Genomic DNA, 121,896 nt, shown 5'->3' on the forward strand with positions numbered 1-121,896 from the left:
CATTTCACCAAACTTCTCCATCCATTCCTCGGGTGATGATTCACATTCTATGTCCCTTGTCACTTAATCAACAACCCCGGGGAATGATCTTCTGTTGCTTAAACTCCCAGAATCCGGAAAGTGTCTATTATATGCCCCTAACTCTTAAACGTTTGTTTCATTGTAAAGTGCAGCCTAGCAATTTCTTTAATGGGATTAAAGGGTATCACTTCTGATGAGAGAATCTGACATTGAAAGTTCCTTTACAGAGAGTTGCAAAGGTAAATCCCCACTTAAAGTGTCACATTTTAACTTGTCTCAAGTTAATGCAATTATCGTTACTGAAATTACAGCACAATCTGAATTCGGAACAGTTTAAGAACTGAGTGTATAGTGAAAGTTACAGAGTTTGGCAGTGCTGTCTCAGACTGTACATGTAGTACTGTGTTATTCTGAACACAATGCCACACATGATTTGCTGTGATGTGAGTGTGCTGAGGACACTTTTTGCTTTGCTTCAAAGACTCTCCTGTGGTTTCCACTTTTCCCCTTGGCTCCGCCTGCATCTGCACTCAACTCTTTGTAATCCAGAATACCTTCACTTACACACGTACTGGGCACCCTGAGAGAGAAAGCAGAGACTCGGTTTAACCTCTTGTCCATAGGATGATACCTGTCAGGTCAGCACTCCCTCAGTACTGGCAGCTACAGTGTCAGTCAGGATTAGGAGCTCTAGTTTCCCACAACCTTCTGAGTCAGAGATCACTACTCACTGAGGCAGTGCTGACGCTTGAAGAGCTGAATCACTGTTCTCCAGCCATCCAAGGTGTGAGCTTCTATGTGCAGCATCCACCATCTCTGACTTTAGGTGCCAGTCACTACCAGCAGAGGAATTATAGAAAGACACAGCGCGGAAGGAGGCCATTCATCCTCTTGTGCCTGTGCCTGTGCCAGCTCTTTGAAAGAGAGATCCAATCAATCCCACCTCCTTGCTCCTTCCCACATACCCCTGCAATTTTTTCCCATTCAAGTGTTTATCCAATTCCCTTTTGAAAGTTCCTATTCAATCTGCTTCCACCGCCCTTTCAGGCAGCGCATTCCAGATCACAACCACTCATTGCCTAAAATCAATTCTCCTCATCGCTGGTTCTTTGCTAATTACCATTAGGCCACCACAGTCCTACCTGAGTGTTTCCACTATATACATTCAATTTTTAAATAGCTATTTCTAACAGTTGTCTTTAACTGAAACTGCTCATTGCTTGAACTCAAATCAATTTCACTAACCCTAAACCAATTCCCTTCCCTTCCCCACGTGCCCTCCCCCTTTCCTTTCTCCCCAAACCCAACCCCACCCCAACCCACCCCACTCCCACTGCCACCACATCTCACTCCACCTCACTCCACCCGAAACCACCCCTTTCAACCCCACCGCAGTCCAGCTCCATGGAACCCCACCCCGCCGCATCCCATTGCACCCCACCAGTCCACTCCCCAAACCCACCTGACCTAACCCTGCTTCACTCCAGCACCAAAGCCAGCCACACCCTCCCTATCCCTTTCCCCTGTGCCCCCAGCCTCACTCAAACCCCTTCCACTGGTCTCCAAAAGATAGGGCTCTAGCTGGAACAGTTTAAAATGAGGAGTTTCCACCAACAGGGCTGTTCATTAACATTGATGCTTCAATACAATGATGGAGTTAAGTAAGTAAACAGTTCAAGCTCAGTGGAATTTCTGTGTGCTAGCAATAACATTGTTATCCAATTCCTGCCTTAAAATCTATGGCTTGACGATCACCACAACACACGCAGGAGTTTGACAGGGACCATATTAACCAGCGCACTAAAAATAGCACAGGAATTTCAGCTTAAATGAGGCTAAACAGTGGCTTGGGTGGTCCCTCCATCAATGCTCTCCATAGCTCTGAGCAGAGCTGAGTTACAGATAGACCTTATTCACTGGCACTATTCACTAGGGTGCCCTTTCATTGGCAAGGCAATGGAGCTGTCAGACAATAGGCCCAAGGGCAGGCCTGCTGCAAGGGATGTAGGAACAGATGGAGGTCATTCAGCCCCATGAGACTGTTCCACATTCAATTAGACTATCTCTAATCCCCTCCCCCACCCCGTCTTCCCTCTCAGGTGGAAATAAAAGATCCCATGGCATTATTTCAAAGAAGGCCAGGAGGGTAGTTCTCCCCATTGCCCTGGCCAATATTTACCCCTCAATCAACATCACCAAAAAAACAGATTATCTGGACATAAGACCATAAGACCATGAGACTTAGGAGCAGAAATTAGGCCATTTGGCCCATCGAGTCTGCTCCGCCATTCAATCAAGGCTGATAAGTTTCTCAACCCCATTCTCCCGCCTTCTTCCCGTAACCTTTGATCCCCTTACCAATCAAGAACCTATCTATCTCGGTCTTAAATACACTCAATGGCCTGGCCTCCACAGCCTTCTGTGGCAATGAATTCCATAGATTCACCACTCTCTGGCTAAAGAAGTTTCTCCTCATCTCTGTTCTAAAAGGTCTTCCCTTTACTCTGAGGCTGTGCCCTCGGGTCCTAGTCTCTCCTACTAATGGAAACATCTTCCCCACGTCCACTCTATCCAGGCCTTTCAGTATTCTGTAAGTTTCAATCAGATTAGTCATTAGCACATGGCTGCATGTGGGAGCTTGCTGTGCGCAAATTGGCTGCCACATTCCCTACATTACAACATTGACCGCACTTCTAAAAAAGCACTTAATAGGCTGCAAAGTGCTTTGGGATGGCAAGTGGCTATGAAAGGCGCTACATAAATGCAAGACTTCCTTCCTTTTCTTGTTCCTTTTCAAGTTTTGGTTCCCTAACTCTTGTTTAACCAAAATCTATCCATCTCCATTTGGAATTTTTCACTTGACTGCCTGCTTCAAAGCTTTTTGGGAGAGAGAATTCCAAATTCCCACCACTCTCTTGGTGAAGAAGGGATTCCTGCCATAACCCTTGAATGGACCAGATCTAATTTTAATCCTCTGCCCCCATGGTTCGGGACTCTTCCCCCCGGGTGAAATAGCTTCTCTCTATCTAGCCTATCAGCTTCTTTAATCATCTTAAACACCTCACCCCCTGATACCCAACAGTCAGCACGCTGGGTAACTTGCAAAAGCATCCACGCTACGCCTCTGTGTCCAGCTCGAAGCCCCTTGCACCAGCCTTACACACTCTCCTTCTCACATCCTCTCACCTGCCTCCTGTCCACCCCCCCAGGGAGTCCCACCTTATTGCTTCAGTTCATTTTCATATTTCATAGGAAATAGGAACAGGAACAAGCCGTTTGATTCCTCCAGCCTGCTCCCCCCAGTCAATGAGATCATCCAACTGTGGCCTTACCTCCACTTTCCTGCCTGTCCCCCATAACCCTTCACCCCCTTGTCAACCAAAAATCTGTCAACCTCCGCCTTGAATAAATTCAATGACCCAGCCTGCACCGCTCGCTGAGGGAGAGAATCCCAAAGGCTAATCACTCTCTAAAAAAAGAAACTCCTCCGCACCGCCATCTTAAATAGGAGAACCTTTATTTTGAAACTGTGGCCCTCTCCCCCCTTCTAGTTCTAGTCTCCGCCACAAGAGGAAACATTCTCCAGGTATTCACCCTGTCAAGCCCCCTCAGAATCTCCTATGTTTCAATAAGATCACCTCTCATTCTTCTGAACGCCAATGGGTACAGGGCCCAACCTGCTCAACCTTTCCTCATAAGACAAACCCCATCATCCCTGGAATCAGCCACGTGCACCCTCTCGGAACTGCTTCCAATGCACACCTACCTGACCTGGCATGCCGGTGGTAGATTTTCCTATTCACTGCTGGTGTTGGGTTAAGGGAGGGTGGAGGGAGAGCGCTAAAACCATGAGCAGTTTGTGCCCAGTTCGCACCCGACCAAGTATTCACTCCCCAGAGCTGAATACCTGAAAATCCTACCACACAGCCTCATGGTGTTTAGGGTGGGAGGGGGTGAAATTCAACGACTGGGAATACAAAATGGACAGAAGCAGATTAGCCACTTGTTATACACCTGCCCAGACTTTGAAGTGATACTCTGGGATACTTTGTGATGCCATCCATCCACCTAGGGAGATGGTGTGCCCGGAGTGTATGCCACTTCTGTATCGAACATCGTCTGTTGAGGCGTAGAGGCCGATTTGTGAATGGCAGCCCCTTCCACCACTGGCACAGATGTATAATGTTGGCCCGAGGTCAACTGATAATTTGTCTTTCTGCCGGGCTCTCTCTCCCACCATTTCTTTTGTCCTCTGCTTTTTCCATGTCCTTCCTGACTGCTTGTCTCCAGGCACTCCGTTCAGCAGCAAGGACTTCCCATGCTTTGAACTCCGATCCAGGTCAACTTGAAGACTTGCTGACAGGCATCCTTGTATCACAGACGTGGGTGATCTGTTGGGCCTGTGCTGATACCAAGCTCACCGTAGAGCATGTCTTTGGTGAAGCGGCTATCAACCATTCAGCTCACATGACCCAGCCAATGGAGTCCCTGCTGACTTGAGGGCAAAGGTGCTGGGGATCCCTGCCCACTGGTGCACTTCCATATCCAGCACTCTGTGTTGCCAGCAGATGCCCAATGGTTACCTGAGGCAGCGGAGGTGGCTTTTCTTGGCTTGCGTAAGTTGTCCAGGCCTCGCTGCTGTAAATGAGGGTGCTGTGAACACAAGCCTGGTACACACGGAGCTTCGTATTTTCGGTTAGTTTGATGTTGGTCCACACTCGACTTCTCAACTTTGACATGACATCTCCGACCTTGGCCATCCTGGTGCTGATTTCGGCATCAAGGGACAGGTTGCTGGTAATAGTTGACCCAAGTAGGTGAAGCTGTCGATGACCTCCAGAGTGAGGTTGTCACTGTTGATGCAAGGTGGAGTCTCTACAACCTGGCCCATGACTTTGGTCTTCCTGATGCTGATTGTTAGTCTAAACTCCTCGCAAGCCCGGGAGGACCGATCTCCAAGCTGTTGTAAGTGAAGTTAATTTGAGGTGTGACATGTGGTGAGCATGGCATGCTTGTAAGAAACAGCAACAACAACTTGTATTTATATAGCATCTTTAATATCATAAAGTGCCCCAAAGTCCTTCCCAGGGCCGTTATAAAATAAAACCTGACACCGAGCCTCATAGGCGGGTATTAAAACAGATGAACTAAAGCTTAATCAATGAGGCCAGTTTTAAGGAGCGTCTGAAAGGGCAGAAAAGTAGAGAGGTGGTAAGGTTTAAAGGGAGAACTCCAGAGCTTGGGGCCCAGGCAGCTGAAGGCACGGCCGCCAATGGCGGAGCGATTAAAATCCAGATGCAAAAGAAGTTAGAATTGGGGGAAGGCACAGATTTCAGAGGGTTGTGGGGCTGGAGCAGATTACAGAGACAGGGAGGGGTAAGGCCATGGAGGGGTTTGAAGGCAAACAGGAGAATTATAATATTGAGGCATTGCTGGTCTGGGAGCCAACATTTGGTCAGTGAGCACAGACCTGATGGGTGAATGAAGCTTGGTGCGAGTTAGGAAATGGGCAGCAGATGAGCTTAAGTTTGTGAAGGTGCATTTGGACCTTTGGGGCTTGATTTTTATCCCCAGCCAAGGGCCCAATAAAAGCGGCAGGCAGTGAGGTTTGCGGGCTGATCCCCCGGCTCCATACCAGCTCTGGCCCATTTTCCCCAGAGGCAGGGTGGTGGCAGGGGCCCAGGTCTGTCTACCTGCAGACAACAGGCAGCCTATTAATCAATAGCCTATTGAGGCCTACTGATGGACGATGGGATTTTCCAGACTGGAGGCAGCTAAAAATGTTGTAAAAAGTTGGAGAGAGTGCGCCTCCATTTTGAAGCTTTATACCATGGCCATCCCATTGCTGTTTTCAAGAAGGAGAGCCTCCGATTGGCTCTTCAGCTTGACAGGCCCATCTTCAGTCCTTAATCGAATGACGAGCTCACCCTCAGGCCATAATTGGCCAAATCAGGGAAATCACAGCTGAGTGACTGTTTCCCACACAGTGCCGTCTTCTGACCCCCATTTGAACCCAACGGTGGATTTCTGAAGCCCACAGGGGAAAATCCTATCCCTCGTTTCCAAAGCCCTCTGTCAGTGAGGAGTTTCACTCACTCATGTCTGGGTCTGTTGTAGATTAATTGATTGAAACTGAGCACTGTGAATAGTCAACAACTCTATTCTTGAATCAAATGACTACAAAGACGATTAGTTGGACCTTGGTCTTTGTTTGTCTAGCAAATCCAACACTCCCATGGAAAGGGATATTGAGTGGGACGTATTCTGGGCAGCTAATCTACTGCCATTTGATTTTTGCCTTGTCCAAAGTACATCTTAAACCCCTGGAAATCCAACCACCATTTATCATTGAATAATTATTTAAAAGGAAAGTCTTGTCCAACAGTGTCTCTGTCTGTGGGCTAGAAGCTCTGGGTTCAAGTCCCACTTCAGGACTTGACAGCCAAGGAATGTGTGCTCATAAATCAGACAAACAGGTTGAGTATTGACCTGTAAACCTTCCGACATACACCAATGGCAAGTGGAAAGAGCGGGAGAGATAGCCACCTGACGGAAAGAAAGTTGGAGCCTCTACCATCGCTATGCATTATTCTGGACTACAACATGCCTGTAAAGTGTATGTTGCCACAGCAACTCAGGCTCCTCGGGGGGGCCGGTTGGCTCAGTTGGGTGGATGGTTGGTGTGGATTTGAATTCAATTTTTAAAATCTGGAAATAAAAAGCTGTGGTCAGTAAAAGCGTCCAGAAAGATATTGAATTGTCATAAAATCCCAACGAGTTTGCTCAGAAGGATACCTGCCATCTTTACTCAGCCTGGGCCTAGATGGGACTCCAGTCCCACACCAACATTGTTGACTCTTGACTGCCCTCTGAAGCGGCCTAGAAGACCACTCAGTTATATTAACGCACCAACAGTGATTCAGGAAACAGGCTTGAACAGGGTTCGATCCCGGTTCTGGCTGGGATGGATTTGGGGCCTGCCTCCTTGCCCCAACCATGGTAGAGATCATGGAGCAGTGTGTCAGACCTGCCTGCAGGCAAAGAACAGAAGAAGAAGAAGCTTTATTTAAACAGAACAACTGCGCATTCTACAGCATCTTTCACCCAACATAACATCCTTTGGGACTTTACTGAGGAGGAGATTGAAAAAGACAGGAAAGGGTTTTTTTTTAACTGATTCTCAGGCCCACAGCATTCCTAACAAGACCACCATTTAGTGCCTTTTGTGGTTGCCTTGAGAAGATGGTGGTGAGGTTGTTTCTTAAACCACTGGTAGTGCGGTAATAAACCTGAGTGGTTAGTTAGGCCGCTTCAGAGTGTACTCAAGAGTCAACCAGGTTGGTGAGGGATTGGAGTCACGTCTAGTCCCAGGCTGGGTAAGGATGGCAGATTTACTTCCGAGCAAGTTAGTTGGGATTTTATAACAACTCATTGGGCGGAATCATCCTGGAGTTGCATTAAATGTGGTAGAGGGCGGGATAAAGAACATTTTACCTGTCGGCCACAAAGCGAGTTTTCATGCCGTATAGTCCCAATCCTGCCTCATTAATCGTACATTCCCGGGAAACACGCCATTTCACTGATGGGCAGCATCTGGTTTGCCCACCACACCCTCACATCACCACTTCCTCAATCTGGGCGCCATATTTAAAGTGCAGCTGTGTGCACCCGCTCAGTGTTTCCAGCCCAGGGCTGCTGCATACAAGACATGGCCCTGGAAGGCAAGAAAACTGCAGCCCCCCCGAATCAGTGCCACATCCCTGGGATGACTTCAGGCTACTATTGGAGCCTGCTGCAATGTCCTCTACCCCCACTCTGACCACTGGAGGCCCATCAGTGCCACCACTCCAGCTTGGTTGGCGATGGCAGTGGTGGTCAGTGCCAACGCTGCACAGACGAGGTCGGCCATCCAGTGCAGATAGAGGATGAATGATCTCATCTGTGCTGCCAGGGAAAGGCAACCATCTCATCAATCTAAACTCACACACTCACAAGGCCATCGCATACTCACTGGCATCTCACTCACTGCCAGCTCAAGGGACATCACCACCCATTCTTACACCCACACATGTCCATCTGGCCTCATCTCCTCTGGAGACTGTTTCCTCAGCCCTCACCATCTTGAGGCCACTTGTGCAGATCAACATGTGTCCCCACACACACCCTGGGATACCCTCCTTTCCTAGTACAGCCCTCGCCCTGCAGCCTCTTCCCTTGCCTGAAGCCACTTCTCCTCCTTCCCCAAGCAAGCCCTAGCCCTGCAGCAGTTGAAAATCCACCTCTGCCTTGCAGCTGGTCTTGTAAGTAGAGAACTGGCTGTGGACGCCCGCTAAAAGTGATGTGGTGCTGCCTGTGAAGCCTGGTGCTGATGACCCTGATCATTGGCCGAAGCTGGGAGGGCAAACAAGCCTCAAAGTCCCAAGTGAAGTGAAGCTCGCCAGGTGTTCAGTTGTGAAACACATTAGCGTGCAAGCACGCCGACGTGCTCAGAAGATCCAGCGAGGGGGGATGATTCCGGCGGGCAGGGTTTATAAGGATATGCAGATGTATTATAATGAAGTTCCCAATGTGTGGCGACGGGAAAGATGGACCTCCATTGACGGGAGGAGCGGACAATTGCAAACTGGTTTCACGATGGCGTTCCCACCATATTGTCCGCTCCCGCCCGCCGTGATGCTCAACAACAGTGGGCACGGAAAATTCCGGCCAATAGCTTTGGGGCTTTTACTGACCCCAGCCTTTATTTCCAGATTTTAAAAAATTGAATTCAAGTTCTCAACCTGCCCGGCTGCAATGTTATCTAAAAATCAAAGATTCCTTTCAGGCACAAGTACAATGGGCCTGAGTGCGATTAGCAGGGCAAGGGGTGGGAGAGAAGTTGTGTTCCTGTGTCTTTGGTCTTTAACAAGTAATGTATGAGTAATGTGTACGAAATGCCAATGACCATATAAACACAGCCCAAAAAATGGCAACCCACCAATGTAATGTAATAAGCAGGCAAATTGATGGGTTCAAATCTTAATCACTTCACCTCCCACTAAAGGTTAAGCCACAGGGAAGAACCTTAAATGAGACGAAACTCAACCAGAATGATTACCAGAATGATTGTCCTGGCTGCTTAACTGTTGCCAAATCCTCTGGTATGGAAACCTCATCCACCACCCCAAGCCTGACCCGGCCAGAGCCTTCACAAGCCAAGCCAGGGCAATATAGGAGACAACAGAACAAGAACAAGACTGAAAATTACCCCTCAATGGCTTGGTATCCAACAGCCAATGAGGTGCAAGTGAGAGCGCTGGACCATAATGGTAGCAGCAACTCCCTCACACGTTGGTAGGTTTTTTTATTCATTCACAGGGATGTGGGGCTTCGCTGGCTAGAACAGCATTTATTGCCCATCCCTAATTGCCCTTGAGAAGGTGGTGGTGAGCTGCCTTCTTCAACCCGCTGCAGTCCATGTGGAGTAGGTACACCCACAGTGCTGTTAGGGAGGAAGCTCCAGGATTTTGACCCAGTGGCAGTGAAGGCACGGCAATATATTTCCAAGCCAGGATGGTGAGTGGCTTGGAGGGGAACTTCCAGGTGGTGGTGTTCCCTGGACAATGAAGCTGTTTGGGACATATGAGCAGGAGGAGGCCATTCATTCCCTCCAACATGTTCATCTCATTCAATTCAGTCATGGGTGATCTATATCTTAGCCCTATCTACCCGCCTTGGTTCTGTAACATCAGCCAAGGACTCTCAAGAGCACCTCAGAAACCTGCAGCTACCTAGAAGAACAGAACGCACACAGGAACACCACCGCCCACAAGTCCCCTTCTGAGTCATACATCAGGTTCATTTTGAACTATATCGCCGTTCCTTCACTGTCACTGGGTCAAACTCCCGGAACTCCCTCCCTAACAGCACGGTGGGTGTACCTACACCACATGGGCTGCAGCGGCTCAGGAAGGCAGCTCACCACCACCTTCTCAAGGGCAATTAGGAATGGGCAATAAATGCTGGCCCGGCCAGTGACACGCACAGCCCAAGAATGAATCAAAAGCCTTTGCCTGACAAAAGCATTCCGTGTTACGGGGCCAAGTGGAGACGGGTATGTCTAGGAACATGGACAAAGTCACACGGTGGTACCCCCTTGCACACCCAGCATTGCTGTGTTAGGTGTAACCTGATACTCATCAGTCCAGTTTCTTATATTGCCAGTGCAAATTGGACCAAATGATAGAAACACAAGTAAATCAATTAACCAGAAAGGCTGCATTAGCAGAGCCATATAAATGGGATATCCAGAAGCTAAGAACTCATTGCTTCCCATTTGTCTTTCTCGTATTTCCACATGAAATACTGCCCCAACTGCTGTTAATGTCTGGATCGTGTTACAGGCTGTGAGTATAATATTCTCTCCATTATCCCTGGGAATAGGCTGACATGGATTTTAAATGCACGTTACTGCCTAATTACGATTTTCGTTTTTTTTTTTTCCTACCTTAACCAGACCCCGGCCCAGCTGGCTTCATTTCAACACGGGCTGGATTGCAATTTTATTCAACAAGCCCATTTTCAACTCTGAACCTGATCCTCGCCAAGCCCGAGCTCCACATCTTGAACAGATTTCAACCACCAGTCCCTCCACCCCTTCAAGCCCTGACAAGAACCCATTAAAACAACAAATTTCCATTTTTTTTCAGAGCGAGGGAATATTCTGGGCCAAATTTTAACCACATCTCCCCACCCACCCCACCACCCCCCACACCATTAGCAAAAAAGAAAGAGTCGCATTTTTGTAGCCCTTCTCATGACCATCGAATGCCTCAAAGAGCTTTGCAGCCAACAAAGTCCTTTCTTTGAAGCTCAGTCACTGTTGTAACTTAGGAAACGTGGCAGCCAATATGTGCACAGCAGGATCCCACAAACAGCAATGTGATCATGTCCAGGTAATCTTTTGCGCTGTCGAGGGATGAATTTTAACCAAAAATAACTCCCCTTCTCTTCCTGGCAATAATTCCGTGGCATCTTTCACATCCACTTCTTTTTTCTTCATTCACGGGATGTGGGCATCACCGGCTGGGCCAGCATTTATTGCCCATCCCCAATTGTCCTTGAGAAGGTGGTGGTGAGCTGCCTTCTTGAACCGCTGCAGTCCACGTGGTGTAGGTACACCCACAGTGCTGTTAGGGAGGGAGTTCCAGGATTTTGACCCAGCGACAGTGAAGGAACGGCCGATATATTTCCAAGTCAGGATGGTGAGTGACTTGGAGGGGAACTTCCAGATGGTGGTGTTCCCATCTATCTGCTGCCCTTGTCCTTCTAGATGGTAGCGGTCGTGGGTTTGGAAGGTGCTGTCTAAGGAGCCTTGCAGTGCGTCTTGTAGGTGGTAAACACTGCTGCTACTGTGCGTCGGTGATCGAGGGAGTGAATGTTTGTGGATGTGATGCCAATCAAACGGACTGCTTTGTCCTGGATGGTGTCAAGCTTTTTGAGTGTTGTGGGAGCTATGCTCATCCAGGCAAGTGGGGAATATCCCATCACACTCCTGATTTGTGACTTGTAGATGGTGGACAGGCTTTGGGGAGTCAGGAGGTGAGTTACTCATTGCAGGATTCCTAACCTCTGAACTGCACTTGGAGCCACAGTATTTATATGGCTAGTCCAGTTCAATTTCTGGTCATTGGTAACCCCCAGGATGTTGATAGTGGGGGATTCAGTGATGGTAATGCCATTGAATGTCAAGGGGTGATGGTTCAATTCTCTCTTGTTGGAGTTCCAGTCCTACTCCGGCCTCCTCCCACAACTCTTTCTCCGGTACATCGATGATTACTTCAGTGCTGCTTCATGCTCTCGTCTGGACCTGGAAAAATTTATTGATTTTGCTTCCAATTTCCACCCCTCCATCATTTTCACATGGTCCATCTCTGACACTTCCCTTCCTTGACCTCTCTGTCTCAATTTCTGGTGATAGACTGTCCACCATTATCCAATACAAGCCTACCGACTCCCACAGCTACCTCAACTACAGCTCCTCACACCCCGCTTCCTGTAAGGACTCCATCCCATTCTCTCAGTTCTTTCGCCTCCGTCGCATCTGTTCTGATGATGCCACTTTCAAAAACAGTTCCTCTGACATGTCCTCCTTCTTCCTTAACCGAGGTTTTCCACCCGCGGTCGTTGACAGGGCCCTCAAACGTGTCCGGCCCATCTCCCGCGCATCCGCCCTCACGCCTTCTTCTCCCTCCCAGAAACATGATAGGGTCACCCTTGTCCACACTTATCACCCCACCAGCCTCCGCATTCAAAGGATCATCCTCCGCCATTTCCGCCAACTCCAGCATGATGCCACCACCAAACACATCTTCCCTTCACCCCCCCGGCGGCATTCAGTAGGGATCGTTCCCTCCGTGACACCCTGGTCCACTCCTCCATACCCCCTACACCTCAACCCCCTCCCACGGCACCTTCCCATGCAACCGCAGAAGATACAACACCAGCCCCTTTACTTCCCCTCTCCTCACCGTCCAAGGGCCCAAACACTCATTTCAAGTGAAGCGGCATTTCACTTGCACTTCCCTCAACTTAGTCTACTGCATTCGTTGCTCCCAATGTGGTTTCCTCTACATTGGAGAGACCAAACGCAGACTGGGTGACCGCTTTGCAGAACACCTTCGGTCTGTCCGCAAGCATTACCCAGACCTCCCTGTCGCTTGCCATTTCAACACTCCACCCTGCTCTCATGCCCACATGTCTGTCCTTGGCCTGCTGCATTGTTCCAGTGAAGCCCAACGCAAACTGGAGGAACAGCACCTCATCTTCTGACTAGGCACTTTACAGCCTTCCGGACTGAATATTGAGTTCAACAATTTTAGATCATGAACTCTCTCCTCCATCCCCACCCCCTTTCTGATTTTCCCCCTCCTTTTTGTTTTTTCCAATAATTTATATAGATTTTTCTTTTCCCACCTATTTCCATTATTTTTAAATGTATTTCCATCCATTGTTTTATCTCTACCTTTTAGCCTATTTCGATCCCTTCACCCCACCCCACCCCCACTAGAGCTATCTGTGCCTTGTTTGTCCTGCTTTCTACCCTTAATTAGCACATTCCTTAGATAATATCACCACCTTCAACACCTCTTTGTCCTTTTGTCTGTGACATCTTTTGGCTATCTCCACTTATCACTGGCCCTCTATCCAGCTCTTCTTGTCCCACCCCCCCCTTAAACCAGCTTATATTTCACCTCTTTTCTATTTTTACTTAGTTCTGTTGAAGAGTCATGCGGACTCGAAACGTTAACTGTGTTCCTCTCCGCAGATGCTGCCAGACCTGCTGAGTTTTTCCAGGAATCTATCTACCTCTGCCTTAAGAATATTCAATGACCCCGCCTCCACCGCTCCTGAGGCAGAGAGTCCCAAACCCTCTGAGAGAAAAAGATTTCTCCTCATCTCTGTCCTATAAGGGTAACCCCTGACTTTAAAACAGTGCCCCCTAGTTCTGGACTCACCCACAAGAGGAAACATCCTTTCCATGCCCAGCTTGTCAAGACTGGGATGCAGGGCTTAAACTATGAGGAAAGGTTAGTTGTGGTCTATACCCATTGGAGTTTAGATGAATTATAAGTGATCTTATTGAAACATTAAGAGCCTAAGGAGACTTGATTGGGTAGATAGCAGCATGTTTCCAGTTATGGGGGAGACTGGAACTGTAGCACACAGCTTAATAATTAAAGGCCTCCCTTTTAAGACTGAGATTAGGGGAATTTTTCTTCTCTCAGAGGGTTGTTGGTGTTCTGAGCTTGGGTCCTCCTGTCTTGGACTCTGGGCGTGGCACTTAGTCCTTAGACAGATTATAGAAATACTCTGGTCTCAGTTTAACACTTATTTATTAGTACTATTTCTAAACAGGTTACACAGTAGGCATGTAGCTCCTAGGCATGATTCCAACCTCTCTCTCAAGAGTCTGACATGTGACTGACTGATGTCAGTGGTACATTATCTAAATCATATATTAGCATTTTCTATCTGAATAATCTCCGTGTTCATTACAAGGGTAGTCTCGGTGGAAACTGAACTGGACTAGCCATATAAATACTGTGACTACAAGAGCAGGTCAGAGACTAGGGATCCAGCAACGAGTAACTCACCTCCCAACTCCCCAAAGCCTGTCCACCATCTACAAGACACAAGTCAGGAGTGTGATGGAATACTCACCACTTGCCTGGATGAGTGCAGCTCCAACAACACTCAAGAAGCTTGACACCATCTGGGACAAAGCAGCCCACTTGATTAGCACCACATCCACAAACATTCACTCCCTCCACCACCGACGCACAGTAGCAGCAGTGTGTACCATCTACAAGGTGCACTGCAGGAATTCACCAAGGCCCCTTCAACAGCACCTTCCAAACCCAAGACCACTACCATCTAGAAGAACAAGGGCAGCAGATAGGGCAGCAGAGGGAGGAGATGGTGCAGTGATATTGTCACTGGATTGGTATTCCAGAGAGCCAGGGTAATGCTCTGGGGACCCGGGTTCAAATCCCAGCACAGCAGATGGTAGAATTTGAATTCAATAAAAACCTGAAATTAACAGTCTAATGATGATGTCAATTGTTGTAAAAACCCATCTGGTTCCCTATAGGGAAGGAAATCTGCTGTCCTTATCTGGCCTGGCCTGCATGTGACTCCAGGCCCACAACAATGTGGTTGATTCTTAAATGGCTGAGCAAGCCACTCGATTGTATCAAAGTCACAAAAAAGGAATGAAACCAGATGGACCACTTGGCATTGACCTAGGCACTAAAAACAGCAATGGCAAACTCAGCCCTGTCGACCCTGCATAATCCTCCTCGCTAACATCGGGGGGTTTAGTGCCAAAATTGGGAGAGCTGTCTCACGGACTAGTCAAGCAACAGCCTGATATAGTCATCCTCAATGAATCATATCTTACAGATAATGTCCCAGACCAGCAGAGGTGGCGGGACATTATCTGTAAGTGGTAAACAGGCAGGAGGCAATTGCCCTGGGAGTCCTCAACATCAACTCCAGATCTCATGGCATCAAGTCAAATACGGGCAAGGAAACCTCCTGCTGATTACCATGTACCGCCCTCCTTCGGCTGATGAATCAGTGCTCCTCCATTTTGAACATCACATGGAGGAAGCGCTAAGGGTGGCAAGGGTGTAGAATGTATCCTGGGTTGGGGACTTCAATGCCCATGGCCGAGCTGGCTAAGTCCTAAATGACATAGCAGCCCGCTTGGTTGGCACCACATCCACAAACATTCACTCCCTCCACCACCAATGCACAGTAGCAGCAGTGTGTACCATCTACAAGGTGCACTGCAGGAATTCACCAAGTCTCCTTAGACAGCACCTTCCAAACCCACAGCCACTACCACCTAGAAGAACAAGGACAGCAAATCAATGGGAACACAACCACCTGGAAGTTTCCCCCTTAGTCACTCACCATCCTGACTTGGAAATATATCGCCATTCCTTCACTGTCGCTGAGTCAAAGTCCTGGAACTCCCTCCCTAACAGCACTGTGCGTGTCCCTACACCACAGGGACTGCAGCGGCTCAATAAAGCAGCTCACCACCACCTTCTCAAGGTCAAATAGTGATGGGCAATAAATGCTGGCCCAGCCAGCGACACACACAGCCCGTGAATGAATTTTTAAAAATCATCAGCTGCTGAATCGAAGACTGAAAAGGCATTGAAGATCTGAGATTTCAGTGAACTTAGACAATGAAGGAAAAAAAACAACTAACTTTCTGTAAGACTGTCAGGGAAAGAAGAAGAGGTGATTTCCCAATGATATTTCGGGAGTACCGTCTACTTTCTGCGGGCAATGGTAACAGATCCACACCTCTCTCTGTACAAAGTTACTCCACTATTGTTACAGCCAGGATGAGAGGAATGTGCAGTTTTTCTAGCCCCGCTACTCCACTGGTCACACCATAAGTGCAAATGTTTAATTCACTTACCAAAATGGCCAACTGTTTACTTTCGCTACTGCTAGACCCAGAATAGAAGACCCCTTAACCAGGTTTCTTTCAATAAGCTCAGAATAATTGATTTATTACGAAACAAAACATCTTTTTAAGAAGCAAGTTGCAAATATTGGTTAACATATAATTTGTAACCCCAAAGTGTGACTATTTACCCCTTTAAATCCCAACACACACAAAAACAAAAACAAAGCACAAAACAAATAGGGTCTCTGCAGAGACTGGCATTTAAGGAAAAAATACACCTTTTCCCAACGGGAGAACTTTATGATAAAAGGATAAAGCTCAAAGGGTTTTGAAGCTGTTGATCTGCTGGTCCTGACAGGTTACAGTAGCTGTTTGGAAATTCTTTCCAAAGGAGTTTTGGTTAATCGCTGTCCTGGGGACTTCTCTCTCGTCTCAGCTTCTCAAGCTTCCAAATGCAGACAAATTATAGTGAGATGAGGATTTTCTGGCTGGAGGTTGATAACCACACTGAATACTAGGCAAGGCAGGGAGAGATAGTGAGCCAAACTTCCTTTTTGGCTTACATCCAAAATACTTTGAGTCCAAAAAAAAATGTTCAAACAGAAAATTCACCTCAGGTCAGGTGTTTTCTGGAAAATCAGCAGGGCAGCCCCACAGCCTGAAAACAAACAGCAGGTTGTTTTTTCTCCCCAGCAATTAAAACGCAAGCAAACAAATAATTCTCATCCGCCCAGGTGCCTTGCTGGTCATTTAGCTTGAAGTCATGTGAATTCTTCGCAAAAGCAGCTTGCTCACAGTCTAAAGTGAACTTATAACCTTTTTTTAAAAAACCCAGGTAAATGTCCAAATATTTAAGTGTCCTTCCAATTTTAAAAAAAAAAAATTTAGTTCTTGGAGACATGTATTCCTAACACTCCGGGCAATGGGAAGAATTGCTGAGGATATGGAGACAAGACAGCCTCATCTTCTGTAATGAGGGGAATTCCCTGTAGACAATTAATCAGGGACAAGATTGCTGTACAGGGTTCTGCAGCTTCAGAAATGCTCGAGATTCTGCTGCAACTTCTGTGCTGGCCTCCATCTCTGAAGAGAAGAAGATTTTCAGCTGGGACTGAAGCCAATTGACTTTAACCCTGGGATTGTACCAGCTCTCTAACAGTGTGACCCTCTATGGACTCTGACCTGGACTCGGGGAAGGCTGAAAGACTCTCTGTGAAAGAATCTTCATGAACAACAGGAGAGAAAGTGGACATTACATTGGTAGATTCAGTGGAACTAAGATTTGAATGCTTGCTCAGCCACTAAAAGCACAGCTGATTCTTCTAAACAGACAACAGAAACTTTATAAGGTGTATCCATCAATGGGAAAGATGAATCATTCTCTAGGACCTCAACATCCAAAGGATTCTTCCTCGTCAGTCTCTAGGAAGAGCCAATTCAGGTCCAGCAGCTCTTCATGGGGATGGTCACCATCTGCTGCAGTGTCTTCTGTATCCGCCAACCCTGACCTTACTTCATGAAGAACTGAGTGATTCATAACTTTAATCTCTGCCCATGGCCTAGTGGATGGTGTCTCTGTGAAAGGAAGGAACTTACAGCTGAGGATATAAACTTCCTCAGCTTCTGAATTCTGGATTTCTACTGCTTCTAATTAAAAGGTTGAAGATTGTTGCATGAAAGACAGTGAGTCGTTCAAATGATGGACATCTTCTTGTTTTTTCTAAGATTCCTAGAAAATACAAATTAGGAGCACGAGTGGCCCCTGGAAGTGTGCCAACATCAGCACTCTGTAGGGATGTACATCAGTTGGGAAGAACATAGAGAGAATCAATGATCTCTCACCCCTTGTGGCAAAGAGGGGCAATAATCCTGCCTTTAGTTGGAAGGTTTATGCCACCTGGACCTTGTAATTTGATGTCATCGGCTAAGATGTTTACAACTGCTCCAGTATCCGTTTTGAAAGTATAATAGCCTCGAACTTGGACAGTAACTGACCAATGGTCTGGATTAAGACTACTTCCGCTCGGAGCTCTGTAGGGTCATCGTTTTCAGAGCTTATCATTTCTTGGAAGGAATATGTTTTGTAAACAGTTGCTGGTCTGTGAGTTCGATTAAAATTGCTGGATTTGCAGAAATGCTTGAGACGTCCAGTTTTGCCAGACCGGAAACATTCTGCTCCCCCAGCTGTGCGGCCTTGGCGTCTACGCTGGCTTTTTTTGTGCCACAATGCAGGCATCTCAAAACGGCGGCCGGCATGAAGTTTCCAGCTCTTTCTGTTTGCTTGGCAGGTTTTGGTACGGGCGGTGCCACTGCCCAAAGGGCCTACACAATCTACAGAGTCATGTGGAGCCTCAGAGTCACCCTGAATTATGTCCCAGTTAAAAGCTCTAAGCTTGGCCTGCCTCACACACTAGGCCGCTTTATCCAGTGTAAGGTCACCTTTGGCCTGCAGAAAGTCGGAGAGTTGCTCATCCTGAACACCCACGACTACACAATCGCGGATTAACTCGTCCTTCAGCGTCTCATATCCGCAGGAACCAGCTGGTGATGTAGGTCGGTTAGGAATCACTCAATCGATTTCCCAGTCCTTTGCAAAGCCTGCTCATTCAATTACTAAACTTGCTTCAGGCTCAGATAGGTGTCAAAGGCTTTAATAATGGAATCAAAATCTGTGGTGACCTCCTACGCACCCTGCCTTTGGAGAACATCGTCTGCTGCTGGACCTACTGCATAGAGAAAGGAACTAACTTGAAGCTTTTGCTCTTACCAGAGGAAATGCCCACTGCTGGCCTCTCTGTGGCCCTCAAGGCAGTCAAATGGACAGGATAATGGAGGGGAATATAGTTTTCTTTTCCCACCTATTTCTATTATTATTTTTGAATTTATTTCCATCCATTGTTTTATCTCCACCTTTTAGCCTATTTTGATCCCTTCCCCCTGCCCCACCCCCACTAGGGCTACCTGTCACTTGCTCATCCTGCTTTCTACCCTTGATGTCACCATTAGCACATCCTTTAGCTAATATCACCACCGTCAACACTCCTTTGTCCTTTTGTCTATGACATCTTTGGCAATCTCTCCTTTGCCTCCACCTATCACTGGCCCTCTATCCAGCTCTACCTGCCCCACCCCCCTCAACCAGCTTATATTTCACCACATTTCTATTTCTCTTCAGTTCTGACGAAGAGTCATACGAACTTGAAACGTTAACTGTATTCCTCTGCGCAGATGCTGTCAGACCTGCTGAGTTTTTCCAGCTATTTTTGCTTTTGTTTCCGATTTCCAGCATCCGCAGTATTTTGCTTTTAGGACAAGGGAAGGGGCTGCTCAGCAGGTACGGTCATCGTTACCTCTCTCCAGTGTGCCTCCATCTTCTGCCGAAATTTCTCCAGCTACTTTTAAAGGTTCCTTCACTCAGTGGTTCCTTCAATAACGCCAATGTGTCTTTTACATCGATGTCTCCATGGCTGTCACCATGTTCTGAGATGGGTCCTTCTGCCTCGGACTCTAGGCGTGGGACTTGGTCCTTAGACAGACTGTAGACATACTCTGGTATCTGCTTAACACTTGTTTATTAGTACTACATCTAAACAAGTTACAGAGTAGAAACATTGTTCTTAGGCATGATTCCAACCTCTGTCTCGAGACCCTAACACATGACTGATTGGAGTCAGTGACACATCATCATCTACGTCATGCATTAGCATATCCCACCTGTTAACCCTTTATGCTACAGTTAGTCTGTGGAATTCTCTTCCTCAGAAAGCAGTGGAGGCTGGCTCATTGAATTTGATCAAGCCTGAGTTGGACAGGTTTTCGATAGACAAGGGAGTCAAGGGTTATGGGGAGGGGGGGCAGACAGGAAAGTGGAGTTGAGACCACTATAAGATCAGCCATGACCTTATTGAATGGTGGAGCAGGCGTGAAGGGCCGAATGGCCTACTCCTGCTCCTATGTTTCTATGTGTGCACCCAACCAGAGCTGGCAACCCGAAGGCATTGGGGTACTCACCTTGATTGTGTCCTGTGTGTGTCCCATGCCATTTTGTCAGAGGGTGGGGCATTTGGATCCCCGGCATGAAACAGCCTTGACGATATTCAATGGTTGGGTTCTGATGACATAATTCAGACCATGAACACAACCTTAAACCTCGCACAGGGTGGAAATCTCCCACCAATCGCAGGCTAGGTGGGAGAGGCCTGGGTCGAGGTTTCCTCGAGTGCCTTGGCCTCAGATTTCCCTCCTCGGGTCCGTTCTTCCCTTCCCCCCACCATCACAGGGGGGTAATGCTGAAGCCTGTGTGACTTCCTGCTCCTGGCTGACAGGCAAATCTTTCCACTTTAGGGACCCCAGTGGCCTCGGTCTCTAGCGAGTACTGCATTGCCTACTATTGTTGACTGGGCCTTCAGCTGCCTAGGCCCCAGGCTCTGGAACTCCTTCATTAACCCTCTCCTCTCACGGTTCCCTCGCTAAGCCTCTCACAGCCAATGGTGGGGGGGTGGGGTGGGGGGGGGGATTAAATCGGGGATGTGCAAGAGACCAGAATTGAAGAAGTGCGGATACCTCAGGACGTTGTGAGGCTGAAGGGGAATACGGAGATGGAGAATGGGTCGAGGCCACGGAGGGATTCGAAATGAATGTTTAGAATTTGAAACTTGGTACAGAATGTATCCTGTGGTTGCCTGCAAGGATCTGAAACATAATTTTAAACCCAGCACTATGAGCTGACAAAAACTGGAGAAGCAAATCTAAGGCTTTCGCCTTGTGAATTGAATGAGGAGATGGTTGAGAAAGCATTAGTCATTCCTCTGGACGAGAAACCTGATGATGTAATTTGTAGATGCCATGAGTCTGGGCATCACCAGCAGTTTGAAAGATGTGAATTTTCAGCAGGCTCCAATTTAGCTGAAACCTTCAACTCAAAACCTCAGAATTACAACCATTCAAATCAAAAAACCCCAACAGACCAACTTTGTTTTCACCTTCACCAGCAGAGGAAGAATCAACTCCTGTGGTGAGATCACCCCTCGCATTCTCCTCCAAGTCACATACTGATCTGGATATACAGGTCGGCTGTTCTATCATTAGCGCTGGTCAAAATTCTGGAATGTTCTACCCATGGGCAGCGCCTTCATCTCAAGTGGAATCTGCTTCTTTCAGGCTGTGGATTCCACATCGGAACAACTTGCTGGGTAAAGTAAGAATCCCTTTATCTCTCCTCTGACTTACCTTGTTTCAAAGCAGAGCAGGAGGGTTACCCTTCTAACCCGGGGTCAGTATTATCCCTCGATCAACATCACTGAAACAAACCGATTATTTGGTCAGTATCACGTTGCTGTTTGTGGGGAGCTTGCTGTCCACAAATTGGCTGCTGTATTTCCAACATTACAGCAGTGACTACACATCAAAAATACGTCATTGGCCGTCAATCACTTTGAGAAATCTGGGTGGTCATGAAAGGTGCTATGGAAATGCAATCTTTCTTTCTTTCTGGTCCTTTCTCCAATGATTTTAAGTCTGTGTCCCTCTGGATAACAAACCTCCTACCAGTGGAAACAGTTTCACCTTCTTTACTCTGACAAACACCTTCATGATTTTGAACACATCCATTAAATCTCCTCTTAACCTTCTCTGCTCCAAGGAGAACAATCCCAGCTTCTCCAGTCTCTCCACAGCAACTGAAGTTCCTCATCCCCGATCCCATTCTGGTAAAATCTCCTCTTGTACCCTCTCCAAGCCTTAGCTCCCTCCCCAGAATGTGGTGCCCAAAGCTGAACCTTCTACCCCCAGCTGAGACCTTAGCAGTGATTTATAAACGTTCAACATAACTCGCTTATTTTTACTCTCCATGCCTCCACTTGTAAAGCCAGGGACCCTCATCTGCTTTTTAAACCACTAAGATTATATCCAGCCTTGTTCAACAGGCAGGTTCACAATCAGGAACTATTCTTCTTTGTCCAATTCTCTCCGCTACCTCCTGAAGGTGCTAATCCTCGAGTGAACAATGTCAGGCCAATCGTCACTCACCATGCGGTGAGTGTCAGTGAATATGGTGGGACAGTCAAGCCTGGAGGCCCAATCCCGCCCTGGCATCATGTCCCAGGCCTGGACACTGCACGCTCGTTCACCTGCCCTCCCTCAACCAGAGATCGCTGGAACCAATAGCCCCTTTACCTGCTGCAGCTCTCCCCCTGCCCCAACCCCCTCCCCCACCACCCCCACCCACCCCCCACAACCTCCTGTCCCTCTGCGCTGCATTAGCTAGAATTTACATCACTGAAACAGACCATTCACAGAATCACAGAATTGTTACAGTCCAGAGAGAGGCCATTCGGCCCATCATGTCTGCACCAGCTCTCCGAATGTGCAATTTACCTAGTGCCATTCTCCCTGGCAGGGTTGCACTCCGAGTGCCTTTCCCCCTCTATCTGATTGAGTTGCTGTGGGGAGGTGGTGGTGTAGTGGTATTGTCTTTGGACTAGTGACCCAGGTTAATGCTCTGGGACCTGGGTTTAAATCCCACCAAGGCAGATTGTGGAATTTCAATTCAGTAAAAGTCTGATGATGACCATGAAATAATTGTTGTAAAAACCCTTTAGGGATGGAAATCTGCTGCCTTCACCTAGTCTGGCCTCTCAGGAAGCTACCTGAGAAATGTTTTTTACACAGTGAGTTGCTGCGATTTGAAATGTGCTGCCTGAAAGGGTGATGGGAGCAGATTCAATAATAACTTTCAAAAGGGGGAATTGGATAAATACTTGAAGGGGGAAACTTTTGCCGGACTGTGGGGAAAGAGCGGGAAAAGTTAGACGAATAGGATTCTTTCAAAGAGCCAGCACAGGCAGAGTGGACCGAATAGCCTCCTTGTGAGATACATCAAGCTTTGAATCTAGGATCCCGCCCTCTTGCAATTAAAATGCCAGCCTGTTCTTTTCTCTCCCTGTCTCCCCGTGAAGCCTAGGCACAGCGATGGGCAGATCTATATCCAACAATTCATCCAGTCACATTAAAAACCATTCACTTAAATCCCACCGACGGATTACAGTTTCTCTGAGCTCAGCCTTCATCGGCCTGTCTGAGCATCGAAGAACCAATGGATAAAAGATGCTCTTCTCCCCGCCGCTAAAAAAAAACAACTAAAATAAATAGCCATTGGCAAATCAAATTGACAGGTTATAAATTGGGATTTAATGTGTTGTTTTTATCAGGTAAGTCACTGGATTGTGGTCAAGGCACTGAACAGAAATCTCGCAATTTTTTTAAATATATATTTTCTTTAAGTGATGGATTGTGACAGAGTGACAGGATCGTAAGTTTGAACACCGGTGACGGGAGTTGGAGGATCAGTTACAGAACCAATGGCTTCATTCGCGAGGGGAGGGTGTCAGGAGAGACGTGTTGTAAGGTGGTGGAGGGCTGCCCTCTGGTGGCGCTTTAGGCCCAAAGCAGCTTTTACCCCAGCCGTCTGCTTTTCAGAAAGCAACACATTTAGTTCTGCCATTCCTCGAGCATCTCTCATAACCTCAGGACATCCCAAAGGGCTTCACAGGCGCATTAAGTATTTTTTGAAGTGCAGCCATTGTTGTAAGGCAGGAAACACAAGTCGCCAATTTGCACACAGCAAGCTCCCACGAACAGCAATGTGATAATGACCAGATAATCTGCATTTCAGTGACATTGGTTGAAGGGTCAATTTGGCCAGGACATCGGTGAAGCTCCCTTGCTCTTCTTCGAAACAGTGCCGTGAGAGTTTCCAATTCCACCCTGAAGGGGAGGCGGAGGCCTTGGTTCGATGTCTCATTCAAAAGACAAGACCTCTGACGGTGCAGCACTCCCTCAGTACCGCGCTGGGAGTGTCAGCCTGGATTTGAGGCTCAAGTTTCTAAACTTGAACCTGTGACTCTCTGACTCAGAGGTGAGAGTGTGATTCACAGAGGATGGATTCTGGTTTTGACAGAGACAGCACGTGAGAAAGAGAATAGGAATGGTAGGAAGAACAAGAGAGGAGAATTCATGGAAACTCAATGGCCAATACCAGACATCCTTGGGCTGGTTGTCCAGCACTGACCCTTCCAAACTTTAAGGGCTTGGGGATGGGAGTGGGTGGGGAGGGTGAGGGTGGCACAGTGGGGTGTCACTGGCATATTACAGCCAGGCATTCATGCCACTGGGGGGGTGGGGGGAGGGGGGTTATCTCAGACTCTGCCTTTCAAATGAGACATTAAACCAAGCTCCACCTGCTCTCACCGATGGAGGTAAAAAGATCCCGTTGGCAGTATTTTGAAGAAGAAATGTCCTGGCCAATATTCATCCCTCAATTGACATCAGAAAAATAAATTATCAACTCACCAAAGCTCCTTCGACAGCACCTTCCAAACCCACGACCGGTACCATCTAGAAGGACAAGGGCAGCAGATAGATGGGAACACCAACACCTGGAAATTCCCCTCCAAGTCACTCACCATCCTGACTTGGAAATATATCACCGTTCCTTCACTGTCACTGGGTCAAAATCCTGGAACTCCCTCCCTAACAGCACGGTGGGTGTACCTACACCACATGGACTGCAGCGGTTCAAGAAGGCAGCTCACCACCACCTTCTCAAGGGCAATTAGGGATGGGCAATAAATGCTGGCTCAGCCAGCGATGCCCACATCCCAGAAATGATTTTTTTAAACATTATTCCATTGCTGTTTGTGGGAGTTTTCCATGTGCAAATTGGCTGCTGTGTTTCCCAGATTGCAACATGACTGCACATCAGGAGGACTTCCTTGGCTGTAAAATAGCTTGGACTGTCGTGAGTTCATGAAAGGTGCTATATAAATGCAAAAATTAGATACACCTTTTTGCGGCTAATTTATCCTTCACAAAGTGTCCTCAGCACTCCTTCACACAGAGGAACCCGGGAATCCAGAACCCGTTTCCCAGGGAACTGAAAGCCGGGGGCCAATTGCAAACTTCAAGACTGAGCTGGGTGGGATTTTGTTGGGTAAGAGTGTCGAGCGATTATGGAGCAGAGTCGCGTCAGTGGAGTCGAGCTACAGATCAGACAGGACCAGATTGAATGGCAGGAGCTAGGGGCCGGGATTTTCCGATCCCGCCAGTGGCGAGAATCATCGCGGGTGGGACCGGGGAATTTGGAGAGCAACCAGGAGCACATCGACCTGGAAATCCCAGTCACGGCTGAGTGGCTGAATGTTCTCCTCCTGTTCCTATTACAGAGAATTTACACCACAGAAACAGGCCATTCGACCTAGCCAGTCCATGCTAATGTTCACGTTCAACCAGACTCCTCCCATCTTTCCCCATCTAAACATATCATTGTAACCTTCTATTCCATTCTCACTCATGTGCCTGTTGTGGTGACTCGGCTGATGACGTGTGCCAGGTGGACCAAATCCACGGGGGAAACTTGGTCACGCTGTCACAAGGGTTTTGCAATTTGTATTTATTACAAGATGTGTGCACTGAATTTAGAAATAATAAGTCCACCAATACCTTTAGAGATTTAAAATAGTTATTAACAAAGTAAGAGATGTCAAGCACATACATAAGACCATAATTACTATTATAATAACTCCTAAAATTCCTAATTAACGCTACCCCCAGTTATACTCCCTTTAAGGCAACTGTCCACAATGGATTTTAGATTTAAAACAAACTCAGTAAGTTAACACAATACCCTGAACAGTGGAATTACAAACGGCTTTTTCCTAACTTCAGCTTTGTAAGATAACAGACGTATGCACAAATGCTGGAGGCTTCATTAAGGCTTTTCACACATTCCTGTTAGAATTTACATTGCCTTCCTTTTTCACATAGCCCTTCATTCTCCTTTAGAAATGTTTCTCTCTCTTTAATATGTAAATTCTATTGTTCCATGCGTCTTTGAAACTGTATCCCCCCTCATGATATAAAACGTTCATGTTGTCACTATATATTGTCAGTAACCTTTGGGAAAAATAAACACATTCCTTAGCCTTGCTTATCTGGCTAGTTGTGAACAGACTGAGGTCCCTTTGAAATCCAAATATCCCTTCATTTATCTAAAAACGCAAATTCCCTTCACACCTTACAAGCTAAGTCAACACCCATGTTTACTCATTAGCATGTCAACCCCCAACTTCTTTTGATGAGTTAAAGTTTGCAGTCTGTTTGACTACAAATGTAATTAAGTCAAACACAGACAGACCCAACTATACTTACCCCCAGACCTGCTTCACAATGAACCAGAAAAATATTATCAAAATTATTAAACTTTCATGATACTGTTCAGTTCCCCCTTAAATACATCTATACAATTCACCTCGACCACTCCCCCCGATAGTGAGTTCCACATTCTCACCACACTCTGGGTAAAGAAGTTTCTTCTGAATTCCCTGTTGAATTTCTTGCTGAATATCTTATATTGATGGCCTCTAGTTCTGCTCTTCCCCACAAGAGGAAACATTCTCTGCATCCACTCTATCAAAACTTTTCATCATTTTGAAGACCTCAATTAGGTCACCACTCAGCCTTCCTTTTTCTGGAGAAAAGAGACCCAGCCTGTCAGTCTTTTCCTGATATGTATACCCACACATTTCTGGTGTCATCCTTGTAAATCTCCTCTGCACCATCTTCAATACCTCTACATCCTTTTTATGCTACGAGGACCAGAACTGCACACAGTACTCTCTCTAAGTGTGGTCTAACCCAAGCTTTGGTACAGGTTTAGCATAATACCCCTGCTTTTCAATTCTATAATCCTAGAAACAAAACCTAGATTCCTATAATCCCTCTAGTTCCTACAATTCTAAAATCGATGCAATATTCTAGATGGGGATCCCAACCAGTACAACAGGAACATCCTTTCCTCCCCATTGTGCTCTTTCACTCTTGTGAGTGAAGCCTTCCATAAGCCTTTTTGATTATTTTTTCGAATGTTAAGTTGGTTCCGTGAAGAAGTCTCCCAAGATAAGAAAATAATGTGACACTAGAATTAAATGTTTGACCAGCAGCACCATCATCATCTCCCACACCCACTGAACCCATCCAACCTCTCAATATCTATCACACAACATCCCCAACTAACAGAATTGCAGAATTGGGGAAGACTGTCCTGCAGTCAGTTCTTGTTGAAAATAACAAGAGTAACATTGTAAGACAGCGCGAGAGAGCGGCGGAGAGATCAGAACCAGCTCAAGTGTGGGGATGCTTCAAAAAGTGACGTCAGCACAAAGGTGAGAGCTGATTGGTGAGTAGTGGATAAATGTTTTTCTCCAGTTTTTTTCTCCAGTTTTCCTCCAGTTTAAAATAGATTAAGCTAAGGAAATGTAAGGGTTCTAGTTTTTATTTAAAGTACATAAATAATTTAACATTTTTTATTGCACTTAACATAAAGCAAGGGTCTATTCTTTCAATTAGAGGGCAGCTCAGTCCCGTGTTATGTACCGCCTGCAACATGTGGGAAGTCCTAGACGCTCCTTGCGCTGTGACTGACCACGTGTGCAGGAAATGCCACCAGCTGCAGCTACTTGAGCTCTGAGTTTCGGAGCTTGAGCGGCAGCTGGAGACACTGAGGTGCATCCGCGAGGCTGAGAGCTTCGTGGATAGCACGTTTTTAGACGTGGTCACCCCACAGCTTACGGAAGTGCAGACAGCGAGTGAATGGGTGACCATCAGTCAGAAGAAAGGTGTCAGGCAGGTAATCAGGAAATCCCCAGGGTGCATCTCGCTCGAGAACCATTTTTCTGTGTTGGAAAACGGTGAGAGTGACGGTTCCTCTGGGGAGTGCAGCCACGCTCATGGCATTGTGAGTGGCTCAGCTGCACAGTGAGGGGAGGAAAAATAGGGGAAGAGCAATAGTGGTAGGAGACTTGGTAGTAAGGGGAGCAGACATGCGTTTCTGCAGCCATAGATGTGACTCCAGGGTGGTATGTTGCCTCCGTGGTGCCAGGATCAAGGATGTCACTGAACGGCTACAGGGCATTCTAAAGGGGGAGGGAAAACAGACAGAGATCGTGGTACATATTGGTACCAATGACAGGTAGAAAGAGGGATGAGGTCCTGCAAGCAGAATTTAGGGAGCTAGGAAGCAGATTAAAAAACAACACCTCAAAGGTAGTAATCTCTGGATTATTTCTGGTGCCATACGCTAGTGAGTATAGAAATAGGAGGTTAGTCCAGATGAATGCATGGCTGGAGAGATGGTGCAGGAGGGAGGGATTTAGATTTCTGGGACATTGGGACCGTTTCTGGGGGCAGTGGGACTTGTACAAGGCGGACGGGTTGCACCTGAACCGGGATGGGACCAACATCCTTGCGGGGAGGTTTGCTAGTGCTGTTGGGGAGGATTTAAACTAACTTGGCAGGGGGATGGGATCCTGAGAGGAGGTTCAGCAGGGGGAGATGCACAGCCAAAATTAGAAGAGAAAGCAAGTGAATCTGGAAGGCATAGAAATTATAGGCCAGTTAAGGCACAAGGGAGTTTGGCAAGGTTGGATTGTATTTATTTTAATGCAAGGAGTCTAACGAATAAGGCAGTTGAGTTGAGGGCACAAATTAACACATGGAAATATGTTGTCACAGAGACTTGGTTGAGAGAGGGGCAGGATTGGCAACTCAATATTCCAGGATATAGGGTCTCAGGCGAGACAGGGAAGGAAGTAAAGGAGGAGGGGGTTTCGCAATATTGGTCAAGGAATCAATTACAGCAGTAAGGAGGGATGACATCTTAGAAGGCTCCTCAAATGAAGCCACATGGGTAGAACTTAAAAACAAAAAAGGGGCAATCACATTGCTGAGAGTGTACTATAGGCCCCCAAACAGTCAGAGAGAAATAGAAGGGCAGATATGTAGGTAAATTTCAGAGAAGTGTAAAAATAATAGGGTAGTAATAGTGGAGGATTTCAACTTCGCCAACATTAGCTGGGTTAGTAATTGTGTGATAGACTCAGAGGGAGCGGAATTCTTAAAATGCATCCAGGAGAGCTTTTTAAGCCAGTACTCAGAAGGTCCAACAAGATAGGGGGCGGTCCTGGACTTAATTATAGGGAATGAAGCCGGGTAAGTGGTAGAGGTATCAGTGGGGGAACATTTTGCAGATAGTGATCATAACTCCGTTAGATTCAAGGTTGTTATGGAAAAGGACAAGGATGGGCCAGAAATCAGAGTTCTAAATTGGGGGAAGGCTGATTTTAATAAGATCAGATGTGATTTGGCCAGAGTGGACTGAGAGCAGCTATTTTTAGGTAAATCTGCGTCGGAGCAGTGGGATTCATTCAAGAAGGAAATAGGGAGAGTACAGGGCCAACATATTCCAGTAAAGACAAAGGGTGGGACCAACAAATCCAGGGAACCTGGATGCCGAGGGATATATAGGATTGGATAAAGAGAAAAAGGGAGGCTTATGGCAGATACCGAGGGCTCAAGACAGCAGAAGCCCTAGAGGAGTATAGAATGTGTAGGGGGGAAAACTTAAAAAGGAAATTAGGAGAGCAAAAAGGGGGCAAGAAAAAACATTGACAGGTAAAATAAAGGAAAATCCAAAGTTATTTTACAAGTGCATTAAGAGTAAGAGGATAACTAGAGAAAGAGTAAGGCCCATTAAGGACCATAGTGGTAATTTGTGTGTTGAGCCGGAAGACGTAGGTAGGGTTCTAAATGAATACTTTGTGTCGGTGTTCACAAGTGAGGGGGACAACGTGGATATGGAAATCAGGCAGAAGGACTGTGATATAATTAATGAAATTAGCATAGAAAGGAGGTTCTAAGTGGTCTGGCAGGCTTAAAAGTAGATAAATCTCCAGGCCCGGATGAAATGTATCCCAGGCTGTTGAGTAAGGCAAGGGAGGAGATAGCAGGGGCGCTGGCAATAATTTTCAATACCTCTCTGGCCACAGGAGAGGTCCCAGAGGACTGGAGGACAGCCAATGTGGTACCTTTATTCATGAAGGGAGGAAGGGATAAACCAGGGAACTAAAGGCCAGTCAGTCTAACCTCAGTGGTGGGGAAACCATTGGAAGCAATTCTGAGGGACAGAATTAATCTACACTTGGAGAGGCAGGGATTAATCAAGGACAGTCAGCATGGTTTTGTTAAGGGGAGGACATTTCTGACCAAAATTGATTGAATTTTTCGAAGAGGTGACCAGGTGTGTAGATGAGGGCGATGCATTTGACGTAATCTACTTGGACTTCAGCAAGGCTTTTGATAAGGTCCCGCATGGGAGACTGATAATGAAGGTAAGAACCCATGGGATCCAAGGCAATTTGGCAAATTGGATCCAGAGTTGGCTGAGTGGCAGGAAGCAGAGGGTGATGGTCGAGGGGTGTTTTTGTGACTGGATGCCTGTGTCCAGTGGGGTTCCACAGGGATCAGTGTTGGGCCTCTTGCTGTTTGTGGTATATATAAACAATTTAGACTTGAATGTAGGAGGGTTGATCAGTAAGTTCGCAGATGACACGAAAATTAGTGAGGTGGTAAATAGTGAAGAGGATAGCCTTAGATTACAGGAGGATATAGATGGGCTGGTCAGATGGGCTGATCAGTGGCAAATGGAATTTAATCCAGATAAGTGTGAGGTGATGCACTTGGGCAGGACAAACAAGGCACGGGAATACACGATGAATGGTAGGACCCTGGGAAGTACCGAGGATCAGAGGGATCTTGGTATGTATATCCACCGGTCCCTTAAGGTAGTGGAACAGGTAGATAAGGTGGTTAAGAAGGCATATGGGATACTAGCCGAGGCATAGAATATAAGAGCTGGGAGGTTATGCTGGAACTGTATAAAATGCTGGTTAGGCCACAGCTAGAGTATTGCGTGCAGTTCTGGAGTCCGCATTATAGGAAGGATATGATTGCACTAGAGAGAATGCAGAGGAGATTTACCAGGATGTTGCCTGGGCTGGAGAGTTTTAGTTATGCGGAGAGATTGGATAGACTGGGGTTATTTTCCCTGGAGCAGAGGAGATTGAGGGGGCACATGACTGAGGTGTATAAAATTGAATGGCATAGATAGAGTAGACAGGAAGAAACTTTTCCCCTTGGTGGAGGGATCAATAACCAGGGAGCATAGATTTAAGGTAAGGGGCAGGAGGTTTAGAGGGGATGTGAGGAAGAATTTTTTCACCCAGAGGGTGGTGGGAATCTGGAACTCACTACCTGAAAAGGTGGTAGAGGCAGAAACCCTCATAACATTTAAGAAGTATTTGGATGTGCACTTGTGATGCCAAAGCATACAAGGCAATGGGCCTAGCGCTGGAGAATAGGATTAGAATAGTTAGGTACTTGTTTGACCGGCACAGACTCGATGGGCCGAAGGGCCTTTTTCTGTGCTGTAGATCTCTATGACTCTATGGTTTTTCAAAAGAGCAATCCAATTAGGCCTGAGCACTGCTCTTTCCTCATAGCCCTGCAAAAGCTTCCTTTTCAAGTATTTATCCAATTCCCTTGTGAAAGGTCCCATTGAATCTGCTTCCACCGCCCTTTCAGGCAGCACATTGTAGATCACAACGACTCATTGGGCAGGATTTTCCGGCTGACCGGAAGCCCGCACATCAGTGCTTAAAATGTCGCGCGAGTGTCCCGACGTCAGCGCACGGCATCGCGATATTTAGCTGGACGGGCGCTATGCAGCACGATGCGTGCCCGCCATTAATTAAAGGCTTTGTTAAGGCCCTTAACTCGGCAGTTGATGCCGATTTTGAGGACCCCGTGCGATCTTCGCCTTGGCGCATGGGCCCAACGGGCAGGCGGGTAACTGATTTTTTAACAAACCTCATCCACGGGCGGGATATGTGGGCTCAGAGGGGTTGTTCATGTTTTTTTCTGAAGTAGTTAATTCAGCAAGTGTTTTAAACTTGCCTGTGTGATCAGTAGCAGTTCAGATCGATTTCCAACAGCTTTCTCTGTACTTTGAAGTATCGGGCCTGCAGCTTTCCGGAGGCCTTCATTTAGCCTGGGTATGGGTTCTGACATCACCACTGGAGGCAGCTCCCCTGAGGAGGAAGGAAGGGATAGAATAAGGAGGAGGCCAGGATTGGACAATCAGCCTCCAGGGGAGCAACCTTTGGGAGGCCAGGTGCAGGCACAAGGGGCGCAGGGCCAAGAGGTTGTCCAAGGTGGAAGGGGCCGCAGAAGACACCACTATCCTGCTGCCAGGATATACAGGCGGCGAAGCAGCTACCTCAATATGACTGAGGTGCAGTGTCGAAGGAGGCTCCGTTTCTCCAGGGAGACAGTCAGATATCTGTCAGATGATTGGCCCTGAGATCTCCCCTAACTGTGTGGGTGGACACCCCATGCCAGTGGCTCTGAGGGTCACAGTTGCCCTCAACTTCTATGCATCTGGCTCCTTCCAGGGCTCGGTGGGTGATCTTTGCGGTGTCTCCCAATCAGCTGTCCACACTTGTGTCAAGCAGGTCACAGACGCTCTGTTCAGATGGGCATTGACCTTCATCCACTTCCGCTGGGACCAGGCAAGTCAGACACAGCGAGCCAGAGGCTTCACGGCCATTGCTGGCTCATACGTGGTGAGGCGCTGGAGCACGGGGTGCCCACCACCAGTCCGCTGCCGCTCCCGGATATTGCTGTCAGCTTTTGCCTGCAGGACAGAGAAGGGGATTTACTGGGGCTGATCGCTCATGTACTCTGCACGCGCCGCCGCACCCCAACCACAGTGGCCCATCTGAGGCCTCCAGCGGCTCCTGTCCACACCACTGGTGATCAGTCCCCAGAAGATAGCACGGCTGCTCCCAACCCCCTCCCCCAACGGACACCTTGGACACATTCAGCGTCCATCACTTTGAATAACACACGGGTCTTAGCGCTCATGGCAAGGAGGCGCAACTAGGTGCGGCGCCGAGGCCATCAGATGGCTCTTGGCCACAACACCTTGAGGCTCCCCTTCCACCATCTCATCACCATCAATAAGACATGTGTTGGAGTTCTGAGTATGTGTCTAGCTGCCTCCCCTGCAGGTTGCCCCCAGACTACTCAAATGTGACAAACACCAACATATGCTGCGGGGAGAACCCATCTTCTCCTCAACCACTAAGGCTGATGTAAGCATGGTCAGTACCTGTTTACCCACCCAGCATGCGCCAAATGCCCAATGCAGTAATAACAGCGAGACATGCTGGGGGGGTGTCCTCAAAGGCTAAGGCTATCTGCTGGGTAAAATGGCCAAAGCTGACATGGTCCTCACCCTTCCAGAGCGCAACAAATCATTGAAGCGTTTGCGGCACTGGGTTCCGGTGCACCGCACATCATCATGGGCGCTAACAGCATCGCACACCTCCTGCCACACCTGCCTGGTGAGGTGGGGGGGCCCTCCTCCTCCCATCCTCCAGAAACAACGCCACTCGACCCTGTTCCACCTTTCAATGATATCAGGGCTTGTCCTTATCTTAACTGTATCGATCTGCCTTGGCTCCATGTCCCTTATGCCCAATGTCCAGCAAAACTATACAATCTCAGATATAAACTGGTCAACTGAGCTAGCATCTACTGTTTTTTTTAGTGGGAGAGAGTTCCACATTTCTACCACCCTTTGTGTGAAGATGTGTTTTCTAACGTCTCTCCTGAATGATCTGGCTCTGATTTTAAGGTGAGGTTCCCTTGTCCTAGTTTCCCCACAAACGGAAAAAGTTTCTCTTTATCTACTACATAAATTCATCTCAAAATCCTTAGAACCTCAATCAAACCACCCTTTAACCATCTATACTCCACTGGGTACAAGTTTTGTTTATCTAACATCTCCTCATAATTTGACCCTTGAAACCATGATAGCATTTTGGTGAATCATCACTACACTCCTTCCAAAGCCAATGTATCTTTTCTACAAAGCGATGTTCAAAACTGCGCACAGTCACTCCAGATGTGGTCCAACCAGGGTTTTGCATAGCTGCACCAAAACTTCCTCCCCTGTACATCCTAGTCCTCCAGTTATAAAGGCTAACATTTCATTGATATTTTTGATTATTATTTTGTACTTTTTTTGATTATTTTCACGGGTTGTGGGCCTCTCTGGCTGGTCCAGCATTTATTGCCCATCTCTAGTTGCCCTTGAGAAGGTGGTGGTGAGCTGCCTTCTTGAACCGCTGCAGTCCCTGTGGTGTAGGTACACACACAGTGCTGTTAGGGAGGGAGTTCCAGGACTTTGAACCAACAACAGCGAAGGAATGGATATATTTCAAAGTCGGGATGGTGAGTGACTTCAAGGGAAACCTGAAGGTGGTGGTGTTTCCATGTGTCTGCTGCCCTTGTCCTTCTAGGTGATAGAGAGTTTGGAAGGTGCTGTCGAAAGAGCCTTGGTGAGTTGCTGCAGTGCATCTTGTAGATGGTACACGCTGCTGCTACTGTGCGTCGGTGGTGGAGGGAGTGAATGTTTGTGGATGGGGTGCAAATTAAGTGGGCTGCTTTGTCCTGGATGGTGTCAAGTTGCTTGCTTGTTGTGGGAGCTGCACTCATCCAGGCAAGTGGGGCGTATTCCATCACACTCCTGACTTGTGCCTTGTAGATGGTGGACAGGCTTTGGGGAGTCAGAAAGTGAGCTGATCACCACAGAATTCCAAGCCTCTGACTTGCTCTTGTAGCTGCAGCATTTATATGGCTGATCCAGTTCAGTTTCTGGTCAATGCTAACTCCTTATCAACATCCTGGGGCTTACCTAACTATCAACATTTAGCACATGGACCCTGAATCTCATTGGAATTTCTTCAGCAGACTTGAGATGATTGGGCGCATGTATCAGGATTTCAGGGAGCAGAGTCATTGCTTAGAACGTGCAGTCTACTCGTTCCAGGTTCAACTTCTGGTTCGAAAATTTTGGCTCTGTGAAAGGGAAATCGTATTTAACCAATTTATTGGAGTTCTTTGAGGAAGTAACATGTGCTGTGGATAAAGGGGAACCAGTGGATGTACTGCACTTAGATTTCCAGAAGGCATTTGATAAAGTGCCACATTTGGTGCGAAAAATAAAAGCTCATGGTATAGGGGCTAACACATTGGCATGGATAGGAGATTAGCTGGCTAACAGGAAGCAGAGAGTTGGCATAAATGGGTCTTTTCGGGTTGGCAAGATGTGACGAGTGGTGTGCCACAGGGATCAGTGCTGGGACCTCTACTGCTTACAATTTATATAAATGACTAGGATGAAGGGATTGAAGGGATGGTTGCCAAATTTGCTGATGACACAAAGATAGGTAGGAAAGTAAGTTGTGAAGAGGACATAAGGAGGCTACAAAAAGATATAGACAGGTTAAGCGAGTGGGCAAAGATCTGGCAAATGGAGTATAATGTGGGCAAATGAGAAACTGTCCATTTTGGCAGGAAGAATATAAGAGAAGCTAATCATTTAAATGGTGAGAGATTGCAGAGTTGCAGAGGGATCTGGGTGTCCTGGTGCATGAATCACAAAAGGTTAGTTTGCAGGTACAGCAAGTAACTAGGAAAGCTAATAGAATGTTATCATTTATTGCAAAGGGAATTGAATACAAAAGTAGGGAGGTTATGCTTCAGTTTGACAGAGCACTAGTGAAACTGCATTTGGAGTACTGTGTACAGTAGGCTCATAGGCTCATAGATGTTTACAGCATAGAAGGAGGCCATTCAGCCCATTGTGTCCACACCAGTCAACAAAGATCTGACCATGCTAATCCCAACTTCCAGCGCTTGGCCCATAGCCCTGGAGGCTATGGCAACACAAGTAAATATCTAAATACTTCTTAAATGTTACGAGAGTTTCTGACTCAACCATCCTTTCAGGCAGTGAGTTCCGGACTCCCACCACCCCCTGGATGAAAAAATTTATCTTCAATTCCCCTCTTAGCCCTCTACTTCTTACCTTAAATCTATGCCCCCTGGTTATTGACCCCTCTACTAATGGAAAAAGTACCGTCCTATCCACCATATCTGTGCCCCTCATAATTTTATACACCTCCATCAGGCCCCCTCCCAACCTTCGCTGCTCTAAGGAAAATAACCCCAGCCTATCCAATCTTTCCTCATAGCTCAGACCCTCCAGCCCTGGCAGCATCCTGGTGAATCTCCTCTGCACCCTCTCCTGATCACATCCTTCCTATAATGTGGTGACCAGAACTGCACACAGTACTCCAGTTGTGGCCTAACCTGGGTTTTATACAGTTCCAGCATAACCTCCCTGCTCTTGTATTCTACACCTCGACTAATAAAGGCAAGTATCCCATATGCCTTCTTAACCACCTTATCAACCTGCCCTGCTACCTTCAGTTCTTGCACACCAAAACCCCTCTGATCTTCAGTACTTTCCAGGGTCCTACCATTCTTAGTGTAATCCCTTGCCTTGTTAGCCCTCCCCAAGTGCACTACCTCACACTTTTCCAGATTGAATTCCATTTGCCACTGCTCTGTCCACCTGACCAGTCCATTGATATCCTCCTGCAGTTTACAGCTATCATCCTCACTATTTACCACCCTACCAATTTTCGTGTCATCTGTGAACTTCTTGATGATACCCCCTACAGTTAAGTCCAAATCATTTATGTACACCACAAACAGCAAGGGCCCCAGTACCGAGCCCTATGGAACCCCACTGGAAACAGACTTCCAGACACAGAAACATCCCTCGACCATCACCCTCTGCTTCCTGCCTCTCAGCCAATTTTAGATCCAACATGCCACTTTTCCTTGGATTTCATGGGCTCCTACGTATTTAAGGAAATTTTAAAGAAGGATGGAAGCAGTTCAGAGGTGGATAGATTTTTGGTAAGCAAGGGGGTGACGGGTTATCGGGGGCAGGCGGGATGCAGATTTCATCACATCAGCCATGATCTTATTAAATGGCGGAGCAGGCTCGAGGGGCTGAATGGCCTACCCCTGCTCCTTGTTCATATGTTTGCACGTATGTTCGTATGTAGGCCTTCAAACATACGTAATTAGCGGAAATTCAACCTGAGTCAAGGTCAGGTTGAGTGAGTGGGAGCTGCTTCTAGCATGATGACTGTAAACTAGAGCAAAAATTCACAGAAATTTTACACTGGACGGAATCAGCGCTAAGTTCTGCAATCACCTTATATGGTTTATGCTGATTTGGGACAAATTGCATTAAAAAAAACCAGCATAACCGAAACTCTACTGATAGAATTTACTCCATCGATCCACCAGATGACCATGAGTGACAGGCTTGTACATCAAGTGCGAAGCTGAATATCCCAAGCGATATTTATACAGCATTTTTCACAGCCTCAGGATGTTCCAAAGCACTTTATAGAGAACGAAGTACATTTGGAGTGTAGTCACTGTTGTAATGTAGGAAATGCAGCAGCCACTTTGCAGACAGCAACCTCCCCAAAAACAGCAATATGACCATTGCACTGTAATGGGTTAATAGAATAGATAAGCTAACGTGTGATGACAATGATGATGTATCAGTGACATTAGGCTAGATTCGAGGGAGGGAGAGAGACAGAGGATGGAACACTCTGTACTCAGGACCAATGTAACTACTCTGTAACCTGTTTATATATAGTGTTAATAAACCAGTTTAAAGCAAGTACCAGAGTAAGACTACAGTCTGCCTAGGGAAGATAACCCATGCATAACAATAATCAAGAAAAACACCAAGAGCCCACAGATCATGGTGGCAATACAAAGCATAGCAGCAGCAGTGGTGACACCAATCTAGCCGGAGACTGGTGCCAGCGATGTAACCACAGCAAAAGAGTAAAGAAAAGTTTGGTAGCAGCTCATACTTACAATTCTACAGAAGGAGGAGGCAAACTGGAGAGAGGTAACATGAAATAAAAACAGCATCCTTGGAGAGGGAAACAGAGTTAACGTTTCAAGTCCGTATGACTCTTCTTCGGAGTGGAGAGAGGTAACGATGCCTGTACCTGGTGCGCAGTCCCTGCCCCTACTCTACCTGTTTGAATGTCTCAGCCGTCCACAGAGAGGCCAACAGTGGAAGTTATGGAAAAGGCAGTTCCTCCAATATCGAGCAGCATCAGGCCTTCGTGTAAAGGAGCAGAAGCGCCAGGTCAGCTCATTCCTTTATGCTGTGGGTCCGGTAGCAGAAGCTGTTGTCCTGAGGTGGAGGTGGAGGAGTCCACCGCAAACTTTGACACCATTCCCAAAACCTTTGACAATCGAAGCACACCTTAGTGATAAAGCAAGGGCATTTTAACTAAAGGTCCCAGTGACCAGGGCAATCAGTTGACTAACCCATAATGCCTAGCTAGTTCCTGCCGATAAGGAGCGCTGAAGGATGAGCTAATCCACGATCGCAAAGTCTTGGGCATCCATGATCAGAAGCTCTATGAATTTCTACAGACCAAGGAACAAGTGGCTCAGTGTGCAAAGCAGGCCGAATTCAGAGAAATAGACCAGGTTATAATTTGGCGTGACACTTATGCTCCAGATGACTCCATTAACGGAGGAGGCCCACAGACAGTGGCCCCATCCACGCAAAAGCCCGCCAAAATGGGCGAAAGGGTAGGAAACTCTGCAGCAGCAGCCATTTTGAAATGTTTACGTTGTGGTGCGGGAAACAACACGGACACCAAGACTGCCCAGCAGGGGGCGCAGAGTGCATCCAGTGCGTCAGAACTGGACATTTCCAGCATCCCTGCAAATCTAAGAACTTTAATCGAGGAAGAAGGCAAGAGAATATTCACAAAACACAGTCCATCCAAGAAACGGGAAATCAAGGCAAAGACAGAGTTTCTAGGGGAAGTGAATGGTCTTAATCAAGACGATTGGTCAGTTATAGTGCAAGTTAAAGGCTTCAATATCAACTTTGAAATTGATACTTGGAGCTGGCGTTAATATATTATCAAATGATCGAGGCTGGTTTCATCCCATACCCCTTCATCCATCAGATATTAAATTGCCACGTTCAGGTGGTAGCAATGTTCCAATTAAAGGCACAGTAATCGCTCCTCTTTGTTCCAAGGGGTAACAGATCATTGATTGTCTCTATGTTGTTCACAATCAACGCACGTCTTTATTGAGTGGAGATGTGGGCATAGTACTAAGAATTCTGCAAAAACAGCCGATGACCAGCATTTGAACAACTCAATATCTTTCATGAAACATTCTTTGAAGTTTTATGTGGAACCAGTGGATCTTCAGCCTCTAGAGGCTGAGGAGGTTTGTTCAATCAGCGGTGAGTTCCTTTGCATCACAGAGACACCAGCCACTAGGCCCCAGGGAGGTATTAAGGTTGTGGATCTCTCAGTTCTTTACAAAGCCAGGCCACAGCTGGCAGACACAGACGGACCTGCAGCAGACAGTGTCCAGCTGCATGAAAACCTCTGGACCTGAGCTGGCTAATTTTATTTTCCCTTCTAGTTCAGGAGAGCCCGGAAGTTGATGTTTTTCAGTCTTTTCTTTTGTGCAGTCTTTCGTCGTCAAACGGTTATTGTTCTTACAGTTCAGCAGTCCTGAAGTCTACTCTCCTCTTACCAGCCGTTCAGCACAATTGCTGTCCCAATTCACTGATGATGATGGCCTCCAAAGGAGAAAGCCCGCATGTCCCCAAGGCATCTTCCCTAGGGACCGTGAACACTGTGGGAGACAGAGTCCCTCAGGACTGTAACTTGGGGAGGAGGAAGAGCAGGAGTAGATGTTGAGGAGAATCTGCAGTGATATACTCGATGAAGTTTAGAAGGATGAGGGGGGATCTGATTGAAACTTACAGAATACTGAAAGGCCTGGATAGAGTGGACGTGGGGAAGATGTTTCCATTAGTAGGAGAGACTAGGACGTGAGGGCACAGCCTCAGAGTAAAGGGAAGACCTTTTAGAACAGAGATGAGGAGAAACTTCTTTAGCCACAGAATGGTGAATCTATGGAATTCATTGCCATAGAAGGCTGTGGAGGCCAGGTCATTGAGTGTATTTAAGAGCGAGATAGATAGGTTCTTGATTGGTAAGGGGATCAAAGGTTATGGGGAGAAGGCGGGAGAATGGGGTTGAAAAACTTATCAGCCATGATTGAATGGCGGAGCAGACTCGATGGGCCGAATGGCCTAATTTCTGCTCCTATGTCTTATGGTCTTATAAGAGGGAGTTACAGAAATGCGACGTAAATAATGAAAAGCCCAGGGCGGGATTTTCTGGGGCCCCCTCCACTGCTGTTGGGATCGTCCAGTCCTGCAGAAAGCCAATGGACTATTGGCTGGGCCGCTGCATCCCCCACAGTGGGGCCCATCGTGACGGGGCCGAACAATCCCAGCCATAGTTTCATATTGTTGTTAAGAAGTTGGTAGAATACTTGGGGGGAGGTGTATTGTAATTAGTTAATAGAATGGTGGTGTACAAAACTATGAGGGGAATAGATAGAGTGGACAGGGTAAAATTGTTTCCCTTGGTGGAAAATTCTAGAACCAGGGGACATAGATTCAAGATAAGTGGCAGAAGGTGTAGGGGGGACATGAGGAAGAACTTTTTTATGCAGAGGGTAGTGGGTGTCTGGAATTCGCTGCCCAAGTTGTTGGTAGAGGCAGAAACTTTAAACTCTTTTAAAAAGTACCTGGATCTGCACCTTAAGTGCTGTAAGCTGCAGGGCTATGGGCCGGGTGCAGGAAGGTGGGATTAGAAAGGGCACCTGGGTGTCCTCGGGCTGGCATGGACAAGATGGGCCGAATGGCCTCCTTCTGTGCTGTAACTTTTCTATGGTTCTATGGTTCTAATGGAGATGCTAATGAGTGATGTAGATAATGATGTAGATCAGGGTCATCAGGCAGTCATGTGCTAGACTCGAGAGAGAGAGAGAGAGAGTGTCTGGAACACTCTGTATTCAGGAGAACCATACCTACTCTGTAACCTGTTTCTATCTAGTGTTAATAAACCAGTTTAAAGCAAGTACCAGAGTAAGACTACAGTGTGCCCAAGGAGACAGGTCACGCATGCCCATAACCAAGAACCACACCAGGAATCCACAGATATAAAGCAACAATGACCAGGTAATCTGATTTTGTGATGTTAAATGAGGAATAAATATTGGCCAGGACACCAGACATAATTCCATTGCTCTTCTTCGAAATAATGGCCATGTGATTTTTTTACATCCACCTAAGATGGCAGATGGGGACAGCCTAATGTGTCATCCAAAAGACAGCACCTCCGGCAGTGCGGCACTCCCTCAGGACTGCCCTGGAGTGTCAGACTTGATTTCTGCACCCAAGTCCTGGAGAACCTGGAACCTTCTGACCAATGTCCCCATGAAGCTGCAGCAGTGGGCAGCAGCTCGAAATGCACCACACAGACCTTACTCTGTTATAAATAATGAGTGTGCACAGCCACACAAAAAAATTTAAAGGGACCATGTATCGAAGTAAACAGGCCACACTCAACAACCTGACTCAGGCGAGAGTGGTACCAACTGAGCCACAGCTGACACTACGGTCTGTCAGATTTCAGAGTGAGATTTAGGCAACGAAGATGATTGGAGTTTAAATATTCCATTGATTTTTTTTATAATATTTGTTCTCAGGATATGGGCATTTATTGTGCATTCCTCTTAATGGGGAGGGGGTGTTACTGCGACTTCTCCTTGAACTACAGGTGCCGCACAACAGACTTGTGAGTAAAGTTAGAGTTCATGGAATAAAAGGGACAGTAGCAACATGGGCATGAGATTGGCTGAGTGACAGGAAACAAAGAGAAGTGGTGAACGTTTGGTTTTTGGACAGGAGGAAGGTTTATAGTGGAGTTCTCCAGGGGTCGGTGTTAGGGCCCCTGCTCTTCCAGATATATATTAATGACCTAGACCTTGGTGTACAGGGCACAATTTCAAAACTTAGAAGTATTGTGAACTGTGAGGAGGATAGTGTAAAACTTCAAAAGGACATAAACAGGCTGGTGGAATGTGCGGACAAATGGCAGATGAAACTGATCACAAAGAAGTCTGAAGTGATTAGTTTTGTCAGGGAGAACATAGAGAGACAACATGAAATAAAGGGTATAATTCTAAAGGGGGTATAGGACAGAAGGGCCTGGGTGTAAATATCCATAAATCATTGAAGGTGGCAGGACAGGTTGAGGATGGCTAATAAAGCACCCAGTATCCAAGGCATAGAGTACAAGAGCAAGGAGGTTATGTTAAATGCGTGTAAAACACTGGTTTGGCCTCAAGTGGAGTATTACGACCAGTTCTGAGCACCACACTTTAGGAAGAGTGTGAGGGCATTAGAGAGTGCAGAAAAAATTCACGAGAATGGTTTCTGGGATTAGGGTTCTCAGTTATGTAGACAGATTGGAGAAGTTGGGACTGTTTTCCTTGGAGAAGAGAAGACTGAGAGGAGATTTGATAGAGGTAGTCAAGATCATGAGGGGTCTGGACAGAATAATTAGGGAGAAACTGTTCTCACTGGTGGAAGGATCGAGAATAAAGGGCACAGAGTTAAGGTGATTGGCCAAAGAAGCAATGCCAACATGAAGAGAAACTCTTTAATGTGGCGAGTGATTAGGATGGAATGAGCTGCCTGAGAATGTGGTGGAGGCAGGGTGAACAAGTCTTTCAAAAGGGAAATGGATCATTACCTGAAAAGGAAAGAAATAGCAAGGGAGTGACACTAGTTGAATTGCTCCTTCAAAGAGCCAGCACAGACACGACGGGCTGAATGGTCTCCTTATGTGCTGAAACCATTCTATGATTCTGTGATTTTACAGTCCCCGTGCTCCCATACAGTGTTGGGTAGGGTGTTCCAGGATTCTGTCCCACATCAGGAATGAGAATGCTCCAGTCAGAGCCAATCAGAATAGACGCTCTAATAGGAGGAGCATTGATGGAAGGGTATAATCTTTCTATGTTTCACATTATAGTCATTGGATTACATTAGGTGTCTCTTTCCCACTTCCATGTCCTCTCCTTGTTTGAAATCCCATCAATGTCTTGTTGGTCAAACAACCAAGAGCTCAAAACCCCTTATCATCCATTCCCATTACGTGGAATCCCAATGGAGGAAACCCCTTCGCATTCACTCCTATTGCATAGAATCCAAAGGGGAAAAAACCCTTTCCCAATGGCTCCTCTTGTATGGAATCCCAATGAAGCAAACCCCTTCCTTTAACTCCCATTGTGCAAGATCCCAAAAAATCAAATTGACTAATTGTTTTTGTTGGAGCAGAGAAGACTGAGGGGTGACATGATCGAGGTGTACAAGATTATGAGGGGCATGGACAGGGTGGATAGGGAGTAGCTGTTCCCCTTAGTTGAAGGGTCAGTCACGAGGGGACATAAGTTCAAGGTGAGGAGCAGGAGGTTTAGGGGGGATGTGAGGAAAATCTTTTTTACCCAGAGGGTGGTGACGGTTTGGAATGCACTACCTGAGAGGGTGGTGGAGGCAGGTTGCCTCACATCCTTTAAAAAGTACCTGGATGAGCACTTGGCACGTCATAATATTCAAGGCTATGGGCCAAGTGCTGGTAAATGGGATTAGGTAGGTAGGTCAGGTGTTTCTCACGTGTCGGTGCAGACTCGATGGGCCAAAGGGCCTCTTCTGCACTGTGCGATTCTGTGATTCTGTGATTCTGTGACTTAAATTGAGTTAACAACTTTCCATAATTCCCATTGTAGAGAACCCTATTGCACTAAACCACTTCCCACTCACTCCTATTGTGCAGACTGACTCTGTGATGCAGATCAGAGCAGCCCCAGGCCCCAGCTATCATTGAGAAAAGCTGCTATTCTGAGTGATCACAGGCAGAGGGCACGACAATGTGAAAGGTGCGCTGCACCATCCGGACTGGGCTCCTGTAGCATTCCCTGTTTCCTGCCCTCGGTGCTCAAGGTTTGTTTTCCCAGGGATATCCTGTGGACGTGAGCATAATCTGGACAGAGAGAATAATGCCTTGTCTCAGTTCCTTTGCTGCTTAACCAACTTAAATAGGAAACAGAGCTAGGAGATAACAGTGAGAGTGTTACCCAGTATAATATTAGCGATTGGTTACCTGGTATAATGTTAGTAAGAGGGTTACCTAGTGTAATGTTAGTGATTGGTTACCTGGTACAGTGTTAGTCTGAGAGTTAACCAATGAGAAATTTCCTCAGTGCAATGGTAGTAAGAGGGTTACCCAGTGTGGTGGTTGCCTTTTTCTATGGGCAGTTTTACAAGGCCGAGAATGCGTAATTCAGTGGACTCCAAAACACAAAGAATATCAAAGCAGGAAACACAAATCATAATTCACCATTTTAAACAGTAAAATGAAACCTCTCCAACTCCATTGGCCACCTCCCCCAGCCACCTTCTAACATCCCAGTGCACCAAACCCCTCCCTCCTGACTGCCCCAGTCACAACCATTTGGTCTAGAGAAAGACACTTTCCAGTCATTCCCGACGTGTGTACATTAATGACCTAGACCTTGGTGTACAGGGCATGGTTTCAAAGTTTGTTGACGATACAAAAATTGGAAGCATTGTTAACTGTGAGGAGGGTAGTTTAGAAGGCACATAGACAAGTTGGTGGAATGGGCAGACAAGTGGCAGATGAAGTTCAATGCAGAGAAACGTGAAGTGATTTATTTTGGTAGAAAGAACATGGAAAGACAGCATAAAATAGGGGGTACAATTCTAAGTGGGGGTGCAGGAGAAGAGGGATCTGGGTGTATGTGTGCATAAGCCATTGAGGGTGGCAGAACAGGTGGAGAGAGCAGTTAATAAAGCATACAGCATCCCAGGCTTTATTATTAGGGGCATAGAGTACAAGAGCAAGGAGGCTATGCTGAAATTGTATAAGTCACTAGTTCAACATCAACTAGATTATTGTCTCCAGTTCTGGGCCATACTTTAGGAAGGACATGAAGGCATTGGCGAGGGTGCAGAAAAGATTCACGAGAGTGGTTCCAGGGATGAGGACTTTCAGTTATGAAGATAGATTGGAGAAGTTGGGGCTGTTTTCCTTGGAGGAGCGAAGGCTGAGAGTGGATTTGATCGAGGTGTTCGAAATCATGAGGGGTCTGGACAGAGAAGCAGAGTAGATAAGGAGAAACTGTTCCCACTTGTGAAAGGATTGAAAATGAGAGGGCACAGATTTAAAGTAATTCGTAAAAGAAGCAGAAGCGATATGAGGAAAAGCTTTTTCACACAGCACGTGATTGAGATCTGGAGCGTACTGCCTGAGATTGTGGAGGAGGCAGGTTCAGTCAAGGCATCCAAGAGGGAGTTAGACTGTTATCTGAAAAGAAAGAACGTGCAGGCTAATGCGGAGAAGGCAGGAGAATGGAACTAGGTGAGTTGCTCATTTGGAGAGCCAGTGCAGACTTGATGGGCCAAATGGCCTCCTTCTGCACCCCATTTCTGTGATTCTGTGTTTAGAAAGCTCCTGATTCAACTTCAGTCAATCCTCTCTTAAACAATAGATGTACAGCACAGAAATGGGCCGTACGGTTCAACTGGTCTGTGCTGGTGTTTATGTTCCACGTGAGGCTCCTCCCACCCTTCTGCATCTAATCCCAGCAAAAAACATCCTGTGCTTATCTAGCTTCCTTTTAAATGTATCGATGCTACTTATCTCAATCACACACTGCGTTTGTGAGTTTCACATTCTCAATATTCTCCGGGTAAAGATTTCCCCCCCCCCCGAGTTCCTTACTGGATTTACTAATGACTAGCTTATACTTGGTGGGTGGGTGTGGGGTAGCTCAGTTGGCTAGGTGGCTAGTATGTGGATCAGATTAACACCAGCAGTGTAGGGGTTAATCCCTGTTATGGCTGAGGTGGATATGGGGCCCGCCTCTACACACCACCCATAGTAAATAAAATCCAGCACTTGGTTGTGGTTCGACAAATAATTGCTAAGGGCCTGCCTTTGGGCAGAGAACTGAAGAAGATCTTTAGGTCCCTACAAGTGGAAATATGAATATTGCTGAAAAGAGGGCCAAGTTGCTGAAGCTTTTCACCTTGCACTCCTCAGGACAAATACAAGAATGCCAAATTTCAAAGAATTACCTTCTCTGCACAATCAAGTCCTTTCATAATCTTAAAAGCCTCTTCAAGGCTCTATCTCTCTTTCCTGTGCGTGTGTCAGGGTTGTCCAATTCCTGCCTTCAGGGTTTAGCAATTCCATTCACTCATCACCCTCTGTACTCAATGTCAAACATTGGTTTTCAGTCTGGCAACACCTCCATTTTAAAATTCTCATCCCTGTTTTCAAATCACTCCATGGCCTGGCCTCTCACCTTCTCTGTAACCGCCTCCAACCTTACAACATTGGCCAATCTCTGCGCTCACTCAATTCTTGCTTCTTGGTTATCCCTGCTTTCAAACCACTCCAGCCTTGGCAGTGGTTCCATTATCTGCCTGGGCCCCAGGCTCCGGAATTCCATCCCTGAACCTCTCCACCTCTCCATCTCTCTCTCCTCCTTCTTAAAACATACCTCTTGGACCAAGCTTTTGACAACCTGTCCTAACATATCCTCATGTGTCTCGGTCAAATAGTCTTTGATAATGCTCCAGTGCAACACCTTGGGACATTTTATTACATTAAAGGTTGCTACATAAATGAAAGTTATTGTTGGTGAAAATATTTGCAGGGTTTTAGAGAAAGAGCAGGATAAGTGGGACTAATTTGATAGCCCTTTCAAAGAGCCAGCACAGACACATTGGGTCAAATGATCTCATTCTATGAAGTATAATTCTATCTTTCGATGTAGAGAAATGCTGCTGTTCTGTTATAAAGTTAATATCAAGTTCAGTCTTCAAGAGGCCAGTTTGGAAAGCTGATATGCCCGGGTTTGAACAAGACAAAACAGCGCAGTCTGCACAAATTTGCTGCATTGTTTCAGAAGGCAAAAGGAAATGAAGGAAGTGAGTCACATGCACATTGTTCTAGACTTGAAACCCCCAGTGTAAGAGAGGAAGGAAGGGAGCTGATCGGAAATGCAAGTCTCTAGCTGCAGGCAGGGATCAATGGAATGTGGACTCTTTAGATGATGCGGGCGTTGAGCAGACGTTGTGTTTGACTCTAGAAATCAAACATTTTACTGGGGCAGAGAAGTTTCCACTTGTGGTTGAGCGAGAGGAGACTCCTGTTTCTTATGTTCTTAACGCAGTTTCCAGTTTGTGATCAGGTCACCAACTCTGCCCCTTGCTCACTGAGACTTTCCTCCAGAACTGTCCATGACCATCATGCTACATGTTGGGTTTCAAATGACGCTTTGTGATCATTTGTTCTGTAATTTACATCACTTTCAACAGCAGCAACAACAACTTGCATTTATATAGCACCTTTGATGCAGTTAAATGTACCAAGGCACTTTACAGGAGAGCGTTAACAGGCATAATTTGACACTGCGCTGCATAAAGAGATATTAGGACAAGTGACCAAAAGCTTGATCAAAGGGGTAGGTTTTAAGGGCTGTGAATCTTTGGAATTGCCTATCCCAGAGAGCTGTGGATACTCAGTCATTGACTATATTCAAGACTGAGATCAATAGCTCTTTGGGCACTAAGGGAGTCAAGGGATTTGGGGATAGGGCGGAAAGGTAGGGTTGTGGTAGAAGATCAGCCATAATCTTATTGAATCGTGCAGCAAGCTCGAGGGGCTGAATGGCCTCCTCCAGTTTCTGATTCTGATGTTCTTAAATTGAGGGAGAGGTAGAGGCAGAGAGATTTAGGGAGGGAATGCTAACGATTGAGGTCTAAACAAACAAAGACATGGTCACCAGAGGCGAGACAAAGGAAACATGGACTGCGTAAAAGACCAAAAGTGGAAGGAGGCAGCGGTCTTAGGAGGTTAAAAGCAAAAAACTGCGGATGCTGGAAATCCAAAACAAAAACAAAAATACCTGGAAAAACTCAGCAGGTCTGGCAGCATCTGCGGAGAGGAACACAGTTAACGTTTCGAGTCCCTTCAACAGAACGGTCTTAGGAGGTTGTAGGGCTGGAGGTAGTTAGAGAGATAATGGAGGCAGTGAGGCCATAGAGTGATGAGTATTGATAATATAAAGCCAGTGTTTTCTTGCAAATGTCCAACGACCTGCTCTTCAGGGAATTGGAATCTGCTGGCCTGATCTGCTCTGGCCTACATGTGACTCTCATCCCACATTATTTTATTACCTTAGCAGGTTAACTTTCAGGTGAGACCTTAAACCAAGGCTCCATCTGCCCTCTTGTGTTGATGTGGAGGATTCCATTGTGGAGATGAGCAAAGTAATTGTCGTCAGTGTCTTGGCCAACATTTATCTCACGGCCAACATCACGGAAATAGATTTTCACTGAATCACAGAATCACCCAATGCAGAAGAGGCCCTTCGGCCCATCGAGTCTGCACCGACACACTTTCTGCTTATTTATCACATTTTTTTGGGAGCTTGCTGTTCACACATTAGCCATGTGCTCCCCTACATTTTGAAGGATTTAGATATACTAAATAAGGAGAAACTGTCTCCACTAGCAGGAGGGTCAGTAACCGAAGAACACAGATTTAAATAATTACAAAAGCACCAGAGGGGAGATAAAGATAATTTTTTATGCAGCGCGTGGCTGTGATCTGAAACACACTGCCCGAAAGGACGGTGGAAGCAGATTCAGTCGTGAGTTTCTAAAGGGAATTGGACTTGTGAAGGAAAAAGTTGCAGAGATATGGGGGAGGGGGCTAACTAGATTACTCTTTCAAAGAGCCAGCAAAAGCACAATGCCTGAATGGCCTCCTTCTGTGCATTATGAATCTTTCAGGTGGGTGGTGTACAAGTGGGTAGGATTCTCAGCCAGAAACTTTTGTTGAAGTAGAGTTTGTGGCATGGATGTTCAACTTTGTTGCCAAAGATGCAAATTAACACCCAAGATAGAGCAACAGAGGGAGAAATCAGTGAGGCACGAAGAGTTGCAACGCTTATCGGTGAGAAAACCCACCTGAGTTTCTTTCCATTACCAGCACCTATGCCCATAAGGAAAACAATATTCGGAATTCCTCAATTAGCACAGAAGGGCTAATTCTATAATCCAGACCTCCCAATGGGAAGCTGTCATCACGGAGAGCGAGAGGGTGAAAGAATCAGAACCACAATGTTGTACATGCGATCTCCAACCTCACTACGTTTGAGGGAGTTTTCCTCATCAGGAACTTGAGAGCATAGAATTAACTGGATCCTTTGGATATTTTAATCATGATTGCACATCACTTCATTGGCCGTGAGGAGATTTGGGGTGTCCTGAAGACATGAAATGGGTTATACAATGCAAATCATATCTTATCAATTGGCTATTCTTCATCGGTCACCCTTGTTTTGAGTTTTTGTGATGTCAGAAGGGCTGAACAAAACATCTTTGGGCTCTTGTGCCTATATTTATCCCTCAACCAACAACTAAAAGAGATGATCCGGAAATCATCCGATTTCTGTTTGTGGGACCTTGCTGTGCACAAATTACAGTTGCCGTGTTTCCTAGGTTACAACAGTGGCTTATCTACAAATGCATTTCATTGGCTGTGGAGTGCTTCGGGGCACCCTGAGGTCGTGAAAGGGCTCATAGAAATGCAAGTTCTTTCTTTCATATTGTGATGTGTCTGGTCACAGTGAACTCCACAGATTGGAGCATAATTAAAGTGAGCTGGAGATTGGGCCAGGCTTTGTTTTGACAGGAGGAAGCCTAGAGCCTGAGTTGTTGGCTGACCCTGTGTTATAGGGCAGCACACAGAGAGAGAGAGACAGAGCCCAGTGCAAAAAAAACAGGAGCAGCAGATTCTTTATATAAGCGGCAGGTTCAAAAAGGTTGAAAAACAAGCAGACAATTGTTGGAGCTGGAATATCACAAACTGAAATATCACTTAATCAATTGAGGGTATTAAAAAGTATTTTCATTGCCTGATTTTTATATCCTACAAAGAATTTCCGCTCTGGGCATAATTGCATAGCGGTAGTTTGTGCAGTGAAGTTGTGGTTCATGTTTTCATTCAAACTCAAATTGTATAGTTAGAAATTCACCCACCACCTTCAACATTCACTCCCTCCACCACCACCGCACATGGCAGCAGTGTGTGTACCATCTACAAGATGCACTGCAGCCAAGGCTCCTTTGGCAGCACCTGCCAAACCCACAACCTCTACCATCTAGAAGGACAAGGGCAGCACACACGTGGAAACACCACCACCTGGAAGTCCCCCTCCAAGCCACTCACTCACCATCCTGACTTGGAAATATATCGGCTGTTCCTTCACTGTTGGCTGGGTCAAAATCCTGGAACTCCCTCCCTAACAGCACTGTGGGTGTACCTACAACACATGGACTGCAGTGGTTCAAGATGTAGCGCACCACCACCTTCTCAAAGGAAATTAGGGATGGGAAATAAATGCTGGCCCAGCCAGCGAAGCCCACATCCCATGAAGAGATAAAAACCTAAAACCTTCCTTGAGCCAGCACAATTGGGCAGAATGTTAAAACATTATTGTTTATATTTTTCTTTGCATTTTAAGCTATTCCCTAGTAACTTGCTGCAGTTTTACTAATACAGCTGAAAGTGGGTTTATCAAATAAATAAGTATTTTTAGTATGAGTGTCTAGCTCTCCACCTGAGTGACCAAATTTGAAAATCACTGAAATCACAGTACTAAGCGCAAGCTTTATTGCTGCACACTATTCAGTTTATTGGTGAATTAAATTTTTTTTAACATACAAAAATTTTTTCCAATCTGCACCCCTGCATGTATAAAGTCAGTTTCATTTACAGCTCCTCTTTGAATATTCTTGTCCCCTCTGAAGCGAGGGGAAATGTGATAAACGTTTACAAGATTTTGACGCGTTAATATGAAGTAGACAAAGAAAAACTGTTCCCATTGGCTGTTGGTACGAGGTCTTTTGTGGGGGGGGTGGGGGGAGGGGTGGGGGGGGGTGGTGGGGGGTGGGGGGGCTGGAGTGCAGGGGCACAGATTTAAGATTTTGGGCAAGATTTTCAAGGGCTGTGAAGAACTCTTTGACACATCAATTTGTAATGGCCTGGAACTCGCCCTGTACAAGGGTGGTGAAAGTGGAGACAATCAGTGATTTCAAAAAGAAATTGGGAAATGAGCTTGCAGGGTTACGGGATTGCACTACAGAGAACTGACATGCACTTGATGGGCTGAATGGCTCCTTTCTGTGCCATAATGACCCTATGACTCTATGCATGGCCAGCAGAAACCTCACAGCAATCACTAATTCAACCTGGAGGCCAGACACCAGATGTAACTTGCACTTGAAAGTCATTAAAGTTTTGCAAAGTCACTGCAGCCTGGTGGAAACACTAATCTAATACCCAAAGGGTTTTATTTTTTCCATATTCTTTCATGGGATCTGAGCAACACCAGCATTTGTTGCCCATCCACTAATTGCCCTTACTGGCTTCTTAGGCATCAGTTAAGAGTCAGCCACATTGCTGTAGGTCTGGAGTCACATGACCAGACCAGGTAAGGATGGCAGATTTCCTTCCCTAAAGGTCAGTTGGTTTCATGGTCACCATTACTGAAACTAGTTCTATATTCCAGATTTATTAGCTGAATTCAAATTCCACCAGCTACCATGGTGGGATTTGAACTCATGCCCCCCCACAAGCATTAGCCTGGGCTCTGGATTACCAGTCCAGTAATGTACCATTACACTCTCGTGTTCCTGATGGGGGAAAGCTCACTCAAAAGGTAGTGGGACTTGAGATTAAGTTTATAACATTTGAGTTCAATTCTCTGACCCTCTTGCTGACTGTGATGACAACTTCCCATTGGAGTGTCCGGATTATAGAGATAGTCTTTATATCCAAATCTTGGCAAATTGTAGAATTCTGAATATTATTCTTCTTTCGGACAAGGGTGTTGGCAATAGGAAGAAAATCCGTCAGCTTTCTTTATGTTGAGCAGTCCTTCACACTCATTTTTTCCCCTATCTGTTGCTCTGTCTGGACATTAATTTGCACCCTGACATTGCAGGTGAAAATCTACCCCACAAGCATTACTTTAACAAAGGTTTCTGCCCGCGAATTCCACCCACTGTGTACATCTTCAAAGAACTGTGCAGCACAGAAAGAGGCTATTCGGTCCATCATGCCCATGCTGGCTCTTTGAAAGAGCTTTTCTATTAATCCTACTCCCTGCTCTGTCCCCATAGTTCTGCAAAATATTCCTTTTTAAGTATTTATCCAATTCCCTTTTGAAAATTACAATTAAATCTGCTTCCTCTGCCCTTTCAGGCAGCACATTCCAGATCATAACATCTTGCCATGTTAAAAAAAAAATTCCCCATACCTCCCTTTATGGTTCTTTTGCCAATTATCTTAAAGCTGTGTTCTCATGGCTACTGAGTTTTCTGCCAGTGGGAATAGTTTTTCCATATCTATGCCATAAAACCCCTTCATAATTTTGAAGTCAGCTGCCAGGAGAGACTGGACACTGGGAGAGGGAACTACAGAGAGAATAGATTTCCCAAAAGAGCCAAAAGGTACCAAGGCCAAAGGAATGAGACAGAAGCAGGAGAAAGTACCAAGCAGACCTTCTAGTCAAAGGAAGGACAGGAGCCTGGAAAAGGCCCTGTTGAGTGAAGTTAAAAGTGAGGGGCAGAGAGAACGGCTTCAAGCTTCAAGTTAAAGAGACAAAAGCTGCAGGAAGCAAATTCAAAGTAATATAAATGCTGGTGAGAAGCCAGAAGGTCCAAAGTGATGACTGAAGGTCTGTAACTCTTTGCTATGGGCATGTGAAGCAGTGATGTACTGTTGACAGCTGAGCCAGTGAGAGAGAGTGTATGGAAGAAAGCTTGAATGCATCTGGTGACCCAGGGAAGAGGAACGTCAGAAGGAGAGTTTGAAACCCTGGAGGCGTCTGAGAGAAAGCATCAGTTTGGGAGAAAATTCCAAAGCGAGTTCTTGAAGAGTGGAGATTGGAAACCCTCATGTGAAAGGCAGAGCTCAGTGAGCCCAGTTGGCTCATGGTGTGACAAGTGTCTGGGGGGAGTTGATGAAAGATCCATAGCATCTGGTCGAGGTGGCATCTGTCACTTGGTTTCAGAGTGTGGCGTGTCTGACCACAGGTCGATTATTGGTTTACATGAACTGTGTACTTACTGTGAACACTCAGATAGTTTTTGTAACTCATGTTATCTTTACACATCTGTATATACCTGTAAGGTATAGTTGTGGGTGAAGAAGTATTGTAATATAGATCAGCTTTTCTTGTTTAAGAAATGTTTTATTCTTTTATTAGAAGTTCATCAGCTGTCTCCTATGACTCTGTTCAGTAGCCACTCCCCACGTATCTAAACAAAAAGTAAAAGTTAGGATCTATCCAGCTGGGTTCCACCCTGGGATTTGACCTTGTTCAATGGTAACATCAGCTGGGATCATAACATAACTATCAGTGGTGCATTCTCCATAGCAACGCCGCTTGCCAACCAATCAGCACTCTCTTCACATACAGCATGAATTGTTGTCTTCCCCGTATATAGCTATTCTTGTGAGTGTCCTAGTGACTGTAAGACCGAAAAGCTTAGACATGTCTCTTTTTTCACCAATTTTGAATAGTTCTTTTAAATTTCCCTTTACACTTCTTTACTCTAAGGCGAATGATCCCCGCTTCTCCAGTCTCTCCATTTTCTCAAAACATACCCAGTAATCCTTTCTGTCATTATCTGACATTACTGTCTTAAAGTCCTCTATTGGGTCACCTTTAAGTTTGCTCAGTATTGGCCATGACTTTATAACACAAATTCCCAATCCCTGGTGGAATTCCAGTTCAGCTACAGTGTACCTTTACCCTGTTGCTTTTATATTCTTCCTGTAATGATGTGATCTTGTTCTAAAAGGCAAGCGATGGTTGCCATGGTTTCTCAAATTCATCCAGGAAAACTCCACTGGGGCAGCAGATGGACTTTAACATGAACTGTGAGCTACTGGAATCGGAAGCAGAATAAACTCTTTAGAATATAACCAGTGAGTGCTTGGAGATCAAGGGGAGAAATACTAAGCTGCGATCATCAACCAATCGCTCACAGTTTTCAGTCAACGTGAGTCCATTGTCAACAAGCCAAATCTCAAGGGGATTTGATCCAAATTGGTACCAGTGGCTTTAACCCTCTGTAACGGGGAATGTAGCCAGGGCTGCAACGGTTAGATTACGAAGAGAGATTACAGAGAGGTTTTTATTCTTTGGAATATGGAAGGTTAAGGGATGGATATAACTGAGGTTTTGAGGTTTTCAGTGGAATTGATGGGGTAGATAGGGAGAAATGTTCTCCACTGCTCGGGGCATCCAGGACAAGGAAACTTAAAGTCAGGAACAGGTCTTTCAGGAAAGAAGCTAGGAAACACTTCTTCACACAAAGGGTGATAAGAATGTGGGACTCTCTCTCTCTCTCTCACACAATAGACAGTCGATGCCAGCTCAGTTAGTCATTTTAAATCAATGGTTAATAGATTTTTGATCGACAAGTGTATAAATGGAAATGAAACCAAGGCGGGTAAGTGAAGTTAAGATCCCGGTCGGCCAAGATCTCAGTGAAGGGAAGAACAGGCTCAAAGGGATGAATGGTCTCCTCTTATTCCTATCTCTATAATCCATTGTCAAGCTTACATCTGTCACGTTGAGTTTTGCAACTTTAAAATGGCACTGGTGCATTGGGCAAAAAAATAATGAGGGTGATTCAGGGCTGAAAACTCCTAACAATGTTTGCTGAACATTGACCCCCTGCACAGGAGGCCGTGTGCATCTGTGCCCCGTCTCTTTGTTACCTCCGTTTCATCAATGGCTTCCTGTTGGAGGTTGCTCACGGGAACAGATTTCCGCAGCTGCTTCCTCTGACTGCTGATTCAACAAAAACAACCAACCTGCATTTATATAGTGCCTTTAACATTGTTACCGCCAGATGAGGAGAGGGTGAAACGACTCCCCTAATAGCCCGCTCCGGGTCTGACCTGAACAGGGAACTTTTTGTGAAGTTAGAGAGGTTGTACTTTGCCAGTGCTGCTGGAGTTCCACTATTTACACTTTCAGATTGTGAAGAATGAGCCACAAACGTTTTCTTAGGTTAACCAAAGAACAATATAAGTTTTATTGAAACTATTTCCTGAATTTTAAAAATCGCAACTACCATTCATGCGTCATACACGTTCCCTGGGCCAACAGACACATTAGTACAGATGGCAGAATAGGAGGATAGGCTTAAAGATTTTTCTACAGTTCATGAAGAAGATAACACAAAGGAGTATATACGGTTAGCTGTTCTTTGGCTGGTCTGGATGCAGCGATTCCACATTGTGGCCCTTTACCATCGGCTGTGGCATAACATTCAGTCACTGTTTTAGCACAGGGAATTGCATTTTGATGTCTTATCTCAGAAACATCTGAAAAGTTCAATATAAAGCCAACAGGAGATTGGGGGGGGGTCTTTCACGCTCCTGTATATTTTAGCCGTCTGGCAGCCTCCAATGTTCTTTACAGGATTTCAGTTTTTTTTTTAAAACCAGGCAGAAAAAGAAAAATTAGAAACTGCATCTTTTTTAAAAAAAAGCAATCCTCATAACGACAGAGTAAAAACGTCACAAAATACTACAGAGTTAAGTAAACAAACAAAAATTTTGACACCGAGCCACATTGGGAGATATTAGGATTAGTGACCTCAAGGGGCATCTTAAAGCAGGAGAGAGGATGAGGTAGAGAGGTGGAGATGTTTTGGCAGGCAATGAAAATTGGCAGAATGCTAGAATTGGAGAGTCTAAAGATCTCAGGGCTAAGGAGCTTACAGAGATAGAGAGTTAGGCCCAATCTCTAATCATTCTCCCACACTGGGTGAACTCCACCTGGAAACTCTCTAACGATGGACTTTTCCTTGCCCAAAAGATGTCTCGTTAACTAATTAACTCATTGATTTTTCTCCATAGCTTGTTTCATCCATTGACACACACAATTTTTCAACCTGCCAACCTTTGTTTGCAAACACAGAACACCTTAACTCTTCAATCGTTGAGACTCCCTGCCAACTCTTGGCAATGTTCTAGGTGTTCTACTGGCCATGGTCTGGTACCAGGGGCTACCAGCTCTCCTGCATTGCCCTGGGGGCTCCAGGTGATGAATTTCCAGGACACTGCTATGAACTGGTCATGGAGAGTGAAATAATAGAGATGTTTAGTTCCTTTTCATTGAAAATTTCTGTTTATTGTTTATAACAGCATTAGACAGGAGGCAAAAGTCAAGAATTGCTCAATTGAGTGATGAGTGGAGTTTGCTTTCCATTGGCCTGTGGAGGGCGTGCGCCAGGAGGATAGGCACATTGGGAAACCAATGGCAAGTGAGGGGGTGGGGTCAGTTGCAGGCATCCGATCATCTAATGAAACCTCCTGGACTATGTCCAATCAGAGTTGGCTAGCCTACCCAGCATCCTCAGCCTCCTCCAACAACATTACCTCAACCTGACCTTGGCTTCTCTTATGAACTTTGGAGACATGCCTGGTCCCATGCCTGGTTTTATGCCCAACCTAGGAGTGAGCTGGCAAACATGGATGGGGAGGGCGTAAAATTAGATGGTCTGGCAGGGTGTGTGGTGCCTGTGGCCTACCTGCCTCTGCTGGAATTTTACTAGGTGTGGGCTTGGGGGTGGGAAGAGGGAGGTTCCACCTGCTCGGGCACTGTATGTTCAATGAAGATTGCATCCTTTCCAGCAGCCCCCCACAACCCCACCAGCGATCTTCGCCCCAACTTGTTCCCTCCCGGCCTCACAAACACAGCCCCCCCATTGCCAGAGCCTGCCTGACTAGGCCCAGCTGCACCTCTGGGTGCAGTCCCAGCAGGGGCCACCGCTCCACTTTTGAGAAGTTTGTCCATGGGATGTGGGCATAGCTGACTAGGCCAGCATTTATTGCCCAACCCTAATTACCCTTGTGCAGTGGGCAATTAAGAGTCGATTCCTGTGGGTCTGGAGTCACATGTGGGCCAGACCAGGTGAGGATGGCAGATTTCCTTCCCGAAAGGACGTTAGTGAACCAGATGGGTTTTTAACGACATCTGGCAATGGTTTCGGGGTGATCATTATACTTTTAACTCCTGATTCATGGTGGGACTCAAACCCAGGTCCCCAGGGCATTACCCTGGGTCTCTGGATTACTAGCCCAGTGACAATACCACTATGCCACCGCCTCCCCCAGCAGGTCTGGGGTGGGTGGGACTGCATCCCAGATGGGGTCGGAAGCTACAACCTGAGCCACCTAACTGTCTGACAGTCATAACGTCCTGTCCTGGTTTCCCAGCCCTGCGGAGACAGGCTCGCCCCGAACATTTCAGCTGGCAACGGGACCAATGCTTCTGATTAAAGGTCGGGCCCTAATTTCTTGAGTTAATAACAGAAAATGCTGGAAATGCTCAGCAGGTCAGGTAGCAGCAGTGCAGATGTTTGCTCTCTCCCCACAGACGCTGCCAGGCCTGGTGAGTATTTTCAGTGAGTACTTTTTGTTTTGATTTCAGATCCCCAGCATTGCAGTAACTTACACTTGTGAAATTCACTTGAGTTAATTTCAGCCATGAGGGATGGCAGATTGGAATTCCCCTTGAGATCACGAACCAGCTTTTGAGTAAGAATAGCTTTGTGTAACTTGGGCGGTAAATCCCCAACAATCTCGGGGATCTTTAAATGGTCCAATGTAATCATCAGAATGCTCCAGCTCCCTTCTTGTTGATGGCCAAGTTATACATGAATTCGGAATAAGCAGCTAATTTGGCCTCCTGCTCTCAAACTCATTCCAATAAGCATGTGAAAGTTAAACAAGATTAACCGAGTGGATGGTGAAGGGATAATGTGCCCACTCATTAACCCTTTCATTCACAGAGACCAACTGGCAAGTGTCTAACTTGAAAACCTACCAGTCTTCTAGAAGAAGATTGGCAATGAGGCATATGGGGTAATTTTAATAGACTCTGCACCATGGACAGCCTTTTACTCTGTGCTCGTTGACATACGTTGGTGCTTATCCAGCAGAATTTAAAATTCTCGTCTGTGTTTTCAAAGCCCTCAATGGCCTCTGTAATCTCCACCAGCCTACATCCCAAGATCTTGGTGATCCTCCAGTTCTGGCCTTTGAGTGTAGTGTAATGGGTTAATGGAATAGATATATTAATGAGTAATGTAGACAGTGATGTACCTGCGACATCAGCAGTCATGGGTTAGAGACTCTGACTAGCAGGCAGGCAGCACTCAGGGGAGATTTGCCTATTTAGTAACCCACCTTGTACATATTAAACATATTGTAAATAAGCTAGTTTTGAGTAACTACCTGAGTCAGGCTACAGTCTGTCTTTATGAGATACATGACCTGGCACATCCATCAAACATGGTCGCAGTGGTGGTGACACCAATCTAAGCAAGAGTTGGTGCCATTAACAGAACACCCACAGCCCAAGATGGCAATGAACCCTGGTCAGACCGACACCCCGCACGTGTGCCTAAGCAAGAGGCTAACTGAAAGGGGTAGCGATGGCAGCACGGGACAAGCAGTCACTGCCCCTACCCTGCCCATTTGAGGGCCTGCCCATTTGAGGGCCTGCTCAGAGCCTGGTGTTGGAAGATGGGGCACAATAACCTCTTCAGGTACCAAGCAGCCTTCGGTCTCCTTACGAAAGAACAGCAACTCTAGGTCAGTTTGCTCTTTATTTAATAGGGCCCATCACCGACCACATCCTTCACAGCCAGAGTCTCGACAAGACCGCTGCAGACTTCAACTCTTTGTTCAAAGCCTTTCTTTACTTCGTCTCAGGATACCACTGCTGGCCGAACATGCTTCAACCACAGGTCCCACAAACCACAGGAATCGGTCGAATCACTTCCTACCACTTTGACAGTAGTTAGTCCTCACAAACAGGAGCCCACGGCAGATGATCGCGTTCTCACTCAACCATTTCTCGGCACTAGTCAGGCGAGCTCAGGTACATGCATTTGGCCAATTGCTCTCCAACACAACGAAACATTGGCAAGGTCAACTCATCATTTAGGCCCAAACGCGGTAGCCCCGCTCATGTAGAAGCCCGCCAAACTGGCCAAAGAGGTGGGAAACTATACCACCGCCATTTTGAAGTGTTTACGCTGCATTGCAAAGAGACGGTGCAGATGGCAGGGCTGCCCAGCAGGGGGCACAATGCTTCCAATGTGGAAGGATGGGGCATTTCCAGCACTTCTATTCATTTAAAACCTCTAATAAGTGGAGAAAACAACCAAATTACTGCAGCTCACAGCCCTCCCGGAACATAGACCACAAACAGACAAATGCAATCTCGGACTTCCTGGGAGAAGCACAAGACCATTGCCAAGACTTCTGGTTGGTGACTTTAGAAGTCAAAGGATTTCCAACCTGCTTTAAGCTCGATAAGGGTCTTGGGGTATCCATACTGGCTGATCATATAGCAGGGCTTCACACAGTTCCTGTCCAGGCATCAAATATTAAACTCCAAGGTCCAGGGTGAACTAACTGCAGGTCAAGGGTCAGATCACAGCCATTCTACACCACAAGGAGCAACAGATCACCGAGACCCTCTATAATCTGCACAATCAAAACATCTCTTTACCCAGTAGGAATGTGCGTTTACAACTGGGCTTCCTCCAGAAGGTAGAGGAGGTCCTTTCACCTGACAACAGGGCTGAATTCTGCCAGGAATTCCCACAACTCTTCCAGGGACTGGGTAAGCTACGAAATGAATATCACATTTTGCTGCTGCCAGATGCCATGCTGGTGTACCTGTTAACCCCCAGGAGGGTACCACATACTCTACCACCAAAAGTCAAGGAGGGAGTTGACTGCATTCTGCACAGAGGTGCCATTTCACTGGTCACACAACCACAGAATCACAGAATCTTAACGGCACAGAAGGAGGCCATTCGGCCCATCGTGTCTGCACCGGCTCTCCCAATGAGCATTATGACTAACTACAGGTCAAGTCATTGCCCTGCCTTTTCCCCATACCCCTGCACATTGTTTCTATTCAAATAATCATCTAATGTCCCCTTGAATGCCTCGATTGAACCTGTCTCTACCACACTTCCAGGCAGTGCATTCCAGACCCGAACCACTCGCTGTGTGAAAAAGTTTATTTCTCACGTCACACTTGCTTTTTTTGCAAATCGCTTTAAATCTGTGCCCTCTAGTTCTTGATCCCTTTACGGGTGGGAACAGCTTCTCCCTATTTACTCTGTCCAGCCCTCTCATGATTTTGAACATCTCTATCAAATCTCCACTTAGCCTTCTTCTCTCCAAGGAGAACAGACCCAACCTCTCCAATCTATCCTCATGGCTGAAGTTTCTCATCCCAGGAACCATTCTTGTGAACCCGGTGCTGTTTTAGGCTGGTGACAGTTCCCAAGTCCAACTGTCAACTCAGGCTCTGTGTGGACCTCATACAATCAAACAAAGCAGCCCAGGAGGAGGTCCCCCCAATTGCGCCTGTAGATAACAGCCTGATGAAGCTTGCCAACAGCATCCTCTTCACCAAACGCAACGTTAATAGTGGGTTTTGGCAAATACCTGTTGACCAGGAGTCCAGGCTGCTCACAAACCTCTATCATGCCGTTTGGTCGTTTTTGTTTTAACCGCCTTCGTTCCAGCTTCTCATCAACCCCAGAAATATTCCAGCGCGTCATGTCCACCATCCCAGAAGGCAAACAAGGAGTCATCTGCCACTTGTAGGACATCCTCATCAATGGCTCCACCAGAGAACAGCATGACCACAGGGTCTGAGAAGCTCTTAAGGCCCTCCAGGAAACAGGTCTCACTCCGAATGACAAGTGTGGATTTACTAAGACCACCATCAAATTTCTCAACCTTATTGTCCAGAGACAGTGGATCATAGTGGACCCTCACAAAACAAAAGCCTTTACCAACTCTCCCCAACTGACGTGTATCACAGACGCCCAGTAGTTCCTAGGGATAGTAAACCAAGTGGGCAAGTTTATCCCAAACTTAGCCACCATCACAGAACCTCTATGCGTTGCCTCTCAATGTGTTAAAGACAGGCTGGTCTCTTCAGATGTGCTGGACATTACAATCCAACATTCCCCGCTGTAGTGGCTGCTGACACTCCCTCCACTGACCTTGGTGCTGTTCTTATCTAACTCCTGAAGAATAGCAACAGGAAGCCAGTGTACTTCGCATCCAGAGCATTAACAGAAATAGAACGCTACTATGCCGCCATCGAGAAGGAAGCACTCGCTGTCACATGGGCCTTTGAGAGACTCTCAGGTTGCCTGATGGGCTTGTCCTTCCACGCATAGACAGATCACAGATTCCTCATTACCCTCGTGAATTCCACAGTGACCGTTAAAATGCCCCCTATACATTCGATGGTTTCGCCTTCACCTGATGTGATATTAATACACGGCCGTCTACATTCCAGGAAAGTAACAATCCACAGCAGATGCTCTCTTCAGAGTTACAGTAGGCCAAGCTATCCCCTTGGATTTCACACTCGTCTCAGAAGTATAAGCATTCTCTTCGACAGTAAAACCCTTCTCTGCCACAAAGCTCCAAGATGTCCAACAAGCACAAGAAGAGAATGTGGGATGTGCTGGAGGATGAGAAGGTTGGTCTAAATATAGTCCTGCAGACCAGCTCATCAGGAAATAACATGAGCAACGTAGGCACTGGACCATTGGGGGTGACCTCTTAGTTTTTGATCACTGCTTAGTCACTCCTAAGTCCATGTGAGAAGAGACCCTCCACAGGCTGCTTGAAGGCCACCTAGGCATTGCAAAGTGCAGAGCGTGAGCACTGCAATCTGTGTGGTGGCCGGAGATCACACAGGCTGTTCAAGATTTCATCCTACCCTGTCACACCTGTTGCAATAACAGCCAGGCGCCCACAGAACCCCTGGTGCCACCCTGCTTTCCACATCGGCCTTGGCAGAAATTGGAGCTCAACCTCTTTGATCATCAAGGCAAGGCACAGCTCGTTGCTGTGGATCACTATTCCAGATGGCTGGAAGTAGTCAGACTCAACACCAGACTCAACACCACTACAGCTGAGTCAGTGATCGGGGTGCTGTGTACCACCTTCCATCCCCATGGCTTCCCCGATGAAATCATCTTGGATAATGGTCCCCGATTTGCTCTTGACCACTTCCGCTAATTCACTGCTGACAATGGGATTGCCCTCATTACCAGCTCCCCTCTGAATCCTCAAGCCAAAGGCTGAGCGGGTGGTCCGGACCAGCGAGACCCTGGTGTTTAAGAATCCTGACTGGGATTCAGCCCCTGTTGCATTATCGGGCCGCGCCTCTAGCTGATGGATTCCCTCCAGCAAAATTGCTCATGGGCCAACATCTAAAGATGGATGTTCCTCTACTGCCCAGGAACCTCCGACCTAATGTTACCCCTACTGATACACAAGAGGGTGAGAAACATGGAGATCAATTTCCGTGAGAAACATCAACGGCAGGATTTTTACCTCGCTGGGCGAGCGCAGGGGGCGGGCCCAGGAGTGACACAAAACTGACCACCACCCGCGATCAGGCCCCGACCATGGTTTCACGCCGGCCGGCTGTTAATTGGCTAGCCAGCGTGAAATGCGCCCTGGGAGCCCCAGCGCTGCCGGGGTGAGGGCGGGAGGAGCGTGGGCGCTGAAGTGTGCGCGTGCACGGGGGGTGCGGTCAGTGAAAGCTCCCTGAAGGCACAGGGCGGCCTCAGGGAGCCGAAGATTTTTAACATCGAAAATAAAGAATCAAAAAAAATAAGGAAAACATGTCCCCTCATGTGACGGAGAGTTTACATGGAGCAGGGACAGGTTAAAAATGGCTTTAAAAATTTTCATTTTTTTAAATCACTGGTCGAAACCTCATCCCGACTGTGGATGAGGTTTTGCAAAAATGCAAAGGCCGCTTGGCCTATTTGCCTGCCCGCCAACCGAACGATTGGACAGGCAGCGACAAATCCAATTTAGTTAATTGATTAAGGGCCTTAATAGGCCTTTTATTTGCCGGTGGGCGCGCCCGCCGAGCGAAATATCGCGAGAGTGCGCGGTGGCGTCCGGACACTCGCCCGACATCATCGCGCACTATTTTACTCTCATTTGGGTTGGGTGCGCGCCCACCCAACGAGGGAAAAATTTCTGCCCCAGTAGTGGTACAATTCCAGACATAGGACTGAGACCCTGACCCTACCACCCTTAATCCGGGCCAGAGGCTTTGGACCCATGATTATAAGGCAGAAAGCATCATCCTTACCGGAGGATCTGTGCTCATACCTGGTCCAGACATCGTCTGGTATTTCCTTACACAACCAGAGAACCCTCATTTCACCGGAACCCACCAGGCCACAAGACCTTGATTACCGCACAATGTGGGATGAAGACCTTAAGAACACTTTGAGTGCCTTGCAAGATGCTGACCCACCCTCGGACCCACTTTCAAATCACTGGTCCCACTTGACAGTCACAACAACGCGGTTCAGAAGAGTGTTGAAGGCTCCACAGACCTCCAACCAGGGGACTGTGGGTGAGGGGGAGAGTGCAGGAGGTGGCAGGGCCAATTTAGTTTACATCGTTTAAAATAAATGCAATGTTAATAGTTTAGGCATTGTTAAAACTGTTGTGAAAAAAGTAGATAGTAGACTTGGGGGAATAGATATGCTAACAAGTGATATAGACAATGATGTATCTGTGACATCAGCAGTCATGTGCTGGAGACTCTGTATAGCAGACAGGCAGCACTCAGCGGAGATGTGCCTACTCAGCAACCCACCTCGTAAATACTACACATAGTGTAAATAAACTAGTTTTGAGTAACTACTTGAGTCAGGCTACAGTCCCTCTTTGTAAGAAACATGGCCTAGCACATCCACCAAACATTGAGAACCCCCCCATCGTAATCGCTCTATCATTGGCAGTCATACCTTCAACTGTCTAGGTCCTAAACTCTGAAATTCCATCCCTAAATCTCTCTGCCCTTCTGCCTTTCCTCTTTTAAACTGCTCCGTAATTCCTACAAGGGAGAGCTCCCCTACTTCATCTTCAAATTGGTGCAACAGGATCTTCTGCCAACAGGGCCTCAAGTCTAACGTCTCGTCTGAAAGGCAGCGCCTCTGGCAGTGCAGCACTCCCTCAGCTGGCCAAATAGCCTACTCCTGTCCTATGTTTGTTAACTGATACTGGGAGTGTCAGCATAGATTGGGTGCTCAACTTCCTGGAGTGGAAGTCGAGCCCACGACTTTCTGACTGAGGGAAACATGAACCCTGACTGGCTCACCTCTTTCTAGCCCAGGGAAACTGAGAGGTCAAACGTCGGAGCCTCTAATTCTGTTTGGCTCAGTGTGATCTTACACAGCATGTCGTTGGGCTGTGCAATAAGCTATCTTTCCCTGAAGCGTGTGAGTTGGATTTAATGACTTTTTTTTAACTCCTCATCAAGTAGAAGTTCACACCAACATCCTGTCCCTTCAGCTGTCAGTCCCAGGAACTGATCAGGAGCTGCTCGGAATGAGCTCTAGATTGTGCAAGTCATCCCAGGGGACATGGACTTTTGTTGCACCACACGGGCTGTTTTTGAAATCATTGTTTTTTCAGTGCCTCTGATTCCTTTCAACTGAACCAGCGCGAGTGCAGCGTTGCTTTGTAAATGCAATGCTCTTCCAACCCATGTAGGAAATACCCTTTGTTTATTGTCCACTCTGTACTTTCAAAAACAATTGTGCTCCATTGTTTAAGTCCACCCTCTGAAACATTCATTCCATCAGCCACTGGCAGCTGCAATTCACCAAGGCTCCTGTGACAGCACCTTCCAAACTCACAACTTCTACCAACTCAAAAGAAGGTCAACAGTCGCTTGGGAAGACCACCATCTCCAAGCACCCCCCCCCGACCAGGTCACACACCATGCCGACCTTGAAACTACATCGGCTGTTCCTTCAGCATTGCTGGGTCATTATCCTGGAATTCCCTGCCCAGAAACACTGTGGGGGCACCTTCACTTTGCATGGAGCCCAGTGGCCCCAGAAGAAAGGCCCACCAGCGCTCTCTCAAACAGAACCGAGGGATGGGCAATAAATGGCCTTGCTAGTCACCCCCATCTCTCAAGGAAGAATATAAAAAGTTTGGTGGGGACAAATCGCTGAGTGAGGTGATGCATTGAACTGCCTAGGACATGTTAAAAAATAAGGAAGTTGTAAGTAAGAAAGGAAGTCAAGACAGGGGAAGTTGTGGGCTAAATTATCAGGGAAGGTCATTGAACCAGACGCTTAAATGGATTCAGGAGATAATTGCATGTGTTTTTGGAATGAGATGGAATTGAGGGACATGATTAGATAGCAGGGTTGATTTATCAAAAAAAAGCCCAGGTTTATTACACCCAGCCTGGGCCCCTGTTTCATTCACTCTATGTCAATATTATTCAGCCCCTCTTTTCACTAGTGAATGTCATCAATAATTTTTTTTTAACTAACTAAAGAGTTATCTCTGTTTACATTTCTGATAATTTTGTTTTAAAAGGGGATGCTGATGGTATCGATGGTTAACTTGTAGAGGATGACTGGCCCTAGCATATGGAACAGTGGCATAGCCGCAGGTCAAATGTGACAAACTCCCCAGGGATAAGAACTTGTGCTTCTTCTGAGGTATAACCAACCCTGCTTCCACATCTCCACTTCGCTGAATCAATTTTAGGTTTCAAAGAGACACTGAAGACACAAAAAATAAGCAAGACAGCCACAGATGATCATTTATTTGAATTGGATTCAGAACACCCTCAGTATGAGCAGGTCAAATTACAGGCAGCTCCCCCAACCTATCATCTGACATACAGCACAGTAATTTCAACCACCACTTATTTCTCCGGGAATCAAAAGGCTACTTTGGAGTAATTACGCTCAATTTATCTGGTTTCCGACACTCTCAGCCCTCAGCCCTCTCAGCCCTGATATCACAAAAGTGTGAGACAATGTCAGGAAATGACTGAATGGCAAACAGGCTGGGTCCTCACAGCAGCAGCAAAGGAACAAACTGATCGGGAAAGCAGGAACGTCACGCTCAACATCACGACCACACAAGTCAACTCACTGAAATCTTTGTAACATATTTTTGCTTTTGAATATTCCTTACTTTTGGATGTAAACTGGACTTGCGGAGTTCTGAGTCAGACTGCAACAAAGTGATTTAAAAAGAGGTAAGTGAATTTGATTGAAGGAACTGGAGGGGCAACTTTGCTATCTTATCAGGGAAACCCCAGCAAAGTAGTTGGGGGTGGTGGGGGAGCGCGGCTTCAAGCATCCTGCTGGGCCAGAGAGCCAAGACTCTTAACTTATGTGGTACTTGACCCACGACAGTGTAGAGGGGGCTTTACTCTGTATCTAACCCTGTGCTGTACCTGTCCTGGGAGTGTTTGATGGGGACAGTGTACAGGGAGCTTTACTCTGTATCTAACCCCGTGCTGTACTGGCCCTGGGAGTGTTTGATGGAGACGGTGTAGAGGGAGCTTTACTCTGTATCTGACCCCGTGCTGTACCTGTTCTGGGAGTGTTTTATGGGGACAGAGTAGAGGGAGTTTTACTCTGTATCTAACCCCGTGCTGTACCTGCCCTGGGAGTGTTTGATGGAGACAGTGTAGAGGGAGCTTTACTCTATATCTAACGCCATGCTGTACCTGTCCTGGGAGTGTTTGATGGGGACAGTGTAGAGGGAGATTTACTCTGTATCTAACTCCATGCTGTACCTGTCCTGGGAGTGTTTGATGGGGACAGTGTAGAGGGAGCTTCACTCTGTATCTAACCCCATGCTGTACCTGTCCTGGGAGTGTTTGATGGGGACAGTGTAGAGGGAGCTTTACTCTATATCTAACCCTGTGCTTTACCTGTCCTGGGAGTGTTTGATGGGGACAGTGTAGAGGGAGCTTCACTCTGTATCTGAACCCGTGCTGTACCTGTCCTGGGAGTGTTTGATAGGGACAGTGTAGAGGGAGCTTTACTCTGTATCTAACCCCATGCTGTACCTGTCCTGGGAGAGTTTGATGGGGACAGTTAGAGGGAGCAAAAGGCAGTTGAAGCAGAGTCTTAGAATATTTTTAAGGCAGAGCTGGATGGATTCTTGATTAACAAGAGGGCGAAAGGTTATCGGGGGTTGGCAGGAATGTGGGGCTGAGGTTACTATCAGATCAGCCATGATCTTATTGAATGGTGGGGCAGGCTCGAGGGGCCGAGTGGCCTACTCCTGCTTCTAATTCGTATGTTCATATGGAGCTTTAGCCTGTACCTGACCCCATGCTGACCTGCGCTGGGAAACTGCTATTGGGGTGCTGCATTGCCTCCCCATGACTTAAATATCATCAAAGCATTAAGACATTTACTAAGAACAAGTTCACTTCAGAGAAGAATCATTGCCCCTGGTTTCCTGAAAAGAAAGGTGCTCCCCTCCTGAGCATGAACATTCTCATTACCCTGTCTGAGCACAAAACTTTACAAGGAAGAAGTTTGTGGCTCTCATCACAAAGCGGGATTGGTAGCTTCCTCCATCTGGATCAGTTTCCTCTATTCTAGCTGGTAACTAGGATTGACTCCATCCCTTGCTATTTCCAATGCATGTCGGGCAATGATCAAAAACAGGAAAGGTTCTCTTCTTCATTAAGGATCAATACGTCTGCCCCATTTCATGTGTTTTAGTCCCACTCTGATGCACCTTTATTACGTGTGTACTTTTCATATCTGGCTTAGTAGACGTGTTGAATTATGCAATGAAGTCGTGGATCAACAAGGACAATTGAAAAGATTCTCAAAACTTGTTTTCATTGTGGTCATTGTTTTCTCTGATTTACTAACCGCCCATTCAAGGTTGCTGAATTTTTTTATAACATCCTTAGTAGCCGTAGTCTAACATGTTAAAGCAGTCTTTCTTTGGAGTTTCTCAGCCCTACCTGTTTCTCTAATCTCCTCTAGTCACGCAATCCTCCTAAATACCTGCACTCCTCCAATTCTGCTCTCTTATGCGTTCCTGATTTCACTCAGTCCGTCTTTGGCGGCCGTGCCTTCAGCTGTCTCAGCCTTAAGCTCTGGAATTCACCCCCTCAACCTCTCCACTTCTCCCTCTTCCTCCTGCTTTAAGACGCTCCTTAAACCTACCCCCTTTTGGCCAAACTTTTTTTCATCTCTCCTAACATCTCCTTAAGCGGTTCAGCATCAAGTTTTGTTTGATGGCAGACCTCTGAAGGGCATTTCACTGCGTTAAAACCTGTAACATAAATGCAAGTTGTCGTTACTGGGTTTATGTTGTCTCCTTTTCCCACATTGGCCTTTTGCCAGCCATTGTTCAAATCTGATCCAATCGGAGGCAGGTGTAATGCAAAAAGCTTCATGTTGAAAAGCCTGACGCCCCCAAGGGTGGCATCTGAGGTGTGACAATCAAAACAAACACTCCTGCAGCAGACGGTTGATAAGCAGAGTCGGAAATTTGGTAATAATTAGCAAAAGAACCTGGGGGGCGAGGGTGATTATTTTTCGCACAGTCTGTTGTTGGTCTCTGGGAAGAGTGGTGGAAGCAGATTCAATAAGAACATTCAAAAGAGAATTGGATACAGAATCACAGAATCAAAAAAATCACACAGCAAAGAGGGAAGCCATTCGGCCCATTGAGACTGTGCTAGTTCTTTGAAAGAGCTAACCGATTAGCCCCACTCCTCCTAATCATTCCCCGTAGCCCTGCAAATACACAAAGAGGCAAAAAAAACCCAAAGAGTCAAAGGAAATGTTTTTTTACACAGCGAGTTATTATGATCTGGAATGTACTGCCTGAAAAGACGGTGGAAGCAGATTTAATAGTAGCTTGCAAAATGGAATTGGATAAATACTTGGAACAGGAAAAAAATGGCAATCTGTAGGGAAAGAGCAGGGGATAGTTAACCCTCAAAAGAGTCGACACAGATGCAATGGGCTGAATGGCCTCCTTCTGTGCTGCAAGATTCTATGGTTCAATCCTGAGCATGGCATTTTTTTAATAAAGTGAGAGAAACAACTTGAAGGGCAGTGAAATGCTAAATTGTTTTTTACCCTTTTACGGGATACGGGTGTGGGTGGCTGGGCCAGCATTTAGTGCCCATCCCTAATTGCCCTCGAAGCGGTGGTGGTGAGCTGCCTTCCTGAGCCGCTGTATTCCCTGCGGTGTAGGTAGACCCACAGTGCGGTTACGGAGGGAGTTCCAGGATTTTGACCTAAAACCTGCAAATTGCTGAATACTAAGAAATACAGGGCAGAATCCTACATTTTGGTCCCAAAGTGGAAAAAGAAGTGCAGCAGAGAAAATCTCAATCTGCTCATCATCGGGGGTTATTGCCCTGGATCCAAAAGCTCACACCATGGGAGCACTGGATCCTTCATGTTCCATACAATGACACATTGTGCCTTCCAGGAGCTGCCTTATAGAATTCTATAGTTGGATCACTTCCAATATTTTGTGGGAACGAAAACCGAAATAAGGTCACAAGGAAGTGAGCAATAAAAATAGATTACTGACTAACCAGATCCCTCCTCAAGGAGACAGCAAAGAAAGACATGTAGTTATCACTCTTGTTTCCTAGTCGGATGGTGCGGGTTTAAGTCCCACTCCAAGGCCAGGATTATACGGCCTGCAGCCGATGGGTTTGCAGGCAGGGAGACCCGTAAAATTCCCTGGGTGGCCTTCCCACCGCCTGCACAATCTTCTCTGGAGGAGACAAGGCCTTGAGCAGCCTCAGTCCTGAGGAAGGCGGGAGGAGCTCAGGGGTCTGGGGAAGCCCAGCAGGTCACCCCTGCTGGGGCCTTGAGTGGGCAGGGGGTGGGGCGCCTCTCTGTCTGCAAGGGTTCCCTGTCTGCATCTCCACCCCCACACCCCCCCATTCTCTCCCCATGAGTGCTCCCTCATCCCCCCACTCTCTCCATCAAGACCCCTGCCCATCTCTCCCCACCCTCCCCTGTGCCTCACCTCCCCTCCCCACCATGGGGCCCACAACACTTACCTGGTCCTGGACTCCAGGACTTCGAACCTGGGACTGCTTGTAGTGCCCCCCACTGTTGCCACTGTTGTCACTGGGATTACGGAGCTGCTGGCCAATCAGAGGGGTGGAAGTTCCACTTCCAGCCAATTAACACTCCTCGGTACGTTAAATGGCTTCGGGGCCATTGTGATGTATTGTAACTGCCCTCTGAAATGGCCTAGCAAGACACTCAGTTCGAGGGCAATTATGGATGGGCAACAAATGCTGGCCTTGCCAGCGATGCCCACATCCCATGAAAAGAATTTAAAAAGAACCTTGCTGTCCATGTGTTTGTATTAACTTAATTGCCATTATCATATTGAATAACTCAATTTTGAAGGTGGTAACACAGTAGATGAATGCATTTTTAAAGTATTGATGCATTATGCTAGAACACGTGGGTTAGATTTCATCTTATAAGGAGGCAAGTGTTTCAGGTGGGAGGGTCAATCCTCCTTTAACATGCAGGCATTATAAGTAGGCTTTATTGTAAAGCATTGTTGGATGCAGTGATATAGTTCTTTTTAAAGAGCTCTGAACTGGAAATTAAATAAGACTCTAATGAAGTTTATAAACCAACTGTCAACCAACTGATTGGAAAAAATTGACTCACGATTTCCACACCACATCTCTTGATTTTTAAGGTCTCCCTCACAATTTACAAAATGTTGAGGTTGGCATTAGTGGGTTCACACATTACTCCTTTGCTCACGGGCCTATATTGGCTCCAGGTTAAACAATGCCTCCATTTCAAAATTATCATCCTTGCTTTCAAATCCCTCCATGGCCTCATCCCTCCCTATCTCTGTAACCTCCTACAGACCCACAACCCTCCGAGATCTCTGGGCTCTGCTCATTCTGGCCTCTCGGTTATCCCTGATTTTAGTCTCTCCACCACTGGCGACCATGCCTCCAGCTGCCTAAGCCCTAAACCCTGCATTTCCCTCCTAAACCATGCCACTTCTCTACCTCTCTTTGCACCTTTAAGACATTCCTTAAAACCTCCCCCTCTGACCAAGCCCTTGGTCATCTGTCCTGCTATCTCTTTCTGGGGCTGAGTGTCAAATTCTGCTTTTTGCACTCCTGTAAAATATCTTAGGACATTTCATTTTGCTAATAATATAGATATATAAATATTTATAAACATGTAAATACAGGTTGTTGTTGTTGTTGTTGTTGAAACCTGTCCAGGAGGTCACACGGACCAAGTGTTAGCTATAAAGACACTTGCAATGCTACATGATGCAATCACTGCCAATGACTAAGAATATGACACTGTGTTATGACCACCGCCTGGTCAAATATCATCATCTAAATACAATGCAGTTTGCCTTCACTATACCCCTTACTCTGAACTCCAGTGAAAATGAAGTCACCAAAAGGACTCTGGTGTATCAAAGGGAATTTTGATACACCTACACTGAATTATTTCAAGATTACACTTTCTCCTGGACCACTGAAAGTGAGCTCACAATACTGAGTGGAGGAAAATAAACCCTGTGAAGGGATTTGCTAATTGGGTGTAGCTATGATGCGCACTGTGGTTAAGCACATGGTAAACATTAGGAAGTTAAGAGATAAATTCATGGAAGTTACATCACGAAAAGCATGCCATTCCGCCCAACCAGTCTGTGTTGTAGCCTCCACACAAACAAACAGCTCCAACCACGTTTTTGTTTTTTTTATTCATTCACGGGATGGGAGGCTTCACTGGCTGGGCCAGCATTTATTGCCCATCCCTAGTTGCCCTTGAGAAGGTGGTGGTGAGCTGCCTTCTTGAACCGCTGCAGTCCATGTGGTGTAGGTAAACCCACAGTGCTGTTAGGGAGGGAGTTCCAGGATTTTTACCCAGCAACATTGAAGGAAAGGTGAAATATTTCCAAGTCAGGATGGTGAGTGACTTGGAGGGGAACTTCCAGGTGGTGGTGTTCCCATCTATCTGCTGCCCTTGTCCTTCAGGATGGTAGAGGTCGTGGATTTGGAAGGTGCTGTCTAAGGAACCTTGGTGAGTTCCTGCAGTGCATCTTGTAGATGGAACACATTGCTGCTCCTGTGCGTCGGTGGTGGAGGGAGTGAATGTTTGTGGATGTGGTGCCAATCAAGCGGGCTGCTTTGTCCTGGACGGTGTCCAGCTTCTTGAGTGTTGTTGGAGCTGCTGTCATCCAGGCAAGTGGGGAGTATTCTATCACACTCCCAACTTGTATCTTGTAGATGGACAGGCTTTGGGGAGTCAGGAGGTGAGTTACTCGTCACAGGATTCCTAGCCTTTGACCTGCTCTTGTAGCCACGGTATTTATATGGCTAGTCTAGTTCAATTTCTGTTCAATGGTAACTGCTAGGATGTTGATAGTGGGGGATTCAGTGATGGTAATGCCATTGAATATCATGGGGTGATGGTTGGATTCTCTTTTGTTGGAGATGGTCATTGCCTGGCATTTGTGTGGCGCGAATGTTACTTGCCACTTGTCAGCCCAAGCCTGGATATTGTCCAGGTCTTGCTGCATTTGGACATGGACTGCTTCAGTATCTGAGGAGTCATGATTGGTGCTGAACATTGTGCAATCATCAGCAAACATCCCCACTTCTAACCTTATGACGGAAGGAAGGTCATTGATGAAGTAGCTGAAGATGGTTGGGCCTAGGACACTACCCTGAGGAACACCTGCAGTGACGTCCTGGAACTGAGATGACTGATCCCCAACAACCACAACCATCTTCCTTTGTGCTAGGTATGACTCCAACCAGTGGAGAGTCTTCCACCTGATTCCCATTGACTCCAGTTTTGCTAGGGCTCCTTGATGCCACACTCGGTCAAATGCGGCCTTGATGTCAAGGGCAGTCACTCTCACCTCACCTTTGTCCATCTTTGAACCAAGAACCATGTGGAATTCTGTATAATTTACAGCATAGAACAGGCCATTCAGCCCAGCTGATACATGCCAGTGTTTATCCTCTATGTGAGCTTCCTCCGAACCCTTATCTTCTCACTCTATCAGCATATCCTTCTATTCCTTTTTCCCTCATGTGTTTATCTACGGTACTCTCAAATATGTTATTCACTTCAACTTCAATCTGCCCTGTTCCCATTTTACACACAAACATACGAGCTAGGAGCAGGAATAGGCCACTCGGCCCCTCGAGCCTGCTCCGCCATTTAATAAGGTCATGGCTGATCTGATTGTAACCTCCGCTCCAAATTCCCGCCTACCCCCTATAGACTTTCACCCCCTTGCTTACCAAGAATCTATCTACCTCTGCCTTAAAAATATTCAAGGACTCTGCCTCCACTGCCTTTTGAGGAAGAGAGTTCCAAAGATTCACGGCCCTCTGAGAGAAAATATTTCCCCTCATCTCTGTTTTAAAGGGGCAGCCCCTTATTTTTAAACTGTGACTCTCACAGTGGCGCAGTCTCGCTCTGACAATGCTCTAACTTTCTATGTCATGGGCGCTGGATTTCAATGTTCCCTCAAGCCAAGCAGTCCCCTAGCCGCACCCCACACAGTCGCATGTTGTGATCCCACAAACATCAGGTAACCACAGTGGTCAAAATGTCTCCTGTTGTAGGTGTACAAGTTGGACAAACTACTGACTTGGACAACCTTGAGTCTAAAAGGCCTGCTCAACGGAAAGCCTGTGAAACGTACATTTCTCATAACATCACACTTCAAACCGCACCCACACCCCCACCCATCGCACTCGCGCACTGACCCATCCTCCACTGCTGTCCCGTGGCCTGGTGGAAAGGGAACAGGTTCTTGAGCCTGAATTTTCCAGCACTCCCCCCACCCCCGGCAGGGCCAGCAAGCCATTGGAATCTCCATTCACATCGGCGGGACCGGAAGATCCAACGGCGAGAGGGGCTGGAAAATTCCGGCCTTTTGTTATTGTTGAAAAGCGAGACGTGTGGCTGAAGCATTTTGTCTTGCACTCATCAGGACTAACACAAGAGTGCCAAATTTCAAACAGCCACAACAATTTATGCCGAAGGGGAAAAGGGTGCTGATTGGTTGACAAGTTAACTCCGATTGGCTGAGGTGTTGCCATGGAGAAAGCAATGGGGAACTATAGGCTCCCCAAACTCTCACGTAATTCAAGAAAGGCGCAAGGCTTGAACATATTACTCAGCCAATCAGATGCAAGTAGCAAACCAATCGGCATCCTTTTCCCCTGTAATATAAATGTTGTCCCTCGGGAGGGGAGGGGGTGGGGGGGGTGGGGTGGGGGGGTGGTCAGACCTCAGGTTCGGACCTCAGGTAGGGTGGGGGGTTCAAACCTCGGGCAGTGTGAGGTGTGGGACCTCAGGGGGTGAGGGGGTTTCTCGGACCTCGGGTTGGATGGAGTTGGACCTTGTGGGGGGGGGCGGAGTGGGGGATGGGGGTTGGTCAAGCCTTGGAAGGGGTGGGAAGCCAGACCTCAGGGGCTGGGAGGGGGGGGGGGGGGGGGGGGGTGGAGTTCTGGGGTTTGATGGGGGTCGGTCAGATCAGGTCAGGTCAGGGGAGGCGGTGTCAGGTCTGCGGGCAGGGTGTTGGGGCAGGTCGGGGGTGGGGGGAAGTCGGACCTCGGGAGGGGAGTTGAAGATCGGGGAGATGGGAGGGTCGGGTCGGGTCAGGTCGGGTGTGGGGTTGGTCGGGTTAGTTTGGGGGGTGCAGTCAGGTCGGGTCAGGCATGCAGGGGCGTTGTCGGGTTGGGTCAGGGGGTGGTGGGGAGGGGGAGAGGAGTCCTGTGCGGGTGGGGAGTATCCCATGGGGGATTGGGGAATACCCTTGGTGGGGTTAGTCGGGGTGTGGGGAGAGCTCTGTGGGGGCGTCAGTCGGGTCTTTATAATAGTTACCCAGGAGTTAGAAGAGGGTTTAATTCCTCTAACTTTATCTGGTAACTATTGATGTAACCCAGTCGGAACCATCTGAAATTTGCCATTTAAATCACATTATCGGACGGTTCCCAGCTCAGGACAGATGCCCGGAGGAAGTTTGCACTTCTGGGCCATTGCTATGCAAACCCTAAACTTTGAAATTCCAAGACGGATTCCCCAGCGCCTCTTTGGGGTATCCCCCGAATCTGACGCTGGGCGGGGGGGGTTTGGAAATTACAGCCCCTTATTGCTTCATGGCTTTGTGAATTTCCTCCTGGGTTTTTGCAGTGCTCTGGAGATTCATGTTCAACCCCTGGAGACCCCAGGACAACCCTGGAGTGTTTGCAGACTTACAGCCCCCAGCAGAATGACATGGTCTCGCGATGAAGCAGCTGCCCACTGCATGTCACGTGTGTAGCATCTTTTCGATTGTACCCGTGTAAATCGGGCTACTGGTTTGTTGTGACCCCATTTTGCGTATAGTCCAGTATACACCAACTATCCCACCCACTTCCTTATCTTTTGGTTGTTAGTAGGGGTAAGTTGTGAAATTGTACTCAGTAAACTGTATCAAAATTTAGCCTATCATCTAAGGAAATAATGATTGTGAAAGCTGCCAGAGTATCATAAAACTCCAACTGGTTCATTCATGTTCTTCTGTAGGAAGTGAATCAGCAACTATCATTCTGACTGGCCTTTACGTGACTTCCATCACACTGAGTCTGACTTCTAATGCCCTTCTCTGAGGTGGTTTGACAAGTCGTACAGGCAATCGTTACAGAGCAAGAAAAAGTCCAACAAAGGTTAGGAATGGGGAAAAGAAATGCAGTCCATCTTTTAAAAATTCATTTCTGGGATGTGGACTCTGCTGGCTGGGTCAGCATTTATTGCCCATCCCTAATTACCCCTTGAGAAGGTGGTGGTGAGCTGCCTTCTTGAACCGCTGCAGCCCATGTGGTGTAGGTACACCCACAGTGCTGTTAGGGAGGGAGTTCCAGGATTTTGACCCAGCGACAGTGAAGAAACGGCCGATATATTTCCAAGTCAGGACAGTGTGTGGCTCGGAGGGTTTTACGTTTTTCGTCATCAGGTTCGCTTTGTCCAGCGAACATGAGTTGTGCCCTTGACATTAACACATTAGTTGGTGCTTGAAACAATACAGGCAGAGAGACCAATTAACTGAACAAACACTGGTGGTTTATTGGAATTAAGAACAGGACACTAACACCATGTGTGCTTCTTCAATCACCCCCAGCTCCAGACTTACAGTTACCCAAGTAGCCCACGCTGTGTAGTGATTGGTCAATACAGTCACGTGGTCACTTGAAAAGGAAAACAAATAGCAGGGATAGAGGGAAACAGCAAAGGGAATGGGACCCGTTCGATAGCTGTTTCAAAGTGCTGGCACCAGCATAATGGGCCGAATGGTCCTCCTTTTGTGCTGCAGATTCCTACGGTATATATATTGGCTGAATTTCCGTCACTGAGGTGGGTAGCAAGAGTCTGGAACATTCCTGGCTCAGCCCGTCCACAAAGGCAGGAGCTTCATTGTCAGGGGTGTGTGTGTGGGCTGGAGTCGGGCCAGCCAACCCTGGAAAGAGGTCAGGGGCAGCCATCGGGGCTGGCTGGTGCCAGGTCAGGCTGTTTAAAAGGCCTGCCTTGGTGGTGTGGGACTTCATCCCAGTTAAACCATCTTCCTTTGTGCTAGATATGACTCCAACCAGCGGAGAGCTTTCCCCCTGATTCCCATTGACTCCAGTTTTGCTCGGGCTCCTTGTTGCCACACTCGGTCAAATGCTGCCTTGATGCCAAGGGCAGTCATTCTCACCTCACCTCAGGAATTCGGCTCTTTTGTCCATGTTTGAACCAAGGTTGTAAGGAGTTCAGGAGCTGAGTGGCCCTGGCAGAACCCAAACTGGGCGTCAGTGAGCAGGTTATTGCTAAGCACCGCTTGATAGCACTGTTGATGACCCCTTCCATTACTTTACTGATGATCGAGAGTGGACTGATGGGGCAGTAATTGACTGGGTTGGATTTGTCCTGCTTTTGTGGACAGGACATACCTGGTCAATTTTCCACATAGCCAGATAAATTCCAGTGTTGTATCTGTACTGAAACAGCTTGGCTAGGGGTATGGCAAGTTCTGGAGCACAAGTCTTCAGTACTATTGCCAGAATATTGTCAGGGCCTATAGCCTTTGCAGTATCCAGTGCCATTTCCTGATATCACGTGGAGTGAATCGAATTGGCTGAAGACTGGCATCTGTGATGCTGGGGACCTCCGGAGGAGGCCGAGATGGATTATCCACTCGGCACTTCTGGCTGAAGATTATAGCAAATGCTTCAGCCTTATCTTTTGCACTGATGTGCTGGGCTCCTCCATCATTGAGGGTGGGGATAGTTGTGGAGCCTCCTCCTCCAGTGAGTTGTTTAATTGTCCACCACCATTCACGACTGGATGTGGCAGGTCTGCAGAGCTTAGATCTGATCTCTTAGTTGTGGGGTTGCTTGGCTCTGTCTATCACTTGCAGCTTATGCTGTTTGGCACACAAGTAGTCCTGTGTTATAGCTTCACCAGGTTGACACCTCATTTTTTAGGTATGCCTGGCCCTGCTCCTGGCATGCCCACCTGCACTCTTCATTGAACCAAGGGTGATCCCCTGGCTTGGTGGTAATGATAAAGTGGGGATATTCCAGGCCATGAGGTTACAGATTGTGTTCGAGTACAATTCTGCTGCTGCTGATGGCCCACAGCGCCTCATGGATGCCCAGTCTTGAGTTGCTAGATCTGTTTGAAATCTATCCCATTTAGCATGGTGGCAGTGCCACAAAACATGATACAGGGTATCTTCAATGTGAAGGCGGGACTTTGTCTCCACAACGACTGTGCAATGGTCACTCCTACCAACACTGTCATGGACAGATGCATCTACAGCAGGCAGGTTGGTGAGGATGAGGTCAAGTATGTTTTCCTCTCTTGTTGGTTCCCTCACCACCTGCCGCAGACCCAGTCTAGCTTTTATGTAATTTAGAACTCAGCCAGCTTGGTCTGTAGTGGTGCTACCGAGCCACTCTTGGTGATGGACATTGAAGTCCCTCACCCAGAGCACATTCTGCGCCCTTGCCACCCTCAGTGCTTCCTCCAAGTGGTGTTCAACATGGAGGAGCACTGATTCATCAGCTGAGGAGGGGGACAGTACATGGTAATCAACAGGAGGTTTCCTTGTCCATGTTTGACCTGATGCCATGAGACTTCATGGGGTCTGGAGTCGATGTTGAGGACTCCCAGGGCAACTCCCTCCCGACTGTATTGGTGCAGACATGTTTGGAATTTTATTGCAGCTGGAGTTTGACCCTCAGACTCCACAAGGACATTACTGCGGTGCTCTGAAAGTAAAATAAGCAATGATTCTGGTGCATGAGTCTCTTAGGGGTTGGCATCACATTACACAATGAGTAACCAGCGTGATAACACATTGTAGGAAATACTTGCCAACGTTTTTATGAAATTGCTAACCTGTGTAAAATAGAGGAATTAGCACCTTTGTTTGAAAGGCAAAGAAAGTTTACACCGGCTCCTTCCAAGATGTTCATTGATCACCCAGCGGACTATGATTCCAGTCCACTGGCATTCAGCAGAAGCTGACATTACTTGAATCTCCTCTCACTACAGAAAATAAAGAACAAGGGACACCATTTAGCTCATTTATGCTTCAGCCCACCCACTGCTAATATCCTCATCCATGCTTTTGTCATTTCCAGTCTCATCCATTCCAATGTTCTTTCAGTCTGCCTCCCAAGTCCACACACTTGACCTCATCCAAAACTCTTCTTCCCTTATGCATCAAGACCCATTCGCCCATTGTCACTGGGCTTGCTGACTTATACTGACCTATGCTGACCTATACTGACCTATACTGACCTATACTGACCTATACTGATCTATACTGACCTATACTGTCCTATACTGACCTATACTGACCTATACTGGCCTATACTGTCCTATACTGACCTATACTGTCCTATATTGACCTATACTGACCCTATACTGACCTATACTGACCTATACTGACCTATACTGACCTATACTGACCTATACTGTCCTATATTGACCTATACTGACCCTATACTGACCTATACTGACCTATACTGACCCTATACTGACCTATACTGTCCTATACTAACCTATACTGACCTATACTGACCTATACTGACCTATACTGTCCTATATTGACCTATACTGACCTATACTGACCTATACTGACCTATACTGACCTATACTGATCTATACTGACCTATACTGTCCTATACTGACCTATACTGACCTATACTGGCCTATACTGTCCTATACTGACCTATACTGTCCTATATTGACCTATACTGACCCTATACTGACCTATACTGTCCTATACTGACCCTATACTGACCTATACTGACCTATACTGACCTATACTGGTTCCCTGTACGACAGCTTCTTAAATTTAAAATTCTCATCTTTGTGTTCAAACTCCTCCATGGACTTGCTTCCTCCCTATCTCTATAATCTCCTCCAGCCCCACAACCCTCGGAAATCACTGTGTTTCTGCAATTCTGTCCTCATATGCCCCAACATTGGCAGAGGTGCCCTCGGCTGCCTGGGCCCTAAGCTCTGCAATTCCCATCCTAAACCTCTCCAGCTCTCTCTCCTCCTTTAAGTCAATCCTTAAAACCTACATCTTTGGCCAAACTTTTGGATATGTGTCCAAATATCCCCCTCTATGACGCAATGTCAAACATAGAAACATAGAAAATCATAACAGGAGTGGGCCATTCAGCCCTTCGAGCCTGCTCCGCCATTCAATACGATCATGGCTGATCTATCTCAATGCTATACTCCCATTCTCTCCCCATACCCTTTGACTCCTTTAGTATCTAGAAATCTATCTATTTCCTTCATAAATATATTCAGTGACTTAGCTTGCACAGCCCTCTGTGGTAGAGAATTCCTCAGGTTCACTTCCCTCTGAGTGAAGAAATTTCTCCTCATCTCAGTCCTAAATGGTCTACCCCGTATCCTGAGACTGTGACCCCTTTTTATAGACCCCGCCCCCAGCCAGAGGAAACATCATCCCTGCAACCAGTCTGTCCATCCTGTCAAAATTTTATACGTTTCAATGAGATCCCCTCTCATTCTTCTAAACTCCAGTGAATACAGACCTAGTCGGCCCAAATTCTCCTCAAATGACAATCCTGCCATCCCAGGAATCAGTCTGGTGAATCTTCACTGTACTCCCTCTATGGCAAGTATATTCTTTCTTAGATAAGGAGACCAAAACTGCACACAATACTCCAGGTGTGGTCTCACCAAGGCCCTGTACAGCTGCAGTAAGACATCCTTGCTCCTGTACTCAAGTCCTCTCGCAATGAAGGCCAACATACCATTTGCCTTCTTAACTGCTTGCTGCACCTGCATGCTTGCTTTCAGTGATTCAGTACAAGGACACCCAGGTCCCTTTGTACACCAACATTTCCCAATCTATCACCATTTAAATAATACTCTGCTTTTCTGTTTTTCCTGCCAAAAAGGATAACTTCACACTTATCCACGTTATACTGCATCTGTCATGTATTTTCCCACTTTCAACTTGCCTAAATCACTTTGAAGCCCTTTTACATCTTCCTCACTCCTCACATTCCCACCCAGTTTTGTGCCATCAGCAAACTTTGAAATATTACATTTTGTTCCCTCATCCAAATCATTGATATGCATTGAGAATATCTGGGGCCCAAGCACTGATCCTGCGGTACCCCACTAGTCACCACCTGCCACTCTGAAAAAGACCCGTTTATTCCTACTCTCTGATCCCTATCTGCTAACCAATTCTCAATCCATGCCAATATATTACCCCAATCCCATGTGCTTTAATTTTACACACTCATCTCTTATGTGGGACTTTATCAAAAGCTTTCTGAAAATCCAAATACACCACATCCACTGGTTCTCCTTTATCTATTCTATTAGTTACATTAGGTTTGTCAAACATGATTTCCCTTTCTTAAATCCATGTTGACTTTGTCTAATCCCATTGATATTTTCTAAGTGTCCTGTTATCACATCCTTTATAACTGACTCTAGCGTTTCCCTTTTACTGATTGGTCTGTAATTCTCTGTTTTCTCCCTACCTCCTTTTTTTAAATAGTGGGGTTACATTTTCCACCCTCCAATCTGCCAGGACTATTCCAGAATCTATAGGATTTTGGAAGATGACAACCAACACATCCACTATTTCCGTGGCCACCTCCTTTAGTACCCTGGGGTGTAGATTATCAGGGAACTGGAGATTTATCAGCTTTCAGTCCCATTAATTTCTCCAGTACCATTTTTTAACTAACACCAATTTCCCCCAATCCCTCCTTCTCACTAGACCCTTGGTCCCTAGTATTTCTAAGGTTCCCTAGTATTTTTAATAACCCTCCTGTGAAGCACCTTGGGCTGTTTTACTACATTAACAGTGCTGTACTAATGCCAATTATTGTGCAAATGCTAAAATAGATGAATAATGCAGGTTTCATCAGATTAACTCTCTCAAAGGACACTGGGAAGGACACTGGGGGATATGAGCTCACTGTCAGCAAGTCCTTGCAGACAGAATGACTGTGCCTTGTTAGGGTGGGTTTTCCTCCTGAGCTGAATTCAGGCAGCTGACCAGCTGGCAAGTCCTGGTTTTCAGCCATGACATTAAACCAAGGTCCTGAGCACTCTCTCAAGCTCTGTAAAATATCTCATAGCACTGTTTTGAAGACGAATAGAGGGAGCTATATCTTGGCCAATATTGATCTGCCGTCCAACATCATAGAAGACAAATTAACTGATCATTCTCACATTGCTGTTTGTGGGAGCTTGCTGTGCGCAAATTGGCTGCTGTCTTCCCTACATTACAACAGTGACTCCAGTTAAGAGTTCCTCATGGGCTGTAAAATGCTTTGATGTCATGAGATCATAAAATTTGCTAAATAAATGCATGCTCTCTCTTAGTCTACCTTCTCTACGTGCTTATCTTTTCTCTTTATTCTTTCATGGGATGAGGATGTCGCTAGCAAAAGGCATTTGTTGCCCATCCCTAATTGCCTTTGAACTGAGTCCACTTGCTTGGTCATTTCAGAAGGCTGTTAAGAACCAACAACATTGCTGCGCACCCAGAGTCACATGTAGGCCAGACTGTGTAAGAATGGCAGATTTCCTTCACTAAAGGGGTATTAGTGGACCAGACGAACCTTTATGACACTCAGTTATAGTTGTCATGGTCACCATCACTGAAACAAGCTTTATATTCCAGATTTATCGCTTGAATTTAAATTCCACCAGTTGCTGTGGTGGGATTTGAACCCATGTCTCCAGAGCATTAGCCTGGGTCTCTGAAGTCAGTGACATTATCAGTACACTACCATCTCCTCCAAGTCATGGTTAATTCGATGAGTCACTAAATCAAGGCCCTGTCAGCCCTCTCAGGTGGAGATAATAGATCCCATTCCATTACTTTGAATCCCTCAACTGACACCACAAAAACAGATTATCACGGAGAATCATTGCTGTCAAAATGGACAATTTGGACGGTTGTTCTGGTTAAATGATTCTCACTAATCTTGACTACCAGATACTCAAGAAAGCAAGGGCATGTTGAAATTCTGCATCAATGTTTATTGTTGTGAAAGGTTCCTGAGCCAAGCTAGAAGGACAGGGCCCTTTGGATCATTTGGCCAGGGCTGCCAGTATTACATTGTGAAAATTCTGCATAAACACTCAACAAGGACTCAGTATGTTTCCACATTAATACCACGACTGCCTTAATTTGAACACATTTAGAACTTCTTAATTTATCTAAAATCTTGCATAGAATGACAATGTAGGGATGCAGCGCTGGGTCATGCATTCTGTGTTGCACCCCCTCACCTAAACCCTCGCCAAGGTCAGTGATGATAAATCCAATGGTGATTTGTTGCAGTCAATGGAGCATGCTCTGGCAGTACATATGGTAACATTAGACAATGCTGAGGGCAGAAATCAGATAGGAACAAGGATGTAGTGAAGCTGAGGTATGCTCTTTATTATCATTGAAGCGTAACCTTAAGACACCATGAAGGTGTCTTAGCATTTTGGAGTTCGCAAGGGCCAGGGTTGTCCATGAAGGCAGACTGCCTGTTTTAAAGAGGAAGCATTTTTATGTATGGCAGGTAAGTATGTGAACATCATCCTCGGGTGCTCCACATCCATAGAAAGTTGAGGATGAATGCAGGCCCCCATCCCTGACTGAGCGTAGCAGATGTCAATGTGATGGAGAAGAAGGTGAGACAGAGGACCGAATCATCTCAAAGTGGATTAAGACCTGCGGAACTTCCTTGGCTGCCTTGGCCTAAGTTTGACCATCGAGGTGACACAGAATGCGTTGTCCCATTGGATGAGATGGATCTCCTTCTTTGTCAGACTGAAGGCATATAGCTACAAGTGCACTGAAGATTGTAGAGCACCTCCTGGCGCTTGTAGGCCACCATAGCGACTGGAATGCTGGAGAAATGCTTGAAGAGGCAGTACCTTCTGACGTCTGATGCTGGGACTCCTTTCTCCAAGTAGCACCTCATCTCAGCAAGGACACATGCTCCCAAGGCTTCATCATCCTTCAAAGGATCTGGACAACGATCAGCCTAATGAGTGAGTAATCACAGTCAGATTGAAGTGCATGGTTGAAATGAGAGGGATAGTAAAGCTGGTGTTCTTGTGGGCCCATGATGGAGGGCAGTTGTTCAAGAGGAAACTCACCGCAACTTGTCATCCTCATGGAATCTTGTGGCTATGAGGGCCTCACATGTATCCCAGTCCCATCCAGCCCATGCTATGGCCTCTTCACATGCAGCCTTGGCTTCCTGGACCTCTTCGCCCTCATCCCTATCGATGTCCTCCTCAACGGAGGAGACGTGCAACTCCTCCATGTTGGCATCTGGCAAGTCTTCCCCCCTTTGGAGCACCAGGCCGTGCAGCGCGCAGCAAGCTACGATGATCCATGAGACCCCCTGGGGTGTGTACTGGGGTCCTCCGCCAGACCTGGCCAGCATCAGGATCGCATCTTCAACATGCCAATGGTCTGCTCCACCAATGTTCGTGTTGCGGTATGAACATTGTTGTACCTTCTCTTAGCTGCATTTTGGGGCCACCACACGGGCATCATCAGCCACGTCCTTTGTGCAAGGTACCCCTTGCCACCAAGAAGCCAACCCTGGATCCTGTGTGGCCCCTCAAAGATGTTCGGGATCTGTGACCTACTCGAGCTGAATGAGTTATGGATACTTCCTGGGTATCTCGCACAGACGTACATTATTTGTTTCTTGTGGTCACTGACCAGCTGCACATTGAGGGAGCAGAAGCCTTTCCTGTTGATGTATTGGAGCGCCTGTTGCCAGGAAGCTTTTATGGCCACATAGCGATGGTGCCCTGTACCAGCGGGAATCCAGAAATTGCAGCCAGTGCTCTGGCATCCTGACTTGCTTGACCTCTAGCAAAGTCAAAATAATTGCGTGCCTTGGCAAAAAGGGCGTCTGTCATCTCCTGTATTCACTTGTGTGTGGATGCTTGAGCAGGGTCCCCAGTGGAGCCTTGGAAAGAGCTACTTGCGTAGAAGTTGAGAGCAGCGGTGACTTTCAGAGCCACTGGCAATGGATGTCCTCCCACTCCTCGTGGCATCAACTCCTGCAGAATGTGGCATATGTGAGCCACCAGATCCCTGGTCACGTGGAGGCGTTGGCGAGACTGTCTCTCGCTCATCTGCAGAAAAGACGTGTTCTGTACAGCCTCAGTCTTGAGAGCCGCCTACGCACGATGTTTCGGTGAGCCTCACCCTCTGTGCCCAGAGGGGGCCCTCCTGCCCCTTGCTCATGGGGGGTGGAGCTCCTCCCCTTGGTTACCTGGCACCCCCATCACAATCTTCTCCTTCTTCTTTCCTGCCTGGGTGTGATTACGCAGGCACCAATAAATCCAGGCTCCATCTTCCTGAAGGTCTCCTCTCTGCAGCAGCATCAATGAGAAACAGACGTGTGTCAGCATCAGCCTGCATAGGTCCTATTCCTGTCGATAACTAGTGAGCGACTATGGGTTCAGGAGCTTGGTTTCAGTGTCAGCACCTGTCCACTACTGAAATTCTGGCCAGCGCAAGGTACATTTCAAGGTGTTCCTCCCCAACTTCTTTAAATGACCGACTGCTATGAGATTGCTTTGGCCAGGTGCGGGGCTCCTCATCCACTACACTCCAATACTACGCTCTTTGGAATACACATGAGATCTAATGTCCATTGAGGAACTGAGGGGGGAGAGGGGGGCTGAGGCTTCTGATCTGAGAGCCTACCAGTGCCAAGATTCTGAGCTCCTGCTTTTGAGACACATCTACAACTTGTCCAGTCACCCGATTGATCGTGACCTCGTTATTGCTCTGGGCAATTGGCCTGCATTAAATAAGGGGTTAATACAAAGAGGTCAATGAGTGCCACGATTCAGGATTAATCTCGCATGAATGTGCTTCATTACTTCACTCTCCTGATTCCCTGCGTTGTCATTGACAGGCTCCTTACATGTCTTAACTGTGCACCTCTTCTCATTTGGGAATATGCAGTTTTTTTGGGTGCCCCCTTAATCAGCGCCCCCCCGCCCCACCCAGTGCAGAGCACCAATCCTCCAAACAGCCCCCCAAGGCCCTCACAGCAGAGTTTTTCCCTCAGTTTAATTTTGTGCTGCACCATCACTATAGGTTGCAAGATGGTGGTGCTGAGGTCTCACTCCCAGACCAGCTCGGACCCTCTCTGTGTGACTGTGGAAATTCCTCCCATCATCTGGAGGAGAATAATGTTCAGGCTCCCCTCTCCCCAATAACTCTCAAGCCTCCCCCTCCAATGCTTGATTCCGATTGTGGTGGATATCCCTGTGTTAACCCCTAAATTGTTTGAGTTGGATGCACCTATGCCCCATGAAGACTTTACCCCTCCCCATCTTGACGCCTATTGCACAGTGAAATATGGAGACCACCCCCATCCCCCCCGACCTCCCCCACCCCATGAGACCTTCGAATGCCCCCACACTACCTTTTCCCTATCTAGAGCCTGCAGAGACCCATCCTGATTGTGAGTGTGCCGTCTGCGGCCCAGTATTAAACCAGAAACCCCTGGACCAATGCATCTAATGTTACGGCCATGACCTGCACACAACATGCTGGGCACGACTGCCACTGGACTGACATGTCCTCCCCGCTCCCTGGACTGGGACAAGGGCAGTGTCTGCAAAGTCAGAAATGTAAACTGAAGTACTTCTTCCCTCCATCATCCTCCCATCCTGGCCCCAGCTTGCTTATGGCCCTCTCTAAGACACCTTTCCCCATCCTGGCCCAGAGGACACTTCCAACCCACACCTTCCTAATCCTTCACCACTTTTCCCTACCCCAGTCAAGCCCCTGCCCTGCAGCCCCTTCCCTTGACTCTGTCCACTCTCCCCACCACCCACCCCACCCCACCCCCCCACAGCCCGCAGTCGAGCCCTTGCCCTACAGCACAATTATAAGCCAACCCCACCTTACCGCTAGTCTGGTAGGTATAGCATTGCCTGTGAAACCCCGCTGAAAGTGATGTGGTGCTGCCTGCCAAGCCTGGCACTGAGCCTGAGGTGCCTCGAACGTTGTGTGATGCAAGCTAGGCGAACAAACCTCAAAGTCATGGGCAAAGTGCAGGTCGTCAGGTTCATGTCGCTTATTGGCGGCTGAGAAACATATTGGTTTAATTAGGCACCGACGTGCCCTTTGACCTGGCGAGAGAGTCATTATAATGAGAATGCATGATATTCAAATGTATTAAAATGACGTTCCCAACGTGGTGTGGCAGGAAAAGCTCGGCCCCATTGGAATCAGGAGCAGGCGATCGCAAACTGTTTTCCCGCCGACATGAAACGGATTTCCTCGCTCTCGCGATATTGTCCGCTCCCACCCACCATGATGCCACTGCAGGTGGGAGCAGAAAATCCTGGTCAATATTTGCGCCAACAGACAAAACAGATGCATCTTTACAGCACTGTATTTTGTCTCTCAGCTCTTAACGCACAATACATTTGTAGTCCAATATCTATCGGTATTTTGACAATGTGGCAGCCATTTTGTACCAGTGTCGAAACAAACAGCAATGAGATGAACGATTTGCTTTTGGCTTGGGAGGCAAACATCGTCAGGACACCAGGAAACTTGCTGCTCTTCTTAGACCAGTGCCATGGGATCTTTAACTACCTGATCTACTATAACATGTAGAGAGGACCATTGTCCATTTGAAGGACTGCACTTCCAGCACTAATATCACTGAGAGCACTGCATTCTCTTCATAGAAGGGATGGGGTATCAAGCCTTCATTGCAAACGCAAAGGCCGAGTGTGGAACCTGAATCCACGATCGAGAGGCATGAGCGCTACCAACTGAACTCAGCTCACAAGATATCTTTAAGTTGGCATTTCAGAGAGTCAGGTAACACTGATCAACAGGTAAATAGGATACACCAGACACATGTTTGGCTCAATATAATTTGTCTTCTAAATAGTTCAAGTTGTAGTGTTAGCTGTCTGGTTAATATAGAGAGATACACGGCACACAAGGAGGTCATTGGCCCATCATGTCTTTAACAGCTCCTTGCTCGATAATGATATGACCACAGGCGGTTGCTTCACAACCCAAATCCCAGAGGGAAATTTGCCTTACGGGCCATAAGCTTTTTTTTTGTGTCCTGAAGCTGAGAAGAAGATGTACTAATTTCAGCAGTAAGAGGTCCAGTAACACTCTTGGGATTTTCAAAATTAAAAGCAAAAGTTTTATTAACAAAAATAAATGAAAACTTAAGCACACAATATTACAATTACACAATTAAGGCCACTCTTACAAAGCTTACAAAGCATTTCCCAAAAAGACTCTCTACTTGGTCAAACCCACAAGTAACTTTCCAGGCAACATTCCCTTATAGAGGCTGAGCGTCAACTCGCAGGCACTTCCTCCTACCTCCCCCTGGACCATGACCCCACCACTGAACATCAAGCCATTGTTTCCAGGACTGTTACTGACCTCATCTCCTCTGGAGATCTTCCTCCCACAGCTTCCAACCTCATAGTCTCCCAACCTCGGACGGCCCACTTCTACCTCCTACCCAAAATCCACAAACAGGACTATCCCAGCAGACTGAGCTTGTCAGCCTGTTCCTGCCCCACGGAACTCATTTCTTGCTGTCTTGACTCCATTCTCTCTCCCCTTGTCCAATCCCTTCCCACCTACATCCGTGATTCCTCTGACACCCTACATCATATCAACAATTTCCAGTTCCCTGGCCCCAACTGCCTCCTCTTCACCATGGACGTCCAATCCCTCTACACCTCCATCCCCCACTGGGATGGTCTGAGGGCTCTCAGCTTCTTCCTCGAACAGAGGCCCAAACAATCCCCATCCACCACTACTCTCCTCCGTCTGGCTGAACTTGTTCTCACACTGAACAATTTCTCCTTAAACTCCTCTCACTTCCTCCAAATAAAAGATGTGGCTATGGGTACCCACATGGGCCCCAGCTATGCCTGTCTCTTTATGGGGTATGTGGAACATTCCTTGTTCCAGTCCTACTCCGGCCCCCTCCCACAACTCTTTCTCCACTACATCGATGATTGCTTCGGTGCTGCTTCATGCTCTCGTCAGGACCTGGAAAAATTTATTAATTTTGCTTCCAATTTCCAATCCTCCATTATTTTCACATGGTCCATCTCTGACACTTCCCTTCCCTTCCTTGACCTCTCTGTCTCCATTTCTGGTGATAGACTATCCACCAATATTCATTACAAGCCTACCGACTCCCACAGCTACCTCGACTACAGCTCCTCACACCCCGCTTCCTGTAAGGACTCCATCCCATTCTCTCAGTTCCTTCGCCTCCGTCGCATCTGTTCTGATGATGCCACTTTCAAAAACAGTTCCTCTGACATGTCCTCCTTCTTCCTTAACCGAGGTTTTCCACCCACGGTCGTTGACAGGGCCCTCAACCGTGTCCGGCCCATCTCCCGCACATCCGCCCTCACACCTTCCTCTCCCTCCCAGAACCATGATCGGGTCCCCCTTGTCCTCACTTATCACCCCACCAGCCTCTGCATTCAAAGGATCATCCTCCGCCATTACCGCCAATTCCAGCATGATGCCACCACCAAACACATCTTCCCTTCACCCCACCTGGCAGCATTCCACAGGCAGCTCCAGATGTCTCAACAGCTCAGACAGCTCCAGCCATCTCTAGCTCAACAGCTATACAGCCATCTTTATATCAACAGCTATCCACAGTAACTCCAATATACCTTTTTTCCCATTCATCTCCATCCCATCATTCTCACACCCCTTTGAAACTCAAACCCTTCCAAATATAAGATCTTTCATGCATCCATCTCTCTTTGTTTTTGGGTCAATTAAAAATCATATCCCCACTACTATTTGCCTATGGACTCCTGCAAGACGTGAACATGTTTCTTGTGACCTCTGACACCCTTTTGATATTCAAACAAACTCTCAACTTATCTAAAAATGCAAATGTTAGATCTAACCTATTTTCTTGTGCCTCAAACTTAACACGCCTAACCTTTTCATGTTTCCAAACACCCAGATAGCCTGACTCCTATCAACCTCAATCTTGCCCAGATTAATTAAACCCCCATACACACATACACACACACACACACTGACACAGACTCCCAGTCAGCTCAGGCAGCTGAATGCAAGAGGCCATAAGTGTGATTCATTGTAGATTCATATGGTCTGTTTCCAAAGCTGTGTTTCATATCTAGTGCAGTACTGAGGGGGTGTGAGAAACACGTAAGAAACACGGGGAAGCATTTTCCCATCAGCAAGCAGGGGGGCGGGGTCCACTCGCCAACATGTAAAACGACAGGGGGTGACGTCAGGCAGGATGTCACCGCACATCATTTAGATATTCAGTTCAGAGGACACGCAGCAGAGTCAGCTGCACACCCGCCGACTGTCAAAGGCTTATTATTAAGGCCATTTAAAACCTAATTAACTCAGTTTAATGAGCTGCCCGTCCAACCTTAAGGTTGGCGGGGGGGGCAGGTGAAGAGCCCAGGCGGCCTTCGCATTTTCCATGAAACCTCATCCACGGGCGGGATGAGGTGTCACGAAGTGTTTTAAAATCTAATAAAGATTTATACATTTATTCTTAGACGTATCCTAGCTCATGTGATGGTGTCACATGAGGGGACGTGTTTTAAAAGTTTTAAAAAACCTTTGTTTAAAAGTTTAACACTGAGACAAATCTTCGTGCCTCAGGGAGATCTCCACTCCTCTTCAAGGTAGTGTCACAAAATTGTTTACATCCAGCCAAGAGGGCAGCTGAGACGTCAGTTTAATGTCTCATATGAAAAACAGTGTTCAGACAGTACAGCACTCCCTCAGTACTGCACTGGAGTATCAGCCTAGATCAAGTCTGGAGTGGGACTTGAACCCACAGCCTTTTGACTCAGGTATGGAAAGGCAACATACAAAATTATACTCCTGTGTACAAAAAAATCTTATATTCACTTATGTTCAGGGAATTTACTAGCCGTAAGGAAAGTATTTTGAAAGTTTTCTGAAGGACACTCGATGAATGAAATATTTTTCTCTAGTCACATACTATCCTGCTCAACAATAAATCCACACTGAAAACGTTTAAGGGACTGGATCCTGCACTGTGAACATCAACCCTTCACTTTGCTATCTCAGTGGAAAAAGATGGTGCTTTTTTTACCCAAATACACAAACAATTCCACTGGGAAGAAATGCCTGATAAGCAACGCAGCAGATATTTTCTCCTGTTAAATGACAGGAAGGGTGTGTTAGAGGAGCCTATTTAAAGTTCAGACCTGCTTTTAAGCTGCTGAATTCCACTAAAGCTCAGGCAGCTGAGTGCAAGAGGCCATAAGTGTGATTCATGGTGGATTCATACGGTCTGTTTCCAAAGCTGTGTTTTTTTAATATCCCAGTAGGAAGGAGAGAGGCGAATAAAGTCTAACAAAAGGTCCTGGCATTGATAACTTAATTAATCTGCATCGAAACATCCCAAAAGAATCAGAAGAAGGGGGATGAGGAGTTTCTTATTTTACACAGCAATGGTGAGTTGCTCTTTCAGAGAGCCAGCATGGACACAATGGGCCAAATGGCCTCCTTCTTTGCTGTAACCATTCTACGATTCTATTCTATGATTCCTTAATCAATATCACTCAAACAGATTGCCTGGTCATTATCTCATACCTGTTTGGGGTACCTTGCTGTGACGATTTGGTTGCTGCATTTTCTAATTTACAACAGTGACAACAGAAGTCTTTTGGAACCCCTGAAGTTGTGAAAGGCGCTACATAAATGTACCTTTTTTTTCAGTTACCCATACATATATTTCAGGGTACAATTAATGCAATGATCGTTGCCATTCGGCACAGATGGAAGCCATTCAGCCCATCGAGTCCATGCTGGCTCTATGTAGAGCAATCCAGCCAGCCCCATTCCCCTGTTCTACCCTCATACCCCTGTAAGTTTATTCCCCCCACCCAAGTACCTATCCAATTTCCTTTTCAAATCATTCATCATCTCTGCTTTCAACAAATTAGATGAGTTCTGTTATCTCGGAGGGTTGTGGGACTGAAGGGGGTTACAGAGGTGGGGGGGGGGGAGGGGAAGGAGGAGACCGTGGAGGAATTTGAAAACGAGGGTGAGAGTTTTAAAATCGAGACATTGCTGGACTGGGACTAATGGCAGTCAGTTAACGCAGGGGTGAGGGATAAATGGGATTTGGTATGAGTTAGGGTATGGGCAGCTGAGTTTTGGATGAGCTCAAGTTTACAGTGAGTGGAAGATGGGAGGTCATCCAGGAGAACATTGGAATAGTCATAATATGACCCAGACTCTGTGCCTGCTAAACCAACAGGATGAAATGAAATATGCTTTGCTTTGGGTTACAGGTCAGTGAGACCAACATGTCCAGAACAATGCTCCTCCTAATGCTGGTGAGCTACATTGTGAGTTGTTCAGCACAATCAGGGCGAGGCATGAAAGGCAACAGCAGTGGCCTTCAATCGGACTGGATCTGGAACCAGCTTACCTGCTGGGAGAGCAAATCAGAGCCTGTACAAATCGGACCGGTAAGATTGCTTAAAGTTTTCACATTCCCCTTCCTGTTTCTGAGCTTTAGCTGGCCTTACAGCAAAAATGTACGTGCTCTCTTACTGCCTGTAATCTGTATATTTTGCATGGAAAGAGGGGTGTATTTCCTTTACCCTTGGAGTGTGTATTCCACTTAAATTATTCAGCAGCAAGCTTTTGTGAGATTAAAAGTAAAGACGGTTATTTATTCTCAAGCAATTGCCCTAAATTAACAAATGACACACACACTCTCACACACACACACACACACACACACACAAAGGTTGGATACAGATAAAGATACTGCACTTTTACAGGTTACAGTTAACCCTAACCATAACCATAACCCTAACACTAATGGACGTTTCCTCTTGTGGGGGAATCTAGAACAAGGGGCCACTGTTTAAAAATAAAGTCACCCATTTAAGACAGAGATGAGTAGTTTGTTTTTCTCTCAGAGGGTTGTGAGTCTTTGGATCTCTCTTCCTCAAAAGGTAGTGGAAGCAGAGTCTTTGAATATTTTGAAGGCAGAGCTAGATAGATTCTTGATAGACAAATGGGTGAAAGTTATCGGGAGTAGGTGGGAATGTGGAGTTGAGGTTACGATCAGATCAGCCATGAACTTATTAAATGGCGGCGCAGGGCCAAAAGACCAAGTGGCCTACTCCAGCTCCTAATTCGTATATTTTTATGTTAATTCAGTCTCTGATTTACAATTTCTGGTCTCCCATGTGGCAGGCCTCTGGCTTTATTGAATTGGTTCAATGATTTAAAGTTGAAGTGGGGGTCTTGTAAAGTGAAGAGCTCAACAGCAAGTTGCGAGGTTTCTTGTAGTCAAATATCAAGGAGGTTGATTCTGGAACAGATTAAGTGCTTTGTCCACTTGATGACTTGCAGCTAGTTTCAGAGTCTGGTCCTCAGACTGGCTGGTGACTTTTGGATCTACTGGGTTTGCCTGCAAACAGCTCTTAGCTGTGTCACCATGTGGCTTTTCACAGGTTCATGTTCTTTTCCAACTAAGGTGGTCATGTTCATGTTGATTCCACATCCTATATTGTGGGTTAACACTTCTGAGGGCCAGTCAGTCTAGTTTGGATAGGGCAGGCCATTGTGAGACAATGGGAAGTTGATATTGGCCGTTGAATTTCAATCTTCATTTTGTCCAGTATGAAACGTGGATACAGGCAGTCTGGAAACTCCATAGTATTTAGATGTTGATCCATCCTTAAACAATGAGATGTGTGAATTCCACAAATGGCTGTGAGGTACCCTCACCTATGTCCTTACTTAATTAGGTGTTTGCTGGAGGCTTGATACTGTCAGTAATTCAAATGCTAAAAGTCACAGCCCATCTCAGCAGATTGTTTGTGTCCAATTTTTAAAAGTATTGACTGAAAGTTCATAATACGACATGTCTGCACTGGGTATGGTGCTAGTTTGAAGCCAGCAGCTACACATATATTGAGGGCTCCTCTCTCTCATCAATTCTGGTATCAGATATAGCCTATGAGTCAGAAGATTGTAGGTTCAAGTTTCACTCCAGAGTCTTGACCACACAATTCAGGTTGACAATCCTAGTGCAGTACTGAGGGCGCGCTGCACTATTGGAGGTGCTGTCTTTCAAATGGGACATTAAATGCCTTCCCTCTTAGGTGGATGTAAAAGATTTCATGACTACTATTTGAAGAAGAGCAGGGAAGTTGACCACTGAGTCCTGGGCCAATACCTATCCCTCACCCAATTTAGCTGGGACAGATCATCTGGCCATTATTCAGTTGCTGTTTTGGGGATCTTGCTGTGTACAAATTGGCTGCAACATTTTTTACATTACAACTGCAACGACACATCAAATAAATACTTCGCTAGCTGTAAAGGGCTTTGGCGCACCGTCAGGTTATGAAAGGTACTATATAAATTCCAGCCTCTCTCAACATAGACGCACTGACATCATAAATGAGGTCCAAACTCACAGCATGGGAACCCATGGATAGAAATCCCTATGTCACCCTTTGTCCTCTAGCTGGTAGTTCTGGATGTCGTTGAGCCTCCTGTTCAGGAAGAGGTTTTCTCAGAATATCGGTGTAATGCCAAACAGTATTACTGGGACACTGAGTCACAAGCCTTGGTAAATGACTGTGGGACCTGAAAGCAGCGGGAAGGCATTACGACATCTGGCTTTACTGTGATGGGGGTCTCAGGATCCAACAATTTTACTGGAGGGTCCGAGTCCCAAGGACTGAGTTGGTGGGAGGGTTTTGGTGGGGTGGGAGGGTACGGGTTGAGCAACATTCCAGGAACACGGAACTTCTATAATAAACATGGTGAAGCCCTGGGATCTGGGGATAAGAATTTGGAGCAATGTTGGAGTGGGGGGGCCAATGTTGGAGTGTTACAGACAGGACGGTAGTGGGGTACAGTCAGTTCAAACAACACCGATTTTCACTTACCACCTCTCCATAAACAGAATGGGTTTTGATTTAGTTTGTTTTAATGAATAAGTGGTGGCATATTTTTTTCCCAACCCCTCGGTTTTGGTATGTTCCGATTTTACTATTAATCCACAGCAAACTCGAGTTAGGATTAACTCAGGAGGTTTGTTTCACTCATTCATCCAAAACCCGTGAAAGGATTGACCGCAAATTCCCACTCCACATTCACACAGTAAATGGGGGATAGCGAAGAGGAGGTTTGTAGTACAAGGACCACGGGAAAACTGAAAATTGGTTCATTTGATGTCCAGAGACCCGTGGTCAGAGTCTCATGAGGAATTCTTTCACGTAGGCGTTTACAGTTCAGCTGGCCGGAGAGCGGTGTTGTATGATCCGCTTTTCAGGTGGTGTGGATGTCGCAAGGTGAAGTAGGCATGTAGAGATTGAATCTGTTCTGCAGGCAAAGGTGCAACCTCTTCCAGGAAAGTCAGACTAAATGGATCGGTTGCCGGATGCTTTGAGTTTTCTAGGGTATCTCCGTTATAGGCTCTGTTGTTGGGTTCCTGTTGCCTGAACAGAGCCAGCTTCTATGTGGCTTTCACGGGGTGTGACATTCCAGAAACTGAGAAGAGAACGCTTTTGTTCTGGAGAAAAAGTCCAGGATAAAAATTAAAAATAGCAACAAGGATAAAGCTTTTAAATATGTGCAGTGTGGGCTTCCTTTTTCGTGCCAGAAGAACCCAGCAACGGTGCCTATAGTGGAGATACCCTATAAACCTCAAACTTGATAGTGAGCAGGATCTCAAGGGGAAAATAAAGACTTTTATTTAAACAGCACTTTTCACATGTCTCAAAGCACTTTACAGCCAATGAAATACTTTTTGAAGTGTAGTCACTGATGTAACAAAGGAAATGCAACAGCCAATTTACACACAGCAAGCTCCCACAAAAAGCAACGTGATAATGGCCAGAAAATTTATTTTTTTGTGATGTTGGTTGAAGGATAAATATTGGCCAGGACACCAGGGGTAACTCCCCTGCTACTCTTTGAAATCGTGCCATGGGATCTTTTACATCTACCCTAGCAGGTGCCTCAGTTTGACATCTCATCTGAAAGATGGCACCTCCAGCAGTCAGTGTTCCCTCAGTACTGCACTGGAGTGTCAGCCCTGGAGTGCAACTTGAACCTGGAATCCTGAAGTTTCAGAAGCAAGAGTGCTGACAATGAAGGCATGGCTGGCACAGAAAGAGGAAACTACACAACACTGAAATTGATTTGTACGCCAATGACAGACGCAGCTTCATAAAAAAAAAATGGAGTGGAGGACTAAATCTCGGAGTAGGCAGACTTTATCCTCTTCCTAGAGGAATACAGATTCATTGTACAGATGGACCTTTCAGCCCATTGTACCTGTGTTGGCTCTTTGTTCGAGCAATGAAACTAATCACCTTGTATCCACACTGCCCTTAACGTTACTCCCCATGGAGGAATTTGAAAACAAGGATGAGAATTTTAACATCGCATCACGCTGGATTGAGAGCTTTCAGTGAACACGGGGGCAGTGGGGGTGGGGGTGATGATGTGTGAGTGGGATTTGGTGGGTGGGCAGGGATTTCCCAGCGCCAAATGTTGAATCTCACAGCTGGAGAAAAGAACTGTGGCTATGCAAATATTTAACGGTGAAATATGTCTATTGTCCTTTCCAGATAAACTCAATGTGGCACAAGAAGGGAGTAACTAAATATGAGTTACGCGGTGAGGGGGTGGGAACTATTTTTAAGGTGGACGCGGACAATGGAAATATCGGTGTCTACAGGCCATTGGACCGAGAGAAGAAGGCTCGGTATAACCTAGAAGGACTTGTGATTGACATAAAGACTAGGAAACAAATGGGTCCTTCAACCAACTTTAGCGTTCAGGTACTGGACCTGAATGACAATGCACCCATATTTACAAAAGACCCATTCAATGGAACTGTTCCTGAGATGTCTGACAGAGGTAAGGACAAGGCAATTTGAGCCAATGGGGTCAAAGAGGGTTAGATGTACTGCAAAGCTCCCCCGCCCCTACGCTGTCCCCATCAAACACTCCCAGGACAGGTACAGCACGGGGTTAGATACAGAGTAAAACACCCCCTACACTGTCCCCATCAAACACTCCCAGGACAGGTACAGCCCGGGGTTAGATATAGAGTAAAGCTCCCCCTACACTGTCCCCATCAAACACTCCCTGAACAGGTCCAGGATGGGATTCAATATGAATACCTACTACTAAAGCTCGCTCACAGATCCCAGTGTCCCCCCAACCCCCCTCTGAACATGCGAATTGCCCCCTCCCCGCTACTGTCTGGGAGTGGAGTATTTCTGCTAGGGTTAGCAGGTCCTACTCCACCACTTTACCTTTAAGGCAAAGTGGCCCCCACAGAATTTCAAACGGTTAGCGTTTAGCATTAATAGGAATTAGTTATTTTTGATGTTTGTGCTGTAATATTGGCCTTTGTTTCAGCCTCACCGCGCACAGACGGAGTAACAATAAAACCAAGTTGGGGGACAACAGGCGACTCTCTCTGGGTTTGAGGGCAAGTAACGGGCTGATGTTGCCTGGGATACCAAGGGACAGATGCTTCACATCTTTCCTGTGACATTCCTGTGCAGTCTGAGGCATGTTTTAACCTCCTTCACCTGAATGGTTTAGCCTTTCCACCAAAAGTGGAGGCGAGAGGAATATCGCACAAAAGCCCCGGGTATTAATATTCGTTAATATTGCGGACAGAGTGGGATTTGAATGCCCCACATGATAACTTGTCTGTTATTTTCACCCCCCCCTCCATTGCCCCCACCTCAGGGACGTCCATTCTCACCGTGAGTGCTCATGACCCTGATGACCCCACCGTGGGCAAGCACACTAACGTAACCTACAAGCTGCTGAACAACCTGGAGGATTTCTACATTGGGCAGGAAACAGGTAAGCAGAGTTCATCCTCTACTCCAACCTCACCCCGCCCAAGCTGTCGGGATGAAATAAGCCTTCTTTCCAAGCGCGAGACGGTGGGGGAGTGGGGGAGGGGGTGGGATTTTACGGCCCCTCCCGCCGGTGGGATTTACCGATGCCGCCCGAAATCAATGCGGCTTCCAGACCCTCCCCCGCTGCGAAGGGGGCTATGAAACTCCGGCCAGGCTCCCAAGCAGGTCAGCAGCCAGTGTGTACACCCAGGCCAGTTTGGATTGGAGTAACGAAGAGGCAACGTTCTAGCAAAGAGCAATCAACATTCTGCTCAAAAAAACCACAATTTCTCCCTCACTTTCTCAGCCTCTCATTCCGTTTTCTTTTTTTTTTTTTGGCTTGGCTGTTTTTATTTTCTGCCTTTTAGATGAGACGTTAAACCGAGAACCCACCTCACCTCACCTCTCGGGTGGGTAGAAAAGATCCCACAGGCTCTATTTCGAAGAAGGGCAGGAGAATTCTCCCCAATGTCCTCGGGTCAAATGTTTAAACTCTCAGCAAGCACCTATAAAGAAAATGACCTGATCATTTACCCCATTGTGATTTGTTGGGCATTACTGTGCACAAATTGGTTACTGAGTCACTGATTCTTGAGACTCAAAGTTTGAATGGCCTGAATCAAAGACCCTGATGGGAATGCCACCCTTAGCATGTGAGAATGCCACAGAGAGCATACCCTCTGACTTTCCACCCTTCCTCTCACTGTCAGTTACAGCCTAGCTCAGATCCATAAGGTGGTGGTGGGCTATAGTTCACCTGGGGAGTCCAAGTTGCCATGGCAACATGCACCTTTAGATGTTTGCTGTGGTCTGGAGTTATGAGCAGTGATGGGAGAGGTTCCAACATTATTTCCATCACATGGATGACCAGGAATCTCTCCCACTCTTACTGTCTGCCATTGGTGTGTGTTGGAAGGATTTGCAGGTTGACGCTGCATTATGTCCTTGGCCACCAAGCCCTGGGGAGGAACTCAAACCCAGAGATTCTGAATCAGAGGCAGGGATGCTACCCACTGTGCCAGGAGACTGCTCAGGTCCATATAATCATACAATAATAATCAATAACAGGACATCAATGAGACAGCAATAACGCATTAATGACGCTATGCTCACATTGAATCTCGCTCCTGGGGTTTGAGCACTTAATCCAGGCTGGCACTCCCAGTGCAGGACAGAGGGAGTGCTGCCCTGTTCAAGGCGCTGTCTTTCAGATTAGGCACCAAATTGATGCTCTGTCTACCCTCGCAGGGTAGGATGTTTAAGATCTCAGGGTCACTGTTTTGAAACAGAGCAGAGGAGCTCTCCACAGTGCCCTGGCCTCTCAACCAACCTTACTGAAATGGAATATCTGTGGGGCTTTGTTGTGTGTAACAGTCACTGCACTTTAACCTGACACATTTCATGGGACATTTCGCAGAGATATGAGAAGGACAGGACATCGTTGCAAGTCCTGATTTCTTTACAGAGTTTGCCTGTGTTATAAAACTCACAGTAGTCGAAAAGGGCACGATTAATTGAAAATGTTATTCTTCTCATTTTCCTAGGACTCCTACGAGTTAAGAACCCTAACCTGGACAGGGAGAGGAAAAAAGTCTATCAAATCATTGTCCAAGCTAAGGACATGGGCCTTGATCCAGGAGGAATGAGCTCAACTGCTACTGTGTACATCTCTCTGACTGATATCAATGACAACGCACCCTACTTCCCACACAGTAAGATCCCTTCACACTTACTGGTGACTAACACATGGACATAAAAACAGGAGTAAACCATTGAAGACCTTGTGCCCAGTCTGCCATTCAATTTGATCTGTATCGCAAGCCCATTTGCACGCTTTAATTACTAAATCCTGACATCTTAACCCAACAAAAATATATCGATCTCAGTCTTGAAATATACAATTGACCCCCTCCACCCAAAGTAATGCAGGAAGAGAACTGTAGATTTCAACTGTCCTTTGTGTGAAAAATTGGATTCCTCATTTTCCACCTAAATGGTCTTCCTCCAATCTTAGGAAGATATAGATGTGTTTATGGGGAAGCTAGATAAGCACATGAGGGGAGAAAAGGATAGAAGGATATACCATGACAATCTTTGACCTGGAAACAGTACAGCAAGGAAACTGTAATTTCTTAAAAATGTCTGTGGAATCTCTCATTGTTTTTAAAAATGTGTGAAAAGGGCTTTTAATAATTTGCATCAACTGTAAAGGGATCAATTGAAATCCTCTTGTATAATAAGAAATATTGGTCCCTGCCACCTGGAAAACCTTGACCTGGAAGCAGTACCAACAGGAAGCAAGTTAAGACCAGAAGCTGAATGGCTGGCAGACATAAAGGAGAGCTGCAGATACAAAGGAGAGCTGGAGGCAGAAGGCAGTCAGAACAGATGCAGAGACAAAGAAGTACTGAGCAGGACACAGTTATCAAACTATTGGTGTGTTTAGGACTAAGCTGAGCTCTCTACAAAAGAAATCAGTGTTCTCTTTGGCAATAAAAAGGATAATAGAATTTCAGAAGCTCTTAGGGAAGCGATGTACAAGAAAACTAAAAGGGACTGAATCCAAAAAGTGGTGTGAATAGCTGAGGCATGCTAAACAGCTGACTGTTTCCACAGGGATTGTAACAACACTGATAGGCTGAGGTGAAGTAGAGTGGAAAGAGGCTTGTGTAAAACATTAGCGCAAACACAGAGCAACTGAGCGGAAAGGACTGTTTCAGCTCTGCAGGCTTGATGTTATTCTATGTCCCCACCTTCTTGAGTGGAGAAAATTGACAAGATGTAAAAAGTCCTGCTGAAAGCTAGAATTTTGTTACCAACGGGTTCAGATAGCCAAAGGTCTTTATTTCGCTCAACACCTCCCTTTCTAATTGTATGTTCTTCGCGCTCTTCCCCTCCACCTCCAGTCAAACCCAAATATGGACGTATAGGCCGGGGTTTCCCTGCCCCATCGAGGGTGAGGCTGTGCCCCAGCCAGAAGCCCACTCACTTGTGGCTGGACCGGGTGGGCAGATGCAGAAAATCTCGCCCATAACGTTTAGTTGCTCCTAACAGTATCAATTATAACTGTGAATTTTCTTGGTATAATTCGCCATTCTGCTTAACTGTATCAATGCTGCAAAATGTATCTTAAGCTACCATAATATCAGGTATATAGCTCACAACTTAATTTAAGGGTTATAAACACAAAGGAATGTAAGTGATGGAAGCAAGTTATATTGCACCCATCTAGCCTGCTCCACCATTCAGCAAGATAATGACCAATCTTCTTGAACTCCACCTTCCCGCCTTATCCCCCATATCCTTTGATTCACTCGGTGTTCACAAACATGTCAATCTTGGCCTTGAATATAACCAACAACCGAAATCCACAGACCTCTGAGGGTGGAGAATTCCAAAGATTCACAAACCCCTGAGTGAAGGAATTTCCCTTCATCTCAGTCGCTGAGCGGCCTTTCCCTTATCCTGAGATTATGACCTCTGGTTCTGGACACTCCGGCCGGAGGAAACAGCCTCTCAGCGTTCCATCCTGTCAAATGCTCGAGGAACGTTTTACGTTTCGATGGGCAGAGTTTTCCGCTCGTGGGGCAGGCACACGCCCGGCCCAAAACAAGCATGAAGTGATGCACAATGACATCAGGCAAGCGTCCCAACATCCATCGTCGCGCACTCATGCAGGGTTGGCGGGCAGGTGAAAAGGCCGAGCGGCCTTTGGATGTTTTAGGAAACCTCATCCACGGGCAGGATGAGGTTTCCAACAGCAATTGAAAATTAAATTAAAATTTTAACATTTCATTCATAACATGTCCCTGCTCATGTGACTCTGTCACATGAGCAGGGACATGTTATGAATGAAATGTTAAAATTTTAATTTAATTTTCAATTGCTGTTGGAAACCTCATGTTCCATGACGGTGTTCCCATGTGTCTTTTTTAACATTTTAAAATTCTCTATTTTTTCACTTTTTAAATCTTCAGCTCTCTAAGGTAGCGTTGTAGCATAGGGAGCTTTCATTGCACACAATTCCGCGCATGCGCCAATTTACAGGCTCACCCTCCTCCTACCCTGATCCAGGCAACGCTGAGCGCCGCAGTGCGCCTTTCACACTGGGCGGACCTTAATTGGCCCCCCAGCATTGCAATCATGCTCGGGACCCGATCACGGGTGGTAGTCGCTTCTCTGCGGCTGCTCCCTCTCACCCCCGCCAAGCCCGCCCGACGAGGGCAAAAATCCTGGCCAATGAGATCACATTTCATTCTTCCAAACTCTGGAGAATCTAGACTCAATCTTTCTGGTTCTCTCTCCATGTATGAGCACCATGACTACCTGTTGAGGGATTCCCGTACCAAATTAACCAGCTTTGAGAAGAGAGATGAAATAGGTCTTCAGTGGTCAAGCACAAAACGTGATGCCAATTATCATTGGCAAATCCAACAAATCCTGGAAGGCTAAGGGTGAGATGGGGTTGATGTGAAGTGCACTGTGAAGGTGCGTAGGTTGCATGCACAGCAAATTCTGGAGTTTTGCAACTCAGGAAATATCGCTTATTCCTGTGAACTGCTGGCCAATTTGCACATTATTAATGTCATGTGTCAACATACTGTTATTTTTCCAGGAAGCCCCCACCCCATATGAATGTGAATTTCATTAAATCTGCAGGTCAGTACAACTATTCTGTATCAGAGGCTGCCAGGATTGGAGCTACGATAGGGCGAGTGAAAGCAGAGGACCTGGACGAAGGAGAGAATGCGAAAATATTGTACACAATTGTCAGTCCCAACAGTTTGTTTCGTATTAAAACAGATCCACGCACACAAGAGGGTCTTATAACAATAAAGGAGGTAAATTGACATATAGCTGAACTTTGTATTCTTTCACAGGATGTGGGCTTCGCTGGCTAGGCCACCATTAATTGCCCATCCTTAATTGCCCTTGAGAAGGTGGTTGCGAGCTGCCTTCTTGAACCGCTGCAGTCCACAAGCTGTTAGGGAGGGAGTTCCAGGATTTTGACCCAGCAACAGTGAAGGAACGGCGATATATTTCCAAGTCAGGGTGGTGAGTGACTTGGAGGGGAACTTCCAGGTGACGGTGTTCCCATGTGTCTGCTACCCTTATCCTCCTAGGTGATAGGGATCACAGGTTTGGAAGGTGCTGTTGAAGGTGTAATGATAATGTCACTGGATTAGTAATCCAGAGGCCAAGGCCTCTGGGCTCTGGGCCCACAGGTTCAAATCCCATCGTGGCAGCTGGTGGAATTAATTAATTTTAAAAACATCTGGAATTAAAGTCTAGTTACAGTAATAATGACCATTAAGCTATCAACAATTGTTATAAGAACACACTTGGTTCACTAATGCTAATTTAGGGAAGGAAATCTGCCATCCTTACTTGGTCTGTCCTATATGTGACTCCAGGCCCACAGCAATGTGGTTGCCTCTTAACTGCCTTCTGAAAAGGTCTAGCAAGCCACTCAGTTCAAGGGAAATTAGGGATGGGCAACAAATGCTGGCCTTGCCAGCAATACCCACATCCCATGAAAGAATTTTGAAAAAGGCTTGGAGAGTTGCTGCAGTGTATTTTTTTTTAATTATTCATTTTATGGGATGTGGGCTTCGCTGGCTGGGCCAACGTTTATTGCCTATCCCCGATTACCCTCGAGAAGGTGGTGGTGAGCTGCTTTCTTCAACCGCTGCAGTCCCTGTGATTTAGGTACACCCACAGTGCTGTTAGGGAGGGAATTCCAGGATTTTGACCCAGCGACAATGAAGGAGCAGTGATATATTTCCAAGTCAGAATGGTGAGTACCTTGGAGGAGCATGACACCAAAATATCAATTAAACAGATGTTCATCCTCAGATTCCTCGTCCCTGTCAGACTCCCTGCCCACAACCTATTGTTGATGTACACTGGCTTCATCTGTCCCTTGGTCAAATATGCAGTTCACATAAGATACCCTGGTTTACACATGCACACACCGCCCAGATTGAAAGGATACGGAAACACACACTGAGATTGATCTTAGGCACTCTGTACCAGACGAATGACAATGCCCATCATGTCACAAAGCTCGAAACTCTACCCAACAGAGAAGTTAATATTTGCACTAAGCTCAGAAAATCCCTTACGCGATCTACCAAATTTCAGAACTGATTACCACCACCACACACAGAGCAATCAAGGCACCTCAGAACATCGACTAAATTCGCCCGCATAAGATGCAGGATGGAAAGGTATTAATGTAGCCCCAAAGTTTACATGGTTCAGGTCCTGATGAAGTTCTTAAATGATGAAATCTATATGTAGTTCAGTGTCTGTAATGTGGAAATGGAGTATTGGTTTGTAATTTTAATATAACACTAATTCAACATTCCTTCTTTTAATATCCTGTTCTCCATTCCCCTCTTTACTTCTGAATTTGTTTGTCTATTTTTGATACTAAATGACTGTTACATGTTACTATGTTTTTAACCTGATTACTTAGGCTATATGTGAATTTTTTAATATAAGTTTCACTACAATTCAACATTTTGCTTGCGAATGCGTTTAACATAGAAACATAGAAACTAGGAACAGGAGTAGGCCATTCGGCCCTTCGAGCCTGCTCCGCCATACATTATGATCATGGCTGATCATCCAACTCAATAGCCTGCTCCCGCTTTCTCCCCATACCCTTTGATCCCTTTCACCCCAAGAGCTATATCTAACTCCTTCTTGAAAACATACAATGTTTTGGTCTCAACCACTTTCGGTGGTAACGAATTCCACAGGCTCACCGCTCTCTGGGTGAAGAAATTTCTCCTCATCACAGTCCTAAATGGTCTACCCCGTATCCTCAGACTGTGACCCCTGGTTCTGGACTCCCCCACCATTGGGAACATCCTTCCTGCATCTACCCTGTCTAGTCCTGTTAGAATTTTATAGGTTTCTATGAGATCCCCCCTCATTCTTCTGAACTCCAGCGAATATAATCCTAATTGACTCAATCTCTCCTCATATGTCAGTCCCACCATCCCAGGAATCAGTCGGGTAAACCTTTGCTGCGCTCCCTCTATAGCAAGTACATCCTTCCTCAGATAAGGAGACCAAAACTGCACACAATATTCCAGGTGTGGTCTCACCAAGGCCCTGTACAATTGCAGCAAGACATCCCTGTTCCTGTACTCGAATCCTCTGGCTATGAAGGCCAACATACCATTTGCCTTCTTTACCGCCTGCTGCACCTGCATGCTTACCTTCAGCGACTGGTGTACAAGGACACCCAGGTCTCGTTGCACATTCCCCTCTCTCAATTTATAGCCATTCAGATAATAATCTGCCTTCCTGTTTTTGCTACCAAAATGGATAACCTCACATTTATCCACATTATACTGCATCTGCCATGCATTTGCCCACTCACTCAGCTTGTCCAAATCACACTGAAGCATCTCTGCATCCTCCTCACAGCTCACCCTCCCACCCAGCTTTGTGTCATCTGCAAATTTGAAGATATTACATTTAATCCCCTCATCTAAGTCATTCATATATATTTTGAATAACTGGGGTCCCAGCACCGATCCCTGTGGTACCCCACTAGTCACTGCCTACCATTCGGAAAAAGACCCGTTTATTCCTACTCGTTGTTTCCTGTCTGCCAACCAGTTTTCTATCCATCTCAATACACTACCCCCAATCCCATGCGCTTTAATTTTACACGTTTCTTGAACAAAATACGATTATTATTACACACACTGCTGTCACTGTGCGTCGGTGGTGGAGGGAGTGAATGAGGAAGGTGGTGGATGAGGTGCCAATCAAGCGGGCTGCTTTGTCCTGGATGATGTTCTTGAGTGTTGTTGGAGCTGCACTCATCCAGGCCTGGGAATGTTTGGTGGGATAGTGTAGAGGAAGCTTTACTGTGCGTTTCACCTGTACCATTGATGTCCTGAGATGTTTGATATCAACATTGGGTACAAAAAGCACGAGAGACCCTTCCATTTCGCATCATTAACATTCCTCTCATCTGAATTTCCCCTCAGCCCACAAAAAAAGAAACGTGTCCCCAATTCTCTTCTTTTACACCCTTGTCTGACGTGTGTCTCCCTCTGGCCTGGAGAACTTCCATGCCATCTGCATTAGCATTTTGAATTGTTCCTCATCTTCTGAGTTTGCTTCTACCGACTGGTAAACCAGTGCTGCAATTTATTCCGCTAGTCACTCTCTGCTTTATATTCTATCAGCCCCTGGACTTTGAGCTGCAGCGATTGCACCGGCTCGAAGTGGAAGCAGAGAATCCCACACTCGTGAAGGGGCGGAAGTACAAGACCAAGACGGTCATCATATTTGACGTACTAGATGTGGATGAGCCTCCATTGTTCAGCCGAGACCACTACACCTTTCGTGTCTCCGAGAACCTTCCCGCTGGCACATCGGTGGGGACGGTTTTGGCAAAGGACCCTGACCAGACAAAAAATAAAATCGGGTAAGAGCTCAAATGTAATCAATCCACATGGATACACACGGAAAGTAAATTAAACGGAAATAAAATCAAACTGCGGATGCTGGAAATCTGAAATGAAAACAGAGAATTCTGGAATTAGTCAGCAGCACTCTCACAACCCCCCCGAGCCCCTCGATTAGATTCCAGTCTGTAACTCACTCCCGGGTATCTGTTATTCTATATATAAACCCCCCTGAACCCCTCGATTAGATTCCAGTCTGTAACTCACTCCCGGGTATCTGTTATTCTATATATAAACTCCCCCCCGCACCCCTCGATTAGATTCCAGTCTGTAACTCACTCCCGGGTATCTGTTATTCTATACATAAACCACCCTGAACCCCTCGATTAGATTCCAGTCTGTAACTCACTCCCGGGTATCTGTTATTCTATACATAAACCACCCTGAACCCCTCGATTAGATTCCAGTCTGTAACTCACTCCCGGGTATCTGTTATTCTATATATAAACCCCCCCGATCCCCTCGATTAGAATCCAGTCTGTAACTCACTCCCGGGTATCTGTTATTCTATATATAAAACCCCCGAACCCCTCCATTAGAATCCAGTCTGTAACTCACTCCCGGGTATCTGTTATTCTATATATAAACCCCGCCGAACCCCTCGATTAGAATCCAGTCTGTAATTCACTCCCGGGTATCTGTTATTCTATATATAAACCCCCCCGAACCCCTCGATTAGATTCCAGTCTGTAACTCAATCCCGGGTATCTGTTATTCTATATATAAACCCCCCCGAACCCCTCGATTAGATTCCAGTCTGTACCTCACTCCAAGGTATCTGTTATTCTATATATAAACCACCCCGAACCCCTCGATTAGATTCCAGTCTGTAACTCGCTCCCGGGTATCTGTTATTCTATATATAAACCCCCCCCGAACCCCTCGATTAGATTCCAATCTGTAACTCACTCCCGGGTATCTGTTATTCTATATATAAACCACCCCGAACCCCTCGATTAGATTCCAGTCTGTAACTCACTCCCGGGTATCAGTTATTCTATATATAAACCATCCCGAACCCCTCGATTAGAATCCAGTCTGTAACTCACTCCCGTGTATCTGTTATTCTATATATAAACCCCCCAAACCCCTCGATTAGATTCCAGTCTGTAATTCACTCCCGGGTATCTGTTATTCTATATATAAACCACCCCAATCCCCTCGATTAGAATCCAGTCTGTAACTCACTCCCGGGTATCTGTTATTCTATATATAAACCACCACAATCCCCCGATTAGATTCCAGTCTGTAACTCACTCCTGGGTATCTGTTATTCTATATATAAACCCCCCTGAACCCCTCGATTAGATTCCAGTCTGTAACTCACTCCCGGGTATCTGTTATTCTATACATAAACCACCCTGAACCCCTCGATTAGATTCCAGTCTGTAACTCACTCCCGGGTATCTGTTATTCTATATATAAACCCCCCTGAACCCCTCGATTAGATTCCAGTCTGTAACTCACTCCCGGGTATCTGTTATTCTATATATAAACCCCCCTGAACCCCTCGATTAGATTCCAGTCTGTAACTCACTCCCGGGTATCTGTTATTGTATATATAAACCACCCCCCCGCACCCCTCGATTAGATTCCAGTCTGTAACTCACTCCCGGGTATCTGTTATTCTATACATAAACCACCCTGAACCCCTCGATTAGATTCCAGTCTGTAACTCGCTCCCGGGTATCTGTTATTCTATATATAAACCCCCCCGATCCCCTCGATTAGAATCCAGTCTGTAACTCACTCCCGGGTATCTGTTATTCTATATATAAACCACCCCGAACCCCTCGATTAGATTCCAGTCTGTAACTCAATCCCGGGTATCTGTTATTCTATATATAAACCACCCCGAACCCCTCGATTAGAATCCAGTCTGTAACTCACACCCAGGTATGTTATTCTATATATAAACCACCCCGAGCCCCTCGATTAGATTCCAGTCTGTAACTCACTCCCAGGTATCTGTTATTCTATATATAAACCACCCTGAACCCCTCGATTAGATTCCAGTCTGTAACTCACTCCCGGGTATCTGTTATTCTATATATAAACCCCCCCGAACCCCTCGATTAGATTCCAGTCTGTACCTCACTCCAAGGTATCTGTTATTCTATATATAAACCCCCCCGAACCCCTCGATTAGATTCCAGTCTGTAACTCACTCCCGGGTATCTGTTATTCTATATATAAACCCCCCCGAACCCCTCGATTAGATTCCAGTCTGTAACTCGCTCCCGGGTATCTGTTATTCTATATATAAACCCCCCCCCGAACCCACGATTAGATTCCAATCTGTAACTCACTCCCGGGTATCTGTTATTCTATATATAAACCACCCCGAACCCCTCGATTAGATTCCAGTCTGTAACTCACTCCCGGGTATCTGTTATTCTATATATAAATCACCCCGAACCCCTCGATTAGATTCCAGTCTGTAACTCACTCCCAGGTATCTGTTGTTCTATATATAAACCCCCCAAACCCCTCAATTAGATTCCAGTCTGCAACTCACTCCCGGGTATCTGTTATTCTATATATAAACCCCCCAAACCCCTCGATTAGATTCCAGTCTGTAACTCACTCCCGGGTATCGGTTATTCTATATATAAACCCCCCAAACCCCTCGATTAGAATCCAGTCTGTAACTCACTCCCGGGTATCTGTTATTCTATATATAAACCACCACAATCCCCTCGATTAGAATCCAGTCTGTAACTCACTCCCGAGTATCTGTTATTCTGTATATAAACCCCCCGAACCCCTCGATTAGAATCCAGTCTGTAACTCACTCCCGGGTATCTGTTATTCTATATATAAACCACCCCGAACTCCTCAATTAGATTCCAGTCTGTAACTCACTCCCGGGTATCTGTTATTCTATATATAAACCACCCCGAAACCCTCGATTAGATTCCAGTCTGGAACTCACTCCCGGGTATCTGTTGTTCTATATATAAACCCCCCAAACCCCTCAATTAGATTCCAGTCTGCAACTCACTCCCGGGTATCTGTTATTCTATATATAAACCCCCCAAACCCCTCGATTAGATTCCAGTCTGTAACTCACTCCCGGGTATCGGTTATTCTATATATAAACCACCCAAATCCCTCGATTAGAATCCAGTCTGTAACTCACTCTCGGGTATCTGTTATTCTATATATAAACCATCCCGAACCCCTCGATTAGATTCCAGTCTGTACCTCACTCCCTGGTATCTGTTATTCTATAAATAAACCCCCCAAACCCCTCGATTAGATTCCAGTCTGTAACTCACTCCTGGGTATTTGTTATTCTATAAATAAACCCCCCGAACGCCTCGATTAGATTCCAGTCTGTAACTCGCTCCCGGGTATCTGTTATTTTATATATAAACGACCCCGAACCCCTCGATTAGATTCCAGTCTGTAACTCACTCCTGGGTATCTGTTATTCTATATATAAACCACCCCAAACCCCTCGATTAGATTCCAGTCTGTAACTCACTCCCGGGTATCTGTTGTTGTATAATTCCTACTTGTACTCCTAATGCCTAATGTTATTGTCTATGAAATATGTAATTTCAAAAGTTCAAGAATAATTGATGGTAGTTAAATAAACATTTTGTGTCCAGCATTGTGATTACTTGCTGTTCTAACATGCATTCTGTTCTTCCAGCTATTCATTAAGAGATGGGGCGAAACATTTTAAAATTGGGAAAGACGATGGAATTATTACAACAAGAGTGAAGCTGGATCGAGAAGTTATTGCCTGGCACAACATCACAGTGGAAGCCCATGAAGTCGGTAAAAGCAGTAAGTCTCCACTCCTGCCTCAACTCATCTGCTGCTAAAACCTTCATTCAGGCTTTATTACCTCCAGACTCAATTATTGCAATATTCTCCTATCAGCTTCCCACCTTGCACCCTCTGTAACCTTCAACTCGTCCAAAACTTGGCCGCTGGCATTCCAACTCACATCAATTCCTGTTCATCCCTCGTCCCTGTGCTCGCTGAATGACATTGAGGCCCAGTCCAACAAGCCGTGATTTCAAAATTCTCGACCTGCTTTTCAGGCCTCAACCCTCCCAAGCCCTGCAATCTCCTCCATCCCCAAACCTCTGAAATCTCTCCGTTCCTTGAGTAGCTCTGATTTACATATCTCCACCTTGACTATATACCTACAGCTGCCTGGGCCCTGAGCTCTGGAATTCCCTCCCTAAACCATATAAACGAAATCTTTACTTTTTTTTACATGCTCGTTTACAAGGGATTGGGTGTAAGTGTTGGTTGTGTCACACCTCCTGGTCACGTGAATGGAGCTCTACACTGGATGTGGACTTGGGACCCATAATCTCTCTCCTACTGCAAAGCTCGCACATTGCCCGTTTCTCATCATTCACCTTCTTTAGTTCACAATAACAGAAACACCCATCAGCTCAGTCTGCGTCTGTAAAATGAGAGTGTAGACTTTACAGGGGTTTTATGTTTCAAAACCTGTCAGCCTTTGCTCTTGTATTATCGTTATTCCATTTCTTGTTTTACAGATTCCACATCCATTGCTCAAGTAACGATTAAAGTGTTGGATAAAAATGATAACGCTCCAACTTTGGCTGAAAATTATAATCCTCATGTCTGTGAAGACGATGTAGCTGGAACAGTGAGTGCAGTTTATTCAGTTAATTGGAATAATGGTATATCTGCAAGGACACACTGCCCTTCTTCCCTCTCTCTCTCTCTCTCTCTCACTCACTATATATCTCTTAACACCTTGTACTCCCTCATGTCTCTCTCTCTCTCAAACACACACAAATACATTCACCTCTCTCTCTCTCCCCCTCTTTCTCTGTCTCCCTCTCCTCTCTCCCTTTCTGTCTCCCTATGTCTGTCTCACTATATGTTTAACTGACTCTCTCTGTAACTTTGTCTCTCTCTTTCTCTCTCTCTTTGTCTTTCCCTCTCTCCCTATCCTCAATGGAAATAAAAATAGAAAAATGTAAAACAGGTTGATACTCTATAATTCGTTTTAGACTTGCACAAAGACAGAATGACCCAGATGCATTACTGAGTATAACACTCCTCTATATCTTATATACCAACACGCTGTTAGCTACTAGGTATAACACTGTATGTATTATAAAATAACAGACCGTATGTTACTGGACATTTTTTAAAATTCTTTCACGGGATGTGAGCATTGCTACCAAGGCCAGCGCTTATTGTCCATCCCTAATTGCCCTTGAGAAGGTGGTGGAGAGCTGTCTTCTTGAACTGCTGCAGTCCATGTGGTGTAGATACAACCACAGTGCGTTAGGGAGGGAGTTCCAGGATCTTGACCCAGTGACAGTGAAGGAATGGTGATATATTTCCAAGTCAGGATGGTGAGTGTCTTGGAGGGAAACTTCCAGGTGGTGGTGTTCTCATCTTTCTGCTGCCCTTGTCCTTCTAGATGGTAGTGGTCATGGGTTTGGAAGGTGCTGTCGAAGGAGCCTTTGTGAGTTCCTGTAGATGGTTGTCTTGGATGGTGTCAAACTTCTTGAGTGTTGTGGGAGCTGCACTCATCCAGGCAAGCGGAGAGTATTCCATCACATTCCTGACTTGTGCCTTGTAGATGTTGAACAGGGTTTGGGGAGTCAGGAGGTGAGTTACTTGTCATTGATTCCTAGCCTCTGACCTGCTCTTGTAGCCACAATATTTATATGTCTACAGTTTCTGGTCAATGGTAACCCCCAGGATGTTGATAGTGGGAAATTCAGGGATTTTAATGCGATTGAATGTCAAGGGCAATGGTTAGGTTCTCTCTTGTTGGAGATCGTCATTGCCTGGCACTTATGTGGTGCGAATGTTACTTGCCACTTGTCAGCCCAAGCCTGGATATTGTCCAGGTCTTTCTGCATTTGGACATGGACTGCTTCAGTATCTGAGGAGTCGTGAATGGTGTTGAACATTGTGCAACCATCAGCGAACATCCCCACTCCTGACCTTATGGTGGAAGGAAGGTCATTGATGAAGCAGCTGATGATGGATGGGTCTAGGACACTACTCTGAGGAGTTCCTGCAGTCATATCCTGGAACTGAAATGATGGACCTCCAACAACCACGACCATCTTCCTTTGTGCTAGGTATGAATCCATAACTTATGACTTATCCTTTCACGGGATGTGGGCAACACTGGCTTGGTCAGAAATAGTTGCCCATCCCTAATTGCCTTTGAAATAAGTCACGTGCTCGGCCATTTAAGAAGGCTGTTGAGAGTCAACCACCTTGTTGTGGGTCTGTAATCACATGTAGACCAGACCAGGTAAGGATGGCAGATTTCATTCCCTAAAGGGCATTAGTGAACCAGATGGGCTTGTCCAACAATCAATGATCGTTTCATGGTCACCACTACTGAGACTAGCTTTCAATTCCAGATTTATTATCTGAATTTAAATTCCATGAACTGCTATGGTGGGTATTGAACCCATGTCCCCAGATCATTGGCCTTGGCCTCTGGATTACTAGTGACATTACCACCATGCCACTGCCTCCCCCCATTACTGGATTTCATGCCTCTGTACATATTATACATTACCACACCATGGCCCAGATCTTCTGGTCTCCGGATCACCCGAGATCATGTGACCCAAGACGCTGACACACTAACTACCAAGGAAACTGCCTGGGAAATTTCAACTTCTGATGGGCAATTCCTCTTCTCCCCGGGGCCCTCCGAGAAGGTCTCCAACCCCGAGTTAGAGGCAGAGACTTCAGACAGTCCTGATTTATTCACCTGAATCGGTACCCGGAAAATATTAGGCAGAAAAATTCTAATCTAACTCCTGGTTAACTATACACCTGACCTCCTTCAACTCCCCCTTTACCCCTTGACTACCCCCCAACATGCCCAACTGCCCCCTTACCCCCAAACACCCTGACTAGTCCCCTGACCCAACCTGATTAACCCCCACCACCCGACTAACCCCAACCCAACCTAACTATCTCCCAAACTGACTACTCTTCCTGACCCACCTACTCACTACCCAGCCTACCCCCATCACCCACCTGCCACCCTACCCACCTGCCACCCTACCCACCTGCCACCTCACCCACCTGCCACCTCACCCACCTGCCACCTCACCCATCTGCCACCCTACCCACCTGCCACCTCATCTACCTGCCACCTCACCCACCTGCCACCTCACCCACCTGCCACCTCACCCACCTGCCACCTCACCCACCTGCCACCTCACCCACCTTCCATCTCACCCACCTGCCACCCTACCCACCTGCCACCTCACCCACCTGCCACCTCACCCACCTGCCACCCTACCCACCTGCCACCCTACCCACCTGCCACCCTACCCACCTGCCACCCTACCCACCTTCCACCTCACCCACCTGCCACCCTACCCACCCGCCACCCTACCCACCCGCCACCCTACCCACCCGCCACCCTACCCACCTGCCACCTCACCCATCTACCCACCCTTCCACCCTACCCATTCATGAACATTAACCCATTCACTAACATTCACACTGAACATTTAAACTTACCATACTTTACATATAGCGCTGTAAAAAGGGGGTGTGTCTTTGTGCTGATTCTCCTCGTGGGCCTCTGCTTAGATTTGTGCACAGAGTGAGTTCTTCAGGATGCTGCATCGAAAGTCGGATGTTTTTTAAACATAACCAGGTAACTGGTCAGTTTTCCGACTGACCAGTGTCGGACACAGCGTCTCTGACGCTGATCAGAAGATTTGTGCCCATGTATTCCTGCATATAATGCCTCTGTATATATTATACAACATCATTCCATGTACTACTGGATATAAAACTGCATATAGTTGTCTGGTAGTACAGAACTTGAGTATTGCTGAGAAAGAGACATGTCTAAGCTTTTTGTCTTGCACTCATCAAGACACTTTGCAAGAATACCAAGGGGAAAACAACAATTTATACTGTATGAGAAGAGAGTGCTAATTGGTTGGAAAGTGGCATTGCCATGGAGAATGCACCAGTGATAGTAACTGACAGTAAACTGCCAAGCATTGTTTGAAATTTAAACCAGGCAGCTTGACCCTGATGGATTAAGGCATTTCCTGAGGAATGAACCAGCAAATGGCTATCACTTATTTTGTTTAGCTATAATAAGCGCAATGTGTGTACATGTTCTTCCTGTCTGCAAAGAACAGGGCCCCGTGCATTAATATATGCAGCTTCCAGTACACACAAATGCACCATACTGCAAGCCCAAATGACAATCTTAAATTGGTTGTCAGTGTAATTCTTAGCACCCTGAGGATTATTTAGCAAATGTTGTCCAATCGTGGAATCACATCTAATGTCGGACACTGTGGGTGGAATTTTATGACATGTGGATTTTACGGTCCCGCCAAAGTCAATAGAGTTTAGGACGGCTTGCCACATTTTACAGCCCCATCCCTCCCACAACAGGGCTGTAAATTTCTGCTCTGTGTTTTGAGTTTTGCAAGCACGGACTGGTTGGGTACGGTCTGTACACTGCCTGTTGCAAATAGCAGCTGGAACATGCTGTTTGATACTCTCCGCCAGTCTTTGGGACGTAAAACTGCATATATTATATATCACACTGTGTGTTACTGGGTATAATGCCACTGTATTGTGAGGATGGATGTTCATTTTTTTATATTTTGGGGGAATACTGTGTGTGAAGAAGGCTGGGTGTGTATGATTTAATTAAGCTGGGCAAGAGTTTGGTAGGAGTTAGGTTGTCTGGGGATTTGGAAATATGAAAAGAATAGAGGTGCTAAGTTGAGGTACAAGTAAATAGGTTAGATCTAACATTTGCATTTTTAGAAAAGTTGAGAGTTTGTTTGAACATCAAAGGGGAGTCAGATGGAAAAAGAAACATGTTTATATCTTGCAGGAGTCCCACAGGTAAATAGTAGTGGGGATATGATATTTTATTGACCCAAAAGCAAAGACAAGATGGAAACATGAAAGTTATTATATTTGGAAGGGTTTGTGTGACAAAGAGGTGTGTGAGAACAATGGAACAAAGATGAAAGGGAAAAAAGATATATTAGAATTATTGTGGATAGCTATAGAGCTGGAGAGTGAGCTAGAGATGCCTAGAGATAGCTGGAGCTGTTTGAGTTGTTGAGATAGCTGAAGCTCTGGGCTGGGGGAGGATGCAATTTGAATCACCCATCCAGTCAAGCCAGAAAAGTCTTGGGCTGCAGCAAGCAGTTTTATTCTGAAGTGGATTCCACCACAGAGTGGAAGAGGGTAGAGGTTATGTGGTACACCTTTATTAAAACAACAGCCATTTGCCTTGTGTTATATTGCTGGATTTCATATTCAAACATCTATAAGGGAGTATTGCCTGGAAAATGGTTACTTGTGAGTATTACCAAGTAGAGAGTTTTGGGGGAATGTTTTGTAAGACTAACCTTAATTGTGTAACTGTAGTCTTGTGTACTTAAGTTTTCATTTATTTTTGTTAATAAAACTTTTACTTTTAATTTTTAGAAACCCAAAAGTGTTACTGGACCCTCTTACTGCTGAGGTCGGTCTGTCCTCATCTTATCAGAAAACAAAATCAAGGCTGTGGCCCATAAGCCAAGTTTCCCTCTGGGATTTGGTTTGCGCAGCAATTAACACCGTCTGTGGTCATAACAGTATATATTATATGATATTACACCATCTGTTACAGGGTCTAACACTGTATTTATTATATAATATCACACCCTTTGTTCCTGGATGTAACACAGTATATATTATATAATATCATATCATGTGTTACTGGGTATAACACAGTATATGTTATATTATATCACACCATGTGTCACTGGATATAACACTCCCCTTATAGATTTTAATTTCTTCCAGGTAATCCAGGTCATCTCTGCTGTCGACCTCGATGAAATGACTCCAACCGTCAGATTTCACTTCAGTATAGCAGTGAAGGACAGCAATTTCTCTGTCAAGGACAATGGCAGTAAGTGAATTCATTAGAGTAATACGAAGAGAAAAAGATTAGGAATTGTACTGTGCAATGCCAGTGGAATGGGTGTTGAACAAATTCAGCTGTCTGATTTTAGAAGTTTTCACCATTTAATATAAAGAGATTTGTTAAAACTTTGTTAAAGTAGTGAAAAAAGAATGTAATGAGATAGCACAGATTCACCCCCATTAGTGATCAGCAGTGTAGCTGGGATTGTTCTCCAATGAGCAATCTCCCAGAGAAGGAGATTTAAGAGAAGACTTCAAATTGGGAGGGAATGATAGAGTTGTCTTGGCAAAAGTGTTTCCCTGGGCAGAAGTTGATAACCAGAGAACCCATTCAGCCATCTTTTCTATTCTTCCACAGAATGTGGGTGTCGCAGTGTGGCTAGGCCAGCATTTCTTGCACATCCTTAATCGCCCTTGAGAAGGTGGGTGTTAAGCCTCCTTCCTGAACCGCTGCAGTCCGTCTGGTCCATGGGCTCCCACAACGCTTTTAGGGAAGGAGTTCCAGGATTTTGACAGTGACAGTAGGAACGTTGATAAAGTCCAAGTCAGGATGGTGTGTGGGTTGGAGGGGACTTGCAGGTGGCGGTGTTCCCATGCATCTGCTGCCCTTGTCCTTCTAGGAGGTAGAGGCCATGGGTTTGGAAGGTGCTTTCGAAGGAGGTTGGTGAGTTGCTGCAGTGCATCTTGTAGATGGTACACACTGCCGCTACTGTTCGTCGGTGGTGGAAGGAGTGAATGTTGGTTGACGTGGTTCCACTTTTAAGACATTCCTTAAAACCAACTTTTTGACCATGGTTTAAGTCATCCTCCATCCCCTTCACACTCCACCACTCCCCACACCTCCTTTTTCGCCTTGGTGTTAATTTTTGTTTGATAACTGCGAGTGACGTTGCCAGGCAGCATTATTGATGGCATCCCTGGACCACAAAGATGTTTATAGAGAGTCATGCAGTACAGGAGGAGGCCATTTGAGTATCACAGCTCTGCTCACACTCTCCCTGCTTTTTCCACAAAGCCCTGCAAATTTTCCTTTTGCAAATATTTAAAAGTGACGATTGAATCCACCTCCTCTGCCCTTTCAGCGTATTCCAGATCATTACACATAATTGCATAAAAATATTCTCCTCCTCTTCCCTCATGTTCTTTTGCTAACTCTTTCCAATCTGTACCCTCTGGTTACCGACCCTCCTGCCACTGCAGTTCTTCTCTATCGAAACCTTATCCAATCTCTATCAAAACCCCATATCATTTTGGACACCTCTATCAAATCTCCCCTTGACCTTCTCTGCTCTAAGGAGAACAATCCCGGCTTCTCCAGTCTCTCCACATTAATTGAATTCTCTCATCCATGAAGAATATTTTTCAGCAATGAGTTATGATCTGGAGTGAAGGGTGGGGCAAGCAGATCCAATAGTACGGGAATTTACAAAGGAAAAATTTGCAAAGGATAAACCTACTCTGTACGTTCTCTATGGAATATGATGGAAGCCTTGTTGTGAGATGGAAGAATGATGCCAATGGCACAGGTCATTGGGGAGGAGCCCACATCCATCTTCTGTATCTTTATTTTGTTCTGTCTCTCTCTCTCTCTCTCTCTCACACACGCTCTTTTTGTATTCCCTTCATTCCTCCCTAGATAACACTGCCAACATCACCATTAAGCAGGCAGGCTTTGATCAAAATGAGGTCAGCAAGTTCTTGGTGCCGATCATCATCTCCGACAATGGGCATCCATCCCTGAGCAGCAACGATACCCTGGAAATAAACGTGTGCTCGTGCGACCGAGATAGAAAGCCGATTAACTGCCGGCACTTTGCTCCACTCACCTCGGGAGTAACAGTCACCGTCCTGCTGATTGTCTTCCTTTGTATCATCATTGCTATAGGTGAGTCAGTTTGATCAGCCATGCCACTTAGACCTTCTGCCATTTTTCCCACTCTCTCCTCTTCCCACATCTAATTTTCATGTTGGTGACACAGCAAAAGGAAAGCTTCACATCAAAGTAAACTGGTTAATGCAGTGTTCAGTGGTTTAATTATTCTGTGTTCAACCATGTTAGTCTGATAACTGATCTGTTCTCACTGTGCTTGATTGTTTAAGCCTGGGTGATGACCCAGCGCTTGAGTAAAGAGAAAGACCAAGAAGCTAGAGGTAGGCTAAGAATGGCGACAAACATTTTGTGATTACAGAGATATTTTAAAGCACTGTCAATAAACCTGCTACAGACTTAAAAACAAGTGTCATCTTTGCATGGCTCAGAGATATATAAAATATAGAACAAATCGGCGAATACACAACACTTAGTGAAGTGAATCATCTGAAGCAATAGTTGTTAAAGAAAGGTTTGCATTTATGTAGATCCTTTCACAACCTCAAGATATCCCAAAGTGCTGTATAGCTCTTAGTTCATTAAAAGGCATGACAGTGGATAGACAATGGCTAATATTTAAGGAATGAATGTATGAATTGCAACAGTTATACATTCCTTTCTGGCACAAAAACACAACAGGAAAAGTGGCCCAACCACGGCTAACAAAAGAAATTAAGGATAATATTAGATCCAAAGAGGAGCCATATAAAGTTGCTAGAAAAAGTAGCAAGCCTGAGGATTGGGAGCAGTTTAGAATTCAGCAAAGAAGGACAAAGAGATTGATTGAGGGGAAAAATAGAGTATGAGGGTAAACTTGCAAGGAACATAAAAGCAGACTGTAAAAGCTTCCATAAGTATGTAAAAAGAAAAAAGATTAGTGAAGACAAATGTAGGCCCCTTACAGTCTGAAACAGGAGAATTTATAATAGAGAACAAGGAAATGGCACAGCAATTAAACAACTACTTCAGTTCTGTCTTCTTTGAGGAAGACACAAGTGACTTCCCAGAAATACTAGGGAACCAGGGGTCTAGTGCGAAGGAGGAAATGAAGGAAATTAGTATTACTAAAACAAAAGTGCTGGAGAAATTAATGGGACTGAAAGCCAATAAATCCTGAGGGCCCGATAATCTACATCCCAGGGTGCAAAAGGAAGTGGCCATGGAAATAGTGGATGCGTTGGTTGTCATCTTCCAAAATTCTGTAGATTATGGAACAGTCCTGGCAGATTGGAGGGTAATGTAAATGTAACCCCTCTGTTTAAAAAAGGAGGGAGGAAGAAAACAGTGAATTACAGACCAGTTAGCCTAACATCAGTACTAGGGAAAATGCTAGAGTCAATTATAAAGGATGTGATAACAGGACACTTAGAAAATATCAATGGGATTAGACAAAATCAGCATGGATTTATGAAAGGGAAATCATGTTTGACAAACCTACTGGAGTTTTTTGAGGATGTAACTAGCAGAATAGATAAGCCAGTGGATGTGGTATATTTGGATTTTCAGAAAGCTTTTGATAAAGTCCCACATAAGAGGTTAGTGTGTAAAATTAAAGCACATGGGATTGGGGTTCATATATTGGCATGGATTGAGAATTGGTTAGCAGACAGGAAACAGAGAGTGGGAATAAATGGGTCCTTTTCAGAGTAGCAGATGATTAGTACTTGGGCCCCAGCTATTCACAATATATATCAATGATTTGGATGAGGAACTAAATGTAATATTTCCAAGTTTGCTGATGACATGAGATTTGGTGGGAATGTGAGCAATGAGAAGGGTGTTAAGAGGCTTCAAGGTGATTTAGACAGGTTGTGTGAGTGGGTAAATACATGGCAGATGTAGGATAACGTGGATAAGTATGAAGTTATCACTGAAAGCAAGTATGCAGGTGCAGCAAGCACTTAAGAAGGCACCTGGTATGTTGGCTTTCATTGAACGAGGGTTAGAGTACAGGAGCAAGGATGTCTTACTGCAGCTGTACAGAGCCTTGGTGAGACCACACTTGGAGTATTGTGTGCAGTTTTTGTCTCCTTGCTTAAGAAAGGATATACTTGCCATAGACGGAATGCAGCAAAAGTTCACCAGACTGATTCCTGGAATGGCAGGATTGTTGTATGAGGAGAGATTGGGCCGACTAGGCCTGTACTCACTGGAGTTTAGAAGAATGAGAGGATCTCATTGAAACATATAAAATTCTAACAGGGATAGACAGGATGCAGGGATGATGTTTCCTGTGGCTGGGGGGTCTGGAACAAGGGGTCACAGTCTCAGGATATGGGGTAAACCATTTAGGACTGAGATGAGGAGAAACATCTTCATTCAAAGGATGGTGAACCTGTGGAATTCTCTACCACAGAGAGCTGTGGAGGCCAAGTCACTGAATACATGTAAGAAGGAAATTGATAGATTTCTAGACTCTAAAGTCATCAAGGAGTGTGGGGAGAGTGCTGGAGTACGGCACTGAGATAGAGGATCAGCCATGATCATAGTGAATGGCGGAGCAGGCTCGAAGGGCCGAGTGACCTACTCCTGCTCCTGTTTTCTGTGTTCCTTCTGTTATGAGCTGCTATATAAATGCAAGTTGTTGCAGTACATTTCCTCTTCTTGCCCTTCCTTCCAAAATGCATTACTTGTTTTCTTTCTCTAATCTCAGTCCTGGCCGTGCTGATTGTCCATCAGAAAATGCAGAAGAAGAATGCCTTCGTGGGCCTGGTGAAACCCCCGGGAGAGATACGAGAGCAGCTGGTGAGATACGACGAAGAAGGGGGCGGAGAAATGGACACCAACAGCTTCGACATTACGGTGCTGAACTCCCTCCGGACAAATGGGCCGCGGCTGCCAAAAGCCGTGAACTGCCCCCCGGTTTACGCCCAGGTCAGAAAGCCCAACAATGACATGGGCACAGTGGTCAAGATGAAGAAGGATGAAGCGGACGGTGACAGGGATGGACTGCCCTATGACACGCTCCACGTCTACGGCTATGAGGGTGCCGATTCAGTCGCTGATTCGCTGAGCACCCTGGACGTCTCCTCCATTGACTCCGAGCAGGATTACGACTTCCTGAACGACTGGGGGCCCCGGTTTCACATGTTGGCTGAGCTTTATGGATCAGACCCTTGCAGGGAGATCTCAGATTATTAAAGCAAAAGAGAGATGTGCTTTTTTTTTGGGGGGAGGGGGTGGGAGGGGGAGCGGTGGGTGGAGGAAGGGAGTGAAGCTATGAAATTTAACTGGATTATTAGTTGATACAGCAGAGGAATGCCGGAATGGAAGGAGGCCATTCAGCCCCTTGAACCTGTTCCACTATTCAAATGGATCATGGTTGACCTGTACCTTAACCCCATCTTAACCTGCCTTTATTTCATAATCCTTAATCTCTGCGTCGAACAGCAATGCTCATCACCTCATTGTAACATCTATTCTGAAGGACCAAATTCATCACAATTATAAAGATGAGAGGCAAACATCCAGATTCATTAACTTTGGCTTGCAATACAATAAAGAACATTGCATGCAGATAAGCCGCATGGTTTGGTTTCATTACTCAATGTATCGAACTACAGAATGGTAGTTGGGGGCAGGGGTGGGGTTGGGGTGGGGGTGGGGGCGGGGGCAGGGGCAGGGGCAGGGTTGCAGTGGAGCAGGGAGGTGGTTGAGGAGGTATGTTATTTTGATTGAGGAGGGATGAGGTATGTTATTTTGATCTGACCTTTCGTCTCAGCAGGGCAGTCCCAGGGTTGGGAAGGGTTATATTTTATTGTGGGATAATTTTTATCAGAGGTGGGGGTTGCTGGCAAGATCCTAATTGCCCTTGAACTGATTGGCTTGATGGACCATTCCCGAGGGCAGTTAACAGTCAGCCACATTGCTGTAACATGTCGGCCAGTCAAGGTAAGGGGTTTCCTTCCCTAAATTAGCATTAGTGAACCTGATGGGTTTTTAACAACAATCAACTCCTAATTGGCACAGTCATGAATAGCTTTGCATTTCAGGTTTATTAACTGATTGTTTTTTTAAAGTTGCACCACCTGCCAGAGTGGGATTTGAACCTGTGCCCCATGAGCATTAGTTTGGGTCACTAGAGTACTAGTCCAGTGACATTGCTGCCACTCCGCCATCTCCACAAGAAAAGAAGGGCCCTCCGTTGGGGAATTAAAGTGCGGTTTTCCAAGTGACATGCAGAGTATTGCTTACAGATGTTTTCACACTATTCCTATAGGGAAGGCATGAA

At 46.2% G+C, this 121,896-nt stretch overlaps 1 protein-coding gene across 3 annotated transcripts; it reads left to right on the forward strand.

Moving 5' to 3' along the window:
• Nucleotides 1–65,660: 65,660 nt before the first annotated feature.
• On the forward strand, nucleotides 65,661–121,326 carry LOC144682227 (cadherin-5-like). Of its 3 annotated transcripts, none has more exons than XM_078544652.1 (13): nucleotides 65,661–66,028; nucleotides 91,728–91,907; nucleotides 96,045–96,336; nucleotides 97,183–97,302; nucleotides 98,885–99,052; nucleotides 102,000–102,181; nucleotides 105,557–105,798; nucleotides 109,500–109,636; nucleotides 110,368–110,480; nucleotides 115,673–115,781; nucleotides 117,432–117,680; nucleotides 120,319–121,253; nucleotides 121,294–121,326. In XM_078544652.1, the coding sequence occupies exons 2-12, from the start codon at nucleotides 91,743–91,745 to the stop codon at nucleotides 120,804–120,806; spliced, it is 2,265 nt and encodes a 754-aa protein (XP_078400778.1). In that variant the 5' UTR covers nucleotides 65,661–66,028; nucleotides 91,728–91,742; the 3' UTR covers nucleotides 120,807–121,253; nucleotides 121,294–121,326. The 3 variants fall into 3 exon arrangements, with proteins under 3 accessions (XP_078400778.1, XP_078400777.1, XP_078400776.1); XM_078544651.1 differs by having other exon boundaries at nucleotides 65,795–66,028; nucleotides 91,709–91,907; XM_078544650.1 differs by having other exon boundaries at nucleotides 65,796–66,032; nucleotides 91,733–91,907.
• Nucleotides 121,327–121,896: the final 570 nt, after the last annotated feature.

This window comes from Cetorhinus maximus, chromosome 6 (assembly GCF_964194155.1).
Source record: "Cetorhinus maximus chromosome 6, sCetMax3.hap1.1, whole genome shotgun sequence".
NCBI classification, from domain to species: Eukaryota; Metazoa; Chordata; class Chondrichthyes; order Lamniformes; family Cetorhinidae; genus Cetorhinus; species Cetorhinus maximus.

Excerpts from the sequence above, each read along its gene's own strand:
- LOC144682227 (XM_078544652.1), top strand. The coding sequence starts at position 91,743 with ATGTCCAGAACAATGCTCCTCCTAATGCTGGTGAGCTACATTGTGAGT. Across the intron at positions 99,053-101,999 it reads CGCACCCTACTTCCCACACA|GTCAGTACAACTATTCTGTA; the intron begins GTAAGATCCCTT and ends TTAAATCTGCAG. Across the intron at positions 117,681-120,318 it reads TTGTATCATCATTGCTATAG|TCCTGGCCGTGCTGATTGTC; the intron begins GTGAGTCAGTTT and ends CTCTAATCTCAG.